This window comes from Hypanus sabinus, chromosome 5 (assembly GCF_030144855.1).
Source record: "Hypanus sabinus isolate sHypSab1 chromosome 5, sHypSab1.hap1, whole genome shotgun sequence".
NCBI classification, from domain to species: domain Eukaryota; kingdom Metazoa; phylum Chordata; class Chondrichthyes; order Myliobatiformes; family Dasyatidae; genus Hypanus; species Hypanus sabinus.
This window is the reverse complement of record NC_082710.1, coordinates 179475637-179618316: the sequence shown is the minus strand read 5'-3', so window position 1 is coordinate 179618316 and position 142680 is coordinate 179475637. Positions and strand designations below refer to the sequence as shown.

Below are 142680 nucleotides of genomic sequence, written 5' to 3'. Positions count from 1 at the left end.
TGTAACTGTACTGGGACGTGAGGTCGGGACAGTGTGAAGATGTAACTGTACTGGGACGTGAGGTCGGGACGGTATAAAGATGTAACTGTACTGGGACGTGAGTTCGGGACAGTGTGAAGAGCGTTTGCTGAGTTCCTGTCAACATCAGCGATATTGAGGTTGAAAGGGCTGAGAGCTCCAAGTTACTGGAATGAACATCAGAATAACCTGTCCTGCTCCAACTACGTAGGCAACATGACCGTGAAAGTGAACCAGCGCCTCCTCTTCCTCAGGAGGCTAAGGTAATTGGGCATGTCCTCTTTGACCCCAATCAATTTTAAAGATGCATTGTTTTGCCAGAAACTGCAGAAGTTGCAGAAATTTGTGGAGACAGCTCAATACATCACAGAAACCAACCTCCTCTCATGGACTCTGTCCACACATCTCACTGCCTCGGTAAAGCAGCCAACATAGTTAAAGACTCCACCCACCCCAGACATTCTCTCTTCTCCCCCTCCCTTCAGGCAGTTGAAACAAGCATCTGAAATCATGTACAACCAGGCGCAGGCAGCTTCTATCCCACTGATATCAAACTATCAAGTGATTCCCTGATACATCAAGATGGACTTTTGACTTCATAAGCTACCCGATCATGGCCTTGTACCTTATTGTCTGCCTGCACTGCACCTTCTCTGTAACTGGATCATTGTTTTCTGCATTCTGTAACTGTCATACTACCTCAACGCTCTCTTTTAAGACCGTAAGACATGGAGCAGAATTAGGCCATTCAGCCCATCGAATCTGCTCTGCCATTTCATCGTGGCTGATCCTGGATCCCACTCAACCCCGTACACCTGCCCTTCTTGCCAAATCCTTTGATGCCCTGACCAATCAGAAAATGATCAACCTCCACCTTAAGCATACACATGAACTTGGTCTCCATCACAATCTGTGGCAGAGCATTCCACAGATTTACTCATACCTGGCTAAAGAAAATCCTTCTAACCTCTGTTTTAAAGGGTTGCCCCTCAGTTCTGAGGCTGTGCCCTCCACTGCTGGATACCCCCACCAGAGGAAACATCCTGTCCACATCCACCCCATCTAGTTCTTTCAACATTCAGTAGGTATCAATGAGATCCTCACACATCCTTCTAAGTTCCAGTGAGTACAGGCCCGAAGCTGCCAAACGCTTCCCATAAGTTAACCCCTTCACTCACAGAATCATCCTTGTGATCCTCCTCTGGATTTTCTCCAATGACGAGACATCCTTTCTGAGATATGGGGCTCAAAACTGTTGACAATACTCCAAGTGTCGCCTGATCAGAGGTAAGAAGGATTAAAACTCAGCATTATCTCCTTGCTTTTATATTCTACACCCCTGAAATAAATGCCAAGATTGTATTTGTCTTTTTTTACCACCTGTAAATTAACCTTCTGGGAGTCTTGCACGAGGACTTCTAAGTCTCTCTGCACCTCTGATGTTTGAACCTTCTCCCCATTTAGATAATAGTCCACACTATTGCTCCTTTTACCAAAGTACGTTATCATACATTTCCCAACACCGTATTCCATCTACCACTTTTTTGCCCATTCTTCAAATTTGTCTAAGTCATGCTTCCTCAGCACTACCTACACCTCCACCTATCTTCATGTCATCCACAAACTTTACCACAAAGCCATCAATACCATCATCTAAATCACTGACAAGCAATGAGAAAAGCAGCGGTCCCATTACGGACCTCAGAGAAACACCATTAGTCACTGGCAGCCAACCAGAAAACACCTCTTTTATTTCCACTCGCTGCCTCCTGCCTGTCGGCCGTTCTGCTCTCCAACCCAGAATTTTTCCTGTCATGCCAAAGGATTTTATCTTATTCAGCAGCCTCATGTGTGGCACCTTATCAAATGCCTTGTGAAAAGCCAAGTAAATATTCTCTCAATGAGGAGAAGATGGTGGTGCGACACAACGCGTGCGCGGCCTCTCTGGTGATGGACATCTGTAAGTAGGGATCCGTGCACAATGCTGATTTGATGGAGGCAGATGTGAGAGCGCGGAGGAACATCTGGAGAAACTTCTGAAATGCCCACTTCGCTGCCGCTGCTACTGTGCGGTCCGGAATCTCCGGAGGAGAAGGCCTCCGAGACCTCGGCTTTGCTTGTTTCGGCGGCCAGGACGAGATCGGAGGCGCTCGGAAGGCTGTATCGGAGGGGCTGGTCGGAGGCTCGGTTTTCGGACAGACTCAGAGTCTGCTGTCATCGGGTGATTCCTCGGCATCAGTTGTCAGTGCCTGGAAGTTTATGGCAGGGAGAGTTTCTCCCTTTTGCTGCCTGATATCGGGACGATTGGAGTCAATTGGGACTTGAGACTTTATCTGCGTTTATCGAATTATAGTATTGCTTTGCACTGCTGTAACTGTATGTTATAATTATGTGGTTTTGTCAGTGTGAGTCTTTGGTTTGCACTTATTAATTTTGTGATATCACTCTGGAGGAACATTGTATCATTTCTTAATGCATGCACGCATTTCTAAATGACAATAAACGAGGAGTGAATGTCCTCATAATCTAAAAAAAATGATATCCACTGCCTCTCCATTGTCTACCCTACTTGTTACTTCCCTGAGAAACTCTAACAGATTTCCCTTCCCTGCTGACCTTGTCTTATTTTTATCATTAGTCTCCAAGTACCTTGAAACCATATCCTGTCCTTAATAATTGACTCTAGCATTTTTCCAGTCTTTGAGTTTAGACGAACTGGCCTATAATTTCCTATCTTTTACCTTTCTCCTTTCTTAAAGAGTGGAGCGACATTTGCAATCTTCCATTCTTCTGGGACCATGCCAGAATCAAGAGATTCTTCAACGGTCATGACCAATGCATCCGTTACCTCTTCTGCAACCTCTCTCAAGGCTCCAGGATGTACTCAAGTCAAGTCAAGTCACTTTTATTGTCATTTCAACCATAACTGGTAAAATTGAGACAACCTTTTTCAGGACCATGGTGTTACATGACACAGTACGAAAACTGGACTGAACTACATTAAAAAAAAACAACATAGAGAAAGCTACACTAGACTACAGACCTACACAGGACTGCATAAAAAGTGCACAAAAACAGTGCAGGCATTACTCCATCTGGTCCAGGTGACTTATCTGCCTGAAGAATTATGAATTTGCCTAGCACTTTTTCCTTTGTAATAGCAATGGCACTCACTCCTGCATCTGACACTCACGGACCTCTGGAGCACTGCTAGTCTTCCACAGTGAAGACAGATGCAAAGTAACCATTAAGTTTATCTGTCATTTCTTCGTCCCCCATTACTAGCTTACCAGTATCTTTTCCCAGTGGTCCAATATCAACTCTCCCTTCCCTTTTACACTTTATATAACTGAAAAAAAACTTTTGGAATCCTGCTTTATAATATTGGCTAGTCTGCCTACATATTTAATCTTTTCCTTTCTTATAGCATTTTTAGTTGCCTTTTGTTGGATTTTGAGAGCTTCCCAATCATCCAACTTCCCATTCACTTTTGCTACCTTATACGCCCATTATGCACAGGGTGAATGTCAGAAGTAGGGTTTTACACTGAGAGTGGCTGGTGGGTGCATGGAATATTCTGCAAGGGTGGTGATAGAGGGAAATTAATTTGGGGCATTTAAGATATTCAGAGACACATTGACAAATGTTAAATGGAGAGCTACGTGGAAGAGAAGGTTTAGGTTGATCTTAGAGCAGATTAAAAGGTCAGCACAATGTCATTAGCCAAAACACCTGTACTGTCTTGTACTATTGTGCTGTGTGTTGAGTGTCCAAGTCAACAGACATTTGGACACGAACATGGATATGGGTCAAACATTGGTAAATGTGGCATTATAGATTGGCACTGTGGTCAGCATGGATGAGCTGGGCCAAAGGGCCTGTTTCCGTGCTGTATGTCACATGACTCAACACACTTGTCACGGAGCTATACCAGATCCTTGGACTTTGTTTGTTGATGAGACACCCAACAGCCAATGAGATACCAGCCTCTGTGGCCATGCGACAACAAACCCGTGCATACATAACAATGTCAGGCAACATCGATGGTGAGGAATAAAGTGTCAGAAACAACACCAAATGTGGTCGGAAGTGCCCGCGGAGGAAGCGAGGGTGTAGAGTGGCAGTGTGGTGGATCTGAGAGATTTTGGGGTCCATGACCATAGGACACTCAGATCTGCTGAGCAGGATGACTGTACTGTTAAGAAGGAGTATGGTGTTGTGGGATTGAGTTCAAGAGCCGCGAGGTAATGTTACAGCTGTATGAGATCTTGTTCAGACCTCCTTGTAGTAGTGTGTTCATTTGTGTGCGGGAAGGATGTGGATACTATGGAATGCAGAGGAGATTTACAAGGATATTGTCTGGTTTGGAAGACATACCTAATGTGAATAGACTGAGTGAACTTGGCCTTTTCTCCTTGGAGCGATGGAGGATGAGAGGTGACATGACAGAGATGTATACGATGATGAGGGACATTGATCGTCCGGTAGTCAGGGATTTTTACCCCAAGGCTGAAATGACTAACATGAGGTGGCATAGTTTTAAGGTGCTTGGAAATAAGTGGGGAGGGGATGTCAGGGGTACATTTTTCACATAGGGTGTGTGGAATGCACTGCCAGTGGTGGTGGATATGGATGCAATAGGGTCTTTTAAGTGCCTCTTAGATAGGCACATGGAGTTTAGAAAAAAATAGAGGGCTATGCACTAGAGAAATTGTGGGCAGTTTCTAGAGGTTACATGGTGGGCAAAATGTTGTGGGCCAAAGGGCCTGTAATGCGCTGTAGATTTCTATATTTCCTTAGCCTGCTGGAGAGGAAGAGGCACTAGTGCACTTTCTTGGCCGTTTTCCCTGGACCACAAATAGCTTCCACTGATCTAACCAGTTACTCTTGTTCTCTCAACATTCCTGCTTCCTTCACCATCTCTGGAGACCGAAATCTGGTTTATCTGTCAGTCATCACAAGGGGGCGATGAGCGATCGTCTGCCCTTTGTTGTCACATGGGATTCGGCTCGGCAACTGTGCGACCAGGAGGAGGGAGTCACTGTTGAGGAGTCTGACTGTGTCTGGGGATGGTGGGGTGCGTGGGGGGAGGGGGGGTGGTTACACGGCAGGAAGTCGGCAACAGAGAAGCGCCTTCGGTAAGTCAAATTCTCAGTAAGAATTACTGAGATGCGTTTCCGAAACTGAGATAAAGGGTCACTGACAACAGCAGATGTGCAATACACAGGACAATTACCAATTCTGACAACTCGAAATTTCTCAGGGTTAATATTTTGCATGTCCTTTAACAGGTCCAGCACGTAAATACGTAGGTCTCGGCCTTGATTCCTCCTTGTACACCTGGACCCTCGATTCCCTCGCTCTCAGACCTCAGTCAGCTGGGATTGGCAAGAACATCTCCTCCACAAGCACAGCGACTCGGGGCTTCGTGCCGATCTCACTGCTCTGCCCGCTTTAGGACTCCGAGGCTCCAACGTCGTATTGGAGTTTGCTGACTATTGTTGGCGGAATCCAAGGTGGAGACGAATCGGCAAAGAGTACGGGGGTTGAAAATCAGGCTGTTTGGTGCCACAACAATAACCTCTCACTCAATGTCAGCAGAACCAGGCCGACTGTCATCTGGAGGAGGGAATAACCGGAGGTTTGTGAGGTAGACCTCGTCAGGGAATCGGAGGTGGAAGGGGTGAATACCTTTAAATTCCTTGGGGTTCTGGTTTCAGGGGATTTGTTCTGGGTCCAGCACAGAAGTGCCATTACAAAGAAGACACGGCATTGCCTCTGCTGAATAGTACGGAGTTTGCGCAGATTCGACATGCCGTCTAAAACCTTGACAAACTTCTACAGATACACAGTGGGGATTATCCTGACTGTTGCCATCACGGCCTGGTATGGAAACACAAATGCCCGGAGTGGAGACAGCCCAGACTGTCGAAGGAAAAGCCTTCCTCACCGCTGAGCGCATCTGACAAGGAGCGCTACCACAAGAAAGCAACATCCAGAATCTTCTCACTGCTGCCATTGGGAGCCTAACGTCCCACAACAGTAGCAGGAACAGTTGTGGAGAGAATGGTCAGAAGATTATCTCAGTTACAAGTCCGGGACAGTTTCATTTTACAACACAAAGACCACGTCCCATCTCCATATCTTCACTGGAAATAAATTCACGGGGAAAATTTATCCTTTCTTCTGGACTGGATATGAAAACCAGTGGCTGAGAATCTACTCCGGTTCTGCTCTGGGTCTGGTCCGGGACTGGGGTCAGGAGTAACTCTGTGTAGAGAATGAAATAAACACGAATTATAGATGCATTAATTTTAATGTGTTCACTGCGTCCACCAACAGAAGTACTGTGCATTCAGTAGCAGCCACGGGCTACAGGTCCTGAGCTGCCAGGGTCCTAAAGACCAGTTATGTTTTAAGTTGGAATGTCTGTGGTTGGAACTATCCTATTAAGCATAAGAAAACATTTAAAATTATTAACCGATTCCGACCTGATATAATCTTTGCTTAAGAGACGTACTTAGCCACAGGTGAGGGGCCGGACGACTGGAGGGTGGCTGAAGGACAGAAATTGAGGAGGGCAGGAAGGACAATCCAGGGAACTCCAGGCCGCTGAGCCGAACATCTGTGATGGGAAAATTTCTGAGAGACAGTATCGAACTGAGTTTGAGCAGAAGACCATAGAACATAGGAGCAGAATTACGCTATTCGGCCCATCAAGTCTACGCTGTCAATCCACCATGGCTGACTTATTTACCCTCTCAATCCTATTCTCCTGACTTTCCCTACAATTTAATGCCCTTATTAATCAAGAACCCATCAACCTCAGCTTTAAATGTACTCAATGACTTGGCTCCCACATCTCTCTGTGACAATGAATTCCAGTTTCACAATCTTCTGGCTAAAGAAATTCTCCATCACCACCGTACAAAAGGGATGTATTGTATTATGGGTCTGTGCGCCTTGGTCCTAGACTCTCCCACTGCTGGAGACATCCTCTCCAACTCCACTCTCTGTAGGCATCCAATATTTGACTGGTCACAATGAGATAACTCCTTATTTTTCTAAACTCCTGCAAGTGCAGGCACAGAACCATCAAATACTTCTTCTCACTACCCCGTTCTTTACCAGGATCATTTTTCTGAACCACCTCTGGACCCTCTCCAATGTCACCACAACCTTTCTGATACGAGGAGCCAAAACTGCTCTCAATACTCCAGATGGAGTCTGACCAACGCCTTATCGAGGCTCAGCATTACATCTTTTACATTCTTGTCCCCTCAAAATTAATGCTAACATTGCATTTGCCTTCCTGACCACTGACTCAGCCTGCATGTTAAGCTTTGGATAAAACTGCACCATAATTCCCAAGACTTTCTGCTCCTCCGATTTCTGAATTTGCTGCATGTTTAATAGTTGATACCTTTATTCCCTCTACCAACGTGCATGACCATGGACTTCCCTACACTATATTCCAGCTGCCACTTCTTTGCCATTCTGGAATCTAAGGCCTACTGCAGACTCCCTGCTTCCTCAACACTCCCTACCCCTCCAGCTATCTTTGTATTATCCACAAAACCAGCAATTCTGCCACCCACATCACTGACTGATCAAATGAAAAGAAGTGGTCCCAACACCAGCCCCTGCGGACACCACTCGTCACCAACACCAGTAAGGGACCTCTTTATTCCCCTCTTTGCCTCCTGAGAATCAGTCTATCTTCTATCCGTGCTAGTATCTTTCCTGTAATTCCATGGACTCTCACCTTGTTTCGCAGCCTCATGTGTGGCTCCTTGTCAAATGTCTTTTGAACATCCCAGTAAACAACATCTACTAACTCTCCTTTGTCTATCTTTCCCGTTATTTCCTCACAGAATGCAACAGATTGGTCAGGCAAGATTTCTCCACTGGGAAACCATGCTGATTTCACTCATCATGTCCTTCAATTACTCTGAAACCTCATCCTTAATAACAGACACTCGCCAACCAGTGAAGTCAGAAGTCACCTATAATTTCCTGTCATTTGCCTCCCTTTCTTTTTAAAGAGTGGAGTGACATTTACAATTTTCCAGTCCCCCAAAACCCGCAGTGAAAACTGAACGATCAGCACTAATGTCTCCACAATCACTTCAGCTGCTTCTTTAAGAACCTCTGGGTCTCACTCATCTGCTCCGGGTGACTTGTCTACTTTCAGATCTTTCTGCTTTCCACGGTCCTTCTCCATAGTGAGTGACAACACTCACTTCTGTGCCCTGACACTGTCAAAATTCTGCCACACTGCTGGTGTCTTCCACAATGAAGACTGACACAATGTACTTCATGACTTTGTCCACCATTTCCAATGTAACTTTCTACTGGTCTGATAATCACTCTCACCCCTCCTTTACTCTAATATGGTCATACTACCGAATGTATTGACCATATGACATTAAGAATGTCAAGTATCATTGGAACTGTTTAAATCTCTTGCAGATATTTTATTATAAATAAAGTTTAATTTCTTAAAACGTAAGTTTACCTTTGCAGCACACACAAAATGCTGGAGGAATTCAGCAGGCCCAGGTAGCATTAAAGGAAAAGAGTACAGTCGACGTTTCGGGCCGAGACCCTTCATCAAGACCAGAGAGAAACAGAAGAGGATTCAGGGTTAAACGGTGGGGGAGGGAGGGAGAAACACAGGGTGAGAGGTCAAACCGGGAAGGAGGAGGGATGAAGTAAAGAGCTGGGAAGTTGATTGGAGAAAGAGATACAGGGCTGGAGAAGGGGAAATCCAATAGGAGAGAACAGAGGGCCGTGGGAAAGAGGAAAGGGGGAGGAGCACCAGAGGGAGGCGATGGGCAGGCAAGGAGATAAATTGAGAGAGGGAGAAGGGGACAGGGAATGGTGAAGGAGGGGGTGAGAAATTGATGTTCATGCCACCAGCTCAGACGATTCCCAAGTAGAATATAAGGTGTTGCTCCTCCAAACTGAGCGTGGCCTCATCGCGACAGTAGAGGAGGCCATGTATTGACATCTGGGAATAGGAATGGGAAGTGGAATTAAAATGGGTGGCCACTAGGCGATCCTGCTTTCTCTGGCAAATGGAGCATAGGTGCTTGGCGAAGCAGTCTGCCAATCTATGTCAGGTCTCACTGATGTACAGGAGGCCACACCGGGAGCACCGGACACAGTATACGACCCCGACAGACTCACAGGTGAAGTGTCGCCTCACCTGGAAGGACTGTTTGGGGCCCTGAATGGTAGAGAGGGAGGATGTGTACCACATGTTCTGTTCACCAGGAGGGTGATCAGTGGGGAGGGGCGAATAGACAAGGCAGTGGTGTAGGGGGAGAAACCTGCAGAGAGCAGAAAGTGAGGGGGAGGGAAAGATGTACTTGGTGGTGGGATTATGCTGGAGATACTGGAAGTTACGGAGAATTATATGCTGGACACAGAGGCTGGAGGGGTGGCAGGTGAGGACAAGAGGAACCTTATCCCTGGTAGGGTGGCAGGTGAGGACAAGAGGAACCCAATCCCTGGTGGGGTGGCAGGTGAGGACAAGAGGAACCCTATCCCTGGTGGGGTGGCAGGTGAGGACAAGAGGAACCCTATCCCTGGTGGGCTGGCAGGTGAGGACAAGAGGAACCCTGTCCCTGGTGGGGTGGCAGGTGAGGACAAGAGGAACCCTATCCCTGGTGGGGTGGCAGGTGAGGACCCCTATCCCTGGTGGGGTGGCAGGTGAGGACAAGAGGAACCCTATCCCTGGTGGGGTGGCAGGTGAGGACCAGAGGAACCCTATCCCTGGTGGGGTGGCAGGTGAGCACAAGAGGAACCATATCCCTGGTGGGGTGGAAGGTGAGGACCAGAGGAACCCTGTCCCTGGTGGGGTGACAGGTGAGGACCAGAGGAACCCTGTCCCTGGTGGGGTGACAGGTGAGGACCAGAGGAACCCTATCCCTGGTGGGGTGGCAGGTGAGTACAAGAGGAACCCTATCCCTGGTGGGGTGACAGGTGAGGACCAGAGGAACCCTATCCCTGGTGGGGTGGCAGGTGAGGACCAGAGGAACCCTGCCCCTGGTGGGGTGACAGGTGAGGACCAGAGGAACCCTATCCCTGGTGGGGTGACAGGTGAGGACCAGAGGAACCCTATCCCTGGTGGGGTGACAGGTGAGGACCAGAGGAACCCTGTCCCTAGTGTGGTGACAGGTGAGGACCAGAGGAACCCTATCCCTGGTGGGGTGGCAGGTGAGGACAAGAGGAACCCTATCACTGGTGGGGTGGCAGGTGATGACAAGAGGAACCCTATCCCTGGTGGGGTGGCAGGTGAGGACCAGAGGAACCTTATCCCTGGTGGGGTGGCAGGTGAGGACAAGAGGAACCCTATCCCTGGTGGGGTGGCAGGTGAGGACCAGAGGAACCCTATCCCTGGTGGGGTGGCAGGTGAGGACAAGAGGAACCCTATCCCTGGTGGGGTGGCAGGTGAGGACGAGAGGAACCCTATCCCTGGTGGGGTGGCAGGTGAGGACAAGAGGAACCCTATCCCTGGTGGGGTGGCAGGTGAGGACAAGAGGAACCCTGTCCCTGGTGGGGTGGCAGGTGAGGACAAGAGGAACCCAGTCCCTGGTGGGGTGGCAGGTGAGGACCAGAGGAACCCTATCCCTGGTGGGGTGGCAGGTGAGGACCAGAGGAACCCTATCCCTGGTGGGGTGACAGGTGAGGACCTCTATCCCTGGTGGGGCGGCAGCTGAGGACCAGAGGAACCCTATCCCTGGTGGGGCGGCAGGTGAGGACCAGAGGAACCCTATCCCTGGTGGGGTGGCAAGAGAAGACCAGAGGAACCCTATCCCTGGTGGGGTGGCAGGTGAGGACAAGAGGAACCCTGTCCCTGGTGGGGTGGCAGGTGAGGACCAGAGGAACCCTATCCCTGGTTGGGTGGCAGGTGAGGACAAGAGGAACCCTATCCCTGGTGGGGTGGCAGGTGAGGACAAGAGGAACCCTATCCCTGGTGGGGTGGCAGGTGAAGACAAGAGGAACACTATCGCTGGTGGGGTGGCAGGTGAGGAAAGAGGAACCCTATCCCTGGTGAGGTGGCAGGTGAGAAAAGAGGAACCCTATCCCTGGTGGGGTGGTAGGTGAGGACAAGAGGAACCCTATCCCTGGTGGGGTGGCAGGTGAGGACCTCTATCCCTGGTGGGGCGGCAGCTGAGGACCAGAGGAACCCTATCCCTGGTGGGGTGGCAGGTGAGGACCAGAGGAACCCTATCCCTGGTGGGGTGGCAAGAGAAGACCAGAGGAACCCTATCCCTGGTGGGGTGGCAGGTGAGGACAAGAGGAACCCTGTCCCTGGTGGGGTGACAGGTGAGGACAAGAGGAACCCTATCCCTGGTGGGGTGGCAGGTGAGGACAAGAGGAACCATATCCCTGGTGGGGTGCCAGGTGAGGACCCCTATCCCTGGTGGGGTGGCAGGTGAGGACAAGAGGAACCCTATCCCTGGTGGGGTGGCAGGTGAGGACCAGAGGAACCCTATCCCTGGTTGGGTGGCAGGTGAGGACAAGAGGAACCCTATCCCTGGTGGGGTGGCAGGTGAGGACAAGAGGAACCCTATCCCTGGTGGGGTGGTAGGTGAGGAAAGAGGAACCCTATCCCTGGTGGGGTGGCAGGTGAAGACAAGAGGAACACTATCGCTGGTGGGGTGGCAGGTGAGGAAAGAGGAACCCTGTCCCTGGTGGGGTAGCAGGTGATGACAAGAGGAACCCTATCCCTGGTGGGGTGGCAGGTGAGGACCCCTATCCCTGGTGGGGTGGCAGGTGAGGACAAGAGGAACCCTATCCCTGGTGGGGTGACAGGTGAGGGCAAGAGGAACCCTATCCCTGGTGGGATGGCAGGTGAGGACCCCTATCCCTGGTGGGGTGGCAGGTGAGGACAAGAGGAACCCTATCCCTGGTGGGGTGACAGGTGAGGGCAAGAGGAACCCTATCCCTGGTGGGATGGCAGGTGAGGACCCCTATCCCTGGTGGGGTGGCAGGTGAGGACAAGAGGAACCCTATCCCTGGTGGGGTGGCAAGAGAAGACCAGAGGAACCCTATCCCTGGTGGGGTGGCAGGTGAGGACAAGAGGAACCCTGTCCCTGGTGGGGTGGCAGGTGAGGACCAGAGGAACCCTATCCCTGGTGGGGTGACAGGTGAGGACAAGAGGAACCCTATCCCTGGTTGGGTGGCAGGTGAGGACAAGAGGAACCCTATCCCTGGTGGGGTGACAGGTGAGGACAAGAGGAACCCTATCCCTGGTGGGGTGGCAGGTGAAGACAAGAGGAACACTATCGCTGGTGGGGTGGCAGGTGAGGAAAGAGGAACCCTATCCCTGGTGAGGTGGCAGGTGAGAAAAGAGGAACCCTATCCCTGGTGGGGTGGTAGGTGAGGACAAGAGGAACCCTATCCCTGGTGGGGTGGCAGGTGAGGACCTCTATCCCTGGTGGGGCGGCAGCTGAGGACCAGAGGAACCCTATCCCTGGTGGGGTGGCAGGTGAGGACCAGAGGAACCCTATCCCTGGTGGGGTGGCAAGAGGAGACCAGAGGAACCCTATCCCTGGTGGGGTGGCAGGTGAGGACAAGAGGAACCCTGTCCCTGGTGGGGTGACAGGTGAGGACAAGAGGAACCCTATCCCTGGTGGGGTGGCAGGTGAGGACAAGAGGAACCATATCCCTGGTGGGGTGCCAGGTGAGGACCCCTATCCCTGGTGGGGTGGCAGGTGAGGACAAGAGGAACCCTATCCCTGGTGGGGTGGCAGGTGAGGACCAGAGGAACCCTATCCCTGGTTGGGTGGCAGGTGAGGACCAGAGGAACCCTATCCCTGGTGGGGTGGCAGGTGAGGACCAGAGGAACCCTATCCCTGGTTGGGTGGCAGGTGAGGACAAGAGGAACCCTATCCCTGGTGGGGTGGCAGGTGAGGACAAGAGGAACCCTATCCCTGGTGGGGTGGCAGGTGAGGAAAGAGGAACCCTATCCCTGGTGGGGTGGCAGGTGAAGACAAGAGGAACACTATCGCTGGTGGGGTGGCAGGTGAGGAAAGAGGAACCCTGTCCCTGGTGGGGTAGCAGGTGAGGACAAGAGGAACCCTATCCCTGGTGGGGTGGCAGGTGAGGACCCCTATCCCTGGTGGGGTGGCAGGTGAGGACAAGAGGAACCCTATCCCTGGTGGGGTGACAGGTGAGGGCAAGAGGAACCCTATCCATGGTGGGATGGCAGGTGAGGACCCCTATCCCTGGTGGGGTGGCAGGTGAAATCAAGAGGAACCCTATCCCTGGTGGGGTGACAGGTGAGGGCAAGAGGAACCCTATCCCTGGTGGGATGGCAGGTGAGGACCCCTATCCCTGGTGGGGTGGCAGGTGAGGACAAGAGGAACCCTATCCCTGGTGGGGTGACAGGTGAGGGCAAGAGGAACCCTATCCCTGGTGGGATGGCAGGTGAGGACCCCTATCCCTGGTGGGGTGACAGGTGAGGACCAGTGGAACCCTATCCCTGGTGGGGTGGCAGGTGAGGACAAGAGGAACCCTATCCCTGGTGGGGTGGCAGGTGAGGACCAGAGGAGCCCTGTCCCTGGTGGGGTGACAGGTGAGGACCAGAGGAACCCTGTCCCTGGTGGGGTGACAGGCGAGGACCAGAGGAACCCTGTCACTGGTGGGGTGACAGGTGAGGACCAGAGGAACCCTATCCCTGGTGAGGTGGCAGGTGAGGAAAGAGGAACCCTATCCCTGGTGGGGTGGCAGGTGAGTACAACAGGAACCCTATCCCTGGTGGGGTGACAGGTGAGTACAAGAGGAACACTATCCCTGGTGGGGTGACAGGTGAGGACCAGAGGAACCCTATCCCTGGTGGGGTGGCAGGTGAGGACCAGAGGAACCCTGCCCCTGGTGGGGTGACAGGTGAGGACCAGAGGAACCCTATCCCTGGTGGGGTGACAGGTGAGGACCAGAGGAACCCTATCGCTGGTGGGGTGACAGGTGAGGACCAGAGGAACCCTGCCCCTGGTGGGGTGACAGGTGAGGACCAGAGGAACCCTATCCCTGGTGGGGTGACAGGTGAGGACCAGAGGAACCCTGTCCCTAGTGTGGTGACAGGTGAGGACCAGAGGAACCCTATCCCTGGTGGGGTGGCAGGTGAGGACAAGAGGAACCTTATCCCTGGTGGGGTGGCAGGTGAGGACAAGAGGAACCCTATCCCTGGTGGGGTGGCAGGTGAGGACCAGAGGAACCCTATCCCTGGTGGGGTGGCAGGTGAGGACAAGAGAATCCCTATCCCTGGTGGGGTGGCAGGTGAGGACCTCTATCCCTGGTGGGGTGGCAGCTGAGGACCAGAGGAACCCTATCCCTGGTGGGGTGGCAGGTGAGGACAAGAGGAACCCTGTCCCTGGTGGGGTGGCAGGTGAGGACAAGAGGAACCCTGTCCCTGGTGGGGTGGCAGGTGAGGACCAGAGGAACCCTATCCCTGGTGGGGTGGCAGGTGAGGACAAGAGGAACCCTATCCCTGGTGGGGTGGCAGGTGAGGACCAAAGGAACCCTATCCCTGGTGGGGCGGCAGCTGAGGACGAGAGGAACCCTATCCCTGGTGGGGTGGCAGGTGAGGACAAGAGGAACCCTATCCCTGGTGGGGTGGCAGGTGAGGAAAGAGGAACCCTATCCCTGGTGGGGTGGCAGGTGAAGACAAGAGGAACACTATCGCTGGTGGGGTGGCAGGTGAGGAAAGTGGAACCCTATCCCTGGTGAGGTGGCAGGTGAGAAAAGAGGAACCCTATCCCTGGTGGGGTGGTAGGTGAGGACAAGAGGAACCCTATCCCTGGTGGGGTGGCAGGTGAGGACCTCTATCCCTGGTGGGGCGGCAGCTGAGGACCAGAGGAACCCTATCCCTGGTGGGGTGGCAGGTGAGGACCAGAGGAACCCTATCCCTGGTGGGGTGGCAAGAGAAGACCAGAGGAACCCTATCCCTGGTGGGGTGGCAGGTGAGGACAAGAGGAACCCTGTCCCTGGTGGGGTGGCAGGTGAGGACCAGAGGAACCCTATCCCTGGTTGGGTGGCAGGTGAGGACAAGAGGAACCCTATCCCTGGTGGGGTGGCAGGTGAGGAAAGAGGAACCCTATCCCTGGTGGGGTGGCAGGTGAAGACAAGAGGAACCCTATCCCTGGTGGGGTGGCAGGTGAGGAAAGAGGAACCCTGTCCCTGGTGGAGTGGCAGGTGAGGACAAGAGGAACCCTATCCCTGGTGGGGTGGCAGGTGAGGACCCCTATCCCTGGTGGGGTGGCAGGTGAGGACAAGAGGAACCCTATCCCTGGTGGGGTGGCAGGTGAGGACCAGAGGAACCCTATCCCTGGTGAGGTGACAGGTGAGGGCAAGAGGAACCCTATCCCTGGTGGGATGGCAGGTGAGGACCCCTATCCCTGGTGGGGTGGCAGGTGAGGACAAGAGGAACCCTATCCCTGGTGGGGTGGCAGGTGAGGACAAGAGGAACCCTATCCCTGGTGGGGTGGCAGGTGAGGAAAGAGGAACCCTATCCCTGGTGGGGTGGCAGGTGAAGACAAGAGGAACACTATCGCTGGTGGGGTGGCAGGTGAGGAAAGTGGAACCCTATCCCTGGTGAGGTGGCAGGTGAGAAAAGAGGAACCCTATCCCTGGTGGGGTGGTAGGTGAGGACAAGAGGAACCCTATCCCTGGTGGGGTGGCAGGTGAGGACCTCTATCCCTGGTGGGGCGGCAGCTGAGGACCAGAGGAACCCTATCCCTGGTGGGGTGGCAGGTGAGGAAAGAGGAACCCTATCCCTGGTGGGGTGGCAGGTGAAGACAAGAGGAACACTATCGCTGGTGGGGTGGCAGGTGAGGAAAGTGGAACCCTATCCCTGGTGAGGTGGCAGGTGAGAAAAGAGGAACCCTATCCCTGGTGGGGTGGTAGGTGAGGACAAGAGGAACCCTATCCCTGGTGGGGTGGCAGGTGAGGACCTCTATCCCTGGTGGGGCGGCAGCTGAGGACCAGAGGAACCCTATCCCTGGTGGGGTGGCAGGTGAGGACCAGAGGAACCCTATCCCTGGTGGGGTGGCAAGAGAAGACCAGAGGAACCCTATCCCTGGTGGGGTGGCAGGTGAGGACAAGAGGAACCCTGTCCCTGGTGGGGTGGCAGGTGAGGACCAGAGGAACCCTATCCCTGGTTGGGTGGCAGGTGAGGACAAGAGGAACCCTATCCCTGGTGGGGTGGCAGGTGAGGAAAGAGGAACCCTATCCCTGGTGGGGTGGCAGGTGAAGACAAGAGGAACCCTATCCCTGGTGGGGTGGCAGGTGAGGAAAGAGGAACCCTGTCCCTGGTGGAGTGGCAGGTGAGGACAAGAGGAACCCTATCCCTGGTGGGGTGGCAGGTGAGGACAAGAGGAACCCTATCCCTGGTGGGGTGGCAGGTGAGGAAAGAGGAACCCTATCCCTGGTGGGGTGGCAGGTGAAGACAAGAGGAACCCTATCCCTGGTGGGGTGGCAGGTGAGGAAAGAGGAACCCTGTCCCTGGTGGAGTGGCAGGTGAGGACAAGAGGAACCCTATCCCTGGTGGGGTGGCAGGTGAGGACCAGAGGAACCCTATCCCTGGTGTGGAGACAGGTGAGGACCAGAGGAACCCTATCCCTGGTGGGGTGACAGGTGAGGACCAGAGGAACCTTATCCCTGGTGGGGTGGCAGGTGAGGACCAGAGAAACCGTATCCCTGGTGGTGTGACAGGTGAGTACAAGGGGAACCCTGTCCCTGGTGGGGTGACAGGTGAGGACAAGAGGACCCCTATCCCTGGTGGGGTGGTAGGTGAGGACGAGGAACCCTATCCCTGGTGGGGTGGCAGGTGAGGACCAGAGGAACCCTATCCCTGGTGGGGTGACAGGTGAGGACCAGAGGAACCCTATCCCTAGTGTGGTGACAGGTGAGGACCAGAGGAACCCTGTCCCTGGTGGGGTGACAGGTGAGGGCAAGAGGAACCCTGTCCCTGGTGGGGTGACAGGTGAGGGCAAGAGGAACCCTGTCCCTGGTGGGGTGACAGGTGAGGGCAAGAGGAACCCTGTCCCTGGTGGGGTGACAGGTGAGGGCAAGAGGAACCCTGTCCCTGGTGGGGTGGCAGGTGAGGACAAGAGGAACCCTATCCCTGGTGGGGTGGCAGGTGAGGACCCCTATCTCTGGTGGGGTGGCAGGTGAGGACAAGAGGAACCCTATCCCTGGTGGGGTGGCAGGTGAGGACCAGAGGAACCCTATCCCTGGTGGGGTGGCAGGTGAGGACCCCTATCCCTGGTGGGGTGGCATGTGAGGACAAGAGGAACCCTATCCCTGGTGGGGTGGCAGGTGAGGACCAGAGGAACCCTATCCCTGGTGGGGTGGCAGTTGAGCACAAGAGGAACCATATCCCTGGTGGGGTGGCAGGTGAGGACCAGAGGAACCCTATCCCTGCTGGGGTGGCAGGTGAGGACAAGAGGAACCCTATCCCTGGTGGGGTGGTTGGTGAGGACCAGAGGAACCCTATCCCTGGTGGGGTGGCAGGTGAGGACCAGAGGAACCCTGTCCCTGGTGGGGTGACAGGTGAGGACCAGTGGAACCCTGTCACTGGTGGGGTGCCAGGTGAGGACAAGAGGAACCCTATCCCTGGTGTGGTGGCAGGTGAGGACTAGAGGAACCCTGTCCCTGGTGGGGTGACAGGTGAGGACCAGTGGAACCCTGTCACTGGTGGGGTGGCAGGTGAGGACAAGAGGAACCCTATCCCTGGTGTGGTGGCAGGTGAGGACAAGAGTAACCCTATCACTGGTGGGGTGCCAGGTGAGGACAAGAGGAACCCTATCCCTGGTGTGGTGGCAGGTGAGGACCAGAGGAACCCTATCCCTGGTGGGGTGACAGGTGAGGACCAGAGGAACCCTATCCCTGGTGGGGTGGTAGGTGAGGACGAGAGGAACCCTATCACTGGTGGGGTGCCAGGTGAGGACAAGAGGAACCCTATCCCTGGTGGGGTGACAGGTGAGGACAGGAGGAACCCTATCCCTGGTGGGGTGACAGGTGAGGACCAGAGGAACCCTATCCCTGGTGGGGTGGCAGGTGAGGACCAGAGGAACCCTGTCCCTGGTGGGGTGACAGGTGAGGACCAGTGGAACCCTATCCCTGGTGGGGTGGCAGGTGAGGACCCCTGTCCCTGGTGGGGTGGCAGGTGAAGACAAGAGGAACACTATCGCTGGTGGGGTGGCAGGTGAAGAAAGAGGAACCCTATCCCTGGTGAGGTGGCAGGTGAGAAAAGAGGAACCCTATCCCTGGTGGGGTGGCAGGTGAGGACCACTATCCCTGGTGGGGTGGCAGGTGAGGACAAGAGGAACCCTATCCCTGGTGGGGTGGCAGGTGAGGACCAGAGGAACCCTATCCCTGGTGTGGTGGCAGGTGAGGACAAGAGGAACCCTATCCCTGGTGCGGTGGCAGGTGAGGACCAGAGGAACCCTATCCCTGGTGGGGTGACAGGTGAGGGCAAGAGGAACCCTATCCCTGGTGGGATGGCAGGTGAGGACTCCTATCCCTGGTGGGGTGGCAGGTGAGCACAAGAGGAACCCTATCCCTGGTGGGGTGGCAGGTGAGGACCAGAGGAACCCTATCCCTGGTGGGGTGGCATGTGAGCACAAGAGGAACCATATCCCTGGTGGGGAGGCAGGTGAGGACCAGAGGAACCCTGTCCCTGGTGGGGTGACAGGTGAGGACCAGTGGAACCCTGTCACTGGTGGGGTGCCAGGTGAGGACAAGAGGAACCCTATCCCTGGTGTGGTGGCAGGTGAGGACCAGAGGAACCCTGTCCCTGTTGGGGTGACAGGTGAGGACAAGAGGAACCCTATCCCTGGTGTCGTGGCAGGTGAGGACAAGAGTAACCCTATCACTGGTGGGGTGCCAGGTGAGGACAAGAGGAACACTATCCCTGGTGTGGTGGCAGGTGAGGAAAGAGGAACCCTATCCCTGGTGGGGTGGCAGGTGAGTACCCCTATCCCTGGTGGGGTGGCAGGTGAGGACAAGAGGAACCCTGTCCCTGGTGGGGTGGTAGGTGAGGACAAGAGGAACCCTATCACTGGTGGGGTCGCAGGTGAGTACAAGAGGAACCCTATCCCTGGTGGGGTGACAGGTGAGGACAAGAGGAACCCTATACCTGGTGGGGTGACAGGTGAGGACCAGAGGAACCCTATCCCTGGTGGAGTGACAGGTGAGGACCAGAGGAACCCTATCCCTGGTGGGGTGACAGGTGAGGACCAGAGGAACCCTATCCCTAGTGTGGTGACAGGTGAGGACCAGAGGAACCCTATCCCTAATGTGGTGACAGGTGAGGACCAGAGGAACCCTATCCCTGGTGGGGTGGCAGGTGAGGACCAGAGGAACCCTATCCCTGGTGGGGTGACAGGTGAGGACAAGAGGAACCCTATCCCTGGTGGGGTGACAGGTGCGGACCAGAGGAACCCTATCCCTGGTGGGGTGACAGGTGAGGACCAGAGGAACCTTATCCCTGGTGGGGTGGCAGGTGAGGACCAGAGAAACCCTATCCCTGGTGGGGTGACAGGTGAGTACAAGAGGAACCCTGTCCCTGGTGGGGTGACAGGTGAGGACAAGAGGACCCCTATCCCTGGTGGGGTGGTAGGTGAGGACGAGGAACCCTATCCCTGGTGGGGTGGCAGGTGAGGACCAGAGGAACCCTGTCCCTGGTGGGGTGACAGGTGTGGGCCAGAGGAACCCTATCCCTGGTGGGGTGACAGGTGTGGGCCAGAGGAACCCTATCCCTGGTGGGGTGACAGGTGAGGACAAGAGGAACCCTATCCCTGGTGGGGTGGCAGGTGAGGACCAGAGGAAGCCTGTCCCTGGTGGGGTGACAGGTGCAGACAGGAGGACCCCTATCCCTGGTGGGGTGGCAGGTGAGGACAGGAGGAGCCCTATCCCTGGTGGGGTGACAGGTGAGGGCAAGAGGAACCCTGTCCCTGGTGGGGTGACAGGTGAGGGCAAGAGGAACCCTATCCCTGGTGGGGTGGCAGGTGAGGACAGGAGGAGCCCTATCCCTGGTGGGGTGACAGGTGAGGGCAAGAGGAACCCTGTCCCTGGTGGGGTGACAGGTGAGGGCAAGAGGAACCCTGTCCCTGGTGGGGTGACAGGTGAGGGCAAGAGGAACCCTGTCCCTCGTGGGGTGGCAGGTGAGGACAAGAGGAACCCTATCCCTGGTGGGGTGGCAGGTGAGGACCAGAGGAACCCTGTCCCTGGTGGCGTGACAGGTGAGGACCAGTGGAACCCTATCACTGGTGGGGTGGCAGGTGAGGACCAGAGGAACCCTATCCCTCGTGGGGTGACAGGTGAGGACCAGTGGAACCCTGTCACTGGTGGGGTGCCAGGTGAGGACAAGAGGAACCCTATCCCTGGTGTGGTGGCAGGTGAGGACCAGAGGAACCCTGTCCCTGGTGGCGTGACAGGTGAGGACCAGTGGAACCCTATCCCTGGTGTCGTGGCAGGTGAGGACAAGAGTAACCCTATCACTGGTGGGGTGCCAGGTGAGGACAAGAGGAACCCTATCCCTGGTGTGGTGGCAGGTGAGGAAAGAGGAACCCTATCCCTGGTGGGGTCGCAGGTGAGTACAAGAGGAACCCTATCCCTGGTGGGGTGACAGGTGAGGAGCAGAGGAACCCTATCCCTAGTGTGGTGACAGGTGAGGACCAGAGGAACCCTATCCCTGGTGGGGTGGCAGGTGAGGACCAGAGGAACCTTATCCCGGGTGGGGTGGCAGGTGAGGACCAGAGGAACCCTATCCATGGTGGGGTGACAGGTGAGGACCAGAGGAACCCTATCCCTGGTGTGGAGACAGGTGAGGACCAGAGGAACCCTATCCCTGGTGGGGTGACAGGTGAGGACAAGAGGAACCTTATCCCTGGTGGGGTGGCAGGTGAGGACCAGAGAAACCCTATCCCTGGTGGGGTGACAGGTGAGTACAAGGGGAACCCTGTCCCTGGTGGGGTGACAGGTGAGGACAAGAGGACCCCTATCCCTGGTGGGGTGGTAGGTGAGGACGAGGAACCCTATCCCTGGTGGGGTGGCAGGTGAGGACCAGAGGAACCCTATTCCTGGTGGGGTGACAGGTGAGGACCAGTGGAACCCTATCCCTAGTGTGGTGACAGGTGAGGACCAGAGGAACCCTGTCCCTGGTGGGGTGACAGGTGAGGGCAAGAGGAACCCTGTCCCTGGTGGGGTGACAGGTGAGGGCAAGAGGAACCCTGTCCCTGGTGGGGTGACAGGTGAGGGCAAGAGGAACCCTGTCCCTGGTGGGGTGACAGGTGAGGGCAATAGGAACCCTGTCCCTGGTGTGGTGACAGGTGAGGGCAAGAGGAACCCTGTCCCTGGTGGGGTGGCAGGTGAGGACAAGAGGAACCCTATCCCTGGTGGGGTGGCAGGTGAGGACCCCTATCTCTGGTGGGGTGGCAGGTGAGGACAAGAGGAACCCTATCCCTGGTGGGGTGGCAGGTGAGGACCAGAGGAACCCTATCCCTGGTGGGGTGGCAGGTGACGACCCCTATCCCTGGTGGGGTGGCAGGTGAGGACAAGAGGAACCCTATCCCTGGTGGGGTGGCAGGTGAGGACCAGAGGAACCCTATCCCTGGTGGGGTGGCAGTTGAGCACAAGAGGAACCATATCCCTGGTGGGGTGGCAGGTGAGGACAAGAGGAACCCTATCCCTGGTGGGGTGGTAGGTGAGGACCAGAGGAACCCTATCCCTGGTGGGGTGGCAGGTGAGGACCAGAGGAACCCTGTCCCTGGTGGGGTGACAGGTGAGGACCAGTGGAACCCTGTCACTGGTGGGGTGCCAGGTGAGGACAAGAGGAACCCTATCCCTGGTGTGGTGGCAGGTGAGGACTAGAGGAACCCTGTCCCTGGTGGGGTGACAGGTGAGGACCAGTGGAACCCTGTCACTGGTGGGGTGGCAGGTGAGGACAAGAGGAACCCTATCCCTGGTGTGGTGGCAGGTGAGGACAAGAGTAACCCTATCACTGGTGGGGTGCCAGGTGAGGACAAGAGGAACCCTATCCCTGGTGTGGTGGCAGGTGAGGACCAGAGGAACCCTATCCCTGGTGGGGTGACAGGTGAGGACCAGAGGAACCCTATCCCTGGTGGGGTGGTAGGTGAGGACGAGAGGAACCCTATCACTGGTGGGGTGCCAGGTGAGGACAAGAGGAACCCTATACCTGGTGGGGTGACAGGTGAGGACAAGAGGAACCCTAGCCCTGGTGGGGTGACAGGTGAGGACCAGAGGAACCCTATCCCTGGTGGGGTGGCAGGTGAGGACCAGAGGAACCCTGTCCCTGGTGGGGTGACAGGTGAGGACCAGAGGAACCCTATCCCTGGTGGAGTGACAGGTGAGGACCAGAGGATCCCTATCCCTGGTGGGGTGACAGGTGAGGTCCAGAGGAACCCTATCCCTGGTGGGGTGACAGGTGAGGACCAGAGGAACCCTATCCCTGGTGGGGTGGCAGGTGAGGACCCCTATCCCTGGTGGGGTGACAGGTGAGGACCAGTGGAACCCTGTCACTGGTGGGGTGCCAGGTGAGGACAAGAGTAACCCTATCCCTGGTGTGGTGGCAGGTGAGGACCAGAGAACCCTGTCCCTCTTGGCGTGACAGGTGAGGACCAGAGGAACCCTGTCACTGGTGGGGTGCCAGGTGAGGACAAGAGGAACACTATCCCTGGTGGGGTGACAGGTGAGGACCAGAGGAACCCTATCCCTGGTGGGGTGACAGGTGAGGACCAGTCGAACCCTATCCCTGGTGGGGTGGCAGGTGAGGACCAGAGGAAACCTGTCCCTGGTGGGGTGACAGGTGAGGACCAGAGGAACCCTATCCCTGGTGGGGTGACAGGTGAGGACCAGCGGAACCCTATCCCTGGTGGTGTGGCAGGTGAGGACCAGAGGAACCCTATCCCTGGTGGGGTGACAGGTGAGGACCAGAGGAACCCTATCCCTGGTGGGGTGGCAGGTGAGGACCCCAAACCCTGGTGGGGTGACAGGTGAGGACCAGTGGAACCCTGTCACTGGTGGGGTGCCAGGTGAGGACAAGAGGAACCCTATCCCTGGTGTGGTGGCAGGTGAGGACCAGAGGAACCCTGTCCCTGGTGGCGTGACAGGTGAGGACCAGTGGAACCCTGTCACTGGTGGGGTGCCAGGTGAGGACAAGAGGAACCCTATCCCTGGTGGGGTGACAGGTGAGGACCAGAGGAACCCTATCCCTGGTGGGGTGGCAGGTGAGGACCAGAGGAACCCTGTCCCTGGTGGGGTGACAGGTGAGGACCAGAGGAACCCTATCCCTGGTGGAGTGACAGGTGAGGACCAGAGGAACCCTATCCCTGGTGGGGTGACAGGTGATGACCAGAGGAACCCTATCCCTAGTGTGGTGACAGGTGAGGACCAGAGGAACCCTATCCCTGGTGGGGTGGCAGTTGAGGACCAGAGGAACCCTATACCTGGTGGGGTGGCAGGTGTGGACAAGAGGAACCCTATCCCTGGTGGGGTGGCAGGTGAGGACCATAGGAACCCTATCCATGGTGGGGTGACAGGTGAGGACCAGAGGAACCCTATCCCTGGTGGGGAGACAGGTGAGGACCAGAGGAACCCTATCCCTGGTGGGGTGACAGGTGAGGACCAGAGGAACCTTATCCCTGGTGGGGTGGTAGGTGAGGACCAGAGAAACCCTATCCCTGGTGGGGTGACAGGTGAGTACAAGGGGAACCCTGTCCCTGGTGGGGTGACAGGTGAGGACAAGAGGACCCCTATCCCTGGTGGGGTGGTAGGTGAGGACGAGGAACCCTATCCCTGTTGGGGTGGCAGGTGAGGACCAGAGGAACTCTGTCCCTGTTGGGGTGACAGGTGAGGACCAGAGGAACCCTATCCCTGGTGGGGTGACAGGTGAGGACCAGAGGAACCCTATCCCTGGTGGGGTGACAGGTGAGGACCAGTCGAACCCTATCCCTGGTGGGGTGGCAGGTGAGGACCAGAGGAACCCTGTCCCTGGTGGGGTGACAGGTGAGGACCAGAGGAACCCTATCCCTGGTGGGGTGACAGGTGAGGACCAGCGGAACCCTATCCCTGGTGGTGTGGCAGGTGAGGACCAGAGGAACCCTATCCCTGGTGGGGTGACAGGTGAGGACCAGAGGAACCCTATCCCTGGTGGGGTGGCAGGTGAGGACCCCAAACCCTGGTGGGGTGACAGGTGAGGACCAGTGGAATCCTGTCACTGGTGGGGTGCCAGGTGAGGACAAGAGGAACCCTATCCCTGGTGTGGTGGCAGGTGAGGACCAGAGGAACCCTGTCCCTGGTGGCGTGACAGGTGAGGACCAGTGGAACCCTGTCACTGGTGGGGTGCCAGGTGAGGACAAGAGGAACCCTATCCCTGGTGGGGTGACAGGTGAGGACCAGAGGAACCCTATCCCTGGTGGGGTGGCAGGTGAGGACCAGAGGAACCCTGTCCCTGGTGGGGTGACAGGTGAGGACCAGAGGAACCCTATCCCTGGTGGAGTGACAGGTGAGGACCAGAGGAACCCTATCCCTGGTGGGGTGACAGGTGATGACCAGAGGAACCCTATCCCTAGTGTGGTGACAGGTGAGGACCAGAGGAACCCTATCCCTGGTGGGGTGGCAGTTGAGGACCAGAGGAACCCTATACCTGGTGGGGTGGCAGGTGTGGACAAGAGGAACCCTATCCCTGGTGGGGTGGCAGGTGAGGACCATAGGAACCCTATCCATGGTGGGGTGACAGGTGAGGACCAGAGGAACCCTATCCCTGGTGGGGAGACAGGTGAGGACCAGAGGAACCCTATCCCTGGTGGGGTGACAGGTGAGGACCAGAGGAACCTTATCCCTGGTGGGGTGGTAGGTGAGGACCAGAGAAACCCTATCCCTGGTGGGGTGACAGGTGAGTACAAGGGGAACCCTGTCCCTGGTGGGGTGACAGGTGAGGACAAGAGGACCCCTATCCCTGGTGGGGTGGTAGGTGAGGACGAGGAACCCTATCACTGGTGGGGTGCCAGGTGAGGACATGAGGAACCCTATCCCTGGTGTGGTGGCAGGTGAGGACCAGAGGAACCCTATCCCTGGTGGGGTGACAGGTGAGGACCAGAGGAACCCTATCAATGGTGGGGTGGTAGGTGAGGACGAGAGGAACCCTATCACTGGTGGGGTGCCAGGTGAGGACAAGAGGAACCCTATACCTGGTGGGGTGACAGGTGAGGACAAGAGGAACCCTAGCCCTGGTGGGGTGACAGGTGAGGACCAGAGGAACCCTATCCCTGGTGGGGTGGCAGGTGAGGACCAGAGGAACCCTATCCCTGGTGGGGTGGCAGGTGAGGACCCCTATCCCTGGTGGGGTGGCAGGTGAGGACCAGAGGAACCCTATCCCTGGTGGGGTGACAGGTGAGGACCAGAGGAACCTTATCCCTGGTGGGGTGGTAGGTGAGGACCAGAGAAACCCTATCCCTGGTGGGGTGACAGGTGAGTACAAGGGGAACCCTGTCCCTGGTGGGGTGACAGGTGAGGACAAGAGGACCCCTATCCCTGGTGGGGTGGTAGGTGAGGACGAGGAACCCTATCCCTGTTGGGGTGGCAGGTGAGGACCAGAGGAACTCTGTCCCTGGTGGGGTGACAGGTGAGGACCAGAGGAACCCTATCCCTGGTGGGGTGACAGGTGAGGACCAGAGGAACCATATCCCTTGTGTGGTGACAGGTGAGGACCAGAGGAACCCTGTCCCTGGTGGGGTGACAGGTGAGGGCAAGAGGAACCCTGTCCCTGGTGGGGTGACAGGTGAGGGCAAGAGGAACCCTGTCCCTGGTGGGGTGACAGGTGAGGGCAAGCGGAACCCTGTCCCTGGTGGGGTGGCAGGTGAGGACAAGAGGAACCCTATCCCTGGTGGGGTGGCAGGTGAGGACCCCCATCCCTGGTGGGGTGGCAGGTGAGGACAAGAGGTACCCTATCCCTGGTGGGGTGGCAGGTGAGGACCAGTGGAACCCTATCCCTGGTGGGGTGGCAGGTGAGGACCCCTATCCCTGGTGGGGTGGCAGGTGAGGACAAGAGGAACCCTATCCCTGGTGGGGTTGCAGGTGAGGACCAGAGGAACCCTATCCCTGGTGGGGTGGCAGGTGAGGATAAGAGGAACCCTATCCCTGGTGGGGTGGCAGGTGAGGAAAGAGGAACCCTATCCCTGGTGGGGTGCCAGGTGAGGACAAGAGGAACCCTATCCCTGGTGTTGTGGCAGGTGAGGACTAGAGGAACCCTGTCCCTGGTGGGGTGACAGGTGAGGACCAGTGGAACCCTGTCACTGGTGGGGTGCCAGGTGAGGACAAGAGGAACCCTATCCCTGGTGTGGTGGCAGGTGAGGACAAGAGTAACCCTATCACTGGTGGGGTGCCAGGTGAGGACAAGAGGAACCCTATCCCTGGTGTGGTGGCAGGTGAGGAAAGAGGAACCCTATCCCTGGTGGGGTGGCAGGTGAGTACAAGAGGAACCCTATCCCTGGTGGGGTGACAGGTGAGGACAAGAGGAACCCTATCCCTGGTGGGGTGACAGGTGAGGACCAGAGGAACCCTATCCCTGGTGGGGTGGCAGGTGAGGACCAGAGGAACCCTGTCCCTGGTGGGGTGACAGGTGAGGACCAGAGGAACCCTATCCCTGGTGGGGTGGCAGGTGAGGACAAGAAGAACCCTATCCCTGGTGGGGTGACAGGTGAGGACCAGAGGAACCCTATCCCTGGTGGGGTGGCAGGTGAGGACCAGAGGAACCCTATCCCTGGTGGGGTGGCAGGTGAGGACCCCTATCCCTGGTGGGGTGACAGGTGAGGACCAGTGGAACCCTGTCACTGGTGGGGTGCCAGGTGAGGACAAGAGGAACCCTATCCCTGGTGTGGTGGCAGGTGTGGACCAGAGGAACCCTGTCCCTGGTGGCGTGACAGGTGAGGACCAGTGGAACCCTGTCACTGGTGGGGTGCCAGGTGAGGACAAGAGGAACCCTATCCCTGGTGGGGTGACAGGTGAGGACCAGAGGAACCCTATCCCTGGTGGGGTGACAGGTGAGGACCAGACGAACCCTATCCCTGGTGGGGTGGCAGGTGAGGACCAGAGGAACCCTGTCCCTGGTGGGGTGACAGGTGAGGACCAGAGGAACCCTATCCCTGGTGGAGTGACAGGTGAGGACCAGAGGAACCCTATCCCTGGTGGGGTGACAGGTGAGGACCAGAGGAACCCCCTCCCTGGTGGGGTGGCAGGTGAGGACCAGAGGAACGCTATCCCTGGTGGGGTGGCAGGTGAGGACCCCAAACCCTGGTGGGGTGACAGGTGAGGACCAGTGGAACCCTGTCACTGGTGGGGTGCCAGGTGAGGACCAGAGGAACCCTATCCCTGGTGGGGTGGCAGGTGAGGACCCCAAACCCTGGTGGGGTGGCAGGTGAGGACCAGAGGAACCCCCTCCCTGGTGGGGTGACAGGTGAGGACCAGAGGAACCCTATCCCTGGTGGGGTGGCAGGTGAGGACCCCAAACCCTGGTGGGGTGACAGGTGAGGACCAGTGGAACCCTGTCACTGGTGGGGTGCCAGGTGAGGAGAAGAGGAACCCTATCCCTGGTGTGGTGGCAGGTGAGGACCAGAGGAACCCTGTCCCTAGTGGCGTGACAGGTGAGGACCAGTGGAACCCTGTCACTGGTGGGGTGCCAGGTGAGGACAAGAGGAACTCTATCCCTGGTGGGGTGACAGGTGAGGACCAGAGGAACCCTATCCCTGGTGGGGTGGCAGGTGAGGACCAGAGGAACCCTGTCCCTGGTGGGGTGACAGGTGAGGACCAGAGGAACCCTATCCCTGGTGGAGTGACAGGTGAGGACCAGAGGAACCCTATCCCTTGTGGGGTGACAGGTGATGACCAGATGAACCCTATCCCTAGTGTGGTGTCAGGTGAGGACCAGAGGAACCCTATCCCTGGTGGGGTGGCAGGTGTGGACAAGAGGAACCCTATCCCTGGTGGGGTGGCAGGTGAGGACCAGAGGAACCCTATCCATGGTGGGGTGACAGGTGAGGACCAGAGGAACCCTATCCCTGGTGGGGTGACAGGTGAGGACCAGAGGAACCCTATCCCTGGTGGGGTGACAGGTGAGTACAAGGGGTACCCTGTCCCTGGTGGGGTGACAGGTGAGGACAAGAGGACCCCTATCCCTGGTGGGGTGGTAGGTGAGGACGAGGAACCCTATCCCTGGTGGGGTGGCAGGTGAGGACCAGAGGAACCCTGTCCCTGGTGGGGTGACAGGTGAGGACCAGAGGAACCCTATCCCTGGTGGGGTGACAGGTGAGGACCAGAGGAACCCTATCCCTTGTGTGGTGACAGGTGAGGACCAGAGGAACCCTGTCCCTGGTGGGGTGACAGGTGAGGGCAAGAGGAACCCTGTCCCTGGTGGGGTGACAGGTGAGGGCAAGAGGAACCCTGTCCCTGGTGGGGTGACAGGTGAGGGCAAGAGGAACCCTGTCCCTGGTGGGGTGGCAGGTGAGGACAAGAGGAACCCTATCCCTGGTGGGGTGGCAGGTGAGGACCCCTATCCCTGGTGGGGTGGCAGGTGAGGACAAGAGGAACCCTATCCCTGGTGGGGTGGCAGGTGAGGACCAGAGGAACCCTATCCCTGGTGGGGTGGCAGGTGAGGAAAGAGGACCCCTATCCCTGGTGGGGTGGCAGGTGAGGACAAGAGGAACCCTATCCCTGGTGGGGTTGCAGGTGAGGACCAGAGGAACCCTATCCCTGGTGGGGTGACAGGTGAGGACCAGAGGAACCCTATCCCTGGTGGGGTGGCAGGTGAGGACCAGAGGAACCCTATCCCTGGTGGGGTGGCAGGTGAGGACCAGAGGAACCCTATCCCTGGTGAGGTGGCAGGTGAGGACCAGAGGAACCCTATCCCTGGTGGGGTGGCAGGTGAGGAAAGAGGAACCCTATCCCTGGTGGGGTGGCAGGTGAAGACAAGAGGAACACTATCCCTGGAGGGGTGGCAGGTGAGGAAAGATGAACCCTATCCCTGTTGAGGTGGCAGGTGAGAAAAGAGGAACCCTATCCCTGGTGGGGTGGTAGGTGAGGGCAACAGGAACCCTATCCCTGGTGGGGTGGTAGGTGAGGACAAGAGGAACCCTATCCCTGGTGGGGTGGTAGGTGAGGACCAGAGGAACCCTGTCCCTGGTGGGGTGACAGGTGAGGACCAGTGGAACCCTGTCACTGGTGGGGTGCCAGGTGAGGACAAGATGAACCCTATCCCTGGTGTGGTGGCAGGTGAGGACTAGAGGAACCCTGTCCCTGATGGGGTGCCAGGTGAGGACAAGAGGAACCTATCCCTGGTGTGGTGGCAGGTGAGGACAAAAGTAACCCTATCACTGGTGGGGTGCCAGGTGAGGACAAGAGGAACCCTATCCCTGGTGTGGTTGCAGGTGAGGAAAGAGGAACCCTATCCCTGGTGGGGTGGTAGGTGAGGACCAGAGGAACCCTGTCCCTGGTGGGGTGGCAGGTGAGGACAAGAGGAACCCTGTCCCTGGTGGGGTGACAGGTGAGGACCAGAGGAAGCCTATCCCTGGTGGGGTGGCAGGTGAGGACAAGAGGAACCCTATCCCTGGTGGGGTGACAGGTGAGGACCAGAGGAACCCTATCCCTGGTGGGTTGGCAGGTGAGGACCAGAGGAACCCTATCCCTGGTGGGGTGGCAGGTGAGGACCAGTGGAACCCTGTCACTGGTGGGGTGCCAGGTGAGGACAAGAGGAACCCTATCCCTGGTGGGGTGGCAGGTGAGGACCAGAGGAACCCTATCCCTGGTGGGGTGACAGGTGAGGACCAGTGGAACCCTGTCACTGGTGGGGTGCCAGGTGAGGACAAGAGGAACCCTATCCCTGGTGTGGTGGCAGGTGAGGACCAGAGGAACCCTGTCCCTGGTGGCGTGACAGGTGAGGACCAGTGGAACCCTGTCACTGGTGGGGTGCCAGGTGAGGACAAGAGGAACCCTATCCCTGGTGGGGTGACAGGTGAGGACCAGAGGAACCCTATCCCTGGTGGGGTGACAGGTGAGGACCAGACGAACCCTATCCCTGGTGGGGTGGCAGGTGAGGACCAGAGGAACCCTGTCCCTGATGGGGTGACAGGTGAGGACCAGAGGAACCCTATCCCTGGTGGAGTGACAGGTGAGGACCAGTGGAACCCTATCCCTGGTGGGGTGACAGGTGAGGACCAGAGGAACCCCCTCCCTGGTGGGGTGGCAGGTGAGGACCAGAGGAACCCTATCCCTGGTGGGGTGGCAGGTGAGGACCCCAAACTCTGGTGGGGTGACAGGTGAGGACCAGTGGAACCCTGTCACTGGTGGGGTGCCAGGTGAGGACCAGAGGAACCCTATCCCTGGTGGGGTGGCAGGTGAGGACCCCAAACCCTGGTGGGGTGGCAGGTGAGGACCAGAGGAACCCCCTCCCTGGTGGGGTGACAGGTGAGGACCAGAGGAACCCTATCCCTGGTGGGGTGGCAGGTGAGGACCCCAAACCCTGGTGGGGTGACAGGTGAGGACCAGTGGAACCCTGTCACTGGTGGGGTGCCAGGTGCGGACAAGAGGAACCCTATCCCTGGTGTGGTGGCAGGTGAGGACCAGAGGAACCCTGTCCCTAGTGGCGTGACAGGTGAGGACCAGTGGAACCCTGTCACTGGTGGGGTGCCAGGTGAGGACAAGAGGAACCCTATCCCTGGTGGGGTGACAGGTGAGGACCAGAGGAACCCTATCCCTGGTGGGGTGGCAGGTGAGGACCAGAGGAACCCTGTCCCTGGTGGGGTGACAGGTGAGGACCAGAGGAACCCTATCCCTGGTGGAGTGACAGGTGAGGACCAGAGGAACCCTATCCCTGGTGGGGTGACAGGTGATGACCAGAGGAACCCTATCCCTAGTGTGGTGACAGGTGAGGACCAGAGGAACCCTATCCCTGGTGGGGTGGCAGGTGAGGACCAGAGGAACCCTATACCTGGTGGGGTGGCAGGTGTGGACAAGAGGAACCCTATCCCTGGTGGGGTGGCAGGTGAGGACCAGAGGAACCCTATCCCTGGTGGGGTGACAGGTGAGTACAAGGGGAACCCTGTCCCTGGTGGGGTGACAGGTGAGGACAAGAGGACCCCTATCCCTGGTGGAGTGGTAGGTGAGGACGAGGAACCCTATCCCTGGTGGGGTGGCAGGTGAGGACCAGAGGAACCCTGTCCCTGGTGGGGTGACAGGTGAGGACCAGAGGAACCCTATCCCTGGTGGGGTGACAGGTGAGGACCAGAGGAACCCTATCCCTTGTGTGGTGACAGGTGAGGACCAGAGGAACCCTGTCCCTGGTGGGGTGACAGGTGAGCGCAAGAGGAACCCTGTCCCTGGTGGGGTGACAGGTGAGGGCAAGAGGAACCCTGTCCCTGGTGGGGTGACAGGTGAGGGCAAGAGGAACCCTGTCCCTGGTGGGGTGGCAGGTGAGGACAAGAGGAACACTATCCCTGGTGGGGTGGCAGGTGAGGACCCCTATCCCTGGTGGGGTGGCAGGTGAGGACAAGAGGAACCCTATCCCTGGTGGGGTGGCAGGTGAGGACCAGAGGAAACCTATCCCTGGTGGGGTGGCAGGTGAGGACCCCTATCCCTGGTGGGGTGGCAGGTGAGGACAAGAGGAACCCTATCCCTGGAGGGGTGGCAGGTGAGGACCAGAGGAACCCTATCCCTGGTGGGGTGGCAGGTGAGCACAAGAGGAACCCTATCCCTGGTGGGGTGGCAGGTGAGGACAAGAGGAACCATATCCCTGGTGGGGTGGCAGGTGAGGATAAGAGGACCCCTATCCCTGGTGGGGTGGCAGGTGAGGAAAGAGGAACCCTATCCCTGGTGGGGTGGCAGGTGAAGACAAGATGAACACTATCCCTGGAGGGGTGGCAGGTGAGGAAAGAGGAACCCTATCCCTGGTGGGGTGGCAGGTGAAGACAAGAGGAACACTATCCCTGGAGGGGTGACAGGTGAGGGCAACAGGAACCCTATCCCTGGTGGGGTGGTAGGTGAGGACAAGAGGAACCCTATCCCTGGTGGGGTGGTAGGTGAGGACCAGAGGAACCCTATCCCTGGTGTGGTGTCAGGTGAGGACAAGAGGAACCCTATCCCTGGTGGGGTGGTAGGTGAGGACCAGAGGAACCCTGTCCCTGGTGGGGTGACAGGTGAGGACCAGTGGAACCCTGTCACTGGTGGGGTGACAGGTGAGGACCAGAGGAACCCTGTCCCTGGTGTGGTGGCAGGTGAGGAAAGAGGAACCGTATCCCTGGTGGGGTGGCAGGTGAGTACAAGAGGAACCCTATCCTTGGTGGGGTGACAGGTGAGGACCAGAGGAACCCTATCCGTGGTGGGGTGGCAGATGAGGACCAGAGGAACCCTGTCCCTGGTGGGGTGACAGGTGAGGACCAGAGGAACCCTATCCCTGGTGGGGTGACAGGTGAGGACAAGAGGGACCCTATCCCTGGTGGGGTGGCAGGTGAGGACAAGAGGAACCCTATCCCTGGTGGGGTGACAGGTGAGGACCAGAGGAACCCTATCCCTGGTGGGGTGGCAGGTGAGGACAAGAGGAACCCTATCCCTGGTGGGGTGACAGGTGAGGACCAGAGGAACCCTATCCCTGGTGGGGTGACAGCTGAGGACCAGAGGAACCCTATCCCTGGTGGGGTGGCAGGTGAGGACAAGAGGAACCCTATCCCTGGTGGGGTGACAGGTGCGGACCAGAGGAACCCTATCCCTAGTGTGGTGACAGGTGAGGACCAGAGGAACCTTATCCCTGGTGGGGTGGCAGGTGAGGACCAGAGGAACCCTATCCCTGGTGGGGTGACAGGTGAGGACCAGAGGAACCCTATCCCTGGTGGGGTGACAGGTGAGGACCAGAGGAACCTTATCCCTAGTGGGGTGGCAGGTGAGGACCAGAGGAACCCTATCCCTGGTGGGGTGGCAGTTGAGGACAAGAGGAACCCTGTCTCTGGTGGGGTGACAGGTGAGGACCAGAGGAACCCTATCCCTGGTGGGGTGACAGGTGAGGACCAGAGGAACCCTATCCCTGGTGGGGTGACAGGTGAGGACCAGAGGAACCCTATCCCTGGTGGGGTGACAGGTGAGGACCAGAGGAACCCTGTCCCTGGTGGGGTGACAGGTGCGGACCAGAGGAACCCTATCCCTAGTGTGGTGACAGGTGAGTACAAGAGGAACCCTATCCCTGGTGGGGTGGCAGGTGAGGACCAGAGGAACCTTATCCCTGGTGGGGTGGCAGGTGAGGACCAGAGGAACCTTATCCCAGGTGGGGTGGCAGGTGAGGACCAGAGGAACCCTATCCCTGGTGGGGTGGCAAGTGAGGACAAGAGGAACCCTGTCCCTGGTGGGGTGGCAGTTGAGGACCAGAGGAACCCTATCCCTGGTGGGGTGGCAGGTGAGGACCAGAGGAACCCTATCCCTGGTCGGTTGACAGGTGAGTACAATAGGAACCCTGTCCCTGGTGGGGTGGCAGGTGAGGACAAGAGGACCCCTATCCCTGGTGGGGTGGTAGGTGAGGACGAGGAACCCTACCCCTGGTGGGGTGACAGGTGAGGACCAGAGGAACCCTATCCCTGGTGGGGTGGCAGGTGAGGACTCCTATCCCTGGTGGGGTGGCAGGTGAGGACAAGAGGAACCCTGTCCCTGGTGGGGTGGCAGGTGAGGACAAGAGGAACCCTATCCCTGGTGGGTGGCAAGTGAGGACCTCTATCCCTGGTGGGGTGGCAGGTGAGGACAAGAGGAACCCTATCCCTGGTGGGGTGACAGGTGAGGACCAGAGGAACCCTGTCCCTGGTGGGGTGGCAGGTGAGGACCAGAGGAACCCTATCCCTGGTGGGGTGGCAGGTGAGGACCAGAGGAACCCTATCCCTGGTGGGGTGGCAAGTGAGGACCAGAGGAACCCTATCCCTGGTGGGGTGGCAGGTGAGGACAAGAGGAACCCTGTCCCTGGTGGGGTGGCAGGTGAGGACCAGAGGAACCCTATCCTTGGTGGGGTGGCAGGTGAGCACAAGAGGAACCCTATCCCTGGTGGGGTGGCAGGTGAGGACAAGAGGAACCCTATCCCTGGTGGGGTGGCAGGTGAGGACCAGAGGAACCCTATCCCTGGTGGGGTGGCAGGTGAGGACCAGAGGAACCCTATCCCTGGTGGGGTGGCAAGTGAGGACCAGAGGAACCCTATCCCTGGTGGGGTGGCAGGTGAGGACAAGAGGAACCCTATCGCTGGTGGGGTGGCAGGTGAGGGCAAGAGGAACCCTATCCCTGGTGAGGTGGCAGGTGAGGACAAGAAGAACCCTATCCCTGGTGGGGTGGCAGGTGAGGGCAAGAGGAACCCTATCCTTGGTGGGGTGGCAGGTGAGGACAAGAGGAACCCTGTCCCTGGTGGGGTGGCAGGTGAGGACCAGAGGACCCCTATCCCTGGTGGGGTGGCAGGTGAGGACCAGTGGAACCCTATCCCTGTTGGGGTGGCAGGTGAGGACAAGAGGAACCCTATCCCTGGTGAGGTGGCAGGTGAGGACAAGAAGAACCCTATCCCTGGTGGGGTGGCAGGTGAGGATAAGAGGAACCCTATCCCTGGTGGGGTGGCAGGTGAGGAAAGAGGAACCCTATCCCTGGTGGGGTGGCAGGTGAAGACAAGAGGAACACTATCCCTGGAGGGGTGGCAGGTGAGGAAAGAGGAACCCTATCCCTGGTGAGGTGGCAGGTGAGAAAAGAGGAACCCTATCCCTGGTGGGGTGGTAGGTGAGGACAAGAGGAACCCTATCCCTGGTGGGGTGACAGGTGAGGGCAATAGCAACCCTATCCCTGGTGGGGTGGTAGGTGAGGACAAGAGGAACCCCAACCCTGGTGGGGTGGCAGGTGAGGACAAGAGGAACCCTGTCCCTGGTGGGGTGGCAGGTGAGGACCAGAGGAACCCTATCCCTGGTGAGGTGGCAGGTGAGAAAAGAGGAACCCTATCCCTGGTGGGGTAGTAGGTGAGGACAAGAGGAACCCTATCCCTGGTGGGGTGACAGGTGAGGTCAATAGCAACCCTATCCCTGGTGGGGTGGTAGGTGAGGACAAGAGGAACCCTATCCCTTGTGGGGTGGCAGGTGAGTACCAGAGGAACCCTGTCCCTGGTGGGGTGACAGGTGAGGACAAGAGGAACCCTATCCCTTGTGGGGTGGCAGGTGAGTACCAGAGGAACCCTGTCCCTGGTGGGGTGACAGGTGAGGACAAGAGGAACCCTATCCCTGGTGGGGTGGCAGGTGAGGACCAGAGGAACCCTATCCCTGGTGGGGTGGCAGGTGAGGACCAGAGGAACCCCGTTCCTGCTGGGGTGGCATGTGAGGACAACACTATCCCTGGTGGGGTGGCAGGTGAGGACAAGAGGAACCCTATCCCTGGTGGGTGGCAGGTGAGGACAAGAGTAACCCTATCCCTGGTGGGGTGGCAGGTGAGGAAAGAGGATCCCTATCCCTGGTGGGGTGGCAGGTGAGGACCAGAGGAACCCTATCCCTTGTGGGGTGGCAGGTGAGGACCAGAGGAACCCTATCCCTGGTGGGGTGACAGGTGAGGACAAGAGGAACCCTATCCCTGGTGGGGTGGCAGGTGAGGACCAGAGGAACCCTATCCCTGCTGGGGTGGCAGGTGAGGACCAGAGGAACCCTATCCCTGGTGGGGTGACAGGTGAGGACCAGAGGAACCCTATCCCTGGTGGGGTGGCAGGTGAGGATCAGAGGAACCCTATCCCTGCTGGGGTGGCAGGTGAGGACCAGAGGAACCCTATCCCTGGTGGGGTTACAGGTGAGGACCAGAGGAACCCTATCCCTGGTGGGGTGGCAGGTGAGGACCCCTATCCCTGGTGGGGTGACAGGTGAGGACAAGAGGAACCCTGTCCCTGGTGGGTTGACAGGTGAGGACCAGAGGAACCCTATCCCTGGTGGGGTGGCAGGTGAGGACCAGCGGAACCCTATTCCTGGTGGGGTGACAGGTGAGGACCAGAGGAACCCTATCCCTGGTGGGGTGACAGGTGAGGACAAGAGGAACCCTATCCCTGGTGGGGTGGCAGGTGAGGACCAGAGGAACCCTATCCCTGGTGGGGTGGCAGGTGAGGACCAGAGGAACCCTATCCCTGGTGGGTTGACAGGTGAGGACCAGAGGAACCCTATCCCTGGTGGGGTGGCAGGTGAGGACCAGCGGAACCCTATTCCTGGTGGGGTGACAGGTGAGGACCAGAGGAACCCTATCCCTTGTGGGGTGGCAGGTGAGGACAAGAGGAACCCTATCCCTGGTGGGGTGGCAGGTGAGGACCAGAGGAACCCTATCCCTGGTGGGGTGGCAGGTGAGGACCAGAGGAACCCTATCCCTGCTGGGGTGGCAGGTGAGGACAAGAGGAACCCTATCCCTGGTGGGGTGGCAGGTGAGGACAAGAGGAACCCTATCCCTGGTGGGTGGCAGGTGAGGACAAGAGTAACCCTATCCCTGGTGGGGTGGCAGGTGAGGAAAGAGGAACCCTATCCCTGGTGGGGTGGCAGGTGAGGACCAGAGGAACCCTATCCCTGGTGGGGTGGCAAGTGAGGACCAGAGGAACCCTATCCCTGGTGGGGTGGCAGGTGAGGACAAGAGGAACCCTATCGCTGGTGGGGTGGCAGGTGAGGGCAAGAGGAACCCTATCCCTGGTGAGGTGGCAGGTGAGGACAAGAAGAACCCTATCCCTGGTGGGGTGGCAGGTGAGGGCAAGAGGAACCCTATCCTTGGTGGGGTGGCAGGTGAGGACAAGAGGAACCCTGTCCCTGGTGGGGTGGCAGGTGAGGACCAGAGGACCCCTATCCCTGGTGGGGTGGCAGGTGAGGACCAGTGGAACCCTATCCCTGTTGGGGTTGCAGGTGAGGACAAGAGGAACCCTATCCCTGGTGAGGTGGCAGGTGAGGACAAGAAGAACCCTATCCCTGGTGGGGTGGCAGGTGAGGATAAGAGGAACCCTATCCCTGGTGGGGTGGCAGGTGAGGAAAGAGGAACCCTATCCCTGGTGGGGTGGCAGGTGAAGACAAGAGGAACACTATCCCTGGAGGGGTGGCAGGTGAGGAAAGAGGAACCCTATCCCTGGTGAGGTGGCAGGTGAGAAAAGAGGAACCCTATCCCTGGTGGGGTGGTAGGTGAGGACAAGAGGAACCCTATCCCTGGTGGGGTGACAGGTGAGGGCAATAGCAACCCTATCCCTGGTGGGGTGGTAGGTGAGGACAAGAGGAACCCCAACCCTGGTGGGGTGGCAGGTGAGGACAAGAGGAACCCTGTCCCTGGTGGGGTGGCAGGTGAGGACCAGAGGAACCCTATCCCTGGTGAGGTGGCAGGTGAGAAAAGAGGAACCCTATCCCTGGTGGGGTGGTAGGTGAGGACAAGAGGAACCCTATCCCTGGTGGGGTGACAGGTGAGGGCAATAGCAACCCTATCCCTGGTGGGGTGGTAGGTGAGGACAAGAGGAACCCTATCCCTTGTGGGGTGGCAGGTGAGTACCAGAGGAACCCTGTCCCTGGTGGGGTGACAGGTGAGGACAAGAGGAACCCTATCCCTTGTGGGGTGGCAGGTGAGTACCAGAGGAACCCTGTCCCTGGTGGGGTGACAGGTGAGGACAAGAGGAACCCTATCCCTGGTGGGGTGGCAGGTGAGGACCAGAGGAACCCTATCCCTGGTGGGGTGGCAGGTGAGGACCAGAGGAACCCCGTTCCTGCTGGGGTGGCATGTGAGGACAACACTATCCCTGGTGGGGTGGCAGGTGAGGACAAGAGGAACCCTATCCCTGGTGGGGTGGCAGGTGAGGACCAGAGGAACCCTATCCCTGGTGGGGTGGCAGGTGAGGACAAGAGTAACCCTATCCCTGGTTGGGTGGCAGGTGAGGAAAGAGGATCCCTATCCCTGGTGGGGTGGCAGGTGAGGACCAGAGGAACCCTATCCCTTGTGGGGTGGCAGGTGAGGACCAGAGGAACCCTATCCCTGGTGGGGTGACAGGTGAGGACAAGAGGAACCCTATCCCTGGTGGGGTGGCAGGTGAGGACCAGAGGAACCCTATCCCTGCTGGGGTGGCAGGTGAGGACCAGAGGAACCCTATCCCTGGTGGGGTGACAGGTGAGGACCAGAGGAACCCTATCCCTGGTGGGGTGGCAGGTGAGGATCAGAGGAACCCTATCCCTGCTGGGGTGGCAGGTGAGGACCAGAGGAACCCTATCCCTGGTGGGGTTACAGGTGAGGACCAGAGGAACCCTATCCCTGGTGGGGTGGCAGGTGAGGACCCCTATCCCTGGTGGGGTGACAGGTGAGGACAAGAGGAACCCTGTCCCTGGTGGGTTGACAGGTGAGGACCAGAGGAACCCTATCCCTGGTGGGGTGGCAGGTGAGGACCAGCGGAACCCTATTCCTGGTGGGGTGACAGGTGAGGACCAGAGGAACCCTATCCCTGGTGGGGTGACAGGTGAGGACAAGAGGAACCCTATCCCTGGTGGGGTGGCAGGTGAGGACAAGAGGAACCCTATCCCTTGTGGGGTGGCAGGTGAGGACAAGAGGAACCCTATCCCTGGTGGGGTGGCAGGTGAGGACCAGAGGAACCCTATCCCTGGTGGGGTGGCAGGTGAGGACCAGAGGAACCCTATCCCTGCTGGGGTGGCAGGTGAGGACAAGAGGAACCCTATCCCTGGTGGGGTGGCAGGTGAGGACAAGAGGAACCCTATCCCTGGTGGGTGGCAGGTGAGGACAAGAGTAACCCTATCCCTGGTGGGGTGGCAGGTGAGGAAAGAGGAACCCTATCCCTGGTGGGGTGGCAGGTGAGGACCAGAGGAACCCTATCCCTGGTGGGGTGGCAGGTGAGGACCAGAGGAACCCTATCCCTGGTGGGTTGACAGGTGAGGACCAGAGGAACCCTATCCCTGGTGGGGTGGCAGGTGAGGACCAGCGGAACCCTATTCCTGGTGGGGTGACAGGTGAGGACCAGAGGAACCCTATCCCTGGTGGGGTGACAGGTGATGACAAGAGGAACCCTATCCCTGGTGGGGTGGCAGGTGAGGACAAGAGGAACCCTATCCCTTGTGGGGTGGCAGGTGAGGACAAGAGGAACCCTATCCCTGGTGGGGTGGCAGGTGAGGACCAGAGGAACCCTATCCCTGGTGGGGTGGCAGGTGAGGACCAGAGGAACCCTATCCCTGCTGGGGTGGCAGGTGAGGACAAGAGGAACCCTATCCCTGGTGGGGTGGCAGGTGAGGACAAGAGGAACCCTATCCCTGGTGGGTGGCAGGTGAGGACAAGAGTAACCCTATCCCTGGTGGGGTGGCAGGTGAGGAAAGAGGAACCCTATCCCTGGTGGGGTGGCAGGTGAGGACCAGAGGAACCCTATCCCTGGTGGGGTGGCAGGTGAGGACCAGAGGAACCCTATCCCTGGTGGGGTGACAGGTGAGGACAAGAGGAACCCTATCCCTGGTGGGGTGGCAGGTGAGGACCAGAGGAACCCTATCCCTGCTGGGGTGGCATGTGAGGACCAGAGGAACCCTATCCCTGGTGGGGTGACAGGTGAGGACCAGAGGAACCCTATCCCTGGTGGGGTGGCAGGTGAGGATCAGAGGAACCCTATCCCTGCTGGGGTGGCAGGTGAGGACCAGAGGAACCCTATCCCTGGTGGGGTTACAGGTGAGGACCAGAGGAACCCTATCCCTGGTGGGGTGGCAGGTGAGGACCCCTATCCCTGGTGGGGTGACAGGTGAGGACAAGAGGAACCCTGTCCCTGGTGGGTTGACAGGTGAGGACCAGAGGAACCCTATCCCTGGTGGGGTGGCAGGTGAGGACCAGCGGAACCCTATTCCTGGTGGGGTGACAGGTGAGGACCAGAGGAACCCTATCCCTGGTGGGGTGACAGGTGAGGACAAGAGGAACCCTATCCCTGGTGGGGTGGCAGGTGAGGACAAGAGGAACCCTATCCCTGGTGGGGTGGCAGGTGAGGACAAGAGGAACCCTATCCCTGGTGGGGTGGCAGGTGAGGACCAGAGGAACCCTATCCCTGCTGGGGTGGCAGGTGAGGACAAGAGGAACCCTATCCCTGGTGGGGTGGCAGGTGAGGACCAGAGGAACCCTGTCCCTGCTGGGGTGGCATGTGAGGACAACACTATCCCTGGTGGGGTGGCAGGTGAGGACAAGAGGAACCCTATCCCTGGTGGGGTGGCAGGTGAGGACAAGAGTAACCCTATCCCTGGTGGGGTGGCAGGTGAGGAAAGAGGAACCCTATCCCTGGTGGGGTGGCAGCTGAGGACCAGAGGAACCCTATCCCTGCTGGGGTGGCAGGTGAGGACCAGAGGAACCCTATCCCTGGTCGGGTGACAGGTGAGGACAAGAGGAACCGTATCCCTGGTGGGGTGGCAGGTGAGGACCAGAGGAACCCTATCCCTGCTGGGGTGGCAGGTGAGGACCAGAGGAACCCTATCCCTGGTGGGATGACAGGTGAGGACCTGAGGAACCCTGTCCCTGGTGGGTTGACAGGTGAGGACAAGAGGAACCCTGTCCCTGGTGGGTTGACAGGTGAGGACCAGAGGAACCCTATCCCTGGTGGGGTGGCAGGTGAGGACAAGAGGAACCCTATCCCTGGTGGGGTGGCAGGTGAGGACAAGAGTAACCCTATCCTTGGTGGGGTGGCAGGTGAGGGCAAGAGGACCCCTATCCCTGGTGGGGTGGCAAGTGAGGACAAGAGGAAACCTATCCCTGGTGGGGTGGCAGGTGAGGACCAGAGGAACCCTGTCCCTGGTGGGGTGGCAGGTGAGGACCAGAGGAACCCTGTCCCTGGTGGGGTGACAGGTGAGGGCAAGAGGAACCCTGTCCCTGGTGGGGTGGCAGGTGAGGACAAGAGGAACCCTATCCCTGGTGGGGTGGCAGGTGAGGACAAGAGGAACCCTATCCCAGGTGGGGTGGCAGGTGAGGACAAGAGGAACCCTATCCCTGGTGGGGTGGTAGGTGAGGACAAGAGGAACCCTGTCACTGGTGGGGTGGCAGGTGAGGACTAGAGGAACCCTATCCCTGGTGGGGTGGCAGGTGAGTACCAGAGGAACCCTATCCCTGGTGGGGTGGCAGGTGAGGACAAGAGGAACCCTATCCCTGGTGGGGTGGCAGGTGAGGACCAGAGGAACCCTGTCCCTGCTGGGGTGGCATGTGAGGACAACACTATCCCTGGTGGGGTGGCAGGTGAGGACAAGAGGAACCCTATCCCTGGTGGGTGGCAGGTGAGGACAAGAGTAACCCTATCCCTGGTGGGGTGGCAGGTGAGGAAAGAGGAACCCTATCCCTGGTGGGGTGGCAGGTGAGGACCAGAGGAACCCTATCCCTGGTGGGGTGGCAGGTGAGGACCAGAGGAACCCTATCCCTGGTGGGGTGGCAGGTAAGGACCAGAGGAACCCTATCCCTGCTGGGGTGGCAGGAGAGGACCAGAGGAACCCTATCCCTGGTGGGGTGACAGGTGAGGACCAGAGGAACCCTATCCCTGGTGGGGTGGCAGGTGAGGATCAGTGGAACCCTATCCCTGCTGGGGTGGCAGGTGAGGACCAGAGGAACCCTATCCCTGGTGGGGTTACAGGTGAGGACCAGAGGAACCCTATCCCTGGTGGGGTGGCAGGTGAGTACCCCTATCCCTGGTGGGGTGACAGGTGAGGACAAGAGGAACCCTGTCCCTGGTGGGGTGGCAGGTGAGGACAAGAGGAACCCTATCCCTGGTGGGGTGACAGGTGAGGACAAGAGGAACCCTATCCCTGGTGGGGTGGCAGGTGAGGACAAGAGGAACCCTATCCCTGGTGGGGTGGCAGGTGAGGACAAGAGGAACCCTATCCCTGGTGGGGTGGCAGGTGAGGACCAGAGGAACCCTATCCCTGCTGGGGTGGCAGGTGAGGACAAGAGGAACCCTATCCCTGGTGGGGTGGCAGGTGAGGACCAGAGGAACCCTGTCCCTGCTGGGGTGGCATGTGAGGACAACACTATCCCTGGTGGGGTGGCAGGTGAGGACAAGAGGAACCCTATCCCTGGTGGGTGGCAGGTGAGGACAAGAGGAACCCTATCCCTGGTGGGGTGGCAGGTGAGGACCCCTATCCCTGGTGGGGTGACAGGTGAGGACAAGAGGAACCCTGTCCCTGGTGGGTTGACAGGTGAGGACCAGAGGAACCCTATCCCTGGTGGGGTGGCAGGTGAGGACCAGCGGAACCCTATTCCTGGTGGGGTGACAGGTGAGGACCAGAGGAACCCTATCCCTGGTGGTGTGACAGGTGAGGACAAGAGGAACCCTATCCCTGGTGGGGTGGCAGGTGAGGACAAGAGGAACCCTATCCCTTGTGGGGTGGCAGGTGAGGACAAGAGGAACCCTATCCCTGGTGGGGTGGCAGGTGAGGACCAGAGGAACCCTATCCCTGGTGGGGTGGCAGGTGAGGACCAGAGGAACCCTATCCCTGCTGGGGTGGCAGGTGAGGACAAGAGGAACCCTATCCCTGGTGGGGTGGCAGGTGAGGACAAGAGGAACCCTATCCCTGGTGGGTGGCAGGTGAGGACAAGAGTAACCCTATCCCTGGTGGGGTGGCAGGTGAGGAAAGAGGAACCCTATCCCTGGTGGGGTGGCAGGTGAGGACCAGAGGAACCCTATCCCTGGTGGGGTGGCAGGTGAGGACCAGAGGAACCCTATCCCTGGTGGGTTGACAGGTGAGGACCAGAGGAACGCTATCCCTGGTGGGGTGGCAGGTGAGGACCAGCGGAACCCTATTCCTGGTGGGGTGACAGGTGAGGACCAGAGGAACCCTATCCCTGGTGGGGTGACAGGTGAGGACAAGAGGAACCCTATCCCTGGTGGGGTGGCAGGTGAGGACAAGAGGAACCCTATCCCTTGTGGGGTGGCAGGTGAGGACAAGAGGAACCCTATCCCTGGTGGGGTGGCAGGTGAGGACCAGAGGAACCCTATCCCTGGTGGGGTGGCAGGTGAGGACCAGAGGAACCCTATCCCTGCTGGGGTGGCAGGTGAGGACAAGAGGAACCCTATCCCTGGTGGGGTGGCAGGTGAGGACAAGAGGAACCCTATCCCTGGTGGGTGGCAGGTGAGGACAAGAGTAACCCTATCCCTGGTGGGGTGGCAGGTGAGGAAAGAGGAACCCTATCCCTGGTGGGGTGGCAGGTGAGGACCAGAGGAACCCTATCCCTGGTGGGGTGGCAGGTGAGGACCAGAGGAACCCTATCCCTGGTGGGGTGACAGGTGAGGACAAGAGGAACCCTATCCCTGGTGGGGTGGCAGGTGAGGACCAGAGGAACCCTATCCCTGCTGGGGTGGCATGTGAGGACCAGAGGAACCCTATCCATGGTGGGGTGACAGGTGAGGACCAGAGGAACCCTATCCCTGGTGGGGTGGCAGGTGAGGATCAGAGGAACCCTATCCCTGCTGGGGTGGCAGGTGAGGACCAGAGGAACCCTATCCCTGGTGGGGTTACAGGTGAGGACCAGAGGAACCCTATCCCTGGTGGGGTGGCAGGTGAGGACCCCTATCCCTGGTGGGGTGACAGGTGAGGACAAGAGGAACCCTGTCCCTGGTGGGTTGACAGGTGAGGACCAGAGGAACCCTATCCCTGGTGGGGTGGCAGGTGAGGACCAGCGGAACCCTATTCCTGGTGGGGTGACAGGTGAGGACCAGAGGAACCCTATCCCTGGTGGGGTGGCAGGTGAGGACAAGAGGAACCCTATCCCTGGTGGGGTGGCAGGTGAGGACAAGAGGAACCCTATCCCTGGTGGGGTGGCAGGTGAGGACCAGAGGAACCCTATCCCTGCTGGGGTGGCAGGTGAGGACAAGAGGAACCCTATCCCTGGTGGGGTGGCAGGTGAGGACAAGAGGAACCCTATCCCTGGTGGGGTGGCAGGTGAGGACCAGAGGAACCCTATCCCTGCTGGGGTGGCAGGTGAGGACAAGAGGAACCCTATCCCTGGTGGGGTGGCAGGTGAGGACCAGAGGAACCCTGTCCCTGCTGGGGTGGCATGTGAGGACAACACTATCCCTGGTGGGGTGGCAGGTGAGGACAAGAGGAACCCTATCCCTGGTGGGGTGGCAGGTGAGGACAAGAGTAACCCTATCCCTGGTGGGGTGGCAGGTGAGGAAAGAGGAACCCTATCCCTGGTGGGGTGGCAGCTGAGGACCAGAGGAACCCTATCCCTGCTGGGGTGGCAGGTGAGGACCAGAGGAACCCTATCCCTGGTCGGGTGACAGGTGAGGACAAGAGGAACCGTATCCCTGGTGGGGTGGCAGGTGAGGACCAGAGGAACCCTATCCCTGCTGGGGTGGCAGGTGAGGACCAGAGGAACCCTATCCCTGGTGGGATGACAGGTGAGGACCTGAGGAACCCTGTCCCTGGTGGGTTGACAGGTGAGGACAAGAGGAACCCTGTCCCTGGTGGGTTGACAGGTGAGGACCAGAGGAACCCTATCCCTGGTGGGGTGGCAGGTGAGGACAAGAGGAACCCTATCCCTGGTGGGGTGGCAGGTGAGGACAAGAGTAACCCTATCCTTGGTGGGGTGGCAGGTGAGGGCAAGAGGACCCCTATCCCTGGTGGGGTGGCAAGTGAGGACAAGAGGAACCCTATCCCTGGTGGGGTGGCAGGTGAGGACCAGAGGAACCCTGTCCCTGGTGGGGTGGCAGGTGAGGACCAGAGGAACCCTGTCCCTGGTGGGGTGACAGGTGAGGGCAAGAGGAACCCTGTCCCTGGTGGGGTGGCAGGTGAGGACAAGAGGAACCCTATCCCTGGTGGGGTGGCAGGTGAGGACAAGAGGAACCCTATCCCAGGTGGGGTGGCAGGTGAGGACAAGAGGAACCCTATCCCTGGTGGGGTGGTAGGTGAGGACAAGAGGAACCCTGTCACTGGTGGGGTGGCAGGTGAGGACTAGAGGAACCCTATCCCTGGTGGGGTGGCAGGTGAGTACCAGAGGAACCCTATCCCTGGTGGGGTGGCAGGTGAGGACAAGAGGAACCCTATCCCTGGTGGGGTGGCAGGTGAGGACCAGAGGAACCCTGTCCCTGCTGGGGTGGCATGTGAGGACAACACTATCCCTGGTGGGGTGGCAGGTGAGGACAAGAGGAACCCTATCCCTGGTGGGTGGCAGGTGAGGACAAGAGTAACCCTATCCCTGGTGGGGTGGCAGGTGAGGAAAGAGGAACCCTATCCCTGGTGGGGTGGCAGGTGAGGACCAGAGGAACCCTATCCCTGGTGGGGTGGCAGGTGAGGACCAGAGGAACCCTATCCCTGGTGGGGTGGCAGGTAAGGACCAGAGGAACCCTATCCCTGCTGGGGTGGCAGGAGAGGACCAGAGGAACCCTATCCCTGGTGGGGTGACAGGTGAGGACCAGAGGAACCCTATCCCTGGTGGGGTGGCAGGTGAGGATCAGTGGAACCCTATCCCTGCTGGGGTGGCAGGTGAGGACCAGAGGAACCCTATCCCTGGTGGGGTTACAGGTGAGGACCAGAGGAACCCTATCCCTGGTGGGGTGGCAGGTGAGTACCCCTATCCCTGGTGGGGTGACAGGTGAGGACAAGAGGAACCCTGTCCCTGGTGGGGTGGCAGGTGAGGACAAGAGGAACCCTATCCCTGGTGGGGTGACAGGTGAGGACAAGAGGAACCCTATCCCTGGTGGGGTGGCAGGTGAGGACAAGAGGAACCCTATCCCTGGTGGGGTGGCAGGTGAGGACAAGAGGAACCCTATCCCTGGTGGGGTGGCAGGTGAGGACCAGAGGAACCCTATCCCTGCTGGGGTGGCAGGTGAGGACAAGAGGAACCCTATCCCTGGTGGGGTGGCAGGTGAGGACCAGAGGAACCCTGTCCCTGCTGGGGTGGCATGTGAGGACAACACTATCCCTGGTGGGGTGGCAGGTGAGGACAAGAGGAACCCTATCCCTGGTGGGTGGCAGGTGAGGACAAGAGGAACCCTATCCCTGGTGGGGTGGCAGGTGAGGACCCCTATCCCTGGTGGGGTGACAGGTGAGGACAAGAGGAACCCTGTCCCTGGTGGGTTGACAGGTGAGGACCAGAGGAACCCTATCCCTGGTGGGGTGGCAGGTGAGGACCAGCGGAACCCTATTCCTGGTGGGGTGACAGGTGAGGACCAGAGGAACCCTATCCCTGGTGGGGTGACAGGTGAGGACAAGAGGAACCCTATCCCTGGTGGGGTGGCAGGTGAGGACAAGAGGAACCCTATCCCTTGTGGGGTGGCAGGTGAGGACAAGAGGAACCCTATCCCTGGTGGGGTGGCAGGTGAGGACCAGAGGAACCCTATCCCTGGTGGGGTGGCAGGTGAGGACCAGAGGAACCCTATCCCTGCTGGGGTGGCAGGTGAGGACAAGAGGAACCCTATCCCTGGTGGGGTGGCAGGTGAGGACAAGAGGAACCCTATCCCTGGTGGGTGGCAGGTGAGGACAAGAGTAACCCTATCCCTGGTGGGGTGGCAGGTGAGGAAAGAGGAACCCTATCCCTGGTGGGGTGGCAGGTGAGGACCAGAGGAACCCTATCCCTGGTGGGGTGGCAGGTGAGGACCAGAGGAACCCTATCCCTGGTGGGTTGACAGGTGAGGACCAGAGGAACCCTATCCCTGGTGGGGTGACAGGTGAGGACAAGAGGAACCCTATCCCTGGTGGGGTGGCAGGTGAGGACAAGAGGAACCCTATCCCTTGTGGGGTGGCAGGTGAGGACAAGAGGAACCCTATCCCTGGTGGGGTGGCAGGTGAGGACCAGAGGAACCCTATCCCTGGTGGGGTGGCAGGTGAGGACCAGAGGAACCCTATCCCTGCTGGGGTGGCAGGTGAGGACAAGAGGAACCCTATCCCTGGTGGGGTGGCAGGTGAGGACAAGAGGAACCCTATCCCTGGTGGGTGGCAGGTGAGGACAAGAGTAACCCTATCCCTGGTGGGGTGGCAGGTGAGGAAAGAGGAACCCTATCCCTGGTGGGGTGGCAGGTGAGGACCAGAGGAACCCTATCCCTGGTGGGGTGGCAGGTGAGGACCAGAGGAACCCTATCCCTGGTGGGGTGACAGGTGAGGACAAGAGGAACCCTATCCCTGGTGGGGTGGCAGGTGAGGACCAGAGGAACCCTATCCCTGCTGGGGTGGCATGTGAGGACCAGAGGAACCCTATCCCTGGTGGGGTGACAGGTGAGGACCAGAGGAACCCTATCCCTGGTGGGGTGGCAGGTGAGGATCAGAGGAACCCTATCCCTGCTGGGGTGGCAGGTGAGGACCAGAGGAACCCTATCCCTGGTGGGGTTACAGGTGAGGACCAGAGGAACCCTATCCCTGGTGGGGTGGCAGGTGAGGACCCCTATCCCTGGTGGGGTGACAGGTGAGGACAAGAGGAACCCTGTCCCTGGTGGGTTGACAGGTGAGGACCAGAGGAACCCTATCCCTGGTGGGGTGGCAGGTGAGGACCAGCGGAACCCTATTCCTGGTGGGGTGACAGGTGAGGACCAGAGGAACCCTATCCCTGGTGGGGTGGCAGGTGAGGACAAGAGGAACCCTATCCCTGGTGGGGTGGCAGGTGAGGACAAGAGGAACCCTATCCCTGGTGGGGTGGCAGGTGAGGACCAGAGGAACCCTATCCCTGCTGGGGTGGCAGGTGAGGACAAGAGGAACCCTATCCCTGGTGGGGTGGCAGGTGAGGACCAGAGGAACCCTGTCCCTGCTGGGGTGGCATGTGAGGACAACACTATCCCTGGTGGGGTGGCAGGTGAGGACAAGAGGAACCCTATCCCTGGTGGGGTGGCAGGTGAGGACAAGAGTAACCCTATCCCTGGTGGGGTGGCAGGTGAGGAAAGAGGAACCCTATCCCTGGTGGGGTGGCAGCTGAGGACCAGAGGAACCCTATCCCTGCTGGGGTGGCAGGTGAGGACCAGAGGAACCCTATCCCTGGTCGGGTGACAGGTGAGGACAAGAGGAACTGTATCCCTGGTGGGGTGGCAGGTGAGGACCAGAGGAACCCTATCCCTGCTGGGGTGGCAGGTGAGGACCAGAGGAACCCTATCCCTGGTGGGATGACAGGTGAGGACCTGAGGAACCCTGTCCCTGGTGGGTTGACAGGTGAGGACAAGAGGAACCCTGTCCCTGGTGGGTTGACAGGTGAGGACCAGAGGAACCCTATCCCTGGTGGGGTGGCAGGTGAGGACAAGAGGAACCCTATCCCTGGTGGGGTGGCAGGTGAGGACAAGAGTAACCCTATCCTTGGTGGGGTGGCAGGTGAGGGCAAGAGGACCCCTATCCCTGGTGGGGTGGCAAGTGAGGACAAGAGGAACCCTATCCCTGGTGGGGTGGCAGGTGAGGACCAGAGGAACCCTGTCCCTGGTGGGGTGGCAGGTGAGGACCAGAGGAACCCTGTCCCTGGTGGGGTGACAGGTGAGGGCAAGAGGAACCCTGTCCCTGGTGGGGTGGCAGGTGAGGACAAGAGGAACCCTATCCCTGGTGGGGTGGCAGGTGAGGACAAGAGGAACCCTATCCCAGGTGGGGTGGCAGGTGAGGACAAGAGGAACCCTATCCCTGGTGGGGTGGTAGGTGAGGACAAGAGGAACCCTGTCACTGGTGGGGTGGCAGGTGAGGACTAGAGGAACCCTATCCCTGGTGGGGTGTCAGGTGAGTACCAGAGGAACCCTATCCCTGGTGGGGTGGCAGGTGAGGACAAGAGGAACCCTATCCCTGGTGGGGTGGCAGGTGAGGACCAGAGGAACCCTGTCCCTGCTGGGGTGGCATGTGAGGACAACACTATCCCTGGTGGGGTGGCAGGTGAGGACAAGAGGAACCCTATCCCTGGTGGGTGGCAGGTGAGGACAAGAGTAACCCTATCCCTGGTGGGGTGGCAGGTGAGGAAAGAGGAACCCTATCCCTGGTGGGGTGGCAGGTGAGGACCAGAGGAACCCTATCCCTGGTGGGGTGGCAGGTGAGGACCAGAGGAACCCTATCCCTGGTGGGGTGGCAGGTAAGGACCAGAGGAACCCTATCCCTGCTGGGGTGGCAGGTGAGGACCAGAGGAACCCTATCCCTGGTGGGGTGACAGGTGAGGACCAGAGGAACCCTATCCCTGGTGGGGTGGCAGGTGAGGATCAGTGGAACCCTATCCCTGCTGGGGTGGCAGGTGAGGACCAGAGGAACCCTATCCCTGGTGGGGTTACAGGTGAGGACCAGAGGAACCCTATCCCTGGTGGGGTGGCAGGTGAGTACCCCTATCCCTGGTGGGGTGACAGGTGAGGACAAGAGGAACCCTGTCCCTGGTGGGGTGGCAGGTGAGGACAAGAGGAACCCTATCCCTGGTGGGGTGACAGGTGAGGACAAGAGGAACCCTATCCCTGGTGGGGTGGCAGGTGAGTACAAGAGGAACCCTATCCCTGGTGGGGTGGCAGGTGAGGACAAGAGGAACCCTATCCCTGGTGGGGTGGCAGGTGAGGACCAGAGGAACCCTATCCCTGCTGGGGTGGCAGGTGAGGACAAGAGGAACCCTATCCCTGGTGGGGTGGCAGGTGAGGACCAGAGGAACCCTGTCCCTGCTGGGGTGGCATGTGAGGACAACACTATCCCTGGTGGGGTGGCAGGTGAGGACAAGAGGAACCCTATCCCTGGTGGGTGGCAGGTGAGGACAAGAGGAACCCTATCCCTGGTGGGGTGGCAGGTGAGGACCAGAGGAACCCTGTCCCTGCTGGGGTGGCATGTGAGGACAACACTATCCCTGGTGGGGTGGCAGGTGAGGACAAGAGGAACCCTATCCCTGGTGGGTGGCAGGTGAGGAAAGAGGAACCCTATCCCTGCTGGGGTGGCAGGTGAGGACCAGAGGAACCCTATCCCTGGTGGGGTGACAGGTGAGGACAAGAGGAACCCTATCCCTGGTGGGGTGGCAGGTGAGGACCAGAGGAACCCTATCCCTGGTGGGGTGACAGATGAGGACAAGAGGAACCCTATCCCTAGTGGGGTGGCAGGTGAGTACCAGAGGAACCCTATCCCTGGTGGGGTGGCAGGTGAGTACCCCTATCCCTGGTGGGGTGACAGGTGAGGACAAGAGGAACCCTGTCCCTGGTGGGGTGGCAGGTGAGGACAAGAGGAACCCTATCCCTGGTGGGGTGGCAGGTGAGTACCCCTATCCCTGGTGGGGTGACAGGTGAGGACAAGAGGAACCCTGTCCCTGGTGGGGTGGCAGGTGAGGACAAGAGGAACCCTATCCCTGGTGGGGTGACAGGTGAGGACAAGAGGAACCGTATCCCTGGTGGGGTGGCAGGTGAGGACAAGAGGAACCCTATCCCTGGTGGGGTGGCAGGTGAGGACAAGAGGAACCCTATCCCTGGTGGGGTGGCAGGTGAGGACCAGAGGAACCCTATCCCTGCTGGGGTGGCAGGTGAGGACAAGAGGAACCCTATCCCTGGTGGGGTGGCAGGTGAGGACCAGAGGAACCCTGTCCCTGCTGGGGTGGCATGTGAGGACAACACTATCCCTGGTGGGGTGGCAGGTGAGGACAAGAGGAACCCTATCCCTGGTGGGTGGCAGGTGAGGAAAGAGGAACCCTATCCCTGGTGGGGTGGCAGCTGAGGACCAGAGGAACCCTATCCCTGGTGGGGTGGCAGGTGAGGACAAGAGTAACCCTATCCCTGGTGGGGTGGCAGGTGAGGAAAGAGGAACCCTATCCCTGGTGGGGTGGCAGCTGAGGACCAGAGGAACCCTATCCCTGCTGGGGTGGCAGGTGAGGACCAGAGGAACCCTATCCCTGGTGGGGTGACAGGTGAGGACAAGAGGAACCCTATCCCTGGTGGGGTGGCAGGTGAGGACCAGAGGAACCCTATCCCTGCTGGGGTGGCATGTGAGGACCAGAGGAACCCTATCCCTGGTGGGGTGACAGGTGAGGAGAAGAGGAACCCAATCCCTGGTGGGGTGACAGGTGAGGACCAGAGGAACCCTATCCCTGGTGGGGTGGCAGGTGAGGACCCCTATCCCTGGTGGGGTGACAGGTGAGGACAAGAGGAACCCTATCCCTGGTGGGGTGGCAGGTGAGGACAAGAGTAACCCTATCCTTGGTGGGGTGGCAGGTGAGGGCAAGAGGGCCCCTATCCCTGGTGGGGTGGCAAGTGAGGACAAGAGGAACCCTATCCCTGGTGGGGTGGCAGGTGAGGACCAGAGGAACCCTGTCCCTGGTGGGGTGGCAGGTGAGGACCAGAGAAACCCTATCACTGGTGGGGTGGCAGGTGAGGACCAGAGGAACCCTATCCCTGGTGGGGTGGCAGGTGAGGACCAGAGGAACCCTATCCCTGGTGGGGTGGCAGGTGAGGACCAGAGGAACCCTGTCCCTGGTGGGGTGGCAGGTGAGGACAAGAGGAACCCTATCCCTGGTGGGGTGGCAGGTGAGGACAAGAGGAACCCTATCCCTGGTGGGGTGGCAGGTGAGAAAAGAGGAACCCTATCCCTGGTGGGGTGGAATGTGAGGACAAGAGGAACCCTATCCCTGGTGGGTGGTAGGTGAGGACAAGAGGAACCCTATCCCTGGTGGGGTGGTAGGTGAGGACCAGAGGAACCCTATCCCTGGTGGGGTGGTAGGTGAGGACCAGAGGACCCCTATCCCTGGTGGGGTGACAGGTGAGGACAAGAGGAACCCTGTCGCTGGTGGGGTGACAGGTGAGGGCAAGAGGACCCCTATCCCTGGTGGGGTGGCAAGTGAGGACAAGAGGAACCCTATCCCTGGTGGGTTGACAGGTGAGGACCAGAGGAACCCTATCCCTGCTGGGGTGGCAGGTGAGGACCAGAGGAACCCTATCCCTGCTGGGGTGGCAGGTGAGGACCAGAGGAACCCTATCCCTGGTGGGGTGACAGGTGAGGACCAGAGGAACCCTATCCTTGGTGGGGTGGCAGTTGAGGACCAGAGGAACCCTATCCCTGCTGGGGTGGCAGGTGAGGACCAGAGGAACCCTATCCCTGGTGGGGTTACAGGTGAGGACCAGAGGAACCCTATCCCTGGTGGGGTGGCAGGTGAGGACCCCTATCCCTGGTGGGGTGACAGGTGAGGACAAGAGGAACCCTATCCCTGGTGGGGTGGCAGGTGAGGACAAGAGGAACCCTATCCCTGGTGGGGTGGCAGGTGAGGACAAGAGGAACCCTATCCCTGGTGGGGTTACAGGTGAGGACCAGAGGAACCCTATCCCTGGTGGGGTGGCAGGTGAGGACCCCTATCCCTGGTGGGGTGACAGGTGAGGACAAGAGGAACCCTATCCCTGGTGGGGTGGCAGGTGAGGACAAGAGGAACCCTATCCCTGGTGGGGTGGCAGGTGAGGACAAGAGGAACCCTATCCCTGGTGGGTTGGCAGGTGAGGACAAGAGGAACCCTATCCCTGGTGGGTTGGCAGGTGAGGACAAGAGGAACCCTGTCCCTGGTGGGGTGGCAGGTGAGGACCAGAGGAACCCTGTCCCTGCTGGGGTGGCATGTGAGGACAACACTATCCCTGGTGGGGTGGCAGGTGAGGACAAGAGGAACCCTATCCCTGGTGGGTGGCAGGTGAGGACAAGAGTAACCCTATCCCTGGTGGGGTGGCAGGTGAGGAAAGAGGAACCCTATCCCTGGTGGGGTGGCAGGTGAGTACAAGAGGAACCCTATCCCTGGTGGGGTGGTAGCTGAGGACCAGAGGAACCCTATCCCTGCTGGGGTGGCAGGTGAGGACCAGAGGAACCCTATCCCTGGTGGGGTGGCAGGTGAGGAAAGAGGATCCCTATCCCTGGTGGGGTGGTAGCTGAGGACCAGAGGAACCCTATCCCTGCTGGGGTGGCAGGTGAGGACCAGAGGAACCCTATCCCTGGTGGGGTGGCAGGTGAGGACCAGAGGAACCCTATCCCTGGTGGGGTGGCAGGTGAGGAAAGAGGAACCCTATCCCTGGTGGGGTGGTAGCTGAGGACCAGAGGAACCCTATCCCTGCTGGGGTGGCAGGTGAGGACCAGAGGAACCCTATCCCTGGTGGGGTGGCAGGTGAGGACCAGAGGAACCCTATCCCTGCTGGGGTGGCAGGTGAGGACCAGAGGAACCCTATCCCTGGTGGGGTGACAGGTGAGGACCAGAGGAACCCTATCCCTGGTGGGGTGGCAGGTGAGGACCCCTATCCCTGGTGGGGTGACAGGTGAGGACAAGAGGAACCCTATCCCTGGTGGGGTGACAGGTGAGGACCAGAGGAACCCTATCCCTGGTGGGGTGGCAGGTGAGGACCCCTATCCCTGGTGGGGTGACAGGTGAGGACCAGAGGAACCTTATCCCTGGTGGGGTGGCAGGTGAGGACCAGAGGAACCCTATCCCTGGTGGGGTTGTAGGTGAGGACCCTATCCCTGGTGGGTTGGCAGGTGAGGACCCTATCCCTGGTGGGTTGGCTGGTGAGGATCCTATCCCTGGTGGGCTGGCGGGAGAATGGGGTGAGAGCAGACATCGGGAACTGGAAGAGATGTGGTTGAGGGCAGTACTGATGTTGGAGGAAGGGAAGCCCATTTTTTGAAGAAAGAGGACATTTCCATCTTTCTGGAATGAAAACCCTTTTCCTGAGAGTAGTTGTGGTGGAGACTGAGGAATTGAGAGAAGGGGATGTTGTTTTTACAACTAACAGGGCGGGAAGAGGAATAGTCCAGGCAGTCCATTCTTGTCCTCTCTTGTCCCACAGTGGGAAGATGAGGTGAGCACAGAAGTTTGGGAAATGGAGGAGATGCAGGTAAGGGCAACATCAATAGCGGAGGAAAGGAAACCGTTCTTTACAGAGGAGGACATACCTGATGTTCTGGAAGGGAACATTCTGGGAACAGATTCAGTGGAAATGACGGAGTTTAGAAAAGTTACAGGAGACTGGGTGTGAAGAGGTATCGTCAAGGTACCTGTGGGAATCAGTAGCTTTATAAATTATGTCAGTTGACAGTTTGTTTCCAGAGATGGAGGCAGAGAGAAGGGCAAAGGGGAGGGAGGGGAGGGTTTGAAATGGACCAAGTGAATTCAAGTGCAGGGTGGAAGTTCGTGGCAAAGTTGATGAAATTGATAAACTCGGCATGGGTGCATGAAGCAGCACCAATGCAGTCATTAATGTTTCTGAGGAAGATTTGGGAGCATTACTGGGGAAGGCTTGGAACATGGGCTGTTCTACGTAACCAACAAAGAGACAGTCATTACTGGGGCTCATGCAGATACCCGTGGATAGCCATCGAGTCTGGAGAAGGTGGAGGAGCGGAAGGAAAATTGGTGAGGGTGAGCACCAGCCCTTCCAGCTGGAGGGGAACTGGTTTGTTCTTTTATTGAGAAAGAAACAGAGAGCTGTAAGTTCTTCTTGATGGGGGTAGAAGTTATAACTGGACATCCATGGAGAAGATGAGGCGGTCAGTGTCTGGGAATTGAAAATTGCTGAGGAGATTGAGGGCATGAGAAGTGTCGCGGATGTGGGTTGGGAGGGATTGACCTGAAGGGTTTAGAATGGACTCAATGTATGAGGACAAGTTCAGTGGGGCTGGAGCAGGAATTCCCTTTCAGTTCTACTTTACACTGAACCAGGCTCCGCGCTCCGGGTTCATTTATATTCAGACCTCTCTAATGTGTTTCTGATCCCACCCTGACGTGGAAATTGCCGCGATTCCTGCCCAGAGAACAGTTGGAGCAACGTTGTTCATTCCCGAGTCTGCAGCGCGCCTAGTGGACATTCCCGGTACTGCAGGGTTCAGCAGATCCCGAACGTGAAAGGATCCTGAACCAGGAAGTACCGGGAGATAACATGGCTTCGAAAGGACAGTTCGAGAGTTGGACCAAGGAGGTAATTTGTCCCATCTGCCTGGATTTCTTCACCGATCCGGTTATACTGGAGTGTGGACACAACTTCTGCCGCTCCTGTATCACACGGTGTTGGGAAAGGGAGGACAGAAACTCCTGCCCGGAATGTAGAGAGGAGTTTCCGGACCGCACCCTCAGGGTCAATCGAGCCTTAGCAAATCTGTCTGAGAAAGCTCGAAAACTAAACTTGAATCCCAATGGGAAGGAAAGTAAACGTTACTGCGAGGAACATGAGGAAGAACTGAAGCTGTTTTGTGAGACGGACAAGACACTGATCTGCCTGATCTGTGCGACTGCACGGGAACACAAGTCTCACAACTTCATGCCGATTAAGGAAGCCGTTAAAATTTACAAGGTAAAAATAACTCGCTTTCGATTGTCTGTTATGTTGTCTTTTTGTTTTGTCTAATCCATTAACTCTTTAATTCCCAGGATCGGGTTAAATCTTCCTTGGACTCTCTCGCAAAAAAGAAATCAGACTTTCAGGAAAAGGAGCAGCAACAGAAAGAGAAGATTTCTGGAGTTCGGGTGAGACTTCCTCAGCAGAATATACAATCTTGTTATGTAGTTTTGTTCCCTTTAATGCAGAATAGCAGAGTATTGCAGCTCCAGTAACCTGGGCTCGATCCTAACCTCTGGTGCTGTCTGTGTGGAGTTTGCACGTTCTCTCAGTAACCGGTACCTTCTTTTAGCCGACAATCAACTCAATGTGGGATTTACAGACAATGTAGTTGTAAACTGATTTAAACCAGACGGATGTTTTGACTGTTTAGGGTTGAACAGTAAATTGGCAACTGTAATTAACCCTGTGAAGGGGTTTGTATGTGAATCAGGTGGGAGTTAATGGGTCAGTGAGGAAGACTGGGTTTCAGGGAACTCTGATGAAGATCTGGGAACCACTCACTCTCTGCCTGTTCTGCCACTGGAGTTTGGGACAGCAATGAAGGTCGTCCATCTGCGGCAGTGTTCATGTCTTCATTCAACATGTCAGTAGCTGCTTCTCGGTTTTCACTACTGTCGGTCATGCAGGTCCTGAGTGGAGACTCGGGAATAACATGGCACTCAGATGTAGAAAGACTCTTCATTGTTTCCGTAACAGTTTTGTTTTACCAGTCAGTATTGTTAGCCCTGAGCTGAACCCATGAACCTGGAGGACCAGTGGACCACTCTCACTCTGGCCTCTACCCTTTGACCTGTTTGGCATGGGTGACCCTAACAGGGGTCAAAGCATAAAGCCCACATTCCAGCCAACAGAGTTCTTTGGGTCATTGAGGCACACAAGCCTCCAAACCCAATGGCAAGGTTGTGGTCCTCTTGGATGATAGTGGGCTGGACAGACCCTTCCATATCATAAGGAAATACATCAGGGCCAAATAATAAACCAGCCTCTCCTTTCATTTGACAGGAACAGTCACAAAGCGTTCAGTCCCACATCACATCCCAGTTTGATGAACTGCGCCGGATTATCATTGAGAAAGAGCAGCGTGCACTCCGAGATATCAGGGAAGAAGAGGAGAGGATTCTAAATCCAATGGAGAAAAATCTTCGAGAGATTCAAGAGAATTTAAATTCTATTCAGGAGGAAATCTCTGAGTTACAGACATGGATGGATCAGAAAGAAAATATCACATTCCTCATGGTGAGAGATTTCAGTTTGGTCCTGTAAAAGTACATAGTCACAAAATGATGTATTTTAACTCATTGTGGGATTTACCGATACTGGAGTTGTAAACTGATTGAAACCAGATGGATGTTTTGACTATTCAGGGTTGTTGTCTCCAAACCAGCCTCTCACAACATCTGTACATCGCTGGACAGTCTGCATCCTTCTCGGGAATGTTTACTCTGATCGTAGCACTGAGCCAGTGATCACTTCTGTGATTCCCACGTATAATATCCACTGAGACTCAGAGTATCATCCTATTGCAGTCACAGACTGTGAGTGTGTCTGGTGCAGTGGGTGTGAGGGTCTCTCTGTTGATCAGTGGGAACTGAGGTTGAATTCCAGAATGTGACCCACACATCGGATTTACCATCTATATCTGGTTTGTATCAGGTTCAGTGTTTTGGAGAATTTTGCACTGTCTTTTGTTTTTCAGAAATATTCTTCATCAGATTATATCCCATTTTCATCAGAGACAGGACTTTCAGTCCATTCTCTCCTATCAGTTTCCCTGGTGCACAAGCCTCCTCCCACCTACTAACCACACCCAGTAACAGTGTCCCCAACTCCATGGTCCCTCATGTGTTTATCCAGCTTCCCCATTACAATCAATCTCTGCTGTTCCACTTCAGCCACTCCTGTAGCAGTGAGTTCCACATTCTCTTCACTATATTTCTTGTGGGATTTATTAACAACCAACTGATGTTTTATCTTTGACTTATTGTCTCTACACAAGCAGAAATATTTTCGATCAAATACATTCAGAATCTTAAAACCTGTCCAGTCTCTCCTGTAAGTTCCTTCTCTCAGTATTTAATTCTCATAAATATTCCTTGTACTTTCTCCCATGGTTCAATGTCCCTCTTTCTCCGTTCATATTAGTGGGAAAGTTAAGTGAGAATTTTCAGCAGTTTTTAATAACTTGTCTCAGATTCCTGCTGTTTGGATGCTGACGGTCAGTCTCAGTCAATTGAGATCTGTGTTTTATTTATTTCAGGAGGAAGCTCGTCGGAAGAGGAGGTAGGACATGGTCTTTACTGAAACTGTATGGATTTGTAAAATAGTTCAAATATTGCTGATGCTCAGTTTATAACTAGATGTATAATATTTACAGGATTAGTGATGATCCCCAGACATTGTCAGTGACAGATGGTGCCCTATTGGTTGAAAAATTCGATCACCCCTATTTGCTCGACATAGCATCGGAAGAAGTGATTGGCGGCATTAAACACGGTAAAACATAAGATTCCTTTGTGCTTGTTTATGAGACACTACTAAGTCATAATTAGATGCCAAATATGGCTTGTCAATGACCTTCTGAAAATCCAAGTACACAACATCAACTGGTTCTCTTTTGTTTATCTGGCTTGTTATTTCTTCAAAGAATTCCAGCTGATTTGTCAGGCAGGATTTTCCCTTGAGGAAACCATGGCCTATTTTATCATGTGCCTCCAAGTTCCCTGATAACTCCTCCTTAATAATCAACTTCACCATCTTCCCAGCCACTGAGGTCAGACTAACTGGCCTAGAGTTTCCTTTATTCTCTCTCTCTTCTTGAACAGTGGAGTGACATTTTCAAATTTCCATTCTTCCAGAACCATTGAAGAATCTCGTGAGTTTTGAAGGATCGTTACTAATGCCTCCATGATCTCTTCAGCCACCTCTTTCTGAACTCTGGCATGTACACTATCTAGTCCAGGTGACAGCTACCTAAAGATCTTCCCGTTTCCCAAGAACCTGTACTCTAGTAATGCTAACTTCATGCCCGGCCCGTCGCCTGACTCTTGGAACTTCCACCATACTGCTAGTGTCTTCCACAGTGAAGACTGATGCAAAATACGTCTTCAGTTCATCCACGCTTTCATTGTCCCCCATTACTACCTCTCCAGCATTGTTTTCCAGCAGTCCGATATCCACTTTTGCCTCTCTCTAATCCAGAAATTAGGACCTCCTGGGTACCAATTTCTGGACTGCTGCCTGTGCCACATGCCAGTGGGTAGAAACAGGGTGATCTGGCAGGTAAATGTGTGGCTGAGAAGCTGGTGCAGGGGGCAGGCTTCAGGTTCTTGGATCATTGGGATCTCTTCTGGGGGAGGTATGACCTGATCAGAAGTGATGGGTTGCACCTGAACCCGAGGGGGACCAATATTCTTGCGGGCAGGTTTGTTAGAGCTGTTGGGGAGGGTTTAAACTAATTTTGTAGGGGGATGGGAACTGGTGAAGGGACTCGGGATAGGACGGATGGTAAAAATGGTAATGATAGCCTGCAGTCAGACTGTCAGGAAGGACAGACAGGTGATGGAACTCAGTTGCAGCCAACAGGCTGAATATCAAAACTTTAGGGATGCAGAATCAGAAAGGACAATAAATACGGTACTCAAGCTGTTGTCTCTAAATGCATGTAGTATAAGAAATAAAGTGGATGATCTTGTTGCACGATTACAAATGGCCAGGTATGATGTTGTGGCCGTCACTGAATTGTGGCTGAAGGATGGTTGTAGTTGGATCTGAATGTCCAAGGTTATACATTATATCGGAGTGATAGGAAGGTAGGCAGAGGGGGTGCTGTGGCTCCACTGGTAAATAATGGCATCAAATCAGTAGAAAGATGTGACATAGGATCGGAAGATGTTGAATCCTTGTGGGTTGAGTTAAGAAACTGCAAGGTTAAAAGGATGTTGATAGCAGTTATATGCAGACCTCCCAACAGTGGATGGGAGGTGGACCACAGGTTACAACAGGAAATAGAAAAGGAGAGTCAAAAGGATAATGTCACAGTAGTCATGGGATATTTTAACATGCAGGTTGATTGGGAAAATCAGGTTGGTAATGGATCTCAAGAGTGAGTCTGTTGAATCCCTAAGAGATGGCATTTAAAGCAGTTTGTCATTGAGCCCACGAGGGGATCAGCTATACTGGATTGGCTGTTATGTAATGAACCAGAGGTGATTAGGGAGCTGAAGGTAAAAAACCCTGAGGAACCAGTGATCACAGTATGATTGAGTTTAACTTGAAATTTGATAGGGAGAAAGTAAAGTAGCGGTCGATCTTTGGGACTTTCCCAGTAGATCCCGAAAAAAATTCAAAAATAAATACACAAATACTGTTGAGAGATTGTTTCCGGGTTGCGGGGTTTTGTTCCGTTCTTTCTGCCCAGTGCGCGTGTGTGTAGCTCCCCCGCATTACACAGTGTAATTCAACACGTACAAACACGCTGGATGAACTCAGCAGGTCGGGCAGCGTCCGTTGAAACGAGCAGTCAAACTGCTGACTGCTGAGTTCATACAGCTTGTTTGTACGTGTTGGTTTGACCACAGCATCTGTAGTGTACTTTGTGTTTGCACAGTGTAATTCAGTGGTCCCCAGCCACCGGGCCGCGAGGAAACGATATGAGTCAGCTGCACCTTTCCTCACTCCCTGTCACGCCCACTGTTGAACTTAATCCCATGCGAGGTCATCAGATGCCTAAACGCAGTGATACCCTCGCGCCAGGAATCACTGGTTCGCCTCACGCGGCCGGTGAGAAGTGCTGTTGTTACTGGCCTGGAGTGCGGAGAGGTGGGCGCCACCTCTAAACTTGTTCACCACACCGATTGTTCGTGGGGAACCCGGTGCTAAAACATTCACAGACGATCTAATTCGGGCTCAGGGTTCCGTAAGTAGCAGAGCAGCTACCTCGCTGCGATCTGCTGATACAAACTTCTGTCGGCCAATAGATCCTACAAGGGAGGGCAGGCGGGCGCCCTGTCACACTCCCCGCTCTGTCGCTTTCTCTGGACTGGAACCGGCACGGGGACCTCCGGACCTGACCTTGTCCTCTCACCCCACCCACGACCAACCGCACCCGGCCAGGGTGTCTGGCGGCGGGCGGGCAGGCGGAGGCTGCAGTTTGGGCCTGGAGGCTGTCTAATGAGGCAATGAAATCCTCAAAACTGCTTCGGTACCTTGATTCCAAGCACCCCGCACTTAAAGACAAACCCGCTGAGTTTTTTGAGTGGAGAAAACGTGAGCAAGTGGGACAGAATCTACCTGCTAAGAGCCGTGAAAACTAATTTGTGGAATAGACTGGACATAAGGAACCTGCTTCGAGTATTGCTGTATTCCAGTCATGTTTAATCCGTCCCCCACTCCCCGTCGGCCGGTCGGCAAGAATATTGTCAATATTAAACCGGTCCGCGGTGCAAAAAAGAGTGTGTACCCCTGGTGTTTATACATTATTTCTACTTCTGGGTTGCGGGGTTTTACTTCCGGTCTTTTCTGCCCCAGTGTGCATGTGTGTAACTAATCAATCTGGGGGTCAACGTCACCTTTGACTATGACCGAAGTAGGGGAGCTTGGGCTTAAAAAGGTTGGTGACCACTAGAGTAAAGGCTGATGTAGCAGTATTTCAGTGGAGTAAGGGAAATTACAGTGGTATGAGACAGGAGTTGGCCAAAGTAGATTGGAAAGAGCTGCTGGCAGGGATGTCAGCAGAGCAGCAATGGTGTGTGTTTCTGGGGAAATGAGGAAGCTGCAGGACGTGAGTATGTTTTCATTTCTTCCAAAAATGAAGAAATACTCAAATTGTAAAATAGTACAACCATGACTGACAAGGGATGTCAAAGCTATTGTAAAAGCAAAAGAAAGGACATATAACAAAGCAAAAATTAGTGGGATGATAGTGGATCGGGAAGTTTTTAAAAACCTAAACAGAGCAACTAAAAAAATCATTGGAAAGGAAAAGATGAAATGTGAAAGCAAGCTAGCAAATACTATCAAAGTGGATGGTAAAAGTTTCTTCACGTATCTTAAAAATAAAAGAGAAATGAGACTGGATATGGGACCGCCAGAAAATGAGGCTGGAAAATTAATAACAGGGGACAAGGAGATGGCGGATGAACTAAATGACTATTTTCCATCAGTCTTCACTGTGGAAGACACTAACAGTATGCCTGATGTAGTGTGTGAAGGAAGAGAAGTGGGTGCAGTTACTATTACAAGAGAGAAGGTGCTCAAAAAGCTGAGAGTCCTAAAGGTACATAAGTCACCTGAACCACAGGAACTGCACCCTAGGGTTCTGAAAGATGTAGCATTAGAGATTATGGTGGCATTAGATATGAGCTTTCAAAAATGATTGGAGTCTGGCATGGTGTCAGAGGAGTGGAAAATTCTTTAAGAAAGGAGAAAGGCAGCAGAAAGGAAATTATAGACCAGTTAGCCTGACCTCAGTGGCTGAGAAGACGTTTGAGTCAATTGTCAAGGATGAGGTGATGGAGCACATGGTGACACAGGAAGTCGTGACACAGACAGGACAGGATGGTTTAGGGACAGTAGGAAAGTCTATATAAATCAATATTAGCATCAGCAGCCTTTTCCGACATGCTTCTAGTGACTACGCAGGCGGGATACACATCAGCGTCTATGGGCGGGCCCTCAGCAGCAGCAGGCTCACTGGCTAGCTGAACTGCTGGGTAAACATGCCCACCTGCAAGGTCATTTCCGAGTACGAGATCAACATTGTCTATCGGTAGTTCAGACCGCACCCCTATTGTGACTGGTCCAGATACCAAGTCGCATTTCAGAATTATCTTATGCAAAGGCACGGTCTCAGTCCCCTTTCCAATACCTTTGATAATATTCACCACCATATAACCATATAACAATTACAGCACGGAAACAGGCCATCTCGGCCCTTGCAGTCTGTGCTGAACACTTACTCTCAACGCCCCCGACTCTCAAATCTCCATCTTAGCACCGAACTCCAAAACACTCTTTAATATCAGTGACTGAAAAGCTCCAGTATCTCTCCAGATTCTCAGTGGAACCGGAGTTGATCCCTCCTTCACAGACACAAACCCATTTGAAATAAATCTCTCAAGTCCCTGTTGAACTCGGTCAGACCCCTCCTTCTTCAGCGGTGTTTTAACCGTCTGAACGCAGGCATTTGGGGTTTTCTCTCTCTCTGTCCCTTTTTCCCTTTTCATAGCAAAACAATTGGATGCCGCATGACCAGGCTTCCCACAAAAGTAACACTTGAAACTGGGAAATTTTTCTTTTGACTGCTTCCCTTCCTCCTGACTTTTATCACTAGTTCCCGGTTTACTCTCTGGTTTAGCCGGTGGGTTATCTTTGTTATCCCTGCTACTCCTTTGGTAGCTCTTACTCGGGAAAAACTTTACCTTGTGGGTTAAAGCAGACTCGTCTGCTAACTTAGCAGACTCTGACAGGGTCTCAGCCTCTCTCTCATTCAGGTACATCCTTATGTTGTCAGCGACCCAGGTTCATGTCCTGTTACTGCCTGTCAGGAGTTTGTACGTTCTCCCATGGCCACGTGGGTTTCTACCAGGTGCTCTAGTTGCACAGTCCAAACCTGTACTGGTTGACAGGTTAATTGGTCAATGTAACTTGTCCCATGGTCAGGCTCGGATTAAATCGGGGGTTGCTGGGTGGTGGGGGTCATTGTAACTTGTCCCATGGACAGGCTCGGATTAAATCAGGTGTTGCTGGGTGGTGGGGGTCATTGTAACTTGTCCCATGGACAGGCTCGGATTAAATCAGAGGTTACTGGGCAGTGGGGGTCATTGTAACTTGTCCCATGGACAGGCTCGGATTAAATCAGGTGTTGCTGGGTGGTGGGGGTCATTGTAACTTGTCCCATGGACAGGCTCGGATTAAATCAGAGGTTACTGGGCGGTGGGGGTCATTGTAACATGTCCCATGGTCAGGCTCGGATTAAATCAGGGGTTGCTGGGTGCTGGGGGTCATTGTAACTTGTCCCATGGTCAGGCTCGGATTAAATCGGGTGTTGCTGGGTGGTGGGGGTCATTGTCTCTCCTGGTCCCGGGGCCGCGCTGTCCGAGTCTCCCCTCAATCCCCGGGGACTCTCTAATTCTCTGCTTCTCCCCCCAGTCTGTGTCACCCTGGATGTGGAAACGGCGCATCCGCGGCTCGAGGTGTCTGAGGATCGGAAGAGTGTGAGACGCACCGGGACACGGAGGGATCTCCCTGACACCGGGAAGAGGTTCACAGACTGGCTTTGTGTGCTGGGATCCGAGGGATTCACATCAGGGAGACATTACTGGGAGGTGGAGGTGATGGGGAATCGGGGCTGGGGTCTGGGAGTCGCCGCAGTGTCGGTGAAGAGGAAGGGAGGGGTCACACCGAGTCCGAAAACCGGATTCTGGACCATCGGGAGGCTTGATGACGAGATGTGGGTTCTCACCTCCCCTGAATCCTGTCTCCCTGCCGGTCCCATCCCCGGGAGGGTGGGAGTTTATCTCATTTACGAGTCCGGAACAGTTTCATTTTACAACGCGGAGACCAAGTCCCATCTCCACACCTTCACTGGGAATAAATTCACGGAGAAACTTTATCCTTCCTTCGGGCCTTGGGATAAAAACGAGTGGCTGAGAATCTGCTCCGGTTCCGCTCCGGGTCTGTAAACGGGTCGGGTCCCGGGACCGGTGTCAGGAGTCAGTCAGTGTAAATATAAATGTGGGGAGAGTGAAATAAACACGATGTGTGAATTATTGATCCATTAATTTTAACTCCTTCACCGCGTCCGTCGACGGAACAGAAACACTGCGGATTCAGCAGCAGCTGCAGGCCGCGGGTCCTGAGCTCTCCGGCTCCTCCGGGTGCTAAAGTCCACCGGGACTGATGGGTTACTGGGGCAAGTGGTGGTGGTGCTGACTGGGAGAGGGAGGTCCGGGTAACACGGGACATGTAGTGGTGGTAACACACAAAGTGCCGGAGACTCCCAGTCTGTCAGGCAACATCTCTTTAAGGAAATGGGCAGATGAGGGGTGGATCCAGGTGAGGGGTAGGAGCTGAGGGAGGGGTGATAGATGAGGGACGGGTGGAAATGTGTCAGAAATTAGGAGGTGAGAGGTGTCAGTAACAAAGGGCAGAAGATTTTGGAATCTGACAGGAGGGGAAAGTGAACCCAGAGTAAAGGGAGGGAGGTGGGGAGGAGTGTGTGGGGGGTGGGCAGATAGAGAGGGTGGGGAGGAGTCTGTTGGGGATGGGCAGATGGAGAGGGTGGGGAGAAGTGCGTGGGTGATGGGCAGATGGAGAGGGTAGGGAGGAGTGTGTGGGTGATGGGCAGATGGAGAGGGTGGGGGAGGAGTGTGGGTGATGGGCAGATGGAGTTGGTGGGGGGAAGTGTGTGGGGGATGGGCAGATGGAGCGGGTGGGGATGAGTGTGTGGGGGATGGGCAGATGGAGAGGGTGGGGAGGAGTGTGTGGGGGATGGGCAGATGGAGAGGGTGGGGAGGAGTGTGTGGGTGATGGGCAGATGGAGACGGTGGGAAGGAGTGTGTGGGGGATGGACAGATGGAGAGGGTGGGGAGGAGTGTGTGGGGGATGGCCAGATGGAGACGGTGGGGAGGAGTGTGTGGTGATGGACAGATGGAGAGGGTGGGGAGGAGTGTGTGGGGGATGGCCAGATGGAGAGGGTGGGGAGGAGTGTGTGGGGGATGGCCAGATGGAGACGGTGGGGAGGAGTGTGTGGGTGATGGGCAGATGGAGAGGGTGGGGAGGAGTGTGTGGAGGATGGCCAGATGGAGAGGGTGGGGAGGACTGTGTGGTGTGTGGGGGATGGGCAGATGGGGAGTGTGGGGAGGAGTGTGTGGGGGATGGCCAAATGGAGAGGGTGGGGAGGAGTGTGTGGTGTGTGGGGGATGGGCAGATGGAGAGGGTGGGCAGGAGTGTGTCGGTGATGGACAGATGGAGAGGGTGGGGAGGAGTGTATGGGGGATGGGGAGATGGAGAGGGTGGGGAGGAGTGTGTGGGTGATGGGCAGATGGAGAGGGTGGGGAGGAGTGTGTGGGTGATGGACAGATGGAGACTGTGGGGAGGAGTGTGTGGGAGATGGGCAGATGGAGACGGTGGGGAGGCATGTGTGGGAGATGGGCAGATGGAGAGGGTGGGGAGGAGTGTGTGGGTGATGGGCAGATGGAGACGGTGGGAAGGAGTGTGTGGGGGATGGACAGATGGAGAGGGTGGGGAGGACTGTGTGGTGTGTGGGGGATGGGCAGATGGGGAGGGTGGGGAGGAGTGTGTGGGGGATGGCCAGATGGAGAGGGTGGGGAGGACTGTGTGGTGTGTGGGGGATGGGCAGATGGGGAGGGTGGGGAGGAGTGTGTGGGGGATGGCCAAATGGAGAGGGTGGGGAGGAGTGTGTGGTGTGTGGGGGATGGGCAGATGGAGAGGGTGGGCAGGAGTGTGTGGGTGATGGACAGATGGAGGGTGGGGGAGGAGTGTGTGAGTGATGGGCAGATGGAGAGGGTGGGGAGGAGTGTATGGGGGATGGGCAGATGGAGAGGGTGGGGAGGAGTGTGTGGGTGATGGACAGATGGAGAGGGTGGGGAGGAGTGTGTGGGAGATGGGCAGATGGAGACGGTGGGGAGGCATGTGTGGGAGATGGGCAGATGGAGAGGGTGGGGAGGAGTGTGTGAGTGATGGGCAGATGGAGAGGGTGGGGAGGAGTGTGTGGGGGATGGGCACATGGAGAGGGTGGGGAGGAGTGTATGGGTGATGTGCCGATGGAGAGGGTGGGGAGGAGTGTGTGGGTGACGGACAGATGGAGAGGGTGGGGAGGAGTGTGTGGGGGATGGGCAGATGGAGAGGGTGGGGAGGAGTGTGTGGGTGATGAGCAGATGGAGACGGTGGGAAGGAGAGTGTGGGGGATGGACAGATGGAGAGGGTGGGGAGGAGTGTGTGGGGGATGGCCAGATGGAGACGGTGGGGAGGAGTGTGTGGTGATGGACAGATGGAGAGGGTGGGGAGGAGTGTGTGGGGGATGGCCAGATGGAGAGGGTGGGGAGGAGTGTGTGGGGGATGGCCAGATGGAGACGGTGGGGAGGAGTGTGTGGGTGATGGGCAGATGGAGAGGGTGGGGAGGAGTGTGTGGAGGATGGCCAGATGGAGAGGGTGGGGAGGACTGTGTGGTGTGTGGGGGATGGGCAGATGGGGAGTGTGGGGAGGAGTGTGTGGGGGATGGCCAAATGGAGAGGGTGGGGAGGAGTGTGTGGTGTGTGGGGGATGGGCAGATGGAGAGGGTGGGCAGGAGTGTGTCGATGATGGACAGATGGAGGGTGGGGGAGGAGTGTGTGAGTGATGGGCAGATGGAGAGGGTGGGGAGGAGTGTATGGGGGATGGGCAGATGGAGAGGGTGGGGAGGAGTGTGTGGGTGATGGGCAGATGGAGAGGGTGGGGAGGAGTGTGTGGGTGATGGACAGATGGAGACTGTGGGGAGGAGTGTGTGGGAGATGGGCAGATGGAGACGGTGGGGAGGCATGTGTGGGAGATGGGCAGATGGAGAGGGTGGGGAGGAGTGTGTGGGTGATGGGCAGATGGAGACGGTGGGAAGGAGTGTGTGGGGGATGGACAGATGGAGAGGGTGGGGAGGAGTGTGTGGGGGATGGCCAGATGGAGAGGGTGGGGAGGACTGTGTGGTGTGTGGGGGATGGGCAGATGGGGAGGGTGGGGAGGAGTGTGTGGGGGATGGCCAGATGGAGAGGGTGGGGAGGACTGTGTGGTGTGTGGGGGATGGGCAGATGGGGAGGGTGGGGAGGAGTGTGTGGGGGATGGCCAAATGGAGAGGGTGGGGAGGAGTGTGTGGTGTGTGGGGGATGGGCAGATGGAGAGGGTGGGCAGGAGTGTGTGGGTGATGGACAGATGGAGGGTGGGGGAGGAGTGTGTGAGTGATGGGCAGATGGAGAGGGTGGGGAGGAGTGTATGGGGGATGGGCAGATGGAGAGGGTGGGGAGGAGTGTGTGGGTGATGGACAGATGGAGAGGGTGGGGAGGAGTGTGTGGGAGATGGGCAGATGGAGACGGTGGGGAGGCATGTGTGGGAGATGGGCAGATGGAGAGGGTGGGGAGGAGTGTGTGAGTGATGGGCAGATGGAGAGGGTGGGGAGGAGAGTGTGGGGGATGGGCACATGGAGAGGGTGGGGAGGAGTGTATGGGTGATGTGCCGATGGAGAGGGTGGGGAGGAGTGTGTGGGTGACAGACAGATGGAGAGGGTGGAGAGGAGTGTGTGGGGGATGGGCAGATGGAGAGGGTGGGGGGGAGTGTGTGAGTGATGGGTAGATGGAGAGGGTGGGGAGGAGTGTGTGGGGGATGGCCAGATGGAGAGGGTGGGGAGGACTGTGTGGTGTGTGGGGGATGGGCAGATGGGGAGTGTGGGGAGGAGTGTGTGGGGGATGGACAGATGGAGGGTGGGGAGGAGTGTGTGGGTGATGGGCAGATGGAGAGGGTGGGGAGGAGTGTGTGGGTGATGGACAGATGGAGACTGTGGGGAGGAGTGTGTGGGAGATGGGCAGATGGAGATGGTGGGGAGGCATGTGTGGGAGATGGGCAGATGGAGAGGGTGGGGAGGAGTGTGTGGGTGATGGGCAGATGGAGACGGTGGGAAGGAGTGTGTGGGGGATGGACAGATGGAGAGGGTGGGGAGGAGTGTGTGGGGGATGGCCAGATGGAGAGGGTGGGGAGGACTGTGTGGTGTGTGGGGGATGGGCAGATGGGGAGGGTGGGGAGGAGTGTGTGGGGGATGGCCAGATGGAGAGGGTGGGGAGGACTGTGTGGTGTGTGGGGGATGGGCAGATGGGGAGGGTGGGGAGGAGTGTGTGGGGGATGGCCAAATGGAGAGGGTGGGGAGGAGTGTGTGGTGTGTGGGGGATGGGCAGATGGAGAGGGTGGGCAGGAGTGTGTGGGTGATGGACAGATGGCGGGTGGGGGAGGAGTGTGTGAGTGATGGGCAGATGGAGAAGGTGGGGAGGAGTGTATGGGGGATGGGCAGATGGAGAGGGTGGGGAGGAGTGTGTGGGTGATGGACAGATGGAGAGGGTGGGGAGGAGTGTGTGGGAGATGGGCAGATGGAGACGGTGGGGAGGCATGTGTGGGAGATGGGAAGATGGAGAGGGTGGGGAGGAGTGTGTGAGTGATGGGCAGATGGAGAGGGTGGGGAGGAGTGTGTGGGGGATGGGCACATGGAGAGTGGGAGGAGGAGTGTATGGGTGATGGACAGATGGAGAGGGTGGGGAGGAGTGTGTGGGTGATGGACAGATGGAGAGGGTGGGGAGGAGTGTGTGGGGGATGGGCACATGGAGAGTGGGAGGAGGAGTGTATGGGTGATGGGCATATGGAGAGGGTGGAGAGGTGAGTGTTTGTGATGTGCCGATGGAGAGGGTGGGGAGGAGTGTGTGGGTGACGGACAGATGGAGAGGGTGGGGAGGAGTGTGTGGGGGATGGGCAGATGGAGAGGGTGGGGGGGAGTGTGTGAGTGATGGGTAGATGGAGAGGGTGGGGAGTAGTGTGTGGGGAATGGGCAGATGGAGAGGGTGGGGAGGAGTATGTGGGAGATGGGCAGATGGAGAGGGTGGGGAGGAGTGTGTGGGTGATGGGCAGATGGAGAGGGTGGGGAGGAGTGTGTGGGTGATGGGCAGATGGAGACGGTGGGGAGGCATGTGTGGGAGATGGGCAGATGGAGAGGGTGGGGAGGGGTGTGTGAGTGATGGGCAGATGGAGAGGGTAGGGAGGAGTGTGTGGCTGATGGGCAGATGGAGAGGGTGGGGGAGGAGTGTGGGTGATGGGCAGATGGAGTGGGTGGGGGGGAGTGTGTGGGAGATGGGCAGATGGAGAGGGTGGGGAGGAGTGTGTTTGTGATGGGCAGATGGAGAGGGTAGGAGTGTGGGTGATGGGCAGATGGAGTGGGTGGGGGGGAGTGTGTGGGGGATGGGCAGATGGAGAGGGTGGGGAGGAGTGTGTGGGGGATGGGCAGATGGAGAGGGTGGGGAGGAGTGTGTGGGGGATGGTCAGATGGATAGGGTGGGGGGGGAGTGTGTGGGGGATGGGCAGATGGAGAGGGTGGGGAGGAGTGTGTGGGGGATGGGCGGATGGAGAGGGTGGGGAGGAGTGTGTGGGGGATGGGCAGATGGAGAGGGTGGGGAATGAGTGTGTGGGAGGGGCAGATGGAGAGGGTGGGGAGGAGTGTGTGGGGGCAGGACAGATGGAGAGGGTGGGGAGGACTGTGTGGGGGATGGCCAGATGGAGAGGGTGGGGGTGAGTGTGTAGGGGATGGGCAGATGTAGAGGGTGGGGATGAGTGTGTTTGTGATGGGCAGATGGAGATGGTGGGGAGGAGTGTGTGGGGGATGGGCAGATGGAGAGGGTGGGGGGAGTGTGTGGGGGATGGACAGATGGAGAGGGTGGGGAGGAGGGTGTGGGTGATGGACAGATGGAGAGGGTAGGGAGGAGTGTGTGGGTGATGGACAGATGGAGAGGGTGGGGAGGAGTGTGTGGGTGATGGGCAGATGGAGAGGGTGGGGAGGAGTGTGTGGGTGATGGTCAGATGGAGAGGGTGAGGAGGAGTGTGTGGGTGATGGTCAGATGGAGAGGGTGGGGGGGAGTGTGTGGGGGATGGGCAGATGGAGAGGGTGGGGAGGAGTGTGTGGGGGATGGGCAGATGGAGAGGGTGGGGAGGAGTGTGTGGGTGATGGTCAGATGGAGAGGGTGAGGAGGAGTGTGTGGGTGATGGTCAGATGGAGAGGGTGGGGAGGAGTGTGTGGGGGATGGGCAGATGGAGAGGGTGGGGAATGAGTGTGTGGGAGGGGCAGATGGAGAGGGTGGGGAGGAGTGTGTGAGGGCAGGACAGATGGAGAGGGTGGGGAGGACTGTGTGGGGGATGGCCAGATGGAGAGGGTGGGGGGGAGTGTGTAGGGGATGGGCAGATGGAGAGGGTGGGGATGAGTGTGTTTGTGATGGGCAGATGGAGATGGTGGGGAGGAGTGTGTGGGGGATGGGCAGATGGAGAGGGTGGGGGGAGTGTGTGGGGGATGGACAGATGGAGAGGGTGGGGAGGAGGGTGTGGGTGATGGACAGATGGAGAGGGTAGGGCGGAGTGTGTGGGTGATGGGCAGATGGAGAGGGTGGGGAGGAGTGTGTGGGTGATTGGCAGATGGAGAGGGTGGTGGAGGTGTGTGTAGTTGATGGAGGGATGGAGAGGGTGGGGGAGGATAGTGTGGGAGATGTGCAGATGGAGAGGGTGGGGAGGAGTATGTGGGAGATGGGCAGATGGAGAGCGTGGGGAGGAGTGTGTGGGTGATGGGCAGACGGAAAGGGTGGGGAGGAGTGTGTGGGTGATGGACAGATGGAGAGGGTGGGGAGGAGTGTGTGGGAGATGGGCAGATGGAGAGGTTGGGGAGGAGTGTGTGAGTGATGGGCAGATGGAGAGGGTGGGGAGGAGTATGTGGGAGATGGGCAGATGGAGAGGGTGGGGAGGAGTGTGTGGGGGATGGGCAGATGGAGAGGGTGGGGAGGAGTATGTGGGAGATGGGCAGATGGAGAGGGTGGGGAGGACTGTGTGGTGTGTGGGGGATGGGCAGATGGGGAGGGTGGGGAGGAGTGTGTGGGGGATGGCCAAATGGAGAGGGTGGGGAGGAGTGTGTGGTGTGTGGGTGATGGGCAGATGGAGAGGGTGGGGAGGAGTGTGTGGGTGATGGACAGATGGAGGGTGGGGGAGGAGTGTGTGAGTGATGGGCAGATGGAGAGGGTGGGGAGGAGTGTATGGGGGATGGACAGTTGGAGAGGGTGGGGAGGAGTCTGTGGGAGATGGGCAGATGGAGAGGGTGGGGAGGAGTGTGTGGGTGATGGGCAGATGGAGAGGGTGGGGAGGAGTGTGTGTGTGATGGACAGGTGGAGAGTGGGGAGGAGTGTGTGGGAGATGGGCAGATGGAGAGGATGGGGAGGAGTGTGTGGGTGATGGGCAGATGGAGAGGGTGGGGAGGAGTGTGTGGGAGATGGGCAGATGGAGAGGGTGGGGAGGCGTGTGGGAGATGGGCAGATGGAGAGGGTAGGGAGGAGTGTGTGGGTGATGGGCAGATGGAGAGGGTGGGGGTGGAGTGTGGGTGATGGGCAGATGGAGTGGGTGGGGCATGAGTGTGTGGGTGATGGGCAGATGGAGAGGGTGGGGAGGTGTGTGTGGGTGATTGGCAGCTGGACAGGGTGTGGAGGAGTGTGTGGGGGCAGGACAGATGGAGAGGGTGGGCAGGAGTGTGTGGGTGGTGGTCAGATGGAGAAGGTGGGGACAAGTGTGTAGGGGATGGGCAGATGGAGAGGGTGGGGAGCAGTGTGTGGGGGATGGGCAGATGGAGAGGGTGGTGAGGAGTGTGTGGGTGGTGGTCAGATGGAGAAGGTGGGGACAAGTGTGTAGGGGATGGGCAGATGGAGAGGGTGGGGAGCAGTGTGTGGGGGATGGGCAGATGGAGAGGGTGGGGAGGAGTGTGTGGGTGATGGGCAGATGGAGAGGGTGGGGGAGGAGTGTGGGTGATGTGCCAATGGAGAGGGTGGGGGGGAGTGTGTAGGGGATGGACAGATGGAGAGGGTGGGGATGAGTATGTGGGAGATGGGCAGATGGGGAGGGTGGGGAGGAGTGTGTGGGTGATGGGCAGATGGAGAGGGTGGGGAGGATTGTGTGGGGGATGGGCAGATGGAGAGGGTGGGGAGGCGTGTGTGGGTGATGGACAGATGGAGAGGGTGGGGATGAGTATGTGGGAGATGGGCAGATGGAGAGGGTGGGGAGGAGTGTGTGGGTGATGGATAGATGGAGACTGTGGGCAGGAGTGTGTGGGGGATGGGCAGATGGAGAGGATGGGGAGGAGTGTGTGGGGGATGGGCAGATGGAGAGGGTGGGGAGGCGTGTGTGGGAGATGGGCAGTTGGAGGGTGGTGGGAGGAGTGTGTGAATGATGGGCAGATGGAGAGTGGAGAGCAGTGTGTGGGAGATGGGCAGATGGAGAGGGTGGGGAGGAGTGTGTGGGTGATGGCAGATGGAGAGGGTGGGTGGTGTGTGTGATGGGCAGATGGAGAGGGTGGGGAGGAGTGTGTGGGGGATGGGCAGATGGAGACCGTGGGAGGAGTGTGTGGGTGATGGACAGATGGAGAGGGTGGGGAGGAGTGTGGTGGGTGATGGACAGATGGAGAGGGTGGGGTGGAGTGTGTGGGTGATGGGCAGATGGAGAGGGTGGGGAGGAGTGTGGGTGATGGGCAGATGGAGTGGGTGGGGGGGAGTGTGTGGGAGATGGGCAGATGGAGAGGGTGGGGAGGAGTGTGTTTGTGATGGGCAGATGGAGAGGGTAGAGTGTGGGTGATGGGCAGATGGAGTGGGTGGGGGGAGTGTGTGGGGATGGGCAGATGGAGAGGGTGGGGAGGAGTGTGTGGGGGATGGGCAGATGGAGAGGGTGGGGAGGAGTGTGTGGGGGATGGTCAGATGGATAGGGTGGGGGGAGTGTGTGGGGGATGGGCAGATGGAGAGGGTGGGGAGGAGTGTGTGGGGGATGGGCGGATGGAGAGGGTGGGGAGGAGTGTGTGGGGGATGGGCAGATGGAGAGGGTGGGGAATGAGTGTGTGGGAGGGGCAGATGGAGAGGGTGGGGAGGAGTGTGTGGGGCAGGACAGATGGAGAGGGTGGGAGGACTGTGTGGGGGATGGCCAGATGGAGAGGGTGGGGTGAGTGTGTAGGGGATGGCAGATGGAGAGGGTGGGGATGAGTGTGTTTGTGATGGGCAGATGGAGATGGTGGGGAGGAGTGTGTGGGGGATGGGCAGATGGAGAGGGTGGGGGGAGTGTGTGGGGGATGGACAGATGGAGAGGGTGGGGAGGAGGGTGTGGGTGATGGACAGATGGAGAGGGTAGGGAGGAGTGTGTGGGTGATGGACAGATGGAGAGGGTGGGGAGGAGTGTGTGGGTGATGGTCAGATGGAGAGGGTGAGGAGGAGTGTGTGGGTGATGGTCAGATGGAGAGGGTGGGAGGAGTGTGTGGGTGATGGTCAGATGGAGAGGGTGAGGAGGAGTGTGTGGGTGATGGGCAGATGGAGAGGGTGGGGAGGAGTGTGTGGGGGATGGGCAGATGGAGAGGGTGGGGGAGGCGTGTGTGGGTGATGGTCAGATGGAGAGGGTGAGGAGGAGTGTGTGGGTGATGGTCAGATGGAGAGGGTGGGGAGGAGTGTGTGGGGGATGGGCAGATGGAGAGGGTGGGGGAATGAGTGTGTGGGAGGGGCAGATGGAGAGGGTGGGGAGGAGTGTGTGAGGGCAGGACAGATGGAGAGGGTGGGGAGGACTGTGTGGGGGATGGCCAGATGGAGAGGGTGGGGGGGAGTGTGTAGGGGATGGGCAGATGGAGAGGGTGGGGATGAGTGTGTTTGTGATGGGCAGATGGAGAGGGTGGGGGAGTGTGTGGGGGATGGGCAGATGGAGAGGGTGGGGGGAGTGTGTGGGGGATGACAGATGGAGAGGGTGGGGGAGGAGGGTGTGGGTGATGGACAGATGGAGAGGGTAGGGCGGAGTGTGTGGGTGATGGGCAGATGGAGAGGGTGGGGAGGAGTGTGTGGGTGATTGGCAGATGGAGAGGGTGGTGGAGGTGTGTGTAGTGATGGAGGGATGGAGAGGGTGGGGAGGATAGTGTGGGAGATGTGCAGATGGAGAGGGTGGGGAGGAGTATGTGGAGATGGGCAGATGGAGAGTGTGGGGAGGAGTGTGTGGGTGATGGGCAGACGGAAAGGGTGGGGAGGAGTGTGTGGGTGATGACAGATGGAGAGGGTGGGGAGGAGTGTGTGGGAGATGGGCAGATGGAGAGGTTGGGGAGGAGTGTGTGAGTGATGGGCAGATGGAGAGGGTGGGGAGGAGTATGTGGGAGATGGGCAGATGGAGAGGGTGGGGAGGAGTGTGTGGGGATGGCCAGATGGAGAGGGTGGGGAGGACTGTGTGGTGTGTGGGGGATGGGCAGATGGGGAGGGTGGGGAGGAGTGTGTGGGGGATGGCCAAATGGAGAGGGTGGGGAGGAGTGTGTGGTGTGTGGGTGATGGGCAGATGGAGAGGGTGGGGAGGAGTGTGTGGGTGATGGACAGATGGAGGGTGGGGGAGGAGTGTGTGAGTGATGGGCAGATGGAGAGGGTGGGGAGGAGTGTATGGGGGATGGACAGATGGAGAGGGTGGGGAGGAGTCTGTGGGAGATGGGCAGATGGAGAGGGTGGGGAGGAGTGTGTGGGTGATGGGCAGATGGAGAGGGTGGGGAGGAGTGTGTCGTGTGATGGACAGGTGGAGAGTGGGGAGGAGTGTGTGGGAGATGGGCAGATGGAGAGGATGGGGAGGAGTGTGTGGGTGATGGGCAGATGGAGAGGGTGGGGAGGAGTGTGTGGGAGATGGGCAGATGGAGAGGGTGGGGAGGCGTGTGGGAGATGGGCAGATGGAGAGGGTAGGGAGGAGTGTGTGGGTGATGGGCAGATGGAGAGGGTGGGGGTGGAGTGTGGGTGATGGGCAGATGGAGTGGGTGGGGCATGAGTGTGTGGGTGATGGGCAGATAGTGGGATGAGATGAGAGGGTGGGGAGGTGTGTGTGGGTGATTGGCAGCTGGACAGGGTGTGGAGGAGTGTGTGGGGGCAGGACAGATGGAGAGGGTGGGCAGAGTGTGTGGGTGGTGGTCAGATGGAGAAGGTGGGGACAAGTGTGTAGGGGATGGGCAGATGGAGAGGGTGGGGAGCAGTGTGTGGGGGATGGGCAGATGGAGAGGGTGGTGAGGAGTGTGTGGGTGGTGGTCAGATGGAGAAGGTGGGGACAAGTGTGTAGGGATGGGCAGATGGAGAGGGTGGGGAGCAGTGTGTGGGGGATGGGCAGATGGAGAGGGTGGGGAGGAGTGTGTGGGTGATGGGCAGATGGAGAGGGTGGGGGAGGAGTGTGGGTGATGTGCCAATGGAGAGGGTGGGGGGGAGTGTGTAGGGGATGGACAGATGGAGAGGGTGGGGATGAGTATGTGGGAGATGGGCAGATGGGAGGGTGGGGAGGAGTGTGTGGGTGATGGGCAGATGGAGAGGGTGGGGAGGATTGTGTGGGGGATGGGCAGATGGAGAGGGTGGGGAGGCGTGTGTGGGTGATGGACAGATGGAGAGGGTGGGGATGAGTATGTGGGAGATGGGCAGATGGAGAGGGTGGGGAGGAGTGTGTGGGTGATGGATAGATGGAGACTGTGGGCAGGAGTGTGTGGGGGATGGGCAGATGGAGAGGATGGGGAGGAGTGTGTGGGGGATGGGCAGATGGAGAGGGTGGGGAGGCGTGTGTGGGAGATGGGCAGTTGGAGTGGGTGGGGAGGAGTGTGTGAATGATGGGCAGATGGAGAGTGGAGAGCAGTGTGTGGGAGATGGGCAGATGGAGAGGGTGGGGAGGAGTGTGTGGGTGATGGGCAGATGGAGAGGGTGGGGTGGAGTGTGTGTGATGGGCAGATGGAGAGGGTGGGGAGGAGGTGTGTGGGGGATGGGCAGATGGAGACCGTGGGGAGGAGTGTGTGGGTGATGGACAGATGGAGAGGGTGGGGAGGAGTGTGTGGGTGATGGACAGATGGAGAGGGTGGGGTGGAGTGTGTGGGTGATGGGCAGATGGAGAGGGTGGGGAGGAGTGTGTGGGGGATGGGCAGATGGAGAGGGTGGGGGAGGAGTGTGTGGGGGATGGGCAGATGGAGAGGGTGGGGAGGAGTGTGTGGGTGGTGGGCAGATGGAGAGAGTGGGGAGGAGTGTGAGGGTGATGGGCAGATGGAGAGGGTGGGGGAGGAGTGTGGGTGATGGGCAGATGGAGTGGGTGGGGGGAGTGTGTGGGGAATGGGCAGATGGACATGGTGGGGAGGAGAGTGTGGGTGATGGGCAGATGGAGACGGTGGGAAGGTGTGTGTGGGGGATGGACAGATGGAGAGGGTGGGTTATGAGTTTGTGGGTGATGGGCAGATGGAGAGGGTGGGAGTGTGTGGGGGATGGGCAGATGGAGAGGGGTGGGAGGCATGTGTGGGAGATGGGCAGTTGGAGAGGGTGGGGAGGGGTGTGTGAGTGATGGGCAGATGGAGAGGGTGGGGAGGAGCGTGTGGGTGATGGGCAGATGGAGAGGGTGGGGAGGAGTGTGTGGGTGATGGGCAGATGGAGAGGGTGGGGAGCAGTGTGTGGGGGATGGGCAGATGGAGAGGGTGGGAGGAGTGTGTGGGTGATGGGCAGATGGAGAGGGTGGGAGGAGTGTGTGGGTGATGGCAGATGGAGAGGGTGGGGAGCAGTGTGTGGGGGATGGGCAGATGGAGAGGGTGGTGAGGAGTGTGTGGGGGATGGGCAGATGGAGAGCGTGGGGAGGAGTGTGGGTGATGTGCCAATGGAGAGGGTGGGGGGGAGTGTGTAGGGGATGGGCAGATGGAGAGGGTGGGGAAGAGTGTTTGCGGGGCAGCTGGAAAGGGGGTGTGGAGGAGCGTGTGGGGGCAGGACAGATGGGGAGGGTGGGGAGGAGTGTGTGAGTGATGGGTAGATGAAGAGGGTGGGGAGTAGTCTGTGGGGAATGGGCAGATGGAGAGGGTGGAGAGGAGTGTGTGGGTGATGGGCAGCTGGAGAGGGTGGGGAGGAGTGTGTGGGGGCTGGACAGATGGAGATGGTGGGGAGGAGTGTTGGGGTGATGGGCAGATGGAGAGGGTGGTGAGGAGTATGTGGGTGATGGGCAGATGGAGAGGGTAGGGAGGAGAGTGTGGGTGATGGGTAGATGGAGAGGGTGGGGACAAGTGTGTGGGGGATGTGCAGATGGAGAGGGTGGGGAGCAGTGTGTGGGGGATGGGCAGATGGAGTGGGTGGGGAGGAGTGTGTGGGTGATGGGCAGCTGGAGAGGGTTGGGAGGAGTGTGTGGGGGATGGGCAGCTGGAGAGGGTGGGGAGGACTGTTTGGGTGATGGGCAGCTGGAGAGGGTGGGGAGGACTGTGTGGGGCAGGACAGATGGAGAGGAGTGTGTGAGTGATGGGTAGATGAAGAGGGTGGGGGAGGAGTGTGTGGGGGATGGGCAGATGGAGTGGGTGGGGGGGCGTGTGTGGCTGATGGGCAGATGGAGAGGGTGGGGGAGGAGTGTGTGGGGGATGGGCAGATGGAGTGGGTGGGGAGGAGTGTGTGGGTGATGGGCAGATGGAGAGGTTAGGGAGGAGTGTGTGGCTGATGGGCAGATGGAGAGGTTAGGGAGGAGTGTGTGGCTGATGGGCAGATGGAGAGGGTGGGGGAGGAGTGTGTGGGGGATGGGCAGATGGAGAGGGTGGGGAGGAGTGTGTGGGTGATGGGCAGATGGAGAGGGTGGGGAGGAGTGTGTGGGTGATGGGCAGATGGAGAGGTTGGGGAGGAGTGTGTGAGTGATGGGCAGATGGAGAGGGTGGGGGAGGAGTGTGTGGGGGATGGGCAGATGGAGTGGGTGGGGGGGAGTGTGTGGGGGATGGGCAGATGGACATGGTGGGGAGGAGAGTGTGGGTGATGGGCAGATGGAGACGGTGGGTAGGAGTGTGTGGGTGATGGGCAGATGGAGTGGGTGGGTTATAAGTTTGTGGGTGATGGGCAGATGGAGAGGGTGGGGAGCAGTGTGTGGGGGATGGGCAGATGGAGAGGGTGGTGAGTAGTGTGTGGGTGATGGGCAGATGGAGTGGGTAGGGAGGAGTGTGTGGGTGATGGGCAGATGGAGAGGGTGAGGGGAGGAGTGTGGGTGATGTGCCAATGGAGAGGGTGGGGGGGAGTGTGTAGGGGATGGGCAGCTGGAGAGGGTGGGGATGAAAGTGTTTGTGATGGGCAGGTGGAGAGGGTAGGGAGGAGTGTGTGGGTGATGGGCAGATGGAGAGGCTGGGGAAGAGTGTGTGGGTGATGGGCAGATGGAGAGGGTGGGGAGGAGTGTGTGCGGGGCAGCTGGAGAGGGTGTGGAGGAGCGTGTGGGGGCAGGACAGATGGGGAGGGTGGGGAGGAGTGTGTGAGTGATGGGTAGATGAAGATGGTGGGGAGTAGTGTGCGGGGGCTGGACAGATGGAGAGGGTGGGGAGGAGTGTTTGGGTGATGGGCAGCTGGAGAGGGTGGGGAGGACTGTGTGGGTGATGGGCAGATGGAGAGGGTAGGGAGGAGAGTGTGGGTGATGGGTAGATGGAGAGGGTGGGGACAAGTGTGTGGGGGATGGGCAGATGGAGAGGGTGGGGAGCAGTGTGTGGGGGATGGGCAGATGGAGAGGGTGGGGAGGAGTGTGTGGGTGCTGGGCAGCTGGAGAGGGTTGGGAGGAGTGTGTGGGGGCTGGACAGATGGAGAGGGTGGGGAGGACTGTTTGGGTGATGGGCAGCTGGAGAGGGTGGGGAGTACTGTGTGGGGCAGGACAGATGGAGAGGAGTGTGTGAGTGATGGGTAGATGAAGAGGGTGGGGAGGCATGTGTGGGAGATGGGCAGTTGGAGAGGGTGGGGAGGAGTGTGTGAGTGATGGGCAGATGGGGAGGGTGGGGAGGAGTGTGTGGGTGGTGGGCAGATGGAGAGGGTAGGGAGGAGTGTGTGGCTGATGGGCAGATGGTGAGGGTGGGGGAGGAGTGTGTGGGGGATGGGCAGGTGGAGTGGGTGGGGGGGAGTGTGTGGGGGATGGGCAGATGGACATGGTGGGGAGGAGAGTGTGGGTGATGGTCAGATGGAGACGGTGGGAAGGAGTGTGTGGGTGATGGGCAGATGGAGTGGGTGGGTTATGAGTTTGTGGGTGATGGGCAGATGGAGAGGGTGGGGAGCCGTGTGTGGGGGATGGGCAGATGGAGAGGGTGGGGAGGAGTGTGTGGGTGATGGGCAGATAGAGAGGGTGGGGGAGGAGTGTGGGTGATGTGCCAATGGAGAGTGTGGGGGGGAGTGTGTAGGGGATGGGCAGCTGGAGAGGGTGGGGATGAATGTGTTTGTGATGGGCAGATGGAGAGGGTAGGGAGGAGTGTGTGGGTGATGGGCAGATGGAGAGGGTGGGGAAGAGTGTTTGGGTGATGGGCAGATGGAGAGGGTAGGGAGGAGTGTGTGCGGGGCAGCTCGAGAGGGTGTGGAGGAGCGTGTGGGGGCAGGACAGATGGTGAGGGTGGGGAGGAGTGTGTGAGTGATGGGTAGATGAAGAGGGTGGGGAGTAGTGTGTGGGGGCTGGACAGATAGAGAGGGTGGGGAGGAGTGTTTGGGTGATGGGCAGCTATAGAGGGTGGGGAGGACTGTGTGGGGCAGGACAGATGGAGAGGAGTGTGTGGGTGATGGGCAGATGGAGAGGGTGGGGAGGAGTGTTTGGGTGATGGGCAGCTGGAGAGGGTGGGGAGGACTGTGTGGGGCAGGACAGATGGAGAGGGTGGGGAGGAGTGTGTGAGTGATGGGTAGATGAAGAGGGTGGGGACAAGTGTGTGGGGGATGGGCAGATGGAGAGAGTGGGGAGCAGTGTGTGGGGGATGGGCAGATGGAGAGGGTGGTGAGGAGTGTGTGGGTGATGGGCAGATGGAGAGGGTAGGGAGGAGAGTGTGGGTGATGGGTAGATGGAGAGGGTGGGGACAAGTGTTTGGGGGATGGGCAGATGGAGAGGGTGGGGAGGAGTGTGTGAGTGATGGGTAGATGAAGAGGGTGGGGAGTAGTGTGTGGGGGCTGGACAGATGGAGAGGGTGGGGAGGACTGTTTGGGTGATGGGCAGCCTGGAGAGGGTAGGGAGGAGTGTGTGGGTGATGGGCAGCTGGAGAGTGTGGGGAGGAGTGTGAGGGTGATGGGCTGATGGAGAGGATGGGGAGGAGTGTGTGGGTGATGGGCAGATGGAGAGGGTGGGGAGGAGTGTGTGGGTGATGGGCAGATGGAGAGGGTGGGGAGGAGTGTGTGGGTGATGGGCAGATGGAGAGTGTGGGGAGGAGTGTGTGGGGGCTGGACAGATGGAGAGGGTGGGGAGGAGTGTTTGGGTGATGGGCAGCTAGAGAGGGTGGGGAGGACTGTGTGGGGCAGGACAGATGGAGAGGGTGGGGAGGAGTGTGTGAGTGATGGGTAGATGAAGAGGGTGGGGACAAGTGTGTGGGGGATGGGCAGATGGAGAGGGTGGTGAGGAGTGTGTGGGTGATGGGCAGATGGAGAGGGTGGGGAGGAGTGTGTGGGTGGTGGTCAGATGGAGAGGGTGGGGAGGAGTGTGTGGGTGATGGGCAGATGGAGAGGGTGGGGAGGAGTGTGTGGGTGATGGTCAGATGGAGAGGGTGGGGAGGAGTGTGTGGGGGATGGGCAGATGGAGAGGGTGGGGAGGAGTGTGAGGGTGATGGGCAGATGGAGAGGGTGGAGAGGAGTGTGTGGGTGATGCGCAGATGGAGAGGGTGGGGAGGAGTGTGTGGGTGATGGTCAGATGGAGAGGGTGGGGAGGAGTGTGTGGGGGATGGGCAGATGGAGAGGGTGGGGAGGAGTGTGTGGGGGATGGGCAGATGGAGAGGGTGGGGAGGAGTGTGTGAGTGATGGGCAGATGGAGAGGGTGGGGAGGAGTGTGTGGGTGGTGGGCAGATGGCGAGGGTGGTGAGGAGTGTGTGGGTGATGGGCAGATGGAGAGGGTGGGGAGGAGTGTGTGGGTGATGGGCAGATGGAGAGGGTGGGGAGGAGTGCGTGGGTGATGGGCAGATGGAGAGGGTGGGGAGGAGTATGTGGGGGATGGGCAGATGGCGAGGGTGGGGAGGAGTGTGTGAGTGATGGGCAGATGGAGAGGGTAGGGAGGAGTGTGTGGGTGATGGGCAGATGGAGAGGGTAGGGAGGAGTGTGTGGGTGGTGGATAGATGGAGACTGTGGGCAGGAGTGAGTGGGAGATGGGCAGATGGAGAGGGTGGGGAGGAGTGTGTGGGGGATGGGCAGATGGAGAGGGTGGGGAGGAGTGTGAGGGTGATGGGCAGATGGAGAGGGTGGAGAGGAGTGTGTGGGTGATGCGCAGATGGAGAGGGTGGGGAGGAGTGTGTGGGTGATGGTCAGATGGAGAGGGTGGGGAGGAGTGTGTGGGGGATGGGCAGATGGAGAGGGTGGGGAGGAGTGTGTGGGGGATGGGCAGATGGAGAGGGTGGGGAGGAGTGTGTGAGTGATGGGCAGATGGAGAGGGTGGGGAGGAGTGTGTGGGTGGTGGGCAGATGGCGAGGGTGGTGAGGAGTGTGTGGGTGATGGGCAGATGGAGAGGGTGGGGAGGAGTGTGTGGGTGATGGGCAGATGGAGAGGGTGGGGAGGAGTGCGTGGGTGATGGGCAGATGGAGAGGGTGGGGAGGAGTATGTGGGGGATGGGCAGATGGCGAGGGTGGGGAGGAGTGTGTGAGTGATGGGCAGATGGAGAGGGTAGGGAGGAGTGTGTGGGTGATGGGCAGATGGAGAGGGTAGGGAGGAGTGTGTGGGTGGTGGGCAGATGGAGAGGGTAGGGAGGAGTGTGTGGCTGATGGGCAGATGGAGAGGGTGGGGGAGGAGTGTGAGTGATGGGCAGATGGAGTGGGTGGGGGGGGAGTGTGTGGGGGATCGGCAGATGGACATGGTGGGGAGGAGAGTGTGGGTGATGGGCAGATGGAGACGGTGGGTTATGAGTTTGTGGGTGATGGGCAGATGGAGACGGTAGGGTGGAGTGTGTGGGGGATGGGCAGATGGAGAGGGTGGGGAGGAGTGTGAGGGTGATGGGCAGATGGAGAGGGTGGAGAGGAGTGTGTGGGTGATGCGCAGATGGAGAGGGTGGGGAGGAGTGTGTGGGTGATGGTCAGATGGAGAGGGTGGGGAGGAGTGTGTGGGGGATGGGCAGATGGAGAGGGTGGGGAGGAGTGTGTGGGGGATGGGCAGATGGAGAGGGTGGGGAGGAGTGTGTGAGTGATGGGCAGATGGAGAGGGTGGGGAGGAGTGTGTGGGTGGTGGGCAGATGGCGAGGGTGGTGAGGAGTGTGTGGGTGATGGGCAGATGGAGAGGGTGGGGAGGAGTGTGTGGGTGATGGGCAGATGGAGAGGGTGGGGAGGAGTGCGTGGGTGATGGGCAGATGGAGAGGGTGGGGAGGAGTATGTGGGGGATGGGCAGATGGCGAGGGTGGGGAGGAGTGTGTGAGTGATGGGCAGATGGAGAGGGTAGGGAGGAGTGTGTGGGTGATGGGCAGATGGAGAGGGTAGGGAGGAGTGTGTGGGTGGTGGATAGATGGAGACTGTGGGCAGGAGTGAGTGGGAGATGGGCAGATGGAGAGGGTGGGGAGGAGTGTGTGGGGGATGGGCAGATGGAGAGGGTGGGGAGGAGTGTGAGGGTGATGGGCAGATGGAGAGGGTGGAGAGGAGTGTGTGGGTGATGCGCAGATGGAGAGGGTGGGGAGGAGTGTGTGGGTGATGGTCAGATGGAGAGGGTGGGGAGGAGTGTGTGGGGGATGGGCAGATGGAGAGGGTGGGGAGGAGTGTGTGGGGGATGGGCAGATGGAGAGGGTGGGGAGGAGTGTGTGAGTGATGGGCAGATGGAGAGGGTGGGGAGGAGTGTGTGGGTGGTGGGCAGATGGCGAGGGTGGTGAGGAGTGTGTGGGTGATGGGCAGATGGAGAGGGTGGGGAGGAGTGTGTGGGTGATGGGCAGATGGAGAGGGTGGGGAGGAGTGCGTGGGTGATGGGCAGATGGAGAGGGTGGGGAGGAGTATGTGGGGGATGGGCAGATGGCGAGGGTGGGGAGGAGTGTGTGAGTGATGGGCAGATGGAGAGGGTAGGGAGGAGTGTGTGGGTGATGGGCAGATGGAGAGGGTAGGGAGGAGTGTGTGGGTGGTGGGCAGATGGAGAGGGTAGGGAGGAGTGTGTGGCTGATGGGCAGATGGAGAGGGTGGGGGAGGAGTGTGAGTGATGGGCAGATGGAGTGGGTGGGGGGGGAGTGTGTGGGGGATCGGCAGATGGACATGGTGGGGAGGAGAGTGTGGGTGATGGGCAGATGGAGACGGTGGGTTATGAGTTTGTGGGTGATGGGCAGATGGAGACGGTAGGGTGGAGTGTGTGGCTGATGGGCAGATGGAGAGGGTGGGGGAGGAGTGCGTGGGGGATGGGCAGATGGAGTGGGTGGGGGGGAGTGTGTGGGGGATGGGCAGATGGACATGGTGGGGAGGCGTGTGTGGGAGATGGGCAGTTGGAGAGGGTGGGGAGGAGTGTGGGTGATGGGCAGATGGAGAGCGGGGAGGAGTGTGTGGGTGATGGGCAGATGGAGAGGGTGGGGGAGGAGTGCGTGGGGGATGGGCAGATGGAGTGGGTGGGTGGGGGGGTGTGGGGGATGGGCAGATGGACATGGTGGGGAGGAGTGTGTGGGTGGTGGGCAGATGGAGAGGGTAGGGAGGAGTGTGTGGCTGATGGGCAGATGGAGAGGGTGGGGGAGGAGTGTGAGTGATGGGCAGATGGAGTGGGTGGGGGGGGAGTGTGTGGGGGATGGGCAGATGGACATGGTGGGGAGGAGAGTGTGGGTGATGGGCAGATGGAGACGGTGGGTTATGAGTTTGTGGGTGATGGGCAGATGGAGAGGGTGGGGAGTGTGTGGGGGATGGGCAGATGGAGAGGGTGGGGAGGAGTGTGTGAGTGATGGGCAGATGGAGACGGTAGGGTGGAGTGTGTGGCTGATGGGCAGATGGAGAGGGTGCGGGAGGAGTGCGTGGGGGATGGGCAGATGGAGTGGGTGGGGGGGAGTGTGTGGGGGATGGGCAGATGGACATGGTGGGGAGGCGTGTGTGGGAGATGGGCAGTTGGAGAGGGTGGGGAGGAGTGTGTGAGTGATGGGCAGATGGAGAGGGGGGAGGAGTGTGTGGGTGATGGGCAGATGGAGACGGTGGGAAGGAGTGTGTGGGTGATGGGCAGATGGAGTGGGTGGGGGGGGAGTGTGTGGGGGATGGGCAGATGGACATGGTGGGGAGGAGAGTGTGGGTGATGGGCAGATGGTGAGGGTGGGAAGGAGTGTGTGGGTGATGGGCAGATGGAGGGGGTGGGGAGGAGTGTGCGGGTGATGGGCAGATGGAGAGGGTGGGGGAGGAGTGTGAGTGATGGGCAGATGGAGTGGGTGGGGGGGGAGTGTGTGGGGGATGGGCAGATGGACATGGTGTGGAGGAGAGTGTGGGTGATGGGCAGATGGAGACGGTGGGTTATGAGTTTGTGGGTGATGGGCAGATGGAGAGGGTGGGGAGCAGTGCGTGGGGGATGGGCAGATGGAAAGGGTCGGGAGGAGTGTGTGGGTGATGGGCAGATGGAGAGGGTGGGGAGGAGTGTGTGGTTGATGGATAGATGGAGACTGTGGGCAGGAGGGTGTGGGAGTTGGGCAGATGGAGAGGTTGGGGAGGCGTGTGTTGGAGATGGGCAGATGGAGAGGGTGGGGAGGAGTGTGTGGGTGATGGGCAGATGGAGAGGGTGGGGAGGAGTTTGTGAGTGATGGGCAGATGGAGAGGGTGGGGAGGAGTGTGTGGGGGATGGGCAGATGGAGAGGGTGGGGAGGAGTTTGTGAGTGATAGGCAGATGGAGAGGGTGGGGAGGAGTGTGTGGGGGATGGGCAGCTGGAGAGGGTGGGGAGGACTGTGTGGGGCAGGACAGATGGAGAGGAGTGTGTGAGTGATGGGTAGATGAAGAGCGTGGGGACAAGTGTGTGGTGGATGGGCAGATGGAGAGGGTGGGGAGCAGTGTGTGGTGGATGGGCAGATGGAGAGGTTGGTGAGGAGAGTGTGGGTGATGGACAGATGGAGAGGGTGGGGACAAGTGTGTGGGGGATGGGCAGATGGAGAGGGTGGGGAGCAGTGTGTGGGGGATGGGCAGATGGAGAGGGTGGGGAGGAGTGTGTGGATGATGGGCAGCTGGAGAGGGTGGGGAGGGCTGTGTGGGGGCTGGACCGATGGAGAGGGTGGGGAGGAGTGTTTGGGTGATGGGCAGCTGGAGAGGGTGGGGAGGACTGTGTGGGTGATGGATAGATGGAGACTGTGGGCAGGAGGGTGTGGGAGATGGGCAGATGTTGGGGAGGCGTGTGTTGGAGATGGGCAGATGGAGAGGGTGGGGAGGAGTTTGTGAGTGATGGGCAGATGGAGAGGGTGGGGAGGAGTGTGTGGGGGATGGGCAGATGGCGAGGGTGGGGAGGAGTGTGTGGGTGATGGGCAGATGGAGAGGATGGGGAGGAGTGTGTGGGTGATGGGCAGATGGAGAGGGTGGGGAGGAGTGTGTGGGTGATGGGCAGATGGAGATGGTGGGGAGGAGTGTGTGGGGGATGGGCAGATGGAGAGGGTAGGGAGGAGTGTGTGGGTGGTGGGCAGATGGAGAGGGTGGGGAGGAGTGTGTGGGAGATGGGCAGATGGAGATGGTGGGGAGGAGTGTGTGGGGGATGGGCAGATGGAGAGGGTAGGGAGGAGTGTGTGGGTGGTGGGCAGATGGAGAGGGTGGGGAGGAGTGTGTGGGTGGGCAGATGGAGAGGGTGGGGAGGAGTGGGTTGTGGGCAGATGGAGAGAGTGGGGAGGAGTGTGTGGGTGATGGGCAGTTGGAGAGGGTCGGGAGGAGTGTGTGGGGGGCAGATGGAGTGGTGGGGAGGGGTGTGTGGGGGATGGGCAGATGGAGAGGGTGGGGAGGAGTGTGTGGATGATGGGCAGCTGGAGAGGGTGGGGAGGGCTGTGTGGGGGCTGGACCGATGGAGAGGGTGGGGAGGATTGTTTGGGTGATGGGCAGCTGGAGAGGGTGGGGAGGACTGTGTGGGTGATGGATAGATGGAGACTGTGGGCAGGAGGGTGTGGGTGATGGATAGATGGAGACTGTGGGCAGGAGTGAGTGGGAGATGGGCAGATGGAGAGGGTGGGGAGGAGTGTGTGGGGGATGGGCAGATGGTGAGGGTGGGGAGGAGTGTGTGAGTGATGGGCAGATGGAGAGGGTGGGGGGGGTGTGTGGGGGATGGGCAGATGGAGAGGGTGGGGAGGAGTGTGTGGGTGATGGGCAGATGGAGAGGGTGGGGAGGAGTGTGTGTGTGGGTGATGGACAGATGGAGAGGGTGGGGAGCAGTGTGGGGGATGGGCAGATGGGGAGGGTGGGGAGGAGTGTGTGGGTGATGGGCAGATGGTGAGGGTGGGGTGGAGTGTGTGGGTGATGAGCAGATGGAGAGGGTGGGGAGGAGTGTGTGGGGGATGGGCAGATGGAGAGGGTGGGGAGGAGTGTGTGGGTGCTGGGCAGATGGCGAGGGTGGGGAGGAGTGTGTGGGTTATGGGCAGATGGAGAGGGTGGGGAGGAGTGTGTTGGTGGTGGTCAGATGGAGAGGGTGGGAAGGAGTGTGTGGGTGATGGGCAGATGGAGAGTGTGGGGAGGAGTGTGTGGGTGATGGGCAGATGGAGAGTGTGGGGAGGAGTGTGTGGGTGATGGGCAGATGGAGAGGGTGGGGGAGGAGTCTGTGGGGGATGGACAGATGGAGAGGGTGGGCAAGGAGGGGAAAGAGAGAGGGCGATGGGGCTGGTGGATCAGGAGGAGAGAGACAATTAAACAGGAAAAGTGACAAGGAACGATTTCCAGAAGTTTGAAAGTTCGATGTTGATGCTGCCAGGTTGCCGATCACCCTGACGGAAAATGGGGAGCTGTTCCTCTAATTTACGATGCAAATAGTGTCGGGATCTCTACTTTGAATCAGATATTCAGTTTTGGACCCAGTTTATATGCAGGAAATGTGTGGAAAACACAGCAGGTTGGTCAGGATCTGTGGAGAGAGGAACAGGCTTCACGTTCCAGGTCGGTGACTTCTCCCGGAATTGATTCAAACACTGCCTGCTCTGTAGTGAGTTTCAAGTAATTTCTGTTTTGTTTTAGTTCTTCCAGCATCTGATTGAGGAAAAAATGGGAGTGCAGTGTAATTTCCTCCGGAAAGGGGGATAAAGAAGGAGGAATGTGAGAGGAGAGGGGAGTGGACCATCAGAGAAACCGATGCTCAGGTTGGAACTACCCGGAGAGGTACGGTGAAGGTTAGAGAGACGGGGACACGATATTTTGGAGCCGGAAGTGTGGCAACACAAGCAGGCTGATCGCAGCACAATCCTCGGGCAGACTGTGTTGGTCATGACGCAATGTAGAAATGTAAATGGTGAAGCCCCCTGTGTGTATTTGTGTATGGCAGAGACAGAGAGAGAGTCTGAGATTTACTCCAGGCTCCCCAGGTAGATGCAGGGATGATGTTTCTGGTAATGGGGATGTCAGGATGAGGAGACACAGTGAGGGGACGACCATTCAGAGGTGAATAAATGTATTTACACAGCTCACAATCTAACAGGGCTCTGCACATTTACACATCAACATGTTGAGGAGAGACGTGGATAGAGTTTTGGATGTAAAGTGAATCAGTAGAAACAGCATGAGCACAGGGAAGTGGTATGGATCATGTCTAATGGGAGAGCAGGTGTGAGGGGCTGAATGGTCTCCCTGCTTCTGTTTCTGATGTTCTTCAGAGCAGTGTACAGACTGACCAGAGGGAGGATAGAAGGTCTGGGGAATAAATAGAGATGTAAAGCAGGAGGCTGAAAAGGTGATTAAATATCAATTATTTAAATTGTCAGGCAAATATCTTTGACACTGAAATGGGGGATCTTGATGCAGCAGAAGATTGTGAGGTGTTGGATACACTGGGATTACTCAAACATGGATGCAGGAAAACTTCCTGACTTCCCCCCTGTACAGCCCTGCTCTGATGTGAGGTCCCACTCTTCCGAATGAGACTAATGTAGGTGACAGCACACACACCGGCCCTTCGATGTAACATGTCCCTGACAACCAAGGTGGCTTCCTCAGCACGTCCCATTTGAAAGCATTTGTCAGAATTCCTCTAAACGTTTTCAATCCAAATGTCCTAAAAATGTTTCTATTCTATTTCTACCACTTCCTCCGGCAGCTCATCCCATTTATCGACCACCGACTGTGTGGAAAATTTGCCTGATAATCTTTACCCTCTGAGCTTAAGTCTATATCCTCTAGTTTTAGACTCCCCTCCCCTGAGGAAAGACTGTGACCATCGACCTCATCACTTCCCTGCAGGATTTCATCAATCACAATAATGTCAACCCTCAGTCTCCTTTGCTTCAGGAAAACAGTCCAGGTTGATCCAGATTCTCCTGAAGCCCTTGAGCCCCGGTCACATTCCTGTGAATCTTGTCTGCACACATTCCAGCTGAATGTCATCCTTTCTACAGCTCGGTGACCAGAACTGCACCCAGTACTCTGAGTGTGGTCTCCCCAATGTCTTGTACAGCTGTAACACGACAAACCATCTCATGTACTTAATCCCCGATCGATGAAGCCAGCGTACCAGACCCCTTCTTCACTACACTGTCTACCTGTGTCTCTACTCTCAGGAACTGTGTACTTGTTTCCCTGGGTATTTCTATTCTATAACACACCTCAAGCCCTGACATTCACTGTGTACATTCTGTCCTGGTTTTAACTTTACAAAATGCGTCACTTTGCCCATTTCTATTTTGAATTCTTTCTGCCATTCCTTTGCCCATATTCCCAGTTGATTGAGGCCCTGTTGTAACTTTAGACAAACTTGACAGTCCACATCAGAAATTTCAGTTCCTGTGCTGTACTGTTGTATGTTCTCAGAGAACATAACATTCTCCTGTTTAGAAGAATGAGAGGAGATCTCGGGGAAGCGCAAAATCGTTCAGGGCTCAACAGACAGGATGCAGGGAGGATGTTTCCCCTGTCTGAGGAGTTGAGTGTCGGGATCACTGTCACAGGATGGAGTGAACCCTCAGTGACTTCACACACTCTGGATCTTTCAATGATTTCACGTTCCCTGGCCCCGAGCATCTGATTTTCACTGTGGATGTCCAGTCCCTGTACACCTTCATCCACCAGCAGGAAGGCCTCAGAGCTCTCTCCTTCTTTCTGGACACCCGTCCCAACCTGTTCCCTTCCACCACCACTCTCCTCCATCTAGCGGAACGTCCTCACTCTCAATAATTTCTGTAATTTCCACCGTCTCCAACAGGATCCCACCACCAAGCACATCTTTCCCTCTCCCCCACTTTCTGCTTTCAGCAGGGATCACTCCCTACACGACTCACGTCCATTCGTCCCTTCCCACTGAACTCCCTCCTGGCACCTCCAGGTGAGGCGACACTTCACCTGTGTGTCAGGTGGGGTCATACACTGTGTTTGGTGCCTCTGGTGTGGCCTGTACATCGGTGAGATCCGACATAGATTGGGAGTCTGCTTCACCAGTAAATGCAGGATCTCCCAGTAGCCGCCCATTTTAATTCCACTGCCTATTCCCACATGTCCATCGAGGGCCTCCTCTACTGTCGCGATGAGGCCACACTCAGTTGGAGGAGCAATATCTCATATTCCGTCTGGGTAGCCTCCAACCTGATGGCATGAATATCGATTTATCAAACTTCCAGTAATGGCCACCCCTCCTTCATCATTCCCCGTGCCCATTTTCCCTCCACCGTTCCCCGTGCCCATTTTCCCTCCCTCACCATTCCCCGTGCCCATTTTCCCTCCTTCACCATTCCCCGTGCCCATTTTCCCTCCTTCACCGTTCCCCGTGCCCATTTTCCCTCCTTCACCGTTCCCCGTGCCCATTTTCCCTCCCTCACGATTCCCTGTGCCCATTTTCCCTCCCTCACTTCATCTCCTCGCCTGCCCATCGCCTCCCTCTGGTGCTCCTCCCACTTTTCTTCCATGGCCTCCTGTTCTCTCCTATAGAACTCACCCTTCTCCAGTCCTGTGTCTCTTTCACCCAATCAACTTCCCAGCTTCCGGTTTCACCCATCACCTCGTGTTTCTCCCCCCCCCCCCCCCACCTTTTGACTGCGATTCCTCATGTTTTTTTCTCCAGTCCTGCTGAAGAGGCTCGGCCCGAAATGTCGACTGTATTTTTTTCCGTAGATGCTGCCTGCCCTGCTGAGTTTCTCCAGCATTTTGTGTGTGTTGCTCGGATTGAATTGAATTGACTTTATTTCTTACATCCTTCACATACATGTGGAGTAAAAATCTTCACGTTACTTCTCCGTCTAAATGTGCAATCATAGTAATTTATAATAAACAGAACAGTCAGTGTGATGTTTGATGGCCCGATGGAAGAAGCTGCACTGGAGCCTGTTGGTCCTGGGGTTTATGCTGCGGTATCGCTTCCCGGATGGTAGCAACTGGATTAGATTATGGTCAGGGTGACTTGTGTCCCCAGTGATCCTACGGGCCCTTTTGACACACCTGTCCTTGTAAATGTCCTGAATCATGGGAAGTTCACAAGTACGGATGTGCTGGGCTGTCGGCACCACTCTCTGCTGAATCCTGCGATGAAGAGAGGTACAGTTCCCATATACCAGTCAGGATGCTCTCAATTGTGCCCCTATAGAAAGTTCTTAGGATTTGGGGACCCATACCGAACTTCCTCAACCGTCTGAGGTGAAAGAGGCGCTGTTGTGTACAGACTACGTGAGGTCCTCGGTGACGTGGATGCTGAAGAACTTGAAGCTGTTTACCCTCTCAACCCCAGATCCAGTGATTCAATAGGGGTTAGCCCGTCTCCATCCCTCCTGTAATCCACGACCAGCTCCTTTGTTTTTGTTACATTGAGGGAGAAGTTGTTTTCTTGACACCATCGTATCAGAGAGATGACTTCTTCCCTGTAGGCCACCTCGCTATTGTTTGAGATTAGGCCAATCAATGTAGTGTCGTCAGCAAATTTAATCAGCAGATTGGAGCTGTGGGTGTCGACACAGCCCTGAGGAGCTCGTGTGTTGAGAATCGGAGGGGTGGAGGTGAGGGAGCCCACTCTCAACACCTGCTGGCCATCTGACAGGAAGTCCAGGATCCAGATGCACAAGGGAGAGGTTTCTGAGCTGTCTGTCGAGCCTGGAGGGAATTGTGTTGAATGCTGTGGTCCAAGAATATCATTCTGACATAAGCACCATTCTTCCCCAGATATGTAAGGACGGTATGTCGAGCAGTGGCTATTGCATCATCTGTTGTTCGGTTGTGAATTGCAGGGGTCCGGTGTGGGTGGCAGCACGCTGCAGATGTAGTCCTTGACCAACCTCACAAAGCATTTGCTTATCATTGACGTGAGTGCAACAGGACGTTAGTCGTTCAGGCATGTTACCTTGGTCTTGTTTGGTACAGGGACGATGGAGGATAGTTTGAAGCAGGAAGGTGCTCCACACTGGGAGAGGAAGAGGTTAACAATTTCCAGCACTGCAGATTTTCCCTCGTTTCTCGTTTCACGGTGCAGGATCCCCACCTGCTGCCGGGAACCGGTACTGCAGGAAGAGCAGAACACAATGCAATGTGGGCATTGGTAGCTGGGCCAACATTAACTGCCCACCGACTGACCAGAAGAAAGTCGAAATGAGGAACTTGTGGCCCACTCATACACAGACAGATCGCAAAACCGAGGAAGGAATCAGAATCAAATCAGGTTTATTATCACCGACGTGTTGTGAAATTGTTAACTTAGCAGCAGCAGTTCAGTGTAATGGATAACAAAGAAGAACAATAAGTAAATAAATAAGAAAATCAATTACAATATATGTATAACCAAAAAACCGTATAACAATTATAGCATGGGAACCGGTCATCTCCGCCCTTCTAGACCGTGCCAACTCACCTGATCCCTCAGGCCCGCACTCAGCCCATAACCCTCCATTCCTTTCCTGTCCATATTCCTATCTAATTTTACTTTAAATGACAATAATGAACCTGCCTCTATCACTTCTACTGGAAGCTCGTTCCACACAGCTACCACTCTCTGAGTAAAGAAATTTCCCTTTGTGTTACCCTTAAACTTTTGCCCCCTAATTCTCAAATCATGTCGTCTTGTTTGAATCTCCCCTACTCTCGATGGAAAAAGCCTATCCACATTAACTCTATCTATCCCCCCTCATAATTTTAAATACCTCTATCAAGTCTCCCCTCAACATTCTATGCTCCAAAGAATAAAGAACTAATTTGCTCAATCTTTCCCTGTAACTTAGGTGCTGAAACCCAGGTAACATTCTAGTAAATCTTCTCTGTACTGTCTCTATTTTGTTGATACCTTTCCTATAATTCGGTGACCAGAACTGTACACAATACTCCAAATTCGGCCTTACCACTGCCTTGTACAATTTTAACATTATATCCCAACTCCTGTACTCAATGCTCTGATTTATAAAGGCCAGCATAACAAAAGCTTTCGTCACCACCCTATCCACATGAGATTCCACCTTCAGGGAACTATACACCATTATTCCTAGATCACTCTGTTCTTCTGCATTCTTCAATGCCCTACCATTTACCATGTATGTCCTATTTTCGATTATTCCTACCAAAATGTAGCACCTCAAACTTATCAGCATTAAACTCCATCTGCCATCGTTCAGCCCACTCTTCTAACTGGCCTAATTCTCTCTGCAAGCTTTGAAAACCTACTTCATCATCCACAACGCCACCTACCTTAGTATCATCTGCATACTTACTAATCCAATTTACCACCCCATCATCCAGATCATTAATGTATATGACAAACAACATTGGACCCAGTACAGATCCCTAAGGTATACCACTAGTCACCGGCCTCCAACCTGACAGTTATTTACCACTACTTTCTGGCATCTCCCATCCAGCCACTGTTGAATCCATTTTACTACTTCAATATCAATACCTAACGATTGAATCTTCCTAACTAACCTTCTGTGCGGAACCTTGTCAAAGGCCTTACTGAAGTCCATATAGACAACATCCATTGCTTTACTCTCGTCAACTTACCTCGTAAACTCTTCAAAACATTCAATAAGATTAGTCAAACATGACCTTCCACGCACAAATCCATGCTGACTATTCCTAATCAGACCCCGTATATCCAGATAATATTGACTAGATTAAAAATTGTGCAAAAGCGATTACAATAAAAAAGTGAGGTAGTGTTCACAGGGTCAGTGTTCATTTAGGAATCGAATGGGAGAGGGTCAGAAACTGTTCCTGAATCACTGAGTGTGTGCCCTCAAGCTTCCATACCTCCTTTCTGATGGTAACAAGGAGAAGAGGACATGTCCTGGGTGATGGGGGTCCATAATGACGTGGGTAGGATGAGTGAGGGGGTCCTGCGTAGTGAGTTCAGGGAGTTAGGTGCGAAGCTGAAGGGCAGGACCTCCAGGGTAACAATCTCAGGATTGCTACCTGTGCCATGTGCGAGTGAGGCAAGGAACAGAAGGATTATAAAGATTAATACGTGGCTGAGAGGATGGTGCAGGAGGGAGGGCTTCAGGTTTGTAGATAATTGGGCTTTGTTCCAGGGAAGGTGGGATCTGTTCCGAAGGGACGGTTTACACCTGAACTGGAGCGGTACTAACATTCTTGCAGGAAAGTTTGCTAGTGCTTCCTGGGGGGGGGGGGGGGGTTTAAACTAAATTTGCAGGGGGCAGGGATCCAGAATGTGAGAGAGGATAGCGAGATGAAGAATAAAGGACAGGTGGGGACGACACGGTTCCGGAATATTAAGTGTGTAGTAGAGGAAGGTGGGGCGGAACAAGTGATAAGGAGGACTCGTGTACAGAGGGATGGTCTGACGGAACATGGAGTTAAATGTGTTGAAAGAATAAGTAAACTTAGGAAGGACAACAAAATTCTAGGGCCGTATCACCTGATGGGAGTTCGGGGAGCTGGGTTAAGCACAATAGGCAGCGATTCAAACAGAGAGAAGAAATGGGTTAAAAATTCTATATCTGAATGCACGAAGTGTCAGAAATAAGGTGGATGAGCTTGAAGCTCAGGTGCGAATGGGTAACTATGATGTTGTTGGGATAACGGAGACATGGCTGCAGGGAGATCAGACCTGGGAAATGAATGTACAAGGGTATACGTGCTATCGTAGGGACAGAAATGTGGGCAGAGGGGGTGGGGTGGCCCTGTTGGTGAGGAATGAGATTCAGTCCTTTGCAAGGGGGGACATAGGGTCAGGAGAAGTAGAGTCTGTGTGGATAGAACTGAGGAACAGTAAGGGCAAAAGGACCCAAATGGGTGTTGTCTACAGGCCAGCAAACAGTAGCATGGATATTGGGTGCAAGTTGAATAGGGAGTTAACATTGGCAAAGGTAATGTCGCAGTAGTTATGGGGGATTTCAAAATGCAGATGAACTGGGAGAATCAGATCGGTGCTGGACCACAGGATAGGGAGTTTGTAGAGTGCCTACGGGATGCATTCTTGGAACAGCTTGTACGAGAGCCGACCAGGGACAAGACTATTCTGGATTTTGTGTTATGTAATGAACAGGATTTGATAAGCGATCTCGCGGTAAAGGAGCCATTAGGAGGTAGTGATCACAATATGATAAGCTTTTATCTGCAATTTGAGAAGGATAAGGGCAGCTCGGAGGTGTCAGTGTTGCAGTTGAACAGGGGAAACTATGGAACCTTGAGGGAGGAGCTGGCCAAAGTTAACTGGACAGATAGCATAGCAGAAAAGACAGTGGAACAGCAATGGCAGTTATTCTTGGGAATAATGCACAAGGTGCAAAATCAGTTCATCCCCCAGAGAAGGAAGGATTCACAGGGGGGAAAGGGGCCATAGTGGTTGACAAAGGAAGTCAGCATTAAAAAAAAGGAAATATGATAGAGCTAAGGTGAGTGGGAGGACAGATGATTGGGAAGTTTTTAAGGAACAACAGAACTTAACTAAAAAGACAATACGGGGAGAAAAAGTGAGGTACGAACGCAAGCTAGCCAGGAATATAAAGGAAGATAGCAAAAGCTTTTTTAGGTATGTGAAGACAAAGAAGATAGTTAAGAACAATGTTGGGCCCTTGAAGAATGAATTGGGTGAAATTATTATGGGAAACAGAGAAATGGCAGAAGAATTTAATGAGTACTTTAGATCTGTTTTCACTAAGGAAGACACAAGCAATCTCCCAGATGTATGGATGGGCCAAGGACATAGGGTAACAAAGGAAATGAAACAGATTAACATTCGGAAGGAAACGGTGATGAGAAGACTGATGGGACTGAAGGCTGACAAATCCCCAGGTCCAGATGGTCTGCACCCTAGGGTACTAAAGGAGGTGGCCCTGGAAATTGCGGATGCATTGGTAATCATTTTCCAATGTTCCTTAGATTCAGGATCAGTTCCTGAGGATTGGAGAATGGCTAATGTTATCCCACTTTTTAAGAAAGGAGGGAGGGAGAAAACAGAGAACTATCGTCCTGTCAGCCTGACATCAGTAGTGGGGAAGATGCTAGAGTCCATCATTAAGGATGAAATAGTGGCATATCTAGATAGCAGTGATAGGATTGGGCCAAGCCAGCATGGATTTACCAAGGTCAAATCATGGTTGACTAATCTGTTGGAGTTTTTCGAGGATGTAACCAGGAAGTTAGATGGGGGAGATCCAGTGGATGTAGTGTACCTCGATTTTCAGAAGCATTTGATAAGGTCCCACATAGGAGATTGGTGGGTAAAATCAAAGCTCAGGGCATCGGGGGGAAGGCATTGACCTGGATAGAAAACTGGTTGGCAGATAGAAAGCAAAGGGGAGCAGTGAATGGGTGTTTCTCGGAATGGCAGGTGGTGACTAGTGGGGTGCCACAGGGCTCGGTATTGGGACCACAGCTGTTTATGATTTACATCAAAGATTTAGATTAAGGCATTGAGAATAACATCAGCAAGTTTGCTGATGATACTAAGCTGGGTGGCAGTGTGACATGTGATGAGGATGTTAGGAGAATTCAGGGTGACTTTGATAAGCTGGGTGAGTGGGCAGATACTTGGAAGATGGTGTTTAATGTGAATAAGTGTGAGGTTATCCACTTTGGGAGTAAGAACAGGAAGGCAGATTATTATCTGAACGGTGTAGAGTTGGGTAAGGGAGAAATACAAAGAGATCTCGGAGTCCTTGTTCATCAGTGACTGAAGGTGAAGGAGCAAGTGCAGCAGGCAGTGAAGAAGGCTAATGGAATGTTGGCCTTTATTATAAAGGGAATTGAGTACAAGAGCAAGGAAATCCTCTTGCGTTTGTACAGAGCCCTGGTGAGACCACACATGGAGTATTGTGTAGAGTTTTGGTCTCCAGGGTTAAGGAAGGATATCCTGGCTGTAGAGGAAGTGCAGCATAGATTCACGAGGTTAATTCCTGGGATGTCTGGACTGTCTTACGCAGAAAGGTTAGAGAGACTGGGCTTGTACACGCTGGAATTAAGGAGATTGAGATTGAAACATATAAGATTATTAAGAGATTGGACAAGATTGAGGCAGGAAATATGTTCCAGATGCTGGGAGAGTCCAGTACCAGAGGGCATGGTTTGAGAATAAGGGGTAGGTCATTTAGGACAGAATTAAGGAAAAACTTCTTCTCCCAGAGAGTTGTGGGGGTCTGGAATGCACTGCCTCGGAAGGTAGTGGATGCCAAATCTCTGGATGCTTTCAAGAAGGAGCTAGATAGGTATCTTATGGATAGGGGAATCAAGGGATATGGGGACACGGCAGGAACCGGGTATTGATAGGAATTGATCAGCCATGATCTCAAAATGGTGGTGCAGGCTCGAAAGGCCGAATGGTCTACTTCTGCACCTATTGTCTATTGTCTATAATGATGGAGGCTGCCTTTCTGAGGCACCGCTCCTTGAAAATGTTTTGAATACCATGGAGGCTAGTAGCCAAGATGGAGCTGACTAATTCTACAACTTTATGTAGCTGCTTTTGATCCCATGCAATCACACCGTCCCCAAACCAGACAGTGATGTGGCCTGTCAGAATGCTCTCTGTGGTACATCTATAGAAGTTTTCAACTGGTTTAGGTGACAAACCAAATCTCCTCAAAATCCCAATGAAAAATAGCTCCTGTTCTGGTTAGACCAGATTAGATCTTCAGAGATCTTGACACCCAGGAATCAATTGCTCACTCTCTCCACTTCTGATCCCTCTATGAGGATTGGTTGATGTTCCCTCGTCCTACCCTTTCTGAAGTCCACAATCAGTTCTTTGGTCTTACTGACATTGAGTGCGAGGTTGTTGCTATAACTCCACTCAACTAGCTGGAATATCTCACTCCTGTACTCCCTCTCGTCACCGCCTGAGATCCTACCAACAATGGTTCTATCATCAGCAAATTCACAGATGGCATTTGAGCTTTACCCAGCCACACAGAGAAAGTAGAGCTGTGGGTTGAGCACACGTCCTTGTTGTGTGCCAGCGTTGATCGTCAGCGAGGTGGAGATATTATTACCAATCCACACATATTGTGGTCTTACAGTTTGGAAGTCAATGATCCAGATGCAGAGGGAGATACAGAGACTCAGGTTCTGTAGCTTATTGATCAGGACCGTAGGAATGATGGTGTTAAACGCTGAGGTACAGTGAATGAACAGCATCCTGACGGAGGTATTTGTATTGTCCTGGTGATCCAAGGCCATGTGGAGAGCCATTGAGATTGTGTGTGCTCTAGACCTATTGTGGTGATAGGCAAATTACAGCAGGTCCAGGTCCTTGCTGAGACAGGAGTTGAATCTAGCCACGACCAACCACTCAGTCACTGTCGATGTGAGTCATTAAGGCAGCTCACACTACTCTTCTTGGGCACTGGTATAATTGTTGCCCTTTTGAAGCAGGTGGAAACTTCGCACCATAGCAACGAGAGGTTGAAAATGTACCTGCCAGTTGGTTGGCACAAGATTTCAGAGCATGACCAGGTAGTCCAACAGGGCCTGCTGCCTGGCGAGGGTTCTCCCTCCGGAAAGCCAGCCTGACATCGGCCTCCGAGACAGAGATCACAGAGTCACCAGGTGCAGCATGGGTCTTCACAATTGTGGTTCTATTCTCCCTTTCAAAGCGGGCATAGAAGGCGTTGAGCTCATCTGGTAGTGAAGCATCGGTGCCAGTCATACTATGGGGTTTCGCTTTGCAGGAAGTAATGTCCTGCGAACCCTGCCAGAGTTCCCATGCATCCGATGTTGCCGACAACTTTGCTGGGAATTGTTTGGTCACTCTTGAAACAGCCCTCCACAAGTCTGCCTGGCTTTCTGGTTCAGACCTGGGTTGCCAAGACTCAAATACCACAGATCCAGCCCTCAGCAGACGACATAGCTCCTGGTTCATCCACGGCTTTTGGTTTGGAAATGTACGGCAAATTTTAATAGGCACACACTCATCCACACAGGTTTTAATGAAGCCGGCATTAAACAACTGCGGCATACTCATCTGGATTCGAAGATGGATCCCTGAATACAGTCCAGTCCATCGATTCAAAGCAGTCCTGTAGGCGCTCCTGTGCTTCCCTTGTCCAAACCTTCTTGGTCCTCACTGCTGGTGATCCAGTCTTCAGTCTCTGCCTATACTCCAGGAGTAGAAGTACAGACAGGTGATCAGACTTCCCGAAGTCAGGTTCTGCTGTTTCGTGTTTAGCATAGAATTCATTTCCTTCACTTCCACCATTCCCCCCACCCCATTAAACTGTTTACTGCCTGGTCTTCTGTTCAACTGTCCTCTGTTAAACCGTTCATGATGTGAAACTCCTCCGTTCACTCTCCCCTCGTCCTTTCTAGCTCATTTCCTTCACTGCTTTGTAAACCTGATGCAGAATTTAAGTTTTCTGCCATTGTCTGTGCCTGTATTGCTGCTGAAAGTGTTTCATTGCAACACATGAGCTGCTGGAGATGGTGGGGTGTCTGATTCCTCAGCGGGGTTAGGGGTCAGGCAGCATCTATGGAGGGAGATGGACAGTCATCATTTCCCCTCGAGACCCTTCCTCTGAACAGAACTGGACTGCCTGTTTCCCTCCACAGATACCGCCTGGCCCACTGACACTCCTCCAGCATTTTGTGTGTTTCTCTGGATTCCAGCATCTGCAGCCTGTCGTGTCTCCAGACCGTAACGATGCCTTGTACACACCACAATCAATTCAGCAGGACTTCACCTGATCTCTCTTTGTTTGGAGGACAGCCCTCTTCCCTCCTCCCCAGTCTTTTTGCACAATCAAAATCCCTCACTCAAGTAAACTTCCACACACGTCCTGTAGGGAGCATTCATTCCAGTCACAGACCGACAGTGTGAGGTACCATTGCACGGGATCGGAAACCATCACAAAGGTTTGAAAGCTCAGCCGGCTCCATCGTGGCACGAGCCTCCCCACCATTCTGGATATCTTCAAATGAGGCTGCCTCAAGAGTGTGGAGTCCATCATTAAAATCCTCACCATCCAGGACAAGTTCTCTGATGCCATCAGGGGACGGTACAGGAGTCTGAAGACACATTTACTGTTTTCGGGACACTTTGTTCTTCCCGCCATCACATTTCTGAATGGACCATCAGCAGTCTCACTACTCTGCACCACGGATTTATTTCTTATTGTAACGTACAGTTAAATTATTTACTGCGCTCTCCTGCTGCCGCAGACCAATAAATTTCACAGCATATGTCAGCGATAATAAACCTGATTCTGATTCTAGTTCTTGACCCACACTGGGAAATCCTGTCTTCCTAAAGTGCGGTGAGCAGAATTGGAACCAAGTCTCTATCGCTCAGCTGCGGAGACGTTCCCATTGTTTGTCATTTCCCTGCCAGAGTTTCTGTTCACAGCTTTTGCAATAGAGGGGGCCATGGATTACCTGGCATTCTATTTGTTAGTCATTGCAGTGCCTTGTGTGGGTTAAGTCTGGTAACACATGACTGTAATTCTATCCCGTTGCCTTCTCATTCTGAAACTTGACTTCCTCCAAAACCTGTTGACCTAAATTTGCTCTTCACTCTGACAGCCAGTTTCAAGTCAGCTGCTTTTCAAAGTGTCTTACTGTTGTACTCCAGGGACGATCGGTTCCCTTCCCTGGCCCATTTTGTCCCTCATCCTTCACTCCTGGGTCGGGTGGCTTGACGATCAGCTTAGCGGGGGAAAATCTGGGACGGTGATATTGCCAAGAATCTGAAGTCTTGTCCAGTCCGGAGGGGGTAAGGAAGGCAGCTGTCCTCCCTGAACAGCATTTGTGAATTTAAATTGGCTTTGCCTGTCACACTGAAACATACAGTGAAATGGGTCGTTTGTGTCGGTCACCAACACATTCTGAGACTGTGCTACGGGTGAGAGTCACCACTCTTCTGGCCCCAACACAGCACATCCACAACTTACTGACCCCAGCCTATACATTGTTGGAATGTGGGAGGAAACCGGAGCATCCGGAGGAAACACACGGTCACAGGAGGAATCTACTGACCTGCTGAGTTCCTCCATTTTGTGAGTGTTACTCTGGATTTCCAGGCTCCCTCTGGACCTTCAGTCCTTGGCGTTGGACAGGCTCCCTCTGGGCCTTCAGTCCTTGGCTCTGTCAGGCTCCCTCTAGGCCTTCAGTCCTTGGCTCTGTCAGGCTCCCTCTAGGCCTTCAGTCCTTGGCGTTGTACAGGCTCCCTCTGGGCCTTCAGTCCTTGGCGTTGTACAGGCTCCCTCTGGGCCTTCAGTCCTTGACTCTGTCAGGCTGCCTCTAGGCCTTCAGTCCTTGGCTCTGTCAGGCTCCCTCTAGGCCTTCAGTCCTTGAATCTGTCAGGCTGCCTCTAGGCCTTCAGTCCTTGGCTCTGTCAGGCTCCCTCTAGGCCTTCAGTCCTTGGCTCTGTCAGGCTCCCTCTAGGCCTTCAGTCCTTGGCTCTGTCAGGCTCCCTCTAGGCCTTCAGTCCTTGACTCTGTCAGGCTCCCTCTAGGCCTTCAGTCCTTGCGTTGGACAGGCTTCCTCTAGGCCAAACACAGGACAGGCCGCCGCTAGGCCTTCAGTCCTTGACTACAACCTCACATCCTGGCTCAGACTCGCAGACAACAGACCTCTGACTCCGGACAATCTAACCCATCGGACCTCTGTACTTTCTTCTTTATTCCTTTTTATTACACTGAATTTACTTTTGTAGTTTATAGTGTTTCTATGTCATCACATTTTACCCTTTTCTCGCTGCTGCCATCAGGCAGAAGGTACAAGTGTCACGACTGGCCACTCCACCACATTCAAAACCGCTCCTACCCCTCAACCATCAGTTTCTTTTACAAAAGGGGATAAATACACTCATTCTGCTTCTGGTGTTTGTGCTGTCTTTACGACAGTTATTTAGTTTATAATATTTTCGCTTAGTAATTCATTCGAAAGTGTTTTCTAGTTAGAATTAGGAGTGTTCAAAGTATATTCATTGCATGTAAAATATATCGGCATGTGATGACGTCACATCCGGTTTCGCCGCGTCTTGTGGGAAAACACCGGTTTGAAATTAGCGCGAGGGTGGGGGCTCACCACGAGGCTCACCTGAGCAGAAGTAGTTTTGCAGGCATGAGAAATCACAGTGAGAGCAACGCTGTCAGTTAATAGATAATCGATATATTGAACTAAGATGTTAATGCCGATCCTGTTAGAAGTAACGACGGTAGATAATGTTTATGCTTTCATTAGTTAAAGAGTCGCGGATAGTTTGCATGGAAGTGTATTTAAAGTAGTCAATGGAGCAGGTAAACTCTCCCTGTATACTGCACCTTAGTGTAATGTAGTTATAGTCACCTTTGCAAGTATTTACACTTGAAATGTGATATTAAGGAAGGAACAAATACTGTATCAATCTTGTATTGTTTTATCAACAGTTTTCACCATATGTTAATGTGAAGAGTGAACAGTAAATGGTTAATCTTACTGCGATCTGGTTCGTATTGACTGTGGTTTATCTCGACGTTTAATTCGGCGTTTCGTTACACGCGAAGGAGAACTTTACAGTGTTCCCACAGCCAATTGTCTCATTTTACAAACTCTTTATGTTGTTATTCCATGATCATTATTTATTGCCAGTTATTTATATTTGCGTTGTTGGTTTGTTGTCCGTTGATCCTGTTTACAGTTGCTGTTCTATAGATTTGCTCAGTATGCCCACAGAAGAAGAATCTCGGGGTTGTGTGTGGAGACGTGTCTGTACTCTGATCAGAAAGTTTACTTTCACTTTGAGCTTTGCTGCTGCAAAACCACACATGTAAGCAGTGATGATGAATCTGTGACCCTGAGGATTGGATTCAGTCCTGGGGAGGAGGGCCACACTTCAGGAAAATGTGCAGGATGTAGAGAGAGTGCAGAAATGTTTGACTGGAATTAGTCCAGGGATGAGAGATGGTCGTTCCGTGCATAGTCTGGAGACCCTGGGGTTATTCCACATGGAGCAGAAGAGGATCTGATAGGTAAGACCATGAGGGATCGCGGGAAGGGTTTGGAGAGGATGCGGAAGAGGTTTACCAGGGTACTGCCTGGATTACACAACATGATGACAGGAAGCTGGGTTGTTTTCCCAGGAGCAGTGGAGTCTGAGGGGAGATCTGATAGAGATTATGAGAGGAACAGATAGAGTAGACAGACAGTATCTGTTGTCTAGGGTTGAAATCTCTAATACCAGAGGGCATGCAGTTAAGATGAGGGGGGTATTTTCAAAGGAGATGTGAGGGGTTAAGTTTTTTCTTACAGAGTGCTGGGTGCCTGGGGTAGTGTGGGTACATCTGGAGCTTTTAAAATATGTTCAGATAGGCTAATTTCCTTTCATTTCAAGATGGCTGGGGTTGTGTCATTGGTCTACAGTTGCAGTTCAGACTATGGTTCTCCACGGGCAGTGGATTCTCATCGTGTGGTCCCGCGTTTCAGTATCTCCAGGTGTGGCCTGGAAGACGCGCGCCATTGGACGCGGCCCTGTGGGCCACCCGGTCCCTCGCTGATGTCACCGACTGCAGCGTTGCAGGAGACTGAAACAGAGGGACGGTGGGCAGTGTGCACTGCTGTTGGAATGAAGAAAAATTACTTGCCACGAACTTGGCAGTGTGGGACCTAAGGGTTCTGAACGTCCTGTTCGATGGGAGTGGAGAGAAGAGAGCATGGTGTGGATGGTTGGAGTCCGTGATGACGGTTGCTGTTTTCTTGTGGCAGGGCTCCGTTGAAATGGTCTGATTGCTGAAGATTAGAAAATTTGCTGATGATACCAAGATTGGGGGTGTAGTGGACAGCAAGGAGGACAATCAGAGCTTGCAGTGGGATCTGGTCCAGCTGGAAATCGGACTGGAAAATGGCAGATGGAATCTAGTGGGACAACTGCAAAATGTTGCACTTTGGTAGGGCCTACCTGAGTGAGGAGAGCAGCAGAACCAAGAGATCTGGGAATACAGGTCAAGTATTTTCAGTTTATTTTGAGTTATTTGAGCATCTGATTCAAATAAACAAACAAGCAAACAACAACAAATGGATCTGACAGACGAGAGTCTGCAGACACTGGAAATCCCGAGCAACACAAAATGCTGGAGGAACTCAGTGGGAACGGCTGCATTTATGGAAGAAATGAACAGACGATGTTTCGCTTCATCGGGACTGGGAAGGTGGGGGTTAAAGTCGGAATAAGACGGAGGAGCAGGTGGGGATGTTCACCGTCAAACTGATCCTGGTTGGAAGCGGTACCGCCATGAACTGAACGTCCAGACGTTTTTCAGCTGGATTGGCGGAATCCTGAGTTCAGAGGATGAACACGACGTCTGAGTGGGTTTCTTTCTGCCCCTCCTTCACTCACTGTTCCAGTGCCCCTTTCGGCCTATCCATCACTCAGCCTCGCTCACATGATCATTTGTCACCCAAGCAAGGACTGTGTCACCCACCTGGGTGGGAAGGAGAGCCCAACGCAGAGGTCACAGGAAGGTAGTACAGGGTGCAGCAAACGGAGGGGTGGGGAAGTGTTGGAGGCATGAGGTCTGAGGAAGGGTGCACAGAAGGTAAGGGGCAGGAGAAATCCTGAGGGAGAGGACAAGACGGATCAAAGTTGAGGGAGGTTCAGATGAAACTGGGTGTAAGTGTTAATGAAGACGAGCCTGTGGGTAAAGGTGAATGTCTGAGCTCACGTGTGTGTGTGTGTGTGTCTCACTCTCTCTCTGTCAGAGGCAGAGAAAGCGAGAGAGAGAGCCTCAGACATCTTCGTTGCTTTCCAGGTAGATGCAGGCTCTGCACTGGTCCAATTTTCCCATAACTATTTCAAAACAAATAGAAAGATGCTCACTGGGGCAAAGTGACACATTAACCACTTGGTCCCAGCCTCACTGACTGGGAGGCGGTCATCTGCACTCCCTTCTCTAGTCGAACTATCTACATATATCTTGTCAAAACATTATTCCCTCTGGGTAGCCTCCAACCTGATGGAATGAACATCAATTACTCGAACTTCCGGTAATGGCCACACCCTCACCATTCCCCATTCCCATTTTGCTCTCTCACCTTTTCTCCCTTCCTGCCCATCACCTCCCTCTGCTGCTCCTCCACCCTCCCTTTCTTCCAGGGCCTTCGCTCCTCTCCTATCAGATTCCCCCCTTCTCCAGCCCTTTATCGATTTCACCAATCTCTTTCCCAGCTCTTTACTTCACCACTCCCCCTCTCCCGGTTTCACCGGTCACCTACAAACTTATATTTCCTCTTTCCCTCCCGTCACCTTCTCACTCTGACTTCTCATCAGCTCGGGAGGGGAGTGGTCTGAAATCAATATTTCCCATCTCTGTTTCCCAGGGAAAACATCATGGAATCCATGGAATGAAGGAAACTGAACATTAACATCTTGGAAAATTTCACATTACAAGAGAGTAGGTGCTGACGATCTTAAAGCCAATTAAGGTGGATAAATCCCCAGAGCCTGATCAGGGGCATGCAAAGACATCAGGACCAGGTCAAAATTGCAGGGGTCTTGGCAGAGAAATTAACCTCGTACTTAGCCACAGGTGAGGGGCCAGACGACTGGAGGGTGGCTGAAGGACAGAAATTGAGGAGGGCAGGAAGGACAATCCAGGGAACTCCAGGCCGCTGAGCCGAACATCTGTGATGGGAAAATTTCTGAGAGACAGGATCGAACTGAGTTTGACCAGAAAACCATAAAACATAGGAGCAGAATTATGCCATTCGACACATATAGTCTATGCTGTCAACCCACCATGGCTGACTTATTTACCCTCTCAATCCTATTCTCCTGCCTTCTCTCAACAATTTGACGGCCTTCCAAATCAAGAACCCATCAACCTCAACTTTATATATACTCAATGACTTGTCCCCCACATCTCTCTGTGACAATGAATTCCAGTTTCACAATCTTCTGGCTAAAGAAATTCTCCATCACCACTGTACAAAAGGGATGTATTTGTATTATGGGTCTGTGCGCCTTGGTCCTAGACTCTCCCACTGTTGGAGACTTCCCCTCCAACTCCACTCTCTGTAGGCATCCAATATTTGATTTGACACAATGAGATAACTCCTTATTTTTCTAAACTCCTGCAAGTGCAGGCACAGAACCATCAAATACTTCTTCTCACTACCCCGTTCTTTACCAGGATCATTTTTCTGAACTACCTCTGGACCCTCTCCAATGTCACCACAACCTTTCTGATACGAGGAGCCAAAACTGCTCTCAATACTCCTAATGGAGTCTGACCAGCGCCTTATCAAGGCTCAGTATTACATCATTTACATTCTTGTCCCCTCAAAATTAATGCTAACATTGCATTTGCTGTCCCAACTAGTGACTCAGCCTGCATGTTAAGCTTTGGATAAAACTGCACCAGGATTCCCAAGACTCTCTGCTCCTCCGATTTCTGAATTTGCTGCATGTTTAATAGTCGATACCTTTATTCCCTCTACCAACGTGCATGACCATGGACTTCCCTACACTATATTCCAGCTGCCACTTCTTTGCCATTCTGCAATCTAAGGCCTACTGCAGACTCCCTGCTTCCTCAACACTCCCAACCCCTCCAGCTATCTTTGTATTATCCACAAAACCAGCAATTCTGCCACCCACATCACTGACTGATCAAATGAAAAGAAGTGGTCCCAACACCAACCCCTGCGGACACCATTCGTCACCAACACCGGTAAGGGACCTCTTTATTCCCCTCTTTGCCTCCTGAGAATCAGTCTATCTTCTGTCCGTGCTAGTATCTTTCCTGTAATTCCATGGACTGTCACCTTGTTTCGCAGCCTCATGTGTGGCTCCTTGTCAAATATCTTTTGAACATCCCAGTAAACAACATCTACAAACTCTCCTTTGTCTATCCTTCCTGTTATTTCCTCAAAGAATGCAACAGATTGGTCAGGCAAGAATTCTTCAGAGAGAAAACTTCTTAATTTCAACCTATCATGTCCTTCAATTACTCTGAAACCTCATCCTTAATGACAGACTCTTGCCAACCAGTGAAGTCAGAAGAAATCACCTGTAATTTCCTGTGTTTTGCCTCCCCTTCATTTAAAGAGTGGAGTGGCATTTACAATTTTCCAGTCCCCCAAAACCCCCAGTGAAAACTGAACGATCAGCACTAATATGTCCACAATCACTTCAGCTGCTTCTTTAAGAACCTCTGGGTCTCACTCATCTGCTCCGGGTGACTTGCCTACTTTCAGATCTTTCTGTTTTCCATGGTCCTTCTCCATAGTGAGTGACAACACTCACTTCTGTGCCCTGACACTCTCAAAATTCTGCCACACTGCTGGTGTCTTCCACAATGAAGACTGACACAACGTACTTCATGACTTTGTCCACCATCTCCAATGTAACTTTCTAGTGGACCGATATTCACTCTCACCCCTCCTTTACTCTTATCTATCGGATAAAACTTTTGATATCCTCCTTTATATTACTGACCAGCTCATCTTCATATTTCATCTTTGCTAACCTGTCTTTTAGTTGCCTTTATTAGTTTTGGAAATCTTCCCAATCCTCTGGCTCCAAACAGAGGGCTTGTTCCCTTCCTGTTTCTCACTTCCACCCACACTGACTCAGCAGACATTCCCTCCACCACGTTCTCCATTGAGTCATTCAGCACGGGAACTGCTGCTGGAAGACCATCAGCTCAGTGAGAGACGCTCTTTGTTCTGCCGGAAACCTGTTGGACTCCCAGCACAGCCAGAGGTCCGTCAGGGAATGCTGTCGACAGGCACAGTCCAGGCTGCAGGAGGACGTGCTGAGGGACACAGAGGATCTCGGGGCAGACAGTGCAAAGTTTCTGGGGGGGAGGACCACTGTCAAGGCTCCTTCTGCTACCTCACATGGAGGGCCTGGGTCAGGTGGGGAAGCCCCACAAACACTGAAATGTTGTAACATCCCTGAGGCAATCTGAATGGCGATGGTTTAAACAGTGTCAACACTAATGAATGTATTGACCATATGACATTAAGAATGTCAAATATCATTGGAACTGTTTAAATCTCTTGCAGATATTTCATTATAAATAAAGTTTAATTTCTTAAAACGTAAGTTTACCTTTGCAGCACACACAAAATGCTGGAGGAATTCAGACGGCCCAGGCAGCATCAAAGGAAAAGAGTACAGTCGACGTTTCAGGCCGAGACCCTTCATCAAGACCAGAGAGAAACAGAAGAGGATTCAGGGTTAAACGGTGGGGGAGGGAGGGAGAAACACAGGGTGAGAGGTAATACCGGGAAGGAGGAGGGGTGAAGTCCAATAGGAGAGGACAGGGGGCATGGGAAGTGGAATTAAAATGGGTGGCCACTAGGCGATCCTGCTTTCTCTGGCAAATGGAGCATAGGTGCTTGGCGAAGCAGTCTGCCAATCTATGTCAGGTCTCACTGATGTACAGGAGGCCACACCGGGAGCTCCGGACACAGTATACGACCCCAACAGACTCACAGGTGAAGTGTCGCCTCACCTGGAAGGACTGTTTGGGGCCCTGACTGGGAGTGAGGGAGGATGTGTACCACATGTTCTGTTTGCCAAGAGGGTGATCAGTGGGGAGGGGTGAATAGACAAGGGAGTCGTGTAGGGGGAGAAACCTGTGGAGAGCAGAAAGTGAGGGGGAGGGAAAGATGTGAATGGTGGTGGGATTGTGTTGGAGATACTGGAAGTTACGGAGAATTATGTGCTGGAGACAGAGGCTGGTGGGGTGGCAGGTGAGGACAAGAGGAACCCTATCCCTGGTGGGGTGGCAGGTGAGGACAAGAGGAACCCTATCCCTGGTGGGGTGGCAGGTGAGGACAAGAGGAACCCTATCCCTGGTGGGGTGGCAGGTGAGGACAAGAGGAACCCTATCCCTGGTGGGGTGACAGGTGAGGACCAGAGGAACCCTATCCCTGCTGGGGTGGCAGGTGAGGACCAGAGGAACCCTATCCCTGGTGGGGTGACAGGTGAGGACCAGAGGAACCCTATCCCAAGTGGGGTGGCAGGTGAGGAAAGAGGAACCCTATCCCTGGTGGGGTGGCAGGTGAGGACCAGAGGAAGCCTGTCCCTGGTGGGGTGACAGGTGAGGACCAGAGGAACCCTATCCCTGGTGGGGTGACATGTGAGGACAAGAGGAACCCTATCCCTGGTGGGGTGGCAGGTGATGACCAGAGGAACCCTATCCCTGGTGGGGTGGCAGGTGAGGACCAGAGGAACCCTATCCCTGGTGGGGTGGCAGGTGAGGACCAGAGGAACCCTATCCCTGGTGGGGTGACAGGTGAGGACCAGAGGAACCCTATCCCTGGTGGGGTGGCAGGTGAGGACAAGAGGAACCCTATCCCTGGTGGGGTGACAGGTGAAGTCCAGAGGAACCCTATCCCTGGTGGGGTGGCAGGTGAGGACAAGAGGAACCCTATCCCTGGTGGGGTGGCAGGTGAGGACCAGAGGAACCCTGTCCCTGGTGGGGTGGCAGGTGAGGACCAGAGGAACCCTATCCCTGGTGGGGTGGCAGGTGAGGACAAGAGGAACCCTATCCTTGGTGGGGTGGCAGGTGAGGACAAGAGGAACCCTATCCCTGGTGGGGTGGCAGGTGAGGACAAGAGGAACCCTATCTCTGTGGGGTGGCAGGTGAGGACAAGAGGAACCCTATCCCTGGTGGGGTGGCAGGTGAGGACAAGAGGAACCCTATCCCTGGTGGGGTGGCAGGTGAGGACAAGAGGAACCCTATCCCTGGTGGGGTGGCAGGTGAGGACAAGAGGAACCCTATCTCTGTGGGGTGGCAGGTGAGGAACAGAGGAACCCTATCCCTGGTGGGGTGGCAGGTGAGGAACAGAGGAACCCTATCCCTGGTGGGGTGGCAGGTGAGGACAAGAGGAACCCTATCTCTGTGGGGTGGCAGGTGAGGAACAGAGGAACCCTATCCCTGGTGGGGTGGCAGGTGAGGACCAGAGGAACCCTATCCCTGGTGGGGTGGCAGGTGAGGACAAGAGGAACCCTATCTCTGTGGGGTGGCAGGTGAGGAACAGAGGAACCCTATCCCTGGTGGGGTGGCATGTGAGGACAAGAGGAACCCTATCCCTGGTGGGGTGGCAGGTGAGGACCAGAGGAACCCTATCCCTGGTGGGGTGGCAGGTGAGGACCAGAGGAACCCTATCCCTGGTGGGGTGGCAGGTGAGGACAAGAGGAACCCTATCCCTGGTGGGGTGGCAGGTGAGGACAAGAGGAACCCTATCTCTGTGGGGTGGCAGGTGAGGACAAGAGGAACCCTATCCCAAGTGGGGTGGCAGGTGAGGAACAGAGGAACCCTATCCCTGGTGGGGTGGCAGGTGAGGACAAGAGGAACCCTATCCCAAGTGGGGTGGCAGGTGAGGACGAGGAACCCTATCCCTGGTGGGGTGGCAGGTGAGGACAAGAGGAACCCTATCCCTGGTGGGGTGGCAGGTGAGGACGAGGAACCCTATCCCTGGTGGGGTGGCAGGTGAGGACCAGAGGAACCCTATCCCTGGTGGGGTGGCTGGTGAGGACCAGAGGAACCCTATCCCTGGTGGGGTGGGAGGTGAGGACAAGAGGAACCCTATTCCTGGTGGGGTGGCAGGTGAGGACGAGGAACCCTATCCCTGGTGGGGTGGCTGGTGAGGACAAGAGGAACCCTATCCCTGGTGGGGTTGAGAGAAGGGGATGTTGTTTTTACAAGTAACAGGGTGGGAAGAGGAATAGTCCAAGTAGCTGTGAGAGTCTGTGGGTTGATAATAGGCATCAGTAAATAAGCTGTCTCCAGAGATAGAGACAGTGAGATCGAGAATGAGGAGGGAGGTGTCGGAAATGGACCAGGTAAATTTGAGGGTGGGGTGAATGTTGCAGGCAAAGGTGATGAAATCGAAGAGCTCAGAATCAGTGCAGGAAACAACACCAATTCAGTCGTCGATGTAGTGTAGGAAAAGTGGGGGACGGACACTAGGGTTGGCTTGTAACATGAACTGTTTCGCAAAGCTGACAAGAAGGTACCCTTGACAAAGCTGGGACCCTTGTGAGTGCCCATAGCTACACCTTTGGTTTGAAGGAAGTGGGAGGAGCCAAAGGAGAAATGAGTGAGAGTGAGGACCAGTTCTGCCAGACAGAGGAGAGTGGTGGTGGAGGGGAACTGGTTGGGTCTGCTGTTCAGTAGGAAATGGAGAGCAGGGCGTTCGGAAGTAGTGAGGTTGGAATTGGAGGGAGGAGTGGGGAAGTGGAGACGGTCGATGTCTCGTCGGCAGTTTGCAATGAAACGATCCCGAGCGGGGTGACCAGGGAGAGGAGGGGAGTTGAGGACGGCAGAACGGGTCATCGGTGCTTGTCCTCCCTCACCCTTCAGTCTGTCGGATTGCACGGGAGAGAGGTGAGAGCACCAGAGATCCATCAGCAGAAGGATGGGTTGGTAAATTTGCTGAGGACACAAAGGTTGGGTTGTTGTGGATAGTCTGAAGGGTTGTCAGAGGTTACAGCAGACATCGATAGGATTCAGAGCTGGGCTAAGAAGTGGCAGATGGACTTCAACTGAGGTAAGTGTGAGATGGTTCATTTTGGTGGGTCAAATTTGAAGACAGAATGTAATATGAATGGTAAGAATATTGGCAGTGTGGAGGATCAGCGAGACCTTGTCCAGGGGACACTCAAATCTGCTGCGCAGGTTGACAGTATGGTTAAGAAGGTGTATGTTGTGTTGGCCTTCATCAACTGTGGGATTGAGTTCAAGAGCCGTGGGGTAATGATACAGGTATATAAGACCTTGGTCAGACCCCACTTGGAGTACTGTGTTCAGTTCTGGTCACCTCATTACAGGAAGATTGTGGATACTATAGAGAGAGTGCAGAGGAGATTTACAAAGATGTTGCCTGGATTGGAGGGTGTACCTTATGAGACAAGTTGAGTAAACTTGCCCTTGAAGTGATGGAGGATGAGAGGAGACATGATAGAGGTGTATAAGATGATGTGAGGCATTGATCGTGTGGATGGTCAGTGGCTTTTTCCCAGGGCTGAAATGGCTAACATGAGGGGGCATAGTTTTAAGGTGCTTGGAAGGAGGTACAAGGGGATGTCAGAGGTGAATTTTTCACACAAAGAGTGGTGGGTGCATTGAATGCAAAGTGAAGGTGGTAGAGCCGGATACAATAAAGGCTTTTTAGAGACTCTTAGATATGTACATGGAGCTTAGGGAAATAGAGGGCTGTGTGGTTGGGAAATTCTCGGCAGCTTCTGGAACAGGATTCATGGCTGGCTCATCATTGTGGGCGGAAGGGCCTATAATGTGCCGTGGATTTTCCATGTTCTATGCTGGAGGAACCGGTCAGACAGCATCTATGGAAATGGGATTTCGGGCCGAGATCCTTCTTCAGAACTGGAAAGGAAGTGGGAAGTCTCCAGAATAGAAAGGTGGGGGACGGGAGGGAGGATAGCTGGAAAGGGATAGGTGAAGCCAGGTGGGTTGGAAAGGTAAAGTGTTGGAGAAGAAGGAATCTGATACGAGAGCAGAATGGCCCATAGGGGAAATGGAAGGAAGAGGGGACGCACAGGGAGATGATAGTCAGGAAGGTGAAGGTAAGGGGCCAGAGTGGGGGATAGAAGAAGGGAGAGGAGGGAATTTTTTTTTCGGGAAGGAGAAATCAATATTTATGCCATCTATTTGGAGGCTACCCAAACATACTACACGGTGTTTTTCCTTCGGCCTGAGGGTAGCTCCATCGTGGCACAAGAGAAGGCCATGGACTGTCAGGTCGGAATGGGAATGAGAATTGGAAGTAAAATGTTCCATCTTTGGCAGATGGAGCAGAGGTGCTTGATGAAGCAGATCCCCAGTTTACAACAGGTCTCACCAATGTCGAGGAGGCTGCATTGGGAGCAGCAGAGCAAATAAATGACCCAGCAGATGAAGTGTTGCCTCACCTGGAAGGACATTTTGGGTCCTCAAATGGAGGTGAGGGAGGAGGTGAATAGGTACTTTGGCCACGTGCAGGGTTAAGTATCAGGAGTGAGACTAGTGGGGAGAGTGAATGGACAAGGGAGTCATGGAGGGAGTGATCCCTGAGGAAAGTAGAGAAGGGAAGAGGTAAAGATGTGTTTGGTGATCAGATACCATGACCATGTGGCTAGGCACAGCTCAAATACCATCTATATACTTGCTGATGATACAACTATTGTTGGCAGAATCTCAGGTGGTGACAAGAGGGCGTACAGGAGTGAGATATACCAACTAGTGGAGTGGTGTCGCAGCAACAACCTGGCACTCAACGTCAGTAAGACAAAAGAGCTGATTGTGGACTTCAGGAAGGGTAAGACGAAGGAACACATAGAGTGAGCAGTTTGAAGTTCCTGAGCGTGAAGATCACTGATGACCTAACCTGGTCCCAACATATTGATGCAGTTATAAAGAAGGCAAGACAGTGATTATACTTCATGGCAACAAAAACATCTATAGATGTACCCTGGAGAACATTCTGACAGGCTGCATCACTGTCTGGCTTGGGCTGCTACTGCACAGGACCGAAAAAAGCTGCAGAGGGTCATAAATTTAGTTGGCTCTCTCTTGGGTACCAGCCTACAAAGTATCCAAGAAGTCTTCAAGGAGCGATGTCTCTGAAAGGCAGCATCCTTTATTGAGGAACCCCAGCACCTAGGACATGCCCTTTTCTCACTGTTACCATCAGGGAGGAGGTACAGAAGCCTGAAGGCACATACTCTGCAATTCAGGAACAGCTTCTTCCCCTCTGCATCCGATTCCTAAATGGCCATTGAACCCATGAACACTACCGCATGTTGTTTATATATATATGTTTTTAATCTATTCAATATACATATACTGTAATTGATTTACATATATATATAGATAGATATTGTACTTCTATATTATGTATTGCATTGAACTGTTGCTGCTACGTTAACACAATACAGGACATGACACATGACACATGCCGGTGAGAATAAACCTGATTCTGATTCTGAGATGGTGGAGGTTTATGGAGGATGAGGTGATGGATGTGGACACTTATGTGCTGGTAGGTTAGGACAAGAGGAACTCTGTCACTGTTGAGGCAGAGGGAAGATGAGGTGAGCACAGATGTTCGGGAAATGGAGGAGATGCAGGTAAGGGCAACATCAATAGCGGAGGAAAGGAAACCCTGTTCTTTACAGAGGAGGACGTACCTGATGTTCTGGAAGGGGAAACTGCATTCTGGGAACAGATTCAGTGGAAATGAAGGAGTTTAGAAAAGTTACAGGATACTGGGTGGGAAGAGGTATAGTCAAGGTACCTGTGGGAATCAGTAGCTTTATAAAGTATGTCAGTTGACAGTTTGTTTCCAAAAATATGGGCAAAGGGGAGGGAAGTGTTTGAAATGGACCAAGTGAATTCAAGTGCAGGGTGGAAGTTAAAGTTGATGAAATTGATAAACTCAGCATGGGTGCATGAAGCAGCACCAATGCAGTCATTAATGTTTCTGAGGAAGATTTGGGAGCATTACTGGGGAAGGCCTGGAACATGGACTGTTCTACGTAACCAACAAAGAGACAGTCATTACTGGGGCTCATGCAGATACCCGTGGATAGCCCTCGAGTCTGGAGAAGGTGGGAGGAGCGGAAGGAAAATTGGTGAGGGTGAGCACCAGTCCTTCCAGCTGGAGGGGAACTGGTTTGTTCTTTTATTGAGAAAGAAACAGAGAGCTGTAAGGCCTTCTTGATAGGGGATAGAAGTTATAACTGGACATTCATGGTGAAGATGAGGCGGTCAGTGTCTGGGAATTGAAAATTGCTGAGGAGATTGAGGGCATGAGAAGTGTCGCGGATGTAGGTTGGGAGGGATTGACCTGAAGGGTTTAGAATGGAGACAATGCATGATGACAAGTTCAGTGGGGCTGGAGCAGGAATTCCCTTTCAGTTGTACTTTACACTGAACCAGGCTCCGCGCTCCGGGTTCATTTATATTCAGACCTCTTTAATGTGTTTCTGATCCCACCCTGACGTGGAAATTGCCGCGATTCCTGCCCAGAGAACACTTGGAGCAACGTTGTTCATTCCCGAGTCTGCAGCGCCCCTAGTGGACATGCCAGGTACCGCAGGGTTCAGCAGCTCCCGAAAGTGAAAGGACCCTGAACCCGGAAGTACCGGGAGTTAACATGGCTTCGGAAGGACAGGTCGAGAGTTTAACCGAGGAGGTAATTTGTCCCATCTGCCTGGATTTCTTCACCGATCCGGTGTCACTGGAGTGTGGACACAACTTCTGCCGCACCTGTATCACACGGTGTTGGGAAAGGGAGGAGAGAAACTCCTGCCCGGAATGTAGAGAGGAGTTTGCAGACCGCACCCTCAGGGTCAGTCGGGTGTTAGCAAGACTGGCTGAAAAAGCTCGAAAACTGCACCTGAAGCCGAAAGGGAAGGAAAGTAAACGTTTCTGCGAGGAACATGAGGAAGAACTGAAGCTGTTTTGTGAGACGGACAAGACACTGATCTGCCTGATCTGTGCGACTGCGCGGGAACACAAGTCTCACAACTTCATGCCGGTTAAAGAAGCCGTTAACATTTACCAGGTAAAAATAACCCGCTTTCGATCGTCTGTTTATGTTGTGTCTTTTTTTGTCTGATCCATTCCTCCTTTAATTCCCAGGATCGGGTTAAATCTTCCTTGGACTCTCTCACAAAAAGACAAGCAGACTTCCAGGAAATGGAGCAGGAACAGAAAGAGAAGATTTCTGGAGTTCGGGTGAGGCTCCTGAGCAGAATTTCCAATATTGTTGTGCAGTCTTGTTCCTTTAATGAAGAATAGCAGAGTATCGCAGCTCCAGTAACCTGGGATGATCTTCTTCTCTTCGGCGGTTGGCACCCAGCTTAATGGTGCATTACCGCCACCTTCTGCTCCGGAGTGCGGATCAGACGATAGACTTAACATATGAAATGCCTTCTCCCGTACACATAGACATACACACACATACCCTAAACTACACTTTATCTTTCCTTCTTTGGCCATCCCAGTACCATAATCCTGCTTATTCATCATAATCCTATAAAAAAAAACCTGTATCCCTTAAGAAAGCTAAAAGTACCCAGACCTGTACTCTCTCACCCATGCCCAGTAACCCTTTTTGTGAATTCCTGCACCCCCAATTACCTTAGATTAATTGTCATCATCTCTCTCTGTATCCTAAACTTCCTGCAACTCAGAATTACATGTTCTATTGGCTCCTCTTCCTGACATTCCTCACACAAACCTGTCTGGTGTGTCCCTATCATTTACAATACTTTGTTTAGTGCACAGTGCCCCAACCTTAACCTAGTCCACACAGTTTCCTCTCTTCTGTATCCACTGCCTACCCTAGTACCTGTAACACTCTTTTGTATTTGATATACATGCCTCCCTTTCCCCTCTCTGTCTCATCTTTCTTGCCACATTTGGATGATTTTTTCCCAGATTACACACTTAGCCTCTGCTTTGCTGATACTAATGTGCATTTCTATATTTTCTTTCTTTAATGCTCTCTTTGCCAACTCATCCACCCTCTCATTCCCCTTCACCCCTACATGAGCTGGAACCTGTAGAAATTTTACCTGACCTCCCTGATCTGTAACTCTTGTGACTGACTGAAGGACTTCATAACGTACATTTTGCCGGATGTTTGAGTGAGAAGACTTTAAACTTGCTGGAACCGAGGATGAATCTGAACATATCAGTTTGGGCTTTGGCTTTGGCTCAATCAGGGTTCGGCGAGAACAGGCAGAGGGGAGGTTGAACAGGGCACGACTGCGCAAGCACGTGAAGTACGGCCTCTGAGATCAGCGGGGGAATTTAAAAAGCGAGCAGAGGCTGAGTACGAGCTTCACTCCAGGTGAGGAAAGGCCGGGTAAGCTCCTTTAATTAATCTAATTAGATTAGGAGCAGGTAATGGAGGCAGCAGTTAGGGCAGTTGAGTGCTTCGTTTGCAGTATGTGGGAAGTCAGGGCGAGCACAGCTGTCCCTGATGACTACACCTGTGAAAGGTGCATCCAGCTGCAGCTCCTGACAAACCGAGTTAATGAACTGGAGCTGGATGAACTTCGGATCATTTGGCAGAAAAAAAACAGGAGTTACAGGGAGATAGTCAACCCTAAGAGTCAGGAGACAGGTAGCTGAGTGACTGTCAGGAGAGGGAAGGGGATTAGACAGGAAGAGCAGAGCACCCCTGTGGCCATTCCCATCAACAATAAGTATACCGTTTTGGATACTGTTGGTGGGGACGACCTACCAGGGACAAGTTGCAGTGGTTGCGTCTCTGACACCGAGACTGGACCCTCAGCTCAGAAGGGAGGGAGGGAAAAGAGGAGAGCAGTGGTGTTAGGGTATTCAATAGTTAGGGGGACAGATTGGACGTTCTGTGGAAGAGATTGAGAATCCCGGATGGTCTGTTGCCTCCCTGGTGCCAGGGTCCGTGATATCTTGGATCGACTTCTCTATATTCTCAAGAGGGAGGTTGAACAGCCGGATGTCGTCGGCCATGTAGGGACCAATGATGTGGGTAGGAAGAGTGAGGTGGTCCTGAAAGGTGAGTTTAGGGAGCTAGGTGCCAAGTTAAAGGACAGGAACTCCAGGAGAGCAATCTCAGGATTGCTACCAGTGCCACGTGCAGGTGGGTTTAGAAATAGTAAGATAGTGCAGATCAACATGTGGCTGAAGGCATGGTGCAGGAGGGAGGGCTTCAGATTTATAGATAATTGGGCAGTTTTCCAGGGAAGGTGGGACAGTTTACATCTGAACTGGAGGGGGAACAAATATTCTTGCAGGTAGGTTTGCTAGAGAGGCTCCAGTGGATTTAAACTAGATACGGGGGGGGGGGGGGGGAGCGGAACCAGAGTGTAGGAACAGATGTATGGGAGAAGGAAGAAAAAGAAGATAGTAAAGTTGTTTGCACTGTCAGAGATAACTAGAGAGGAAGAGTTGGAGAATTTCTTAAATGCATTTATTTTAATGCTAGGAGCATTATAAGAAAGGTGGATGAGCTTAGAGCATGGATTGATACCTGGAAATATGATGTTGTAGCTATTAGTGAAACATGGTGTCAGGAGGGGAGTGATTGGCAACTAAATATTCCTGGATTTCGTTGCTTCAGGTATGATAGAATAGGAGGGACAAGAGGGGGAGGTGATGTATTGCTTGTCAGTGAAAATATTACAGCAGTGCTCTGGCAGGATAGATTAGAGGGCTCGTCTAGGGAGACCATTTGGTGAAATTGAAGAATGGGAAAGGTGTAGTAACACTTATAGGGGTGTATTATAGACCACCTAATGGGGATCGAGAATTGGAGGAGCAAATTTGTAAGGAGATAGCAGATATTTGTAGTAAGCACTGGGTTGTGATTGTGGGAGATTTTAATTTTCCACACATAGACTGAGATGCCCTTACTGCAAAAGGGCTGGATGGTTCGGAGTTTGTAAAATGTGTGCAGGATAGTTTTTTGCAGCAGTACATAGAGGTACCAACTAGAGAAGGAGCAGTATTGGATCTCCTGTTAGGGAATGAGATAGGTGAGGTGACGGAGGTATGTGTTGGGGAGCACTTCGGGTCCAGTGATCACAATGCCATTAGTTTCAATATAATTATGGAGAAGGATAGGACTGGACCCAGGGTTGAGATTTTTGATTGGAGAAAGGCTAACTTTGAGGAGATGCGAAAGGATTTAGAAGGAGTGGATTGGGACAATTTGTTTTATGGGAAGGATGTAATAGAGAAATGGAGGTCATCTGAAGGTGAAATTTTGAGGGTACAGAATCTTTATGTTCCTGTTTGGTTAAAAGGAAAGGTTAGAAGTTTGAGAGAGCCATGGTTTTCAAGGGATATTGGAAACTTGGTTCGGAAAAAGAGAGAGATCTACAATAAATATAGGCATCATGGAGTAAATGAGGTGCTCGAGGAATATAAAGAATGTAAAAAGAATCTTAAGAAAGAAATTAGAAAAGCTAAAAGAAGATATGAGGTTGCTTTGGTGAAAGTAAATCTAAAGGGTTTCTACAGCTATATTAATAGCAAAAGGATAGTGAGGGATAAAATTGGTCCCTTAGAGAATCTGAGTGGACAGCTATGTGTGGAGCCAAATGAGATGGGGGAGATTTTGAACAATTTCTTTTCTTCGGTATTCACAAAGGAGAAGGATATTGAATTGCATAAGGTAAGGGAAATAAGCAGGGAAGCTATGGAAACTATGACAATTAAAGAGAAGGAAGTGCTGACGCTTTTAAGGAATATAAAAGTGGATAAATCTCTGGGTCCTGACAGGATATTCCCTAGGACCTTGAGGGAAGTTAGTGTAGAAATAGCAGGGGCTCTGACAGAAATATTTTGTCATTAGAAACGGGAATGGTGCCGGAGGATTGGTGTATTGCTCATGTTGTTCCATTGTTTAAAAAGGGTTCTCAGGGTAAACCTAGGCCTGTAAGTTTGACGTCAGTGGTGGGTAAATTAATGGAAAGTATTCTTAGAGATGGTATATATAATTATCTGTATAGACAGGGTCTGATTAGGAACAGTCAACATGGATTTGTGCGTGGAAGGTCATGTTTGACAAATCTTACTAAATTTTTTGAAGAGGTTACTAGGAAAATTGATGAGGGTAAAGCAGTGGACGTTGCCTATATGGACTTCAGTAAGGCCTTTGACAAGGTTCCGCATGGAAGGTTAGTTAGGAAGGTTCAATTGTTAGGTACTAATATTGAAGTAGTAAAATGGATTCAACAGTGGCTGGATGGGAGATGCCAGAGAGTAGTGGTGGATAACTGTTTGTCAGGTTGGAGGCCGGTGACTAGTGGTGTGCCTCAGGGATCTGTACTGGGTCCAATGTTGTTTGTCATATACATTAATGATCTGGATGATGGGGTGGTAAATTGGATTAGTAAGTGTGCAGATGATATGGTGTTGTGGATAATGAAGTAGATTTTCAAAGGTTGCAGAGAGATTTAGGCCAGTTAAAAGAGTGGGCTGAACAATGGCAGATGGAGTTTAATGCTGATAAGTATGAGGTGCTACATTTTGGTAGGAATAATCAAAATAGGACATACATGGTGAATGGTAGGGCATTGAAGAATGCAGTAGAACAGAGTGATCTAGGAATAATGGTGCATAGTTTCCTGAAGGTGGAATCTCATGTGGATAGGGTGGGGAAGAAAGTTTTTGGTGTGCTGGCCTTTATAAATCAGAGCATCGAGTATAGGAGTTGGGATGTAATGTTAAAATTGTACAAGGCATTGCTGAGGCCAAATTTGGAGTATTGTGTACAGTTCTGGTCACCGAATTATAGGAAAGATATCAACTAAATAGAGTGAGTACAGAGAAGATTTACTAGAATGTTACCTGGGTTTCAACACCTATGTTGCAGAGAAAGGTTGACCAAGTTAGGACTTTATTCTTTGAAATGTAGAAGGTTGAGGGGGGACTTGATAGAGGTATTTAAAATTATGAGGGGGCTAGATAGAGTTGATGTTGATAGGCTTTTTCCATTGAGAATAGGGGAGATTCATACAAGAGGACGTGAATTGAGAGTTAGGGGGCAACCCCAATCATAACTCTACTCCACCACATCATCAATTGTTCCTTGTAGCTTCCAGATTATATGCTCCATGTTCCTACCTATCTCCACTGGTACCTCCATGAAGACATAATGATGAAAAGTATCAGTCTAATCACACTACCCTGAGGTGTGCCTATGTTATGCTAAAAAAGATCTAGGCTAAGGAGCGCTCTTGAAGTTGCTGCATCTTTACAACAGATTGTGGGAGGAGGTAAGATTACCAAGTGCGTGGAAAGAAGCAGTAGTCATTCCAATAAGGAAACCTGGCAAAGACCCGTCAAAACACACCAGCTACAGGCCAATAGCATTAACGTCAAATATATGCAAGATCATGGAAAATATGATAACAGAAAAGCTATCATATCAGCTTGAGAAGAGAGGAATGCTGGCAAGTTGTCAGAGTGGTTTTAGGAAAGGAAGGAATTCCATAGACTCAGTGATAAGGTTAGAGACTGAAATAAGAAAGGCTCGGGCAAATAGAGTCAGTAGTTGCAGTGTATTTTGACATAGAAAAAGCCCATGACATGATGCACAAACTGCACAAGATGGGGGGTTGGTGGAAGTTTTTAATTGGATAAAAGATTTTTTGTTCGGTAGGAAAATTCCAGTTCAGATTGGGTCAGAATGATCAAATCAGTAACCTGGGATCGATCCTGACCTCCAGTGCTGTCTGCGTGGAGTTTGCACGCTCTCTCAGTAACCGGTACCTTCTTTTAGCCGACAATCAACTCAATGTGGGATTTACAGACACTGTAGTTGAAAACTGATTTAAACCAGACAGATGTTTTGACTGTTGTGACCCCACCAAGAGTCAAAGCATAAAGCCCACATTCCAGCCAACAGAGTTCTTTGGGTCATTGAGGCACACAAGCCTCCAAACCCAACGGCAAGGTTGTGGTCCTCTTGGATGATAGTGGGCTGGACAGACCCTTCCATATCATAAGGAAATACATCAGGGCCAAATAATAAACCAGCCTCTCCTTTCCTTCGACAGGAACAGTCACAAAGTGTTCAGTCCCAGATCACATCCCAGTTTGATGAACTGCGCCGGATTATCACCGAGAAAGAGCAGCGTGCACTCCGAGATATCAGGGAAGAAGAGGAGAGGATTCTAAATCCAATGGAGAAAAATCTTCAAAAGATTCAAAAGAATTTAAATGCCATCTACAAGGAAATCTCAAAGTTACAGGAACAGAAGGATCAACAAGACAATATCATATTCCTCATGGTGAGAGATTTCAGTTTGGTCCTGTAAAAGTACATAGTCACAAAATGATGTATTTTAACTCAGTGTGGGATTTACTGATACTAGAGTTGTAAACTGATTGAAACCAGATGGATGTTTTGACTATTCAGGGTTGTTGTCTCCAAACCGGCCTCTCACAACATCTGTACATCGCTGGACAGTCTGCATCCTTCTCGGGAATGTTTACTCTGATCGTAGCACTGAGCCAGTGATCACTGCTGTGATTCCCATGTATAATATCCCCTAAGACTCAGAGTAACATCCCATTGCAGTCACAGACTGTGAGTGTGTCTGGTGCAGTGGATGTGAGGGTCTCTCTGTTGATCAGTGGGAACTGAGGTTGAATTCCAGAATGTGACCTACACATCGGATTTACCATCTATATCTGGTTTGTATCAGGTTCATTGTTTTGGAGAATTTTGCACTGTCTTTTGTTTTTCAGAAATATTCTTCATCAGATTATATCCCATTTTCATCAGAGACAGGACTTTCTGTCCATTCTCTCCTATCAGTTTCCCTGGTGCACAAGCCTCCTCCCACCTACTCACCACACCCAGTCACAGTGTCCCCAACTCCATGGTCCCCCATTACAATCAATCTCTGCTGTTCCACTTCAGCCATTCCTGTAGCAGTGAGTTCCACATTCTCTTCATGACATTCCTTGTGGGATCTATTAACGATCAACTGATGTTTTTATCTTTGACTTATTGTCTCCACACAAGCAGAAATATTTTCGATCAAATACATTCAGAATCTTAAAACCTGTCCAGTCTCTCCTGCGAGTTCCTTCTCTCAGTTATCGTATAATTCTCATAAATATTCCTTGTACTTTCTCCCATGGTTCAATGTCCCTCTTTCTCCGTTCATGTTAGTGGGAAAGTTAAGTGAGAATTTTCGGCAGTTTTTAATAACTTGTCTCAGATTCCTGCTGTTCGGATGCTGATGGTCAGTCTCAGTCAATTGAGATCTGTGTTTGATTTATTTCAGGAGGAAGCTCGTCGGAAGAGGAGGTAGGACATGGTCTTTACTGAAACTCTGTATGGATTTGTAAAATAGTTCAAATATCACTGATGCTCAGTTTATAACCAGATGTATAATATTTACAGGATTAGTGATGATCCCCAGACATTGTCAGTGACAGATGGTGCCCTATTGGTTGAAAAATTCGATCACCCCTATTTGCTCGACATAGCATCGGAAGAAGTGATTGGCGGCATTAAACACGGTAAAACATAAGATTCATTTGTGCTTGTTTATGAGACACTACTAAGTCATAATTAGATGCCAAATATGGCTTGTCAATGACCTTCTGAAAATCCAAGTACACAACATCAACTGGTTCTCTTGTTTATCTGGCTTGTTATTTCTTCAAAGAATTCCAGCTGATTTGTCAGGCAGGATTTTCCCTTGAGGAAACCATGGCCTATTTTATCATGTGCCTCCAAGTTCCCTGATAACTCCTCCTTAATAATCAACTTCACCATCTTCCCAGCCACTGAGGTCAGACTAACTGGCCTAGAGTATCCTTTATTCGCTCTCTCTTCTTGAACAGTGGAGTGACATTTTCAAATTTCCATTCTTCCAGAACCATTGAAGAATCTAGTGATCCTTGAAGGATCGTTACAAATGCCTCCACGATCTCTTCAGCCACCTCTTTCTGAACTCTGGCATGTACACTATCTAGTTCAGGTGACAGCTACCTAAAGATCTTCCCATTTCCCAAGAACCTGTTCTCTAGTCATGCTAACTTCATGCCCGGCATGTTGCCTGACACTTGGAACTTCCACTATACTGCTAGTGTCTTCCACAGTGAAGACTGATGCAAAATACGTCTTCAGTTCATCCACGCTTTCATTGTCCCCCCATTACTACCTCTCCAGCATTGTTTTCCAGCAGTCCGATATCCACTCTTGCCTCTCTCTAATCCAGAAATTAGGACCTCCTGGGTACCAATTTCTGGATTGCTGCCTGTGCCACGTGCCAGTGAGGGTAGAAACAGGATGATCTGGCAGGTAAATGTGTGGCTGAGAAGCTGGTGCAGGGGGCAGGCTTCAGGTTCTTGGATCATTGGGATCTCTTCTGGGGGAGGTATGACCTGATCAGAAGTGATGGGTTGTACCTGAACCCGAGGGGGACCAATATTCTTGCGGGCAGGTTTGTTAGAGCTGTTGGGGAGGGTTTAAACTAATTTTGTAGGGGGGTGGGAACTGGAGTGAAGGGACTCGGGATAGGACGGATGGTAAAAATGGTAATGATAGCCTGCAGTCAGACTGTCAGGAAGGACAGACAGGTGATGGAACTCAGTTGCAGCCAACAGGCTGAGTATCAAATCATTAGGGATGCAGAATCAGAAAGGACAACAAATACGATACTCAAGCTGTGTATCTAAATGCATGTAGTATAAGAAATAAAGTGGATGATCTTGTTGCACAATTACCGATTGCCAGGTATGATGTTGTGGCCATCACTGAATTGTGGCTGAAGGATGGTTGTAGTTGGGATCTGAATGTCCAAGGTTATATATTATATCAGAGTGATAGGAAGGTAGGCAGAGGGGGTGGAGTGGCTCCACTGGTAAAGAATGGCATCAAATCAGTAGAACGATGTGACATTGGATCGGAAGATATTGAATACTTGTGGGTTGAGTTCAGAAACAGCAAGGTTAAAAAGACCTTGATGGCAGTTATATACAGGCCTCCAACAGAGCTGGGTGGTGGACCACAGATTACAACAGGAGATAGAAATGCTGTGTCAAAAGGGCAATGTTCTGGTAGTCATGGGAGATTTTAACATGCAGGTCCATTGGGAAAATCAGGCTGATAATGGATCTCAAGAGTGAGTCTGTTGAATCCCTAAGAGATGGCATTTTAAGCAGTTTGTCATTGAGCCCACGAGGGGATCAGCTATACTGGATTGGCTGTTATGTAATGAACCAGAGGCGATTAGGGAGCTGAAGGTAAAAAACCCTGAGGAACCAGTGATCACAGTATGATTGAGTTTAACTTGAAATTTGATAGGGAGAAAGTAAAGTAGCGGTCGATCTTTGGGACTTTCCCAGTAGATCCCGAAAAAAATTCAAAAATAAATACACTAATACTGTTGAGAGATTGTTTCCGGGTTGCGGGGTTTTGTTCCGTTCTTTCTGCCCAGTGCGCGTGTGTGTAGCTCCCCCGCATTACACAGTGTAATTCAACACGTACAAACACACTGGATGAACTCAGCAGGTCGGGCAGCGTCCGTTGAAACGAGCAGTCAAACTGCTGACTGCTGAGTTCATCCAGCTTGTTTGTACGTGTTGATTTGACCACAGCATCTGTAGTGTACTTTGTGTTTGCACAGTGTAATTCAGTGGTCCCCAGCCACCGGGCCGCGAGGAAACGATATGAGTCAGCTGCAACTTTCCTCACTCCCTGTCACGCCCACTGTTGAACTTGAACCCACGCGAGGTCATCAGATGCCTAAACGCAGTGATACCCTCGCGCCAGGAATCACTGGTTCTCCTCACGCGGCCGGTGAGAAGTGCCGTTGGTACTGGCCTGGAGTGCGGAGAGGTGGGCACCACCTCTAAACCTGTTCACCACACCGAATGTTCGTGGGGAACCCAGTGCTAAAACATTCACAGACGATCTAATTCGGGCTCAGGGTTCCATAAGTAGCAGAGCAGCTACCTCGCTGCGATCTGCTGATACAAACTTTTGTCGGCCGATAGATCCTACAAGGGGGGGCAGGCACCCTGTCACACTCCCCGCTCTGTCGCTTTCTCCGGACTGGAACCGGCACGGGGACCTCCGGCCCTGACCTTGTCCTCTCACCCCACCCATGACCAACTGCACCCGGTCAGGGTGTCTGGTGGCGGGCGGGCAGGTGGAGGCCGCAGTTTGGGCCTGGAGGCTGTCTAATGAGGCGATGAAATCCTCAAAACTGCTTCGGTACCTTGATTCCAAGCACCCCGCACTTAAAGACAAACCCACTGAGTTTTTTGAGTGGAGAAAACGTGAGCAAGTGGGACAAAATCTAAGTGCCGAGAGCCGCAAAAACTAAATTGTGGAATGGACTGGACATAAGGAACCTGCTTTGAGTATTCCGGTCGTGCTTAATCCCCAACCCCCACCCCCCCACCCCATCGGCTGGTTGGCAAGAATATTGTCAATATTAAACCGGTCCGCGGTGCAAAAAAGAGTGTGTACCCCTGGTGTTTATACATTATTTCTACTTCTGGGTTCCGGGGTTTTACTTCCGGTCTTTTCTGCCCCAGTGTGCATGTATGTAACTAATCAATCTGGGGGTCAATGTCACCTTTGACTATGGCCGAGGTAGGGGAGCTTGGGCTTAAAAAGGTTGGTGACCACTAGAGTAAAGGCTGATATAGCAGTATTTCAGTGGAGTAAGGGAAATTACAGTGGTATGAGAGAGGAGTTGGCCAAAGTAGATTGGAAAGAGCTGCTGGCAGGGATGTCAGCAGAGCAGCAATGGTGTGTGTTTCTGGGGAAATGAGGAAGCTGCAGGACGTGAGTATGTTTTCATTTCTTCCAACAGTGAAGAAATACTCAAATTGTAAAATGGTACAACCATGACTGACAAGGGATGTCAAAACTATTGTAAAAGCAAAAGAAAGGACATATAACAAAGCAAAAATTAGTGGGATGATAGTGGATCGGGAAGTTTTTAAAAACCTAAACAGAGCAACTAGAAAAATCATTGGAAAGGAAAAGATGAAATGTGAAAGCAAGCTAGCAAATAACATCAAAGTGGATAGTAAAAGTTTTTTCACGTATGTTAAAAATAAAAGAGAAAAGAGAGTGGATATCGGACCACCAGAAAATGAGGCAGGGAAAATAATAACAGGGGACAAGGAGATGGCGGATGAACTAAATGACTATTTTGCATCAGTCTTCACTGTGGAAGACACTAACAGTATGCCTGATGTTGTGTGTGAAGGAAGAGAAGTGGGTGCAGTTACTATTACAAGAGAGAAGGTGCTCAAAAAGCTGAGAGACCTAAAGGTACATAAGTCACCTGGACCACAGGAACTGCACCCTAGGGTTCTGAAAGATGTAGCATTAGAGATTATGGTGGCATTAGAAATGACCTTTCAAAAATTATTGGAGTCTGGCATGGTGTCAGAGGAGTGGAAAATTCTTTAAGAAAGGAGGAAGGCAGCGGAAAGGAAATTATAGACCAGTTAGCCTGACCTCAGTGGCTGAGATGTTTGAGTCAGTTGTTAAGGATGAGGTGATGGAGCACATGGTGACACAGGACAAGATGGTATAAAGTCAGCATGGTTTCCTTCAGGGAAAATCCTGCCTGACGAACCTGGTGGAATTCTTTGAGCAGATTACAAGTAGGATAGATAAAGGGGATGTAATGGATGTTGTATATTTGGACTTTCTGAAGGCCTTTGATAAGGTGCCACACATGAGGCTGTTTCCCAAGTTAAGAGCCCGTGGTATTATAGGGAAGTTGCTGACATGGTTAGACAATTGGATGCACGGCTTCAGGGAGCCTAGATGCAGCACACGTAATTGTTAACAAGTACTGATGACCAGCTGCAGTTTTTGGCAATGGACCTACACAATCCACTATGACCCTGGAAAATGGTTCACCAAACGCAGGTATCAGCTGAAGTGGTGCCTTAGGGATGGCCTGATTAGGTTTTCCCACCGCCTGGCACGTATGACACCCTCTACAGTAATTAACAATATCTTTCCTCACGTTACACCAATAAAATTCCCTCATCATCCTGTGCAGTGTTTCCTTTACTCTGAAATGTCCACCTAAAGGCATCTTATGGGCCAGGTTTAAAACTTAAGCCCTGTAAACTTTTGGAACCACTACCTGATGCACAATAGCCCAATCCTCACTTGCAGGCACGGTGGCTGATCTCCACTTCCTCACCAACACCCCATCTTTAAGGTAATATCCCACTGACTGAATTTCATCCTCAGAGAGAGCTCTCTCTTTTAAAGCCACAATTTCAGGATCTTTATTTAGTTCTTCTATAAATTCCCTCCTCAATAAAGACGTCTTTCTCATCCTCCTTACTCTCCTCAGCCTTACTACCCTCTAAGTCCTGTTGGTTTAGGGACAGTAGGAAAGTCTAGAATCAGGGGTCAGCAACCTTTACCACTGAAAGAGCCACTTGGACCCGTTTCCCACAGAAAAGAAAACACTGGGAGCCGCAAAACCCGCTTGACATTTAAAATGAAATAACACTGCATACAACGTTTTGTTTTGCCTTTATGCTATGTATAAACAAACTATAATGTGTTGCATTTATGAAATTGATGAATTCCTGCAGAGAAAATGAAATTACATTTCTGCATGCAACAAAAACATTTTGAACTCCGAAAAAAAGACGTTGGGTTGAAGGTTACTTTTAAGTAAAATACTCAACGTCTATTTGAGTCCTTCTTGTATTTATGAAAAACGCCAAACTTAAATTTGCCGCCAGCAGCAAACCAAAAATAACGTCAGCCAGCTGTCAACCTGAAAAATAAAAGGACTATTTCACTGAACAATGAAAACATATGAATATACGTAAAATAATAGGCAATTAAAATATTTATCATACTTGTTCAGGTTGGCTCACACCTGACAATGCAGTCGTATTTAGTAGGGATGGATCGATGCTTAGGGGAGTGACCGGGAAGGATAATGTGTTTTTTTCCTCTCTGAACTCACAGAAGCGTTTCCCAAACGATGTTTGCATTGCGATGATTGCAGAATGTAAATACTCCGAATTTATCATGTCGTGACCTTGTTTGAACTCTCTCAAATTGGGGAAGTGAGACAATGTGCCTTTCTGTAAATCTCTGGCAAGCAACGTCAACTTGCGCTCGAATGCCAAAACATCCTCCAACATGTGCAGGGCTGTACGTCCTTACCCCGTTGAAGAGCTGTGTTCAGCGTGTTCAGGTGCGCTGTCATGTCTACCATGAAGTGTAGCTTTTCCAGCCACTCTGGCTGTTCCAGCTCAGGAAAGTTGAGCCCTTTGCTGCCCAGGAAAGTTTTCACTTCTTCCAGACACGCGACAAAGCGTTTCAGCACCTCCCCTTTGGACAGCCACTGGACTTTGTTGTGCAGCAGGTGCCCCATCAGTAGCTACTGACACCAGATGGGTGGTCTTTATTCCTTTGGCTCTTAAACAATTCAAGACAGCCTCACAGATGTCCTCCCCCCGTGTTTGGTCTTTTAGAGGTATCAACTCAATCAGTTCTTCCTGTGGCCCGGCAGAGTTTACATACCGGCAGAACAACGCTATTTGTTCAATATCACCTTTGTCTTTAGACTCGTCACAGGCAATCGAGTAGGCCACAGCTGAATTGATGTCTTTAATTTGCTGTCTTGTGATGTCTTCTGCCATTTTTATGGTTCTGTCTTTGACAGTCTTTGCAGAGAGGGGCATATCCCTGATTTTCTGCACAATTTCACTCTTGTTTTTAAAGTCCGTGAATAGATGTTCTGAAATCTTAATGAAAGATTCTTTTATATATTCACCATCTGTAAACTGCTTCCCGTGCCTGACTATTTCCTGAGCGTCAATATAACTGGCGTATGTCGTTGATTTTCCAGACTTCATCCATTTCTGGAAATGATTTTTGCTCAGATCAACCTTCCGCATCAGTTCCGAAACGGCTTTTTTTCTCTCATCTCCATCCGGATATTTTTGAGCAAAGGCTGCGTGTTTATTCTGGAAATGCCTTGCGACATTTGACTTTTTGTTGTTTGCTAGTTTCTCATTGCATATTAAGCATACCGGTAAACCAGTCTCGTCAACAGTGAAAGCAAATGAATCTGTCCACGTATCATTAAACGTTCTGTTTTCTTCAGTCACTTTTCTTTTTTTAGAATTCTCCATAGTTGGCTTACCTTGGATCGAAAAATTAAAGAAATTGCGCACTGGCGGGTGTCAGGTATTGGCAGTGGTGACGTATATTAATAGCGATAAAAACACGTTGTAGCGGTGTGCTCACGCAGTCAGTAAACTGCAGTCGAATAACTTTATTCGAACTAAACAGCCTTGCTTTTAAGCCTCCCTCAACCCAGCCCCCATGGACGCAGATGCTGCAAAAGACGCGTACTCACAAACCCCCGTAGGCTATCTCCCTTAGCCGGAATGCTGGCTAATTGTGAGCCGTTTCGGATGTGCCAGGAAATGTGTCGCCACACTTAGATTGTACAAGATCACCATAATCTTCAAATTTAGAATTACATTTCAAAAGCTAACAAACTAACATAAAATACATTTTAATTAAATACTGACCAATTATTTCCCAAAGCCACAGGGAGCCGCAGCACAGAGGTGAAAGAGCCACAAATGGCTCGGGAGCCGCAGGTTGCCGACCCCCGGTCTAGATAAATCAATATTAGCATCAGCAGCCTTTTCCGACATGCTTCTAGTGACGACGCAGGCGGGATACACATAAGCATCTATGGGCGGGCCCTCAGCAGCAGCAGGCTCACTGGCTAGCTGAACTGCTGGGTAAACATCCCCACCTGCAAGGTCATTTCCGAGTACGAGATCAACATTGTCTATCGGTAGTTCAGACCGCACCCCTATTGTGACTGGTCCAGATACCAAGTCGCATTTCAGAATTATCTTATGCAAAGGCACGGTCTCAGTCCCCTTTCCAATACCTTTGATAATATTCACCACCATATAATCATATAACAATTACAGCACAGAAACAGGCCATCTCGGCCCTTCCAGTCCATGCTGAACACTTACTCTCAACACCCCCGACTCTCAAATCTCCATCTCAGCACCGAACTCCAAAACACTCTTTAATATCAGTGACTGAAAAGCTCCAGTATCTCTCTAGATTCTCACTGGAACCGGAGTTGATCCCTCCTTCACAGACACAAACCCATTTGAAATAAATCTCTCAAGTCTCTCTTGAACTAGGTCAGACCCCTCCTTCTTCAGCGGTGTTTTAACCGTCTGAACGCAGGCATTTGGGGTTTTCTCTCTCTCTGTCCCTTTTTCCCTTTTCATTGCAAAACAATTGGATGCCGCATGACCAGGCTTCCCACAAAAGTAACAAAAGGGGTTGCTGGGTGGTGGGTGTCATTGTAACTTGTCCCATGGTCAGGCTCGGATTAAATCGGGTTTCTGGGTGGTGGGGGTCATTGTAACTTGTCCCATGGTCAGGCTCGGATTAAATCGGGTTTCTGGGTGGTGGGGGTCATTGTAACTTGTCCCATGGTCAGGCTCGGATTAAATCGGGTTTCTGGGTGGTGGGGGTCAAAGGGCCGGAAGGGCCTATTCCGTGCTGTATCTCAATAAATAAATTACAGCTGATGAAAGTGCAGTAGACATTGTCTCCATGGAGTTTAGCGAGGGATTTGACAAGGTAGCAGAGAGTTAGATCACATGGGATACAGTACGATCTGCAATAGGATGCAGAGTTGTCTGGGTGGAGTCCCGTGACCAGTGGTTGTGCTGCAGGGATCGGTGCTGGGTCCACTGTTTTTCATCATCCATATGAATGATTTGGAGAGAATGTAGGTGACGTGTTTAGTAGGTTTGTGAAGGACTCTAAAATTGGTGGTTTCATGGACAGTGAAGAGGTTATTTATTTACTTAGAGACAGTGTGATACAGGCCGTCCCAGACCAATGACCCGCTCCACCCAGCACCCCAACTATTTAAAACCAGCCTAATCACGGGGCAATGTACAATGACCATTTAACATACAAACCGTTATGTTTTTGTACGAGCGTCACAGAGTGATAGAAACTAACAGCACAGGCCCTTCAGCCCACCTGGTCTGTACCAAAGCATTTAAACTACCTGCTCCCATCAACCTGCACTGGGACCATGGTCCTCCAACTCCGACCGTCCATGTACCATCCAAACTTCCCTTAAATGTTTAAATCGAGCTGGCATGTACCACTTGGACTGGCAGCTGGTTCCACACTCTCACAACCCTCTGAATGAAGCAGTTTCCCCTCATGTTCCCCTTAAACTTTTCATCTTTCACTTTTAACCCATGACCTCTGGTTGTAATCCCACACACCCTCTGTGGAAAAAGTCTGCTTGCATTTACCCTATCTATACCCCTCATAATTTTGTATACCTCTATCAAATCTCCCCTCAGTCTTCTAAGTTACAGGAATAAAGTCCTAAACTATTCAATCTTTCCTTATGACTCAGGTCCTCCAGTCCCAGCTACATTCCTGGAAATCTTCTCCGTGCTCTTTCAAACTTGTTTACATCCTTCCTGTAGGTAGGTGACCAAAACTGTACACAATATCCCAAATTAGACGGCCCCAGGTCTCATACTACTTCAACATAACATCCATCTACCTGTAACACCACTTTCGGTGTATTCTGGACCTGTGTTCCCAGATCTGCTGTAGAACAGAGTCCTCAGTGCCCGACCATTCACTGTGAAAGACCGACACTGGGGTCCTACCGAAGAGCAACAGCTCACACTTGTCTGCAGTAAATTCCAGCTGACACTTTTCAGCCCATTTTCCCAGCTGCCCCAGATCCCACTGCAAGTAATGATGGTCTTCCTCGCTGTCCACTCCTCCCCAATGTGAGGGATGAATCGGGAGCACCCGGAGGAAATGCACGAGGTGACAGGGAGAAAGTACAAATTCTTTACAGATGGTGTTGGAATTGAACTCTGAACTCTGGAATGCCCCAAGGTGCAACAGTATTGTGTTATCCACTACATAACCCTCTTGCTCATCGTTTATCCAAGATTACAACGAGATCCTGATTAATTTGGTCTCTGGGCCATTGGATGGAAACTGATTTTAATTCAGAGAGATGAGGGTGTTGCATTTTGGAAGGTAAACCAGGACAGGATTTACACAGCAATCAGGGGCCCTGGAGAGTGTTGTGGAACAGAGAGACCAGGAGGTGATTGTCTTCATCAGTCGGAATACTGAGTACAGGATCTGGGATGTCACGTTATGAGTGTACAAGACATTGGGAAGGCCACATTTGGAGAACAGTAACACACACAAACTGCTGGAGGAGCTCAGCAGGTCAGGCAGCATCTATGGAAATGAATAAACAGTTGATGATTTGGGCCAGGGTTTTCTGTGTGTTGCTTTGGATTTCCAGCATCTGCAGACTTTCTTGTCTTTATGATTTTGATCACCCTGTACAGTTCTGGTTATCTTTCTACAGGAAGGATGTCATTAAACTGAGAGGGTATAAAACAGATTTACGAGGATGTTACTGGGACTGGAAAGTTTGGGTTATAAGGAGAGGCTGAATATTCTTGGTCTTTTTCCTGGAGCTCAGGAGGTTGCTAAAGGAAAATGTAGAGGTGGATACAGTTACAATGATTTAAAAGACATCTGGACAGGTACGTGGGTGGGAAAGGGTTAAAGGAATAATGGGCAAATACAGGTAAATGAAACTAGTTCATTCAAGCGAGTTGGTCGGCACGGATGAATTCTGCCTCTTTAAATGCCTCCAGTGTTTACTCACCCCATCCTCATCTGGATCCAGTTGTTGCTCCACCCCTTCCTCACACCCGTTTCCACTGCGATCCCCCATCTTTCTTTCCGTTCGTGAGGTAAGGTCTTGGCTTGACACGCCGACTGGACATCTCCCTTATCACACGCTGCTTGACCGCTGAGATCCTCCAGAATTTTGTGTTTGTTGATCCTCCAGGTCGAGGAAAAACCTCGGGAAGATGCCGGTTGTCCATCCGCTGCGTTTGGAAAAAACCCCGGGAAAGGGTCCTGTCGCCCCCACGATCCCGGGGCCGCGCTGCCCGAGTCTCCCCCCGATCCCCGGGGCCGCGCTGCCCGAGTCTCCCCCCCGATCCCGGGGCCGCGCTGCCCGAGTCTCCCCCCGATCCCCGGGGCCGCGCTGTCCGAGTCTCCCCCCGATCCCCGGGGCCGCGCTGCCCGAGTCTCCCCCCGGTCCCCGGGGCCGCGCTGCCCGAGTCTCCCCCCCCGATCCCGGGGCCGCGCTGCCCGAGTCTCCCCCCGATCCCGGGACTCTCTAATTCTCTGCTTCTCCCCCCAGTCTCTGTCATCCTGGATGTGGAAACGGCGCATCCGGTGCTCGAGGTGTCTGAGGATCGGAAGAGTGTGAGATACACCGATACCCGGAGGAATCTCCCTGACACCGGGAAGAGGTTCACAGACTGGGCTTGTGTGCTGGGATCGGAGGGATTCACATCGGGGGGACATTACTGGGAGGTGGAGGTGACGGGGAATCGGCGCTGGAATCTGGGAGTCGCCGCAGAGTCTGTGGAGAGGAAGGGAGGGGTCACACTGAGTCCGGAGACCGGATTCTGGATCATCGGGCGGGTTGATGACGTGTTACATCGGGATTGTGACGTGTTCGGTCTCACCTCCCCTGTGCCCCGTCTCCCTGCCGGTCCCATCCCCGGGAGGGTGGGAGTTTATCTCAGTTACGAGTCCGGGACAGTTTCATTTTACAATGCGGAGACCAAATCCCATCTCCACACCTTCACCGGGAATAAATTCACGGAGAAACTTTATCCTTACTTCGAGACTGGATATGAAAACCAGTGGCTGAGAATCTGCTCCGGTTCCGCTCCGGGTCTGTAAACGGGTCGGGTCCCGGGACCGGTGTCAGGAGTCAGTCAGTGTAAATATAAATGTGCGGAGAGTGAAATAAACATGATGTGAGAATTATCGATCCATTAATTTTAACTCGTTCACCGCGTCCGTCAACGGAACAGAAACACTGCGGATTCAGCAGCAGCCGCGGACGGCGGGTCCTGAGCTCCCCGGCTCCTCCGGGTGCTAAAGTCCACCGGGACTGACAGGGTAACTGGGGCAAGTGGGGGTGATACTGACTGGGAGAGGGAGGGCAGGGTGAAACTTGGTAACACGGGACTCCCAGAGCCTGGGTCTCCCAGCGTGTCCGGTAACATTTATGGAGGGAAATGGGCAGCTGAGGGGTGGATCCAGGTGAGGGGTAATAGCTGAGGGAGGGGTGATAGATGAGGGACGGGTGGAAATGTGTCAGAAATTGGGAGGTGAGAGGTGTCAGTAACAAAGGGCAGAAGATTTTGGAATCTGACAGGAGAGGAAAGTGACCCCAGAGTAAAGGGAGGGAGGTGGGGAGGAGTGTGTGGGTGATGGGTAGATGGAGAGGGTGGGGAGGAGTGTGTGGGTGATGGGCAGATGGAGAGGGTGGGGAGGAGTGTGTGGGTGATGGGCAGATGGAGAGGGTGGGGGAGGAGTGTGTGGGTGATGGGCAGATGGAGAGGATGGGGGAGGAGTGTGTGGGTGATGGGCAGATGGAGAGGGTGGGGGAGGAGTGTGTGGGTGATGGGCAGATGGAGAGGGTGGGGGAGGAGTGTGTGGGTGATGGGCAGATGGAGAGGGTGGTGAGGAGTGTGTGGGTGATGGGCAGATGGAGAGGGTGGGGAGGAGTGTGTGGGTGATGGGCAGATGGAGAGGGTGGGGAGGAGTGTGTGGGTGATCGGCAGATGGAGAGGGTGGGGAGGAGTGTGTGGGTGATGGTCAGATGGAAAGGGTGGTTCAGGAGTGTGTGGGGATGGGCAGAAGGAGAGGGTGGGGAAGGAGGGGAAAGAGAGAGGGCGATGGGGCTGGTGGATCAGGAGGAGAGAGACAATTAAACAGGAAAAGTGACAGGGAACGATTTCCAGAAGTTTGAAAGTTCGATGTTGATGCTGCCAGGTTGCCGATCACCCTGACGGAAAATGGGGAGCTGTTCCTCTGATTTACGAGGCAAATAGAGTCGGGATCTCTACTTTGTATCAGATATTCAGTTTTGGACCCAGTTTATATGCAGGAAATGTGGGGAAAAACACAACATGTTGGTCATGATCTGTGGAGAGAGGAACAGGCTTCATGTTCCACGTTGGTGACCTCTCCCGGAATTGATTCAAACACTGCCTGCTCTGTTGTGAGTTTCAAGTAATTTCTGTTTTGTTTTAGTTCTTCCAGCATCTGATTAAAGAAAAAATGGGAGTGCAGTGTAATTTCCTCCGGAAAGGGGGATAAAGAAGGAGGAATGTGAGAGGGAGTGGACCATCAGAGAAATAGGGGTTAGCCCGTCTCCATCCCTCCTGTAATCAACGACCAGCTCCTTTGTTTTTGTTACATTGAGGGAGAGGTTGTTTTCTTGACACCATTGTATCAGAGAGATGACTTCTTCCCTGTAGGCCACCTCGCTATTGTTTGAGATTAGGCCAATCAATGTAGTGTCGTCAGCAAATTTAATCAGCAGATTGGAGCTGTGGCTGTCGACACAGCCCTGAGGAGCTCGTGTGTTGAGAGTCGGAGGGGTGGAGGTGAGGGAGCCCACTCTCAACACCTGCTGGCCATCTGACAGGAAGTCCAGATTCCAGATGCACAAGTCAGAGGTTTCTGAGCTGTCTGTCGAGCCTGGAGGGAGTTGTGTTGAATGTTGTAGTCCAAGAACAGCATTCTCACATAAGCACCATTCTTCCCCAGATATGTAAGGACGGTATGTCGAGCAGTGGCTATTGCATCATCTGTTGTTCGGTTGTGAATTGCAGGGGTCCGGTGTGGGTGGCAGCACGCTGCAGATGTAGTCCTTGACCAACCTCACAAAGCATTTGCTTATCATTGACGTGAGTGCAACAGGACGTTAGTCGTTCGGGCATGTTACCTTGGTCTTGTTTGGTACAGGAACGATGGAGGATAATTTGAAGCAGGAAGGTGCTCCACACTGGGAGAGGGAGAGGTTAACAATTTCCAGCACTGCAGATTTTCCCTCGTTTCTCGTTTCACGGTGCAGGATCCCCACCTGCTGCCGGGAACCGGTACTGCAGGAAGAGCAGAACACAATGCAATGTGGGCATTGGTAGCTGGGCCAACATTAACTGCCCACCGACTGCCCAGAAGAAAGTCGAAATGAGGAACTTGTGGCCCACTCATACACAGACAGATCGCAAAACCGAGGAAGGAATCAGAATCAAATCAGGTTTATTATCACCGACGTGTTGTGAAATTGTTAACTTAGCAGCAGCAGTTCAGTGCAATGGATAACAAAGAAGAACAATAAGTAAATAAATAAGTAAATCAATTACAATATATGTATAACCAAAAAACCGTATAACAATTATAGCATGGGAACCGGTCATCTCCGCCCTTCTAGACCGTGCCAACTCACCTGATCCCACAGGCCCGCACTCAGCCCATAACCCTCCATTCCTTTCCTGTCCATATTCCTATCTAATTTTACTTTAAATGACAATAATGAACCTGCCTCTATCACTTCTACTGGAAGCTCGTTCCACACAGCTACCACTCTCTGAGTAAAGAAATTTCCCTTTGTGTTACCCTTAAACTTTTGCCCCCTAATTCTCAAATCATGTCGTCTTGTTTGAATCTCCCCTACTCTCGATGGAAAAAGCCTATCCACATCAACTCTATCTATCCCCCCTCATAATTTTAAATACCTCTATCAAGTCTCCCCTCAACATTCTACGCTCCAAATAATAAAGAACTAATTTGCTCAATCCTTCCCTGTAACTTAGGTGCTGAAACCCAGGTAACATTCTAGTAAATCTTCTCTGTACTGTCTCTATTTTGTTGATATCTTTCCTATAATTCGGTGACCAGAACTGTACACAATACTCCAAATTCGGCCTTACCACTGCCTTGTACAATTTTAACATTATATCCCAACTCCTATACTCAATGCTCTGATTTATAAATGCCAGCATACCAAAAGCTTTTGTCTCCACCCTATCCACATGAGATTCCACCTTCAGGGAACTATACACCATTATTCCTAGATCACTCTGTTCTTCTGCATTCTTCAATGCTCTACCATTTACCATGTATGTCCTATTTGGATTATTCCTACCAAAATGTAGCACCTCAAACTTATCAGCATTAAACTCCATCTGCCATCGTTCAGCCCACTCTTCTAACTGGCCTAAATCTCTCTGCAAGCTTTGAAAACCTACTTCATTATCCACAACACCACCTACCTTAGTATCATCTACATACTTACTAATCCAATTTACCACCCCATCGTCCAGATCATTAATGTATATGACAAACAACATTGGACCCAGTACAGATCCCTAAGGTATACCACTAGTCACCGGCCTCCAACCTGACAGTTATTCACCACTACTTTCTGGCATCTCCCATCCAGCCACTGTTGAATCCATTTTACTACTTCAATATCAATACCTAACGATTGAATCTTCCTAACTAACCTTCTGTGCGGAACCTTGTCAAAGGCCTTACTGAAGTCCATATAGACAACATCCATTGCTTTACTCTCGTCCTTACCTCGTAAACTCTTCAAAACATTCAATAAGATTAGTCAAACATGACCTTCCACGCACAAATCCATGCTGACTATTCCTAATCAGACCCCGTATATCCAGATAATATTGACTAGATTAAAAATTGTGCAAAAGCGATTACAATAAAAAAGTGAGGTAGTGTTCACAGGGTCAGTGTTCATTTAGGAATCGAATGGGAGAGGGTCAGAAACTGTTCCTGAATCACTGAGTGTGTGCCCTCAAGCTTCCGTACCTCCTTCCTGATGGTAACAAGGAGAAGAGGACATGTCCTGGGTGATGGGGGTCCGTAATGACGTGGGTAGGATGAGTGAGGGGGTCCTGCGTAGTGAGTTCAGGGAGTTAGGTGCGAAGCTGAAGAGCAGGACCTCCAGGGTAACAATCTCAGGATTGCTACCTGTGCCACGTGCAAGTGAGGCAAGGAACAGAAGGATTACACAGATGAATACGTGGCTGAGAGGATGGTGCAGGAGGGAGGGCTTCAGGTTTGTAGATAATTGGGCTTTGTTCCAGGGAAGGTGGGATCTGTTCCGAAGGGACGGTTTACACCTGAACTGGAGTGGTACTAACATTCTTGCAGGGAAATTTGCTAGTGCTTCCTGGTGGGGGGGGTTTAAACTAAATTTGCAGGGGGCGGGGATCCAGAATGTGAGAGAGGATAGCGAGATGAAGAATAAAGGACAGGTGGGGACGACACGGTTCCGGAATATTAAGTGTGTAGTAGAGGAAGGTGGGGCGGAACAAGTGATAAGGAGGACTCGTGTACAGAGGGATGGTCTGACGGAACATGGAGTTAAATGTGTTGAAAGAATAAGTAAACTTAGGAAGGACAACAAAATTCTAGGGCCGTATCACCCGATGGGAGTTCGGGGAGCTGGGTTAAGCACAATAGGCAGAGATTCAAACAGAGAGAAGAAATGGGTTAAAAATTCTATATCTGAATGCACGAAGTGTCAGAAATAAGGCGGATGAGCTTGAAGCTCAGGTGCGAATGGGTAACTATAACGTTGCTGGGATAACGGAGAGATGGCTGCAGGGATATCAGACCTGGGAAATGAATGTACAATTGTATACATGCTATCATAGGGACAGAAATGTGGGCAGAGGGGGTGGGGTGGCCCTGTTGGTGAGGAATGAGATTCAGTCCTTTGCAAGGGGGGACATAGGGTCAGGAGAAGTAGAGTCTGTGTGGATAGAACTGAGGAACAGTAAGGGCAAAAGGACCCAAATGGGTGTTGTCTACAGGCTCCAAACAGTAGCATGGATATCGGGTGCAAGTTGAAAAGGGAGTTAACATTGGCAAAGGTAATGTTGCAGTAGTTATGGGGGATTTCAACATTCAGGTGAACTGGGAGAATCAGGTTGGTGCTGGACCACAGGATAGGGAGTTTGTAGAGTGCCTACGGGATGCATTCTTGGAACAGCTTGTACGAGAGCCGACCAGGGACAAGACTATTCTGGATTTTGTGTTATGTAATGAACAGGATTTGATAAGCGATCTCGCAGTAAAGGAGCCATTAGGAGGTAGTGATCAGAATATAATAAGCTTTTATCTGCAATTTGAGAAGGATAAGGGCAGCTCGGAGGTGTCAGTGTTGCAGATGAACAGGGGAAACTATGGAACCTTGAGGGAGGAGCTAGCCAAAGTTGACTGGACGGATAGCCTAGCAGAAAAGACAGTGGAACAGTAATGGCAGTTATTCTTGGGAATAATGCACAAGGTGCAAAATCAGTTCATCCCCCAGAGAAGGAAGGATTCAAAGGGGGGAAAGGGGCCATAGTGGTTGACAAAGGAAGTCAGCATTAAAAAAAAGGAAATATTATAGAGCTAAGGTGAGTGGGAGGACAGATGATTGGGAAGTTTTTAAGGAACAACAGAACTTAACTAAAAAGACAATACGGGGAGAAAAAATGAGGTACGAATGCAAGCTAGCCAGGAATATAAAGGAAGATAGCAAAAGCTTTTTTAGGTATGTGAAGACAAAGAAGATAGTTAAGAACAATGTTGGGCCCTTGAAGAATGAATTGGGTGAAATTATTATGGGAAACAGAGAAATGGCAGAAGAATTTAATGAGTACTTTAGATCTGTTTTCACTAAGGAAGACACAAGCAATCTCCTAGATGTATGGATGGGCAAAGAACATAGGGTAACAAAGGAAATGAAACAGATTGACATTCGGAAGGAAACAGTGATGAGACGACTGATGGGACTGAAGGCTGACAAATCCCCAGGTCCAGATGGTCTGCACACTAGGGTACTAAAGGAGGTGGCCCTGGAAATTGTGGATGCATTGGTAATCATTTTCCAATGTTCCTTAGATTCAGGATCAGTTCCTGAGGATTGGAGAATGGCTAATGTTATCCCACTTTTTAAGAAAGGAGGGAGGGAGAAAACAGAGAACTATCGTCCTGTCAGCCTGACATCAGTAGTGGGGAAGATGCTAGAGTCCATCATTAAGGATGAAATAGTGGCATATCTAAATAGCAGTGATAGGATTGGGCCAAGCCAGCATGGATTTACCAAGGGGGAGATCCAGTGGATGTAGTGTACCTCGATTTTCAGAAGGCATTTGATAAGGTCCCACATAGGAGATTGGTGGGTAAAATCAAAGCTCAGGGCATCGGGGGGAAGGCATTGACCTGGATAGAAAACTGGTTGGCAGATAGAAAGCAAAGGGGAGCAGTGAATGGGTGTTTCTCGGAATGGCAGGTGGTGACTAGTGGGGTGCCACAGGGCTCGGTATTGGGACCACAGCTGTTTATGATTTACATCAACAATTTAGATGAAGGCATTGAGAATAACATCAGCAAGTTTGCTGATGATACTAAGCTGGGTGGCAGTGTGACATGTGATGAGGATGTTAGGAGAATTCAGGGTGACTTTGATAAGCTGGGTGAGTGGGCAGATACTTGGCGGATGGTGTTTAATGTGAATAAGTGTGAGGTTATCCACTTTGGGAGTAAGAACAGGGAGGCAGATTATTATCTGAAAGGTGTAGAGTTGGGTAAGGGAGGAATACAAAGAGATCTCGGAGTCCTTGTTCATCAGTGACTGAAGGTGAATGAGCAAGTGCAGCAGGCAGTGAAGAAGGCTAATGGAATGTTGTTATAATAAAGGGAATTGAGTACAAGAGCAAGGAAATCCTCTTGCGTTTGTACAGAGCCCTGGTGAGACCACACATGGAGTATTGTGTAGAGTTTTGGTCTCCAGGGTTAAGGAAGGATATCCTGGCTGGAAGTGCAGCGTAGATTCACGAGGTTAATTCCTGGGATGTCTGGACTGTCTTACGCAGAAAGGTTAGAGAGACTGGGCTTGTACACGTTGGAATTAAGGAGATTGAGAGGGGATCTGATTGAAACATATAAGATTATTAAGAGATTGGACAAGATAGAGGCAGGAAATATGTTCCAGATGCTGGGAGAGTCCAGTACCAGAGGGCATGGTTTGAGAATAAGGGGTAGGTCATTTAGGACAGAGTTAAGGAAAAACTTCTTCTCCCAGAGAGTTGTGGGGGTCTGGAATGCACTGCCTCGGAAGGTAGTGGACGCCAAATCTCTGGATGCTTTCAAGAAGGAGCTAGATAGGTATCTTATGGATAGGGGAATCAAGGGATATGGAGACATGGCAGGAACCGGGTATTGATAGGAATTGATCAGCCATGATCTCAAAATGGTGGTGCAGGCTCGAAAGGCCGAATAGTCTACTTCTGCGCCTATTGTCTATTGTCTATAATGATGGACGCTGCCTTTCTGAGGCACCGCTCCTTGAAAATGTTTTGAATACCATGGAGGCTAGTAGCCAAGATAGAGCTGACTAATTCTACAACTTTATGTAGCTGCTTTTGATCCCATGCAATCACACCGTCCCCAAACCAGACAGTGATGTGGCCTGTCAGAATGCTCTCTGTGGTACATCTATAGAAGTTTTCAACTGGTTTAGGTGACAAACCAAATCTCCTCAAAATCCCAATGAAAAATAGCTCCTGTTCTGGTTAGACCAGATTAGATCTTCAGAGATCTTGACACCCAGGAATCAATTGCTCACTCTCTCCACTTCTGATCCCTCTATGAGGATTGGTTCATGTTCCCTCGTCCTACACTTTCTGAAGTCCACAATCAGTTCTTCGGTCTTACTGACGTTGAGTGCAAGGTTGTTGCTATAACTCCACTCAACTAGCTGGAATATCTCACTCCTGTACTCCCTCTCGTCACCACCTGAGATCCTACCAACAATGGTTCTATCATCAGCAAATTCACAGATGGCATTTGAGCTTTACCCAGCCACACAGAGAAAGCAGAGTTGTGGGTTGAGCACACATCCCTGGTGTGTGCCAGCGTTGATCGTCAGCGAGGTGGAGATATTATTACCAATCCGCACATATTGTGGTCTTACAGTTTGGAAGTCAATGATCCAGATGCAGAGGGAGATACAATGTGATTGCTCCTGGATGATAGTCATTAAGGCAGCTCACACTACTCTTCTTGGGCACTGGTATAATTGTTGCCCTTTTGAAGCAGGTGGAAACTTCGCACCATAGCAACGAGAGGTTGAAAATGTACCTGCCAGTTGGTTGGCACAAGATTTCAGAGCATGACCAGGTAGTCCAACAGGGTCTGCTGCCTGGCGAGGGTTCTCCCTCCGGAAAGCCAGCCTGACATCGGCCTCCGAGACAGAGATCACAGAGTCACCAGGTGCAGCATGGGTCTTCACAATTGTGGTTCTATTCTCCCTTTCAAAGCGGGCATAGAAGGCGTTGAGCTCATCTGGTAGTGAAGCATCGGTGCCAGTCATACTATGGGGTTTCGCTTTGCAGGAAGTAATGTCCTGCGAACCCTGCCAGAGTTGCCATGCATCCGATGTTGCCGACAACTTTGCTGGGAATTGTTTGGTCACTCTTGAAACAGCCCTCCACAAGTCTGCCTGGCTTTCTGGTTCAGACCTGGGTTGCCAAGACTCAAATACCACAGATCCAGCCCTCAGCAGACGACATACCTCCTGGTTCATCCACGGCTTTTGGTTTGGAAATGTACGGCAAATTTTATTAGGCACACACTCATCCACACAGGTTTTAATGAAGCCGGCATTAAAAAACTGCGGCATACTCATCTGGATTCGAAGATGGATCCCTGAATACAGTCCAGTCCACCGATTCAAAGCAGTCCTGTAGGCGCTCCTGT

At 53.9% G+C, this 142680-nt stretch overlaps 1 protein-coding gene across 1 annotated transcript; it reads left to right on the top strand.

Moving 5' to 3' along the window:
• Nucleotides 1–54823: 54823 nt before the first annotated feature.
• Nucleotides 54824–134029, top strand: LOC132394845 (uncharacterized). The gene is given in 13 exon segments (XM_059971251.1): nt 54824–55240; nt 55318–55413; nt 56291–56524; nt 57546–57568; nt 57663–57781; nt 63437–63954; nt 63957–63992; nt 114517–114993; nt 115071–115166; nt 120989–121222; nt 122228–122250; nt 122347–122465; nt 133238–134029. Coding segments are annotated over 13 exon segments (2937 nt in total). The 5' UTR covers nt 54824–54829; the 3' UTR covers nt 133789–134029.
• Nucleotides 134030–142680: the final 8651 nt, after the last annotated feature.